This window comes from Heptranchias perlo, chromosome 8 (genome assembly GCF_035084215.1).
Source record: "Heptranchias perlo isolate sHepPer1 chromosome 8, sHepPer1.hap1, whole genome shotgun sequence".
In the NCBI taxonomy this organism is placed as follows: domain Eukaryota; kingdom Metazoa; phylum Chordata; class Chondrichthyes; order Hexanchiformes; family Hexanchidae; genus Heptranchias; species Heptranchias perlo.
Genome location: NC_090332.1, coordinates 24139373 through 24283551, shown reverse-complemented (window position 1 = coordinate 24283551; position 144179 = coordinate 24139373). Strand labels below are relative to the sequence as shown.

At 42.9% G+C, this 144179-nt stretch overlaps 2 long non-coding RNA genes across 4 annotated transcripts; one reads left to right on the top strand and one right to left on the bottom strand.

Moving 5' to 3' along the window:
• Positions 1 to 27115: 27115 nt before the first annotated feature.
• LOC137324163 (uncharacterized) lies at positions 27116 to 57435 on the bottom strand. Of its 2 annotated transcripts, none has more exons than XR_010963521.1 (3): positions 57394 to 57435; positions 28319 to 28461; positions 27116 to 27352 (listed from the first exon to the last, which is right to left on the bottom strand). It is a non-coding gene; the product is annotated as an uncharacterized lncRNA (long non-coding RNA). The 2 variants fall into 2 exon arrangements; XR_010963520.1 differs by lacking the exon at positions 57394 to 57435 and adding an exon at positions 29666 to 29779.
• On the top strand, positions 57394 to 115663 carry LOC137324162 (uncharacterized). Of its 2 annotated transcripts, none has more exons than XR_010963519.1 (3): positions 57394 to 57982; positions 95547 to 95593; positions 114998 to 115663. It is a non-coding gene; the product is annotated as an uncharacterized lncRNA (long non-coding RNA). The 2 variants fall into 2 exon arrangements; XR_010963518.1 differs by lacking the exon at positions 114998 to 115663 and adding an exon at positions 100077 to 100363.
• Positions 115664 to 144179: the final 28516 nt, after the last annotated feature.

The window sequence follows — 144179 nt, the reverse complement described above, 5'->3', positions numbered from 1 at the left end:
AGAGTTTTCCCCCTGATTCCCATTGACTTCAATTTTACTAGGGCTCCTTGGTGCCACACTCGGTCAAATGCTCTCTAACATTTCATACTTTAAATATTAAATATACCCAATCTTTACAAGGGTCACGTATGTCCCTTTGTCAAGCGAGAATTGTGAGCCCTTCCATATATTTTGAATCCTAAAGGTAAAATAATCACCAATCTTAAACATAAGCTTTATTAATTATTTCTCCTCAAATTCTCTCCCATCCTTTCCTGAAGGCAGTGACTCTTGCAGGCCTACAGCTCCATAGACATCATCAGTCATCCTGTATCACACCTAAGGGCCATTCTTCATGAGCACCAGCCCAGACACATTACCTGAGGGGCATTAGAGACTGAGGAATGCACAGGGTGATGTACAGAGCACAAGAGCAGGAAGACCTGATGGAAAATGAATAGGAAATCTACTGACCAGAGGGTCAGGAAAGAAACCTCTCTGCTTTTAAATGACTCTTGCCAAAGTCCATGAATGACATCCTTTGTCGCTCAGACTGTGGTGCATTATCCCTCTTTGTTCTCCTTGACTATCTGCACACTTAACATGGTTGACCACAACATCCAGCTCCAACTCTTCTTCTCTGTCATGCGGCCCCATGGGACTGCCCTAGTATGGTTCCATTCTTACCTCTATCTGAACCCAACCAGTGCATCTCCAGCAATGGCCTCTCTTCCTTCCCCCACACTGCCACCTCCAGAGTAATCCAAGGATATAGACTCAGCTCTCTTCTCTTCTTGATATATAATTTGTCCCTTGGCAATATCATTCTCAGGCATCGAGTAGCACCCCACTCTGTCTCACCACTTCTCTTGACTCACTGACCACACCTGTGTTGTCAGACTGCTTGTCAGATATCAAATCTTGGATGAATATTTCAACTTTCTTCAACTTAACATCCATAAGACCCAAGCCATTGTCTTCAGCCCGGTCACAAACTCTCCTGCCTCACCACTGATTCCATTTCCCACCCTGGCAACTCTCTCAGGCTGAGCCAAATTGTTCACAGCCTTGGCATCTTGTTTGACCCTGAGCTGATCAATTACCAGGACCATTTATTTCTACCTCCACAACATTGCCAGCCCCTGCCTTCTCCCCATTTAGCCCCTCCTCCATTGAAGTCCTTATGCATGCCTTTGTAATTTTCTTACTCAACTACTCCAATGCCCTCCTGGCTGGCCTCATATCCTCCCCCCTCCATAAATTCCACTTTGTCCAAATCTCTGCCACTTGTATCCAGTCCCACAATATTACAGTCCTGATTTTAACTCGGGGCGGGAATCGGGTGTGGGGACCAAAGAAGGAGGTGAGCCCTCCACCCCCCCCGGAACGTGAGGCCCAGGAGATTTTAACTCCCGGGCCTCATTTACGTGCCCTAAGACTGACTTCCACCTGAAACCAGCGGGATGACATCACCACTAGCACATGGGAGTCAAGATTCATGGGTTGGGTGGGGGGGTGGTCAGGCCACCGCCGGGGACCCACAGAAAAATTCTCCGGCAAGGTAAGTAAAGAATTGGAGGAGGGGGGGAGGGGGGGAGAATTGGAAAGTCTGCGATTGCACTCCTGCTTCTCCTAGCCTATGAAGGCCAGGATCTTGGCTGACGTCAGCCTTTGGTAGCGGGTTCAAGACTGCGTGGGCCTTAGCGTGGCCTTCCCATTCCTGAATTCGGGCATTGAAATGGTGGGGGGTGGGAATGCAACGTGAACCCCTCTCTGCCATCTTAAGCACCCACTGGCACCATTCCTGCCGGGCAGGCTGGGTTAAAATTGCTCCTTAAGTCTCACTCACCCATTGTCACAGTCCTCATTGACCTTCACTGGCTCCCCATCTCCCAGTGCATTAAATTTAAAATCCTCACCTATAGTTTCCCCACAGACTGGCTCCACCCTATCTCTGCTCTATTCTTCTGATGCCGGATATCTGTTCATGCCCCCTCCCTTTGCCCCACTATAGGTGGTAGAGCCTTCAATTGCCTTGGTAATATTCCCTGGAACTTCCTCCTTAAACGTCTCCATCCTTCTCTCCATCTTTAAAAAAACTTCTCAAGACCTGTCTTCAAACAAACTTTCACTCAACCCTCCTAATCTCTCTCTTCCTGGTTTGGGGCATCCATTTCCTTACATCGATCTGTGAATCTTGGGAGATTTCATTCTGTTAAAGGCATTATACAAATTCAAGTTGTTGTTGCTATTTTTGATGACATCACGGTTGGAGCCACCAGCCTCATGTGCTATTTAATCTTAACTCCCTACATAATCTTGGGAACATACTCAACCTGGAGCAGAGCCTCCAACCCCATATGCTCTCCGTCACCACCTACTTCCGTCTCCGTAACGTTGCCCTCTCCGCCCCTGCCTCAGCCAATCTGTCATTGAAACCCTCAACCAAGCCTCTGTCGCCTCCAAATTCAACTATTCCAATGCTCTCCTGGTCTCCCAACCTCCACCCTCCGTACATTATAGCTCATCCAAAAATCTGTTGCCCATATCCTATCCCATGCTAAGTCCCACTTACCCATTATCCTGTCCTCCCTGATCAGCATTGGCTCCTGGTCCCCAACGCCTCGAATTTAAAATCCTCATGTTTAACTTTCTCCATGGCGTTGTCGCTCCTTATCCCTGCAACCGTCCCCAGTGTTACATCCCCCTCCCCGAACTTTCCGTTTCTCCAGCCTTTATGCAGCCCCTCTCCCTTTGCCCCACTATTGGCAGTCGTGCCTTCAGCCGCTTAGGCTCCACATTCTGGGATTTCCTCCCTAAACCCCTCTGCGTCTCCACCACCCTCTCCTTCTTAAAACACACCTCTTTTACCAATATCTCCTTCTTTGTCTCAGCCTCCATCTCTTTCCTTACACCTCTGTGAGGAATCTTGGGAGATTTTTCCACACTAAAGGTGCTATATAAATGCAAATTAATGTTGTTATAATGTCATTTGTGAGCGCACATGTGTGCTTATGAGTGTGCATGTGTGTTTGTGAGTGTGCATGTGTGCATGTGAGTATGCATGTGTATTTGTGAGTACACATGTGTGCTTGTGAGTGTGCATGTCTGTTTGTGAGTGCACGTGTGCTTGTGAGTGTGCACGTGTGCTTGTGAGTGTGCATGTGTGCATGTGAGTACGCATGTGTATTTGTGAGTACACATGTGTGCTTGTGAGTGTGCATGTCTGTTTGTGAGTGCAAATGTGTGCTTGTGAGTGTGCAAGTCTGTTTGTGAGTGCATGTGCGTGCTTGTGAGTGTGCATGTATGTTTGTGAGTGTGCATGTATGTTTGTGAGTGCATGTGTGTGCTTGTGAGTGTGCATGCATGTTTGTGAGTGTGCATGTCTGTTTGTGAGTGTGAATGTATGTTTATGAGTGTGCATGTGTGTTTGTGAGTGGTGGGGGGGAAGTCTATAAAGATACCAGAGAGGGAAGGAAAGAAAATCAGAAGTTGAGTCAACTTCTGCCAATCATCTTTCCTGTGACTTAGCCAATGAAAGGTGAGTGATGTCAGCAGACCTGAAAAAGGAAAAAACTGGGGAGGATATTAATATACTATGGATGCCACATTGTAAAAATGCAATAAAAATAAAGCATCCGGTCATGTCAGATTCCGTCTAGAATCCCTAGAATTCCATCAGTTACTATAGTTACAAGCATAGAGAGTGAGCTTTTCTTTGAAGTGGAGATATAGTCACTGATCATGTAAATCATCTATGAAGGTTTACTTTAGTTTGCTGTCATCTGCTAACATCCTCCAAGTCTTTATAGATACACATTGACCTGGATATTAACGGAGACACGGATTTTGAGTCGGGGGAGGGGGGTGGGAATTGCCTGCGCGAAACCCGGACGTAAGTTTAGCGGGTCGGAATGAGCGATTTCAATGCGGCTGCCTAATTATAATTTTACTTCCGGGTTTCCTGTCTCCATGCTGCGACAGTGGGCATGATGCGCACCCCCATCACGCGATCTAAACTCCACGATTTAAAGGGCCAATGCAAAAATGGCATTTGGAAGAGCTGGGAGGATTTGGAAGGATAGGTGAGAGTTATTGAAGATGGATTCAGGATGAGCAAGGGAAGCACCAAGATGTAACGATGCTTCCCTTGAGTTACTGATGGGTGCAGTCCGGAGCAGGAGGGAGGTAATTTACCCCAGCAATGGGAGCAAGAAAACTGTTGCTCTCACCAAGAAGACGTGGTTGGAGGTGACTGAGGAGGTGAGCGGCAGGAGCGTTGTATCCCGTTTTTGGAATCAGTGCAGGAAGCAGTTTAATGACCTAACCAGGTCAGGAAAAGTGAGTACAGTTGCTGACTCACATATATCCTGTGGTGTACAACAAGTCCCCTCTCACTCTGTCTTGCCAAGCCTACTCCATCACATCACTCCTCACACCCACTTAAGTTTCAAGAGCACCCATGGTTCATTTTTTATGCATTTCCTCACCTCCCCATTTATCCATCTACCACTGCCAGACACCCCAATCCTTATGCAATGTGATGCTGTCTCTTGGCCACCCTCACCGATTGCACTGCATCCATCGGGTGATTATGTGACCTACAGTCACTCATAGGTCTGTCTTTTTGCCCCTTTTAGGAGAAGAGAGTGCAAAATGCAAGGGAGAGGGAGAGGACTGGAGGCAGTCCACCACAAATTGTGCAGCTGACAGATGCAGAAGAGGAAGCCATGGAGATAAGTGGGACATCTGCGTCCCTGGTAATCGGAGATGGAGAGACTAGGAACTCTCAGATGCCTGGTGACATAAGTAAAAATATCTCTGACACACATGTTGACTTTATTTCATAAATTACTGAACTATGAGAAGCCTGAGTATTTTGATTGGCAAGATTATTATTTTGCCAGGACTAATTCATATCTGTTTCTTCTGTCTTCCTGGGCCTTCATGCGTAGAGCAACAGTCTATGGACATGCCTGTTGACGATTCCTCAGAGGAGCTCATTCCTTCTGAGGACATATGGCCAAACACTAGGGCAAATACTCACACTTCAGGGGGTCCAGTTAGACAGTTAGTTAGATTTTCACCTGGTAATTCACAAGTAAGCATGAGCATGAGCAGACACTGATGGCAGGGGAGAGTCCATCGGTGGGTGCACTCCTCTCCATGTTCTGCTCAGTTGGACACAGTTGCCGAACTCTGGGAGCCATCGTTGAAAGCAAGAATGATAGGGGGACAGCAGCAAATTTGTGAGGTACTGGCAGACGTGCCACGCACACCCTCCACAATAGCAGAGAGGATGGAGGAGTCCAGCTCCAACAGTTGTGGATTGGTATCGCAGGTAATTGCAAGAATGCCTGCCATGGAGAGAGTGGTCGCCTCTGTGAAGCTCCAAGCACAGCTCTTAAATGAATCCGTGACCATGGCCGTGCAGGAGATGTCTGCCACCTTAAACAGGATGACAGAGACCTTATCTGTGGTCACTGATCTGCATCAGGCTGTTCCCCAACAGAGTGGTAGGAGTGATTATGGCGCTGGCCCAAGAGAGAGATGATAGCGAAAGGGGACATGGAAGTGGGAACTCCACTCAAAGCACTCCCACATCTCACCTGTTGCCCCCTCCCCCCCTCAGCTAGTACCCAAAATGCTGCCTCACCTCCTGATGGTGCAGGTGGAGCAGTCTTTGGCGGAGCCCTCATGAGCTCCAAAACCCAGAGGTCATAGGCCAAAAGCATCTCAGCACCCAGAGCAGGGATCTGAGCAGCCTTCCTCCATCTCTGCTGAAGCCACAAGGGATACACCATGTAGAAGCAGTAGGAAGTGTAAGGGAAAGCAATTCTAATGCACCAAGTATATGCACATGGGTGCTTGACAAAATGTTATGTTGTGAAGTTTACTTTTTTTATAACGGCACATAAAATTTAATGATTTGCACCACTTTGCCGTCTTGCCTATTATTGTGACCCGAATGCCAGCTCGCCCTTTCAGTTGTTTCATGATGAATGTGAATACATGATGGGATCCATTGGGAGATATGCAATGGATGTATGCTTGATTGAAGGACTGCTTTGTGCAAAGGTGTTGGGGGGGAATGGTGGAGGATTTCATTTTTATTGTTTCCAGTCTGACAAACTAACTGAACCTTCGCGCTATGAGGACATCCCTGGCATCCCGAGCAGCAATGTACATGGCAGGTCTGGTGATGGTGCTCCATCTTCATATTGCTCCTCCTCCTCCTCCTCTTCTTCAATGGTCTCATCATCAGAAGTTGATTGATGCGCATTTTAGTCGGCCTCCACCTCTAATCCTCACTGCTATGCAATGTTGTGCAGAACACAGCACACCATTATGATTCTGGAGACCCTCGCTGGCGAGTACTGAAGGGTGTCTCCAGACCTATCTAGGCACCTGAAGTGCATTTTCATGATGCCAATGGCTTGCTCGATGACACATCTGGTCATGTGGCTCTCGTTGTAGCGCTCTTGTGCCTCATTGGTGGGGTCCCTCACAGGTGTCATGAGCCATGTTTGAAGGGGGTATCCCTTGTCTCCAACAAGCCAGCCCTTAAGTCTGTTTCCTGGTATGAAGAGGTCTGGAATGTTGGACTGCCACAGTATAAAAGCATCATGGCAGCTCCCAGGGAATCTGGCACACACCTGCATGAACTTCTTCTTGTGGGGGCACACCAGTTGTGCATTGATGGAGTGAAATCCCTTCTGGTCGATAAATACTCCTGGTTGCTCTGGAGGTCCTCGATTGCCACCAGTGTGCAACCGAAGGCACCCTGTACCAGTGGGAAGCCAGCCAGAGACGCAAATCCGAGCACCTGCTCATTCTGGTTATTGTCGTCGCAGGGGAGGTTGGCATAAGTCGACGCCCTAGAAAACAACACATCCAGCACCAGCCTTATACATTTATGTGCAGCCAACTGGGAAACCCTCGATATGTCTCCAGAGGCAGCCTGGAAGGAATCAAATGCAAAGAAATTGAGGGCAGTGGTGACTTTGACAGTGACTGGTAATGCATGGCCACCAGGTCCAGCAGGGAGCAGCTCGAGGAGGCTGCAGATATCTGCGACCACCTGCCATATCAATCTGAGCCTGCAGAGGCACTGTTCTTCAGATAGGTCAAGGAAGCTGACCCTCTGTCTGTACACCCTGTTACATGGGCAGTACCTCCTGCAAACCCGGCCCCTCTGTTGCTCTGTTCTCTGTTATTCTCCACTCTGTTCTCCTCTCTGTTATTCTCCACTCTGTTCTCCTCTCTGCTGTTCTCCACTCCGTTCTCCTCTCTGCTATTCTCCACTCCATTCTCCTCTCTGCTATTCTCCACTCCATTCTCCTCTCTGTTATTCTCCACTCTGTTCTCCTCTCTGTTATTCTCCACTCTGTTCTCCTCTCTGCTGTTCTCCACTCCGTTCTCCTCTCTGCTATTCTCCACTCCATTCTCCTCTCTGCTATTCTCCACTTTGTTCTCCTCCACTCTGTTGTTCTCCACTCTGTTCTCCATTCTGTTCTCCTCTCTGCTGTTCTCCACTCTATTCTCCTCTCTGTTGTTCTCCACTCTGTTCTCCATTCTGTTCTCCTCTCTGCTGTTCTCCACTCTATTCTCCTCTCTGTTGTTCTCCACTCTGTTCTCCTCTCTGCTGTTCTCCACTCTATTCTCCTCTCTGTTGTTCTCCACTCTGTTCTCCGCTCTGTTCTCCATTCTCTTGTGCACCTGCAGCACCCACCACAGCACAACTTTGCTGCCGCGGATGGTGATTGTCTTCCACGTCTAAATTCCAATTGAAAGCATCCACGATGCCCCCATCCTGATTTTGTCCGTTTGAAACCCTCCAAACTTCTGTAACACATGTCACATCACAAGAACTCTCAGCAAAACGTTTACCAGAGGGAACTGAGAAACCAGCTGGAAACACTGAGCCTTCATTCATTTCGGGGAATGAGAAGTTTAAACATTCACATGAAGTGCAGTTAATTCTCACCTCCGTTTCACTGATGAGTTTCTCGAGCACCGGGAAACCCGTGCTGGAGGCGTTAATTTTAAATCCCTGTTGAAATCTTTTCAAATGAGCCTTATTACCATATGATAATGAGCGACCCGCCTCCGGCGAGCAGGTTACTCGCACACACCCAAACGAACCTTTGTTAAAACCGGAAGTGGGTTGGGGTCGGTTTTGAGAATTTTGAAATTCCCGCCCACCCCCAACCCACCCATCCTTATTTGTTAAAATTCCCCCCATTATCTTGATATGATGTCTTTAGAAAATCAAAGCACTCACATGTGATACCGACCTTGCTGCAAATGTTTTATTATCTATGGGCCAGATACCATCAAATTTCACTGTAAAACAAAAAGTTAAATGTGAAGTGCTTATGTCCGTTTAAATGCAGTGAACCTTAGCCCACTCTGCAACATCTTCTTTGGGAGTCATATTAAAAGTGTGTTATGGTATTAGACACATTCTAGGGAGGATGTTCTGGAGGACAGTTGATGTGTGAGTAGTCTTTCATCCACTGGGCCTGATCTTGATTGTTGGCCGCATCTGGAAACCAGATACTCCATCAGAGGAAGGGAGCAAAAATGAAAGGGTGAGGCACCCTGGGCCTATTCTGTACACTTTCTAGTAGGCAGCTTAATAGAGGCAGCTCATCCATATTACTAGAGAGGGAACAGTAATACGGCCAGGATAGAATGAGGAGACTCCATCTGGCCTCAGCTGTTAGAAGTGAGATTTAGGATCAAAAAGAGGAAGGCAGACCATACACCCACTTAAATATATGGAGTTGTGTTTATTTTTAAGATACATCAAAACAGGCCGTATTTTAAACCAAAAAGGGTGAACCTCTAAATAAGTGAGAATTGATAGGTCTGCCTCTGAGCTTCTGGGTTAAAGAGGGGGAAATCAGTTGGGGTTTCTCACTGAAAAGTCGAGAGTTAAAGCCTTAGAAAATGGTTCTTCCTTTATTTATTTTGCTTGCTAGAGGATGAGAACAAATGCCTTCTGTAGCTCATTGATATATTCCTGCTTACAACCTCTTAACCAATTTTGACATTACCATTCTGACAAAGAAAAATAAAATGTCCTGTCTATCCCCTCCTCTCATGAATCCCCTCCTCTCATGAAGGCACTGGTTCCATTTGGTGGTATCAGCCCTCCGGTGCTTTGCCTAAGTTGCTACTCTACATGTGTGACCCTAGACATTGAATGCCAGTAGGCCATTCAACCATAGATGGTATCACAGATGACTGCAATCCAGTCATCACCATACATCCACACAAGCATAAATCACTGTACAGGAATCAGCACAGGAACCCTGGCTGATTATTTCCACCTCCATAACCCAGAGGCCCATTGTAATGCCCCAAGTGCTACCCTGGCTGAGAACAGCTCACATAGCACAGACCACAGATTGTATCTGGGACCTTTCTTGTCTATATGGCTCAGTTCTACACTGAACTTGTCACTTGATCCACTTGGGGAGCTTTTCTTTTCTATTTAACAATATTAGTTAGAGAACCTTCACCACACGGACTGCAGCGGTTCAAGAAGGCGGCTCACCACCAACTTCTCAAGGGCAATTAGGGATGGGCAATAAATGCTGGCCTTGCCAGCGGCACCCACATCCCATGAACGAATAAAAAAAAAGCAAAGAAAAGAAAAAGTTAAGCTTCTTAGCTGTGAAAGTAACTATTTGATTTTGGAATATATCTAGGCTAGGCCAGAGAAATCAATGAACTCCTGTGATGGTCATTATAGCTGTTACTAAGCCATTCACATTGTCTCTCATATTGTCTCTCGACCCCTCAACTGCCTCTGATTTGTCACGCTGCTTGCCCGACAGCAGAAATTTTCTCCAACTAAATATTGGGAAGACCGAAGCCATTGTCTTTGGTCCCCACCACAAACTCCATTCCCTAACCACTGATTCCATCCCTCTCCCTGGCCACTGTCTGAGGCTGAACCAGACTGTTCGCAACCTTGACATCCTGTTTGACCCTTAGATGAGCCTCTGACCCCACCACCAAGACCGTCTACTTCCACCTCCATAACATTGCCCGTTTCCGCCCTTGCCTCAGCTCATCTGCTGCTGAAACCCTCATCCATGCCTTTGTTACTTCTAGACTTGACTATAACCAATGCGCTCCTGGCCGGCCTCCCATCTTCCACCCTCCTTAAACGTGAGCTCATCCAAAATTCCAATGCCCCGTATCCTAACTCGCACCAAGTCCCGTTCACCCATTACCCCTGTGCTCGCTGACCTAGATTGGCTCCTGGTCCGGCAATGCCTCGACTTTAAAATTCTCATCCTTGTTTTCAAATCCCTTCATGGCCTCACCCCTCCCTATCTCTGTAACCTCCTCCAGTCCTACACCGAGATCTCTGTGCTCCCCCAATTCTGGCCTCTTGCACATCCCAATTTTCATCGTTCCACCAATGGCAGCCGTGCCTTCAGCTGCCTAGGCCCAAAGCTCTGGAATTCCTTCCCTAAACCTCTCCGCCTCTCTACCTCCCTCTCCTCCTTTAAGATGCTCCTTAAAACTTTCCTCCTTGACCACCTGTCCTAATATCTCCTTATGTGGTTCGATGTCAAATTTTATTTAATAACGCTCCTGTGAAGTGCCTGGGGATGTTTTACTACGTTAAAGGCGCAATATAAACGCAAGTTGTTATTGTTGTTTAAAAATAAACAACAAAATAAATAACCAGTGAGCTTTTTTGATTATGAAATCGGGATTTTCTTTTGCCCTGTTTTGTCCTACAAAACAGCCTTGACCGAAGGTGGTGCATTCTTGATTAGCTTCGGACATAGTTAGTCCTGTGTAGTCCTTAGTGACATTACCACATGTTAAAGTTCAAAGGGAAGCATCTTTAACCACAATATTATGCATTTGCGGCAACTTTTAAAACACAGTTGAAATGAAGGTGAAATATCCTGGTCCTATTACAGTTCCCACATCTGTGCACTGCTCAGCTGCCTGTCTCTAGGTTGCTGTGCCATGTTTCCAGACTGCTGTCTCCGATTAATGAAGACAAGAGTTCTCCTCTATTCCACTCCAGATATGGCATTATACCTTTCCACAAACTCCATGTCAGCATACGCTGGAATGCTGCTTGTGGCTCCTGCTACCTTCATGGAATGCCAGGTTGACTAAAAAAGGAAAAGAATAGGGCATTCAGTGCTATGATAATAAAAGGAAAAGAATACCTATTCAATGTTATGATAATAGGAGATGAAATGAAATAACATTAACTTAAAATCACATCATGCTTTAGCATTGTGTCCTTGCAGTCGGTCGAGCGCAGTTGCCAACCCGACTGATTGCAGCAACACAATAGCAGCTTTTATGGCCTTCAGCAACTTATTGCCATGGAATCAGAAACTACTGATACTCCATGTGGAGTTTTTTTCTTAACGATTTCTGCCATTAATCGCAAAGACCGGTGGTGGCTCTAAATACTGTTAAATCCAACCCCAAATTCCTCTTTTAACAGGAGAATGCCTGTTTTCATCCATAATTAATGACTCAGTAACCCATGATCCAAAAATTGCAGGGACAAGTAACTTTGAAACGCAATTTCTGAGAACGAGATTCTGTTAGCGAGTTGTTAATTATGGAGAAAACAGGCATTTTTCATGAATAGAGGAATTTCATCTCTAAATCTTATTCATAATAACCAGCTCAGTTTGGTCTCTTCCATTCCATTCAGTTAAATTATTCCCCTGCTCAACTGGAGCTCTCCCTGTAATTAGTACAGTCTCCAGCACTTTGAGTATACTGAAGGAGCTCACTGTTTCTGGGGTACGGTCCTACAAGTATTTGGCACCCTCCAGTACCTCACTGTGAAGTGCCTCGTCTTCACGTGTGTGCCCAGGCAGTGAGCATCGGCAGGCTATTCAACTTTGGATCACATCACAGCTCAACCTGAGCTTCATCCATAACTCTAGCAGATGTTGCTGTATGGTCATCCAGAGAGGGTACCTATGACTGAATTTCCACCCCCCCACCCCAATCTCTAAACCCAGGTGCACTGAGGCCAATTTTAACATCCAGCACTATCCTGACTGAAATTAATGAACTCAGCAGGGATTGAGCCTGCAAGTTCCTTCTGTCTTTCCTGATCTGTACGGCTCAGATACCACACTGAGCTGTGCACATTTTATATTTGAAGGTACAGCAGCTCAGGTTTTTTCTTGGCCTTTCCTGAGGCTCTGACATTCAAAGAGCCAGTGGTACATTTTCAAAATGCTGCCTATTCGATTTTATGCAGAGCATGTGGTGAATTGTTTTTGGCGCTGTTTCATCTCTAAAATGAGGTGATGTGCATGTCTGGCAGAGGGAGTTTTTAAACCATTTCATCTCACTTTTTAAAAAAATTGTCAATTTATGTACAGCAGTGCTTTAAATCCTTGATGGGCACAGCATCACATGAATCCTGTGCCCAATAGCCTTAGCGGGCAGGCTACCGCTGGACTTGGCAAGGACCATGCCACTGTTTCCATGAGCACGAATGGCACGAGTCTTTTTGGTTTACCACCAGGAGTGACAGGGTTGTTCTTAACTTTGTAGATGTTTTTCAATCACTTGTAACCTCCATTTGTTGAAATTAACTGTTGTCAGAATTAAAAATGAAATTTTTAGCTGCTATTTTCTAAATCTCCAGCACAGATCACAGGACACAGCAACTCTGTATTACAGAGAACGTAGCAAGCTTCTGCTATGGCAGATCCCAAAAGAATTATAAATAGAATTCAGTCAATGTATGGTATAAACAAAATACATTGCAAAATACAGACCTGTGCTTTATGCATAATGTGCCTTTCAATAAACCAGTCAGTACTATCTTCTATCTCTATGTACAGTCTTTTAGAATCAAATAAACTGCATCATAGAGCCCATTGTGCTTATGCTGGTATTAGCTCTTCAACCGGAGCTATCTACTCAAATCCCATATCCCTGCCCTTTCCTGGTATCTTAGAAATGTGGCAGATGTATACTAGACATGAGACTTTTATATATACAAGTAGATATCCTGTTGTGTTAGCCATGGCTTTGTGGTAGCATTCTCGCCTCTGAGTCAGAAGGTTGTGGGTTCAAATGCCCGCTCCATAGACTCAAACATAAAATCTCAGCTAACAGGAGTGCTGAACTGTTGGAGATGCTGTCTCTCACCAAGGCCCTGTCTGCCCTCTTAGGCACTATTTGAAGAAGAGCAGGGAAGTTCTCCCTGGTGTCCTGGCCAATATTTATCCCTCAACCAACAACACTGAAAAAAACAATCATCTCATTGCCGTTTGTGGGACCTTGCTATGTGCAAATTGGCTGCTGTGTTTCCTACATTGCAACAGTGACTACACTTCAAAAGTACTTAATTGGCTATAAAGCACTTTGGGGCATCCTGAGGTTGTGAAAGGCACTACATAAATACAAGTCTTTCTTTATGGTAAGTTGGAGGGCATGGTCTCTCTTACCTATCTCTGTCAAGTTCATGTTTCTGTTTTCTCTGTGTCTCTCCTCTACCAATTCAGTTTATCTCTTGCTTACCTCTGCTTTTTTCTTCTTTCTTGCTTCCCTTTCTATGCTCTTCTGCTTCATTTTCTTTCTACTGTTGGTTTATATGAGAGGTGGTGTGTAACGTTCCAGGCAATGGGCTGCTGAGGCTTGCAGGTCTCATTTTTGTGGTGGCAGATGTGGGCAAATGCAGTTTGTAGGCCTCAGCCTACACGTCCCCTATTGCTTCACCTATCCTGGTTGCTTCTTCTCACCCTCTCATTGCCATTGTGGTGCATACTATTTCCTCTTCCTACTCCCTCCTCCCAGCAATCATTCACTCACATTGCACCTCCGACTATTTTCCCTTCACACCACCCGCACTATATACTCCCAAGCCCTTTGCTGCCATGCCTGCTGCTGTATCTTCCATCATCTGACCCCCACTTCATCCCCATCCCCCTTGCCACCATATGCTGCCATCTCTCCTCCCATCCTCCCATTGAACCCACATATCTCTTATCTCATCCATCCTGTATAGCCTCCCCTCCCATCAGTTCCCCCTCAGCTGCCATTGTGATACCAAGTTGACCCTGAGCACCCTTCCCCAAGCCCTATTCTCCACAGTCCCTTGCCTGTAATCCTTTTCCATGAGCCCGTAGCCCTTCATCCCCCCATTCCCTTAGCCCCATCACATCTCCTATGGTGCCTGATGCCAAAAGCTCAGGTCTCAGGCCCCTTCCCTTCCCATTCCCAGATGAGCTGCTTCTTCTTCATCAGTTTCCCAGCACTGAGAAACTGCCAATTTATTTTCTAAAACTCTTACAGCGCTCTAATTAGAATATAATACTATGTTCTATTTATAGCGCTATAAGAACCTTAAAAAAGAAACTGCCTATTTCCTAATGTTGGGAAATTGGCAAAGAAGGAAGGGATTGGCAGAGAGTGGAGGAGCACCTTGGGGAGGTTAGCAAGGTCTAAATTACCACTGGGGCAGAATTGGGAGTGGGGCGCAGGAGGAGGGAAGAAGAGTCAATGGGGCCTACAGCAGCTTAGAGGTGACAGAGAATGGCAGAAACAGGAGGAGGTCTAATGCAGTGCTGAGGCAGCAAGAAAGAAGTGAGAATGGGGTTTAATGTGGCCTAGAATCTACAGAAATGGGAGGGAGACCTCATACGGTAGACAGGTGGTAGTAGTGGGAGCAAGGTCCAAAGCAGCCCCCTGGGAGACCTACAGTTTGTGTTGGACTGATAAACAGGGCATGGTGGGGGCTGGGGAGCAGAGCACAGTGGGAGTAGTTTTGCTACCACATTGGTATTTCTTGATTGGTAGTTTTTATTCCCTCTTGCTACATGTTGATTAATAATTTCTAGAGATAACTTTGGGAGGCTTCACTGCCTCTTAGAACTTCTCTAGGTGCGAATGCAGGTCAGTGAATAAGGACTATATTGTAATCGCTCTGTCTCCAACCTGCACTAACAGCTATCGAGGCTCTGCGTTGCCAGCAGAGCCTCCCAAAATTATTCCTTCTGTGTCTCTCTCTGACCGTCTCTGTCATTTGTTGGTATATCAGCGGGTTTGACTCCTTTGCAATTTTAGATTTTTCTACATTGATGCACTTTTGCATTTGGCACACTCATACCACCAATTGAGGATGGTGGTATAACAGTAGGCAGTATATAATAAGAGATGACTAGCAATTTAGTATCATTGTGAATCACTGAAGGTGCTTTTATATTATAACAGGAGTACAGGCAGTGGGAGACGCACAACAATCTCTCCATCGCCTGCACTTCATGATATAAATGCCCCTACTCTTGGGGAACTGACACCATCATAGACCTGTGTAAATGTGAGTCTGTGTGCTGTTGGATTAAGGGAGCTGGTTTTAGGAAGGTAAACATAGAGACCTGGGGGGTGATTTTAAACCCCAAGATCGGATGGGTTGGGGGCGGGTGGGAGTTGAAAATAGTTGTTTTTTGGGTCGCGACCGCAACATTTTCGGACTTTGCATTCCCAGTGGGAAGCCTGTACTTTTCCGCGCCGACGATAAACCCGGAAATAAAGCCGGGTTGCGGTCGCGACCCGAAGAAACAACTATTTTCAACTCCCTCCCACTCCCAGCCCACCTGTTCTTGGGCTTTAAAATCACCCCCCTGGTTTCTCCGCACTTGGACAGATCTAGCAGCTTGGAAACTGGCACGCGATTGTAAAAGTAAAAGAGGGACTGCAACACATGGAGGTCGCTGTTCCCCCTCTTCCCAGTCAGGAATAGCAAAAACAGTGTAAAAGTGCCAAAAAAACATGTACAGTAATATATATTAAAGCTCAGGAGAATTAACAAAGACTTCTGCAGTTCAACAGCAGCAACATTCTTTTCAGGGTTGCTTGAAATTTTCCACCATCAACTTTTTTTTTTAAAAGAGCTTAAATCTGTTTTGCTGCCTTCCTCCCACAACCCCCCCTCCCCCACTGGGAAGGGACATTCTGCTGTGTTTTCAACACAACATACAGAGAATTCAGTGAAAGATAGGTCGACCGTGAGCACAAATACTTTCTTTCATGGTCTACCATCTCAAATGAAAGGAACAAATGAAACTTGGTGTTGTCATGGCAGCTGCTTTTATCTGCCTCTCTGATTGGCATGCGTAATAAATACGAATACCGTAAATCTTTCTTCCACTGCAGCTCTTATGTAAGCCTGGACTTGCTCCAGCATCCTCAGCATAGCTTGTTCTATTTAGAGCCAGACTCTTAAAAAAATAAGATGCTAAACTTTCCAAAGGATGATTTCAGATCTGGAAGAAGAAATTCTTCTTAGAAACACTTCCTAAAATATCCAGTGATTATTTTTCCAATCTTCTATCACGATATTTTTCTTTTCTTTTGTCACCAATTTTCTGCCTTCCCCTCATCATCTGAGGGCATTAATCCATTGCTGGAGTAGAGTCTGCAGGCACTTGCTGCCCTCACGTAATTTAACCGAATGACCGTTATCTGAGCGTTGACAAGTGAGTGAACCGCAGCCGAGCTCAATCCGGCCCTCACCTGGCGATCATATATGTATGTGTGTGGCATGGGTCATTGGATAGTGATAAATGGAGCAGACTTGTGGCTGCTTTCCCCATCCCTAACTCAGAGACTTCAAGGTCAACTGTTGTATTCCTATGACCACCCCAACAGAGATCAGCTAATACTGCCAGACCTCACAAGAAAGCATTGGGCCTTCCTTGCCCCAGCCTCCCCCTGATCGTGGCTAGAAAGTCCGCCCAAATCCCCCGATCGCAGCCAGAAAGCCCCCCCCCCTCAACCCCTGATCGCGGCCCGAAAGCTCTCTCAGAGCATAACTGCAGTTTTTATGGGCCGATAATGCAGTCCTGGTGCAAACCACAAGTGAGGAAGAAATGTGCTGGTCTCCGGAAGATTGCCAAGGTAAGTACTGGCCACAGTTTGTTGCATTTTACAATGTTGATTTACAATACATGGGAACAACACTCCATTGTAAGCTTGGCAGAGCATCACATACGGAAGAATGCACCTCATTCTGGTAACTGTTCACACGCTTCTCAAATACATGGGCATGCTGATGTTTTACCTGGGCAATCTGCATTTAAGCCACAACAATGCAATTGACTTTGTGTCCATCAAATGCGGAAAGCAGCAAACGTGAATTACCCTGACAACAGAAGGGCCCAGAAATTCTGTGGGGGTTCTACTGAAGTTATGGAGGGAGAACAAAAGAACTCCCATGGAATTTCAGGGACATGGTGGCTGCAATAAAAACTGAAAATGCCGGAAACACAAAGCAGGCAGTTCAGCATCTGTGACGACAGGTTATGATGTTTAAGGTGTTTACCTTCATCGGAATTGAATTTGTATTTATATAGCACCTTTCACAACCTCAGGATGTCCCAAAGCGTTTAACAACCAATGCAAGGAACGCGGCAGCCAATTTGCACATAACAAGGTCCCACAAACAGCAATGAGATAATGACCATCTGTTTTAATGATGTTGGTGAAGGGATAAATTATGGCCAAAACTCCAGGGAAAACTCCCCTGCTCTTTGAAATAGTGCCATGGGATCGTTCAGATTCACCTGAAAGGGCAGACAGGGCCTCAGATTAATGTTTCGTCTGAAAAACAGCACCTCCAACAGTGCAGCACTCCCTGAGTATTGCACTGCAGTGTCAGCCTAGATTTTGTGCTCAAGTTTTTTGGAGTGGGATTTAGAACCTTCTGACTCAGAGGCAAGTGTGCAACAAACTGAGCCAAGGATTGTGCTGTATGATAAAGAGGCATTTTAGTGAGGCTGGCAAAAAGCAGAGAGGAAAAAGTGGAAGAAGTTGAGTAAAAGTACGGACGTACCAATCACAGAGAGAGGGTTAATGGGTTAATAGGTGAATAAAAGATTCAGTGAGATAATGCAGAGGTATGAAATGGACAAAAGAATATCCAAGTGCCAGCTGAAAAGACATGGGAATGATGTGCACAAACGAAAATATGAGAACATAAGGAAAAATAGAAAAAGAGAGATCCACCGGTCACAAGAGGAGAAAAAAAAAACAGGTCCACGTCATGCGGTCAGACTCCTACCACTGCTGTGCCTTGACAAAAGATCAACACCACAAATGTCAATCTGCCCCAGGGCACTGACAGTCTCTCCCCACATTGCAACACCCTCCATTTTGCATATGCAAATAGGGCACCTACTGCCTGTTTAATGCCCCCTCTGCAAGATTGGTTTGCCAGAAAACCAGACCTACATGAGGCCTTAAAGGGACCGCCTGTTAGGCCACAATCAACAAGGTGAGTTTTAAAAATATACTTACCTGAATTTGGAGCCAGGAGGAGGAGGAGTGCTCTGCCCCACCCCATATTAAAAGAACACAGGCTGCTGTCACCCCCTCACCTCCGATCGCCATCGCTCCTCCCTCCCACTCCAGCCACCAATCTCTCACCCCCCTGGCCACCAATCGCCCCCCCACCCCAGCCACTGATCGTGGTCCCCCCACCCCTCCCCACTTACCTGAGAGCTGCTATGAGGCCAGCAGAAGCCCAATTTTCAATTACGTTTAACCGACAGCTCTGGCGTAGCTCGCTGGCTAAATAGAAATGAGACCCGAGGCCCGATATGGGAGCTGCCTCAGGTTTCACCATTCAGGCACAGGGATAGTACCCTGAGTCCCCAGTGCACCCAGGAATGGGAGCACCCAATTTTCTAGGTCAACGTGTACAACTGTAAATTATACAAGTTCATTTGCATGCGAGTGTATGCATGTGTGTGTTTGCGTGCGTGTGTGTGTATGGGTGCACGTGTGTGTATGGGTGCGTGTGTGTGTGTGTGTGTGCGCGTGTATGGGTGCGTGTGTGTTTAATTACATTCCCCGGTAAAGAAAACAGAGCTAAAGAAATTAGGTTCAGAAGCTTCACAAATGTTTACATTTTACAGGTTCAGAAACAAAGCTTAAAGTCTGGGGTTTGGGGCAGAAGAGAAAACAACTATTTCTAACCAGATACAGGAAAACTCTACTTACTGCCGTTTGATTAAATATTTATTCCCAAAGCCAAGTTCCTAACTGAACGTCAGCTAATCTGCTCACCCCAGATATTTTTAACAAGTGCATTCTTTTCCTCACTTGCCGACCAGTTCCGTGCCTCATTTTCCAAACCTCACGGATTTTGTTGTAAAAAAAACTATTCCTGAAAGTTACCATCTTTTCCTGATGAATCATTTCATAAATACAGAATTGTAGCAGCTGGTGTTGATTTAGGGATTTGCTAAGTGATTTTTCCAAGATGTGATCATTTTTGCAAGGATAAATTGATTTGGAAGTTGGCGAAGAGTGCATTGCGGTGTATTTTTGCCTTACAAATTTTAGCTTCTACCAATTCTTTTTCCAAAAAAAAAGGTTCTTGCAACCCTATGCTTTTAACTTGTTAATAGAATAGGTTACAAAAATGTGAATTTTCCAATCTATTGATGTGAAACACCAGCTGGCTGTATTCAAGTAGCATTCCTTAGTTCTGAGGTATATTTCCTTAACAGCAAATAATTGGACCAATAATTGCTTTAAGGTAAAAGCGTACATTGAAAATACTGGGGAGGATTTTTTTTTAAAGCTGTTTTCGCAAAGGGCAGCAACGTTCTCAGAGAAGTTTTTGAAAAGGGTTTCTCAACGGCCCCGGCTGAAGCTGCCTACGTCTTGGGAGTTCAAGAGGTCACACGTACTTCTTCCTGCACTCAGCTAGTGAAAAGGCATTCAAAGCATTTTAAACACTGTCGTGATATTGAATTAGAGTGAGCCTTAATTCCAGTGCGAAAAGGGCCTGTGGGAAGCTAGTCACTGCACAGGAGGATGATGGGGAGCCTCGATTATTAATCAGTGATGAAAAACAGGCCCTGTTGGTGCAATTTAAAGATAGGCCCGTCTGTTTCATGCCGCTTCAGTTGGCTCAGATAAAAAAAACAGCTCAGTGAATAGTGTTTCTAGCTGTGCTTTTGTGTCGTTATGGTCGTTGCTGGTCACAAAAGGTGTTATGTAACAACCGACTATCGAAAACATTTAGTTAGTAAAAGAAACCAACAGTTTCGCACTGAATGTTTTTTTTTAAGTTATTCAAAAAGTATTTCCAAATTCCGAGTCCGAAGCAGCAAAAAATCTGTCAGATTTCCCTTTCGTTTGTACAAATGCGCAGTGTACTTGTTCTTACAACCATGCTAGCTTTTCATCTACAAGCGAGTTGTTCCTTTTAGCACGTTCATGCAGTTTTTAACAGAAACCGTTCCAACTCATTAAGACACATAATAAAACATTGTTGCATTGACACTAAAACCAACGTTTGCAGAGATACATAGCAAATGGCAACATTATCCCTTTCCCCTCCATAAAAGTGAAATCTACTTTCTTCAAAGTGGTTCTTATATTGGTAAGAATCAGAGGTTTTACAGAAAATAGTCTGTCTATTATTGTCTCTTCGGGTACCAAGTAACAAAGTACCTTTCCTATTCATTTACGCAACGATTCAGACAATGCAAGCTGCCAAAATTGGTGAAAAGTTAGCAGTTTGATTTGTGATCAGCAAGAGAATAGGGAAGAGAGTGCAAACAGCAAGACTATTCTGTTTTGTTCTGCACCCACCCCCCAGTTTTCTCCTCTGGAGTTTGCAGGTTACAATTCCACAGACTTTGGCAGCCCCTTGTGCCTCCCCCAAGTGTGAGTCCAGACAGTGAGTGTCAGTGGGTTGTTTGACCCTGGGAAGACGGAACAGCCAACCTTGATCCCGTTCTCAGCCAACATCTGCACATAGCAAGCAGGCTCACTGGATAACAATCAGAAGGAACCCTGGCAGGCTATAGTGTGCTGAGCTCCGACTGCTACTTTGGCTGAGATCAGTTAACTCAGCAGAGACTCGGAAATCAATCTGAAACAGTCTGTTTGTGATGCCTTGTACTATATCCGGTGGTATTTTTGCCCGCAGTGCAAAACCCATTTAAAATATTTATTTTATTCATGCTTACTTTACAGAGTGACTTTAATAAGTCACAGTTTTGACCAACTAACAAGTAAGTACAAACCCAATGAGTGGTAGTTGTTAAATCCATCACCGTTCACTGGACTGTTAGTAGAGCCTCGATCTTAACCTAACTCGCCCAGCGAGAATGGGACAGGTTTGGGTCGGACGAATGATTTACCGCCCCCACCCGATTTTACACTCCGTTGAAATCGGACGTAGTATAAATCAGCCATCCAACCCAAACCCACCTCATTCCCGCCGGGCAGTTTAGATTAAAATCGGGGCTTAAGTGTTGCCAGCAAATGACAGAACACAGATTCAATTCCCCGACTCCGCTGAGCTCTCGATTGAGTTGTTCTGTGGACAGAAGTCCGGTGCATTGCCACAGAGAAAGCAAAAATCATTGTCATAGTCACCTGGCTGTTGGAATGTATGTAAGTTCTCCGGGCCTGTGCTAGTCACCTCATCACAGGCATATAGAACAGGCATCCCAACAGCCTGCTCACCTCAGAAGAGGTGGAGTCCTTGTAGGTGGTACAGAGCCCAGGAACACAAGAGGAAGAAACATGAGAACAGAATATATAGGATTAACACAATGGCAGAAGCACTCTGCCAATAGCTCAGGGAGGTTAGTCAGTGAGCCATACACACCAGAAAGGTTCCAGGTTTGAGTGAGTTAGCTGAGTGGCAGTAGAGATGCTCCCATTGGCCTCAGTGCACCTGGATCGAGGAAAGGAGAATCAGCCAGAGTTTTTACTCCTGATCACTATCCAGCTACCCCTGCTGGAAGTGTGCATGTGTAGATATCGGGTGAACATAAGAACTTAAGAAATAGGAGCAGGAGTAGGCCATACGACCCCTCAAGACTGCTCCGCCATTCAGTAAGATCATGACTGATCTTCTACCTCAACTCCACTTTCCCGCCTTATCCCCATAGCCCTTGATTCCCTTAGTGTCCAAATTTCCATCAATCTCAGTCTTGAATATGCTCAATGACTGAGCATCCACAGCCCTCTGCGGTAGGGCATTCCAAAGATTCACAACCCTCTGAGTGAAGAAATTCCTCCTTATCTCGGTCCTAAATGGCCGATCCTTTATCTTGAGACTGGGACCTCTAGTTCTAGACTCTCCAGCCAGGGGAAACAGCCTCTCAGCATCTACCCTGTCAAGCCTTCTAAGAATTTTATATGTTTCAATGAGATCACCTCTCATTCTTCCAAACTCCAGAGAGTATAGGCCCATTCTACTCAATCTCTCCTCACAGGACAAACCTCTCAACCCAGGAATCAATCTAGTGAACCTTCATTGCACCCCCTCTGAGGCAAGTATATCCTTCCTTAGGTAAGGAGACCAAAACTGTACACAGTACTCCAGGTGTGGCCTCACCAGAGCCCTATATAGTTGCAGCAAGTCTTTCTTACTCTTATATTCCAACCCCCTTGCAATAAAGGCAAACATATCATTTGCCTTCCTAATTGCTTGCTGTACCTGCATGTTAACTTTCTGTGATTCATGTACAAGGACACCTAAATCCCTCTGAATACCAACATTTCTTAGTCTCTCACCTTTTAAAAAATATTCTGCTTTTTTATTCTTCCTACCAAAGTGGATAATTTCATATTTCCCCACATTATACTCCATCTGCCACCTTCTCGCCCACTCACTTAACCCGTCTATATCCCTTTGCAGCCTCTTTGCGTCCTCCTCACAGCTTACTTTCCTACCTAGCTTTGCATTGTCAGCAAACTTGGATACATTATACTCGATCCCCTCATCTAAGTCATTGATATAAATTGTAAACAGTTGAGGCCCAAGCACTGATCCTTGCGACACCCCACTAATTACAACCTGACAACCCAAAAATGGGTGAGCAGAGGAATGGACTCAGCTGTGCTGTCCTCCAATGGTTGAATAGCCTACCGACACTTACAGCCAGTGGCCATCAAACTGCACCCCAGCAGTGCCTTCCGGAGCAGAGGAAAGAAAAAGCAAAGAACCTGCCGCATCCATTTAGAAAGAATAAGGTAATAAAAGCACTATCTCTGGTTGATTTACACCTGGAAATTCCACGGGAACTCTCCTAATGGCCCATTGTATCTTCAAGGGAAGATCTCCGGAAACCCCCAAAAACAACGTAAACAGCCATCCTGGGATTGCCGCCATTCCTCCGCCGAAGTTACAGTGGGATTTTGGGGAATCCCTGTGGAAATTCTACCCCTTAAAGGCCAACATGTCAGGCTTCCCACTTACACTGGATCTTATGATGACATTACTTTACTGTTGCACTGTCAGAAAGGATTGTGTATCTATTACTCAGTGGTGCAGCCAGTTAAGATTGATACTAGGGCCTGGAGTTTCATCTGCATTGGTGCCAGAGACATGTGTAATCTGGGTGCAAACCAATTACATGGCTTAAAAGATGGCAGAATTTTGGGCGTAAGTGAGTTACGCAGGTAACCCCAATATGCCCAAGTCTCCTCACTCTTTTATGGCTGTCCATCAAAACCTCCACCCAAACGAATCTCCGCCCACAAAACTGGCCACGCCACCGACTCGCAAATGCGAGTATCTTCTAATTGCACTTGTTCGAGGGGGTCTCTCAACATTGAGACCTGTTTTTCAGGCGCAGCAACAATTAGTCATTTTTCTGGTCTTCTAATATCAATTTCTTGTGCGGTTAAAATAATTTTTATCCTCAATGAGACCTGCTCTGCATTTTCTGTTTCTTTGAATGCATTTTTACGGCATGAGTTTAAGTCACATTAAAAATTGAAAAGCTTCCCCGATTTCAAACATTTAATTGTTGTGTTTTATGATAGAATATGACACAATTATGTAATCAATTTAAAAATAAACCTCTGACATATTTTCATTTAAATTCTGATATTTAATTGATCCCTAACCAACACAAAATGAACAAAATTCAATATCACAAGTCTGCTTCTTCAATTTTACTGCAAAAATCATGTTGCTACTCCCTTGTCCTCACCCGCTGCCCACAAATGCTGACTTTTTAGCGTCGGTCACCTCAAGATTAGGATTACTTCCTTCTCTAGGCCAGAGGTACTCAGGTAATTTGAAGAAGAAATCAACTAACTCACACAGAACCAGTTTTGAGCCTGGCACCTTCCTAATCTATATAGCTCAGTACCACATGACACTTTGACCTACCAACTGAGACGTTAAGTGAGCTCATTGCAATTTATTTTCAGTGACATGACTAGTTGATCTTTGGCAGAGTGTAATTAAAATGTGTTCAGGAGTGTTATAACCCAGTGACAGGGGATAGTGGTTTTTCAGCAGAAAACTCTTGTCTTGTCATCCCTGTAAAGCCTCATAATCTTGTAAAAATATTCCTGTTACATAACACAGCTGTAAAGAGAAGGGGGGAGGTAGCACCAATCCTCATGGGGGAAAATGGCCATTTTGGTGGAATATATATGACTTTCATCCACGCTTGTTAACTGTACTACACAAGACGACAGTATAATTGTGCTCTATTCCTTTGTTTACTAAATGGGTCAAATGTCATTTTCTGGCACAATTTTGTTTAGATCTGTTTATGAAAACAGATAATGTCGAAATCTCACGTAACATAAGCAAAAGTCCAATGAGTAATTTGTCAGATTACTCAAAGTAATCCATTTTTAGCAACTGATTAAAAGCATATTTTGTAAAAAGACATAAATGTGACTAATCTGTGGTGTGCAGCTTGTCAAACTTGAATGCATGTGAGATTTAAAAGTTTTGAAACGAAAAGTTGCCATGCTTCATATTTACATTAGTTTATAGATTTATTTGTAAATCTTCTTTGAATTCCTATACATTTTTACATTAAAATTTGCTAAGAAAGGATGAGATATTAGCAAAAATTTGAGTTCAGCAAGCTCCCATAATGGCTCAGCATGTTTATTCAGAGAATAGCTGAACTACATAGAGCAGGGAGGCTGTAGGCTTGATCTCCACTTCATGTACCGTCCGCTGTGGTTCAGTGGTACCACTCTCATTAAGCACAAAATCTAGGCTGACATTTCTGTGTCGTACTGAGGGGGTGCTGCAGTGTCAGAAGTGCTGCCTTTTGGTTAAGACGTTAAACCAAGTCTCAGGTGGGCCTAAAAGATCCCATGGCACGATTTCGAAGAAGAGCAGGGGAGTTCACCCCAGTGTCCTGGCCAATATTTATCCCTCAACCAAAATCATTAAAAGATTATGTGGTCACATTGCTGTTTGTGGGACCTTGCTGTGCACAAATTAGCTGACACGTTTCCTATATTACAACAATGATTACACTTCAAAAGTTCTTCATTGGCAGTCAAGTGCTTAGGGATGTCCTGAAGTTGTGAAAGATGCTATATAAATCTCTGGACTATGGAAAAGGGAAAAAATTAGTTGCTCCCCCTGCTGAAAAAGCATATGTGTGGAGGTCAGTGAGGACAGGATCAGGATCAGGCTTGCTTGTGATGCATATTAAAACTGTCTGGCATGAGGTGAAGTCAGTGGAAATATGAAAACCTATGTTAAACACACCCTTATGAGTTCATTATTCATATACAAGATTAGTGGTATACAAGTCACCAAAGTGAGACATGTCAGTGATGGAGAATAGGAGTCTTTTTCATTTTGGGCACCCAGTACCAGAATTCCCACGTGAAATATAACCTTGAAGAGTAAAGCTCCTTCTATTCTGCCCCCAAGAAAATAACAACTCCAACTATAAAACAGCACCCCTGCTGAATTAGTGTAAATTTCCCATTTCCAATGTGTTATGACTTTGTGTGAGATTGCTTATTTAGTACCAATTTACTTTGAGTTTCAGTCAGGTGGTCCTCTAAGCCCAAACCTATAGCAACCCAAAAGTTGCGAATTCAAATCCCATCATGGCAAGTTGTGAAATTGAATTCACCCGTCGCACCTACCTGGTCTGATCAACATATGATTGGTCCACATTGCCTAGTTGACTCTTAATGTCATCTGAAGCCACTCAGTTGTACAAACAATTGCTGCTCAGAAAGAAGGCCCTCACAGACACTAGAGAAGAGCAATAAATGTGACATTGCCAGCATTGCCCACATTCCAAGTTAACAATAAATTGGATGCAACTGCCCAAATATATTCCATCTGAGGCATTTAAGGACTAATGTTCTGAATGTGCATTCCAGGCATGGGCCTCACCTGCTGGAAGCACATATCAGGAAACTGCGGGCTCATTCGCTACAGTTTTCTGGCCATTAAAAGTTTGCACTGGATTTGAGTCTGGGTCCTAGACAGAAAAAGACAGTGAGCAATTCCATTGCCAGTACATGTGTAGAAGTTTTTAATTTAATGAATGATTTGATAAGTAAAGATGTAGGCCCCGAAATTACTGGGCCTGGAAGGGGGGGGCTCAGGAATTTGGGTGGAATTCAGTTACACTGGGATTCTACCCTGTTTGCACTGGCCCTTTAGATTCCAGTAAAAGACGTCATGAGAGGACCTTCTGCCTCACCCCCCCACCCCCACATCATGGGGGGCTTTCTAGGGGAAGTTGCCAGGCTACCCAGGAAATCAGCTCATTTAAGGCTTCAGTAGGACTCTTGCCAGCTGAGAGCTGACTTGAGTCCAGCTGAGGAACTTGAGAAGCTCCAAACCTTCACTAGTGAAACGTAAATGTAATTGATCTCGGAGGGGATCAATGGCCTTCCCCAAGAGGCCCATTTGGAGCAGAATATGTGAAGAACAAGAGTTTCTTCAGACTCTCGCTGGGCTACCTCTCCACTGCTGTAGCAGTAACATGCTGCTTCAACATTCTGGCCAGCAGTTTGGGGATAACGTCGCTGAAACACACTTGCAGGCATGATGAGCCTACATCGGCCATGCAAATGACCTGGCTCAGCATTGGTGTCTCTGGCATGGGTGGGGGTGGGGGGGACGGCGGGGTGGAGGGAACAGGGGTTCCACTCTGCCACACTTACACCTGCAGAAAGTGGACCTCCATGAATTTCAGATCCATAGTTTTCGCTGCTGACTATGAATCATGCTGATGTTTTGATGTAGAACAAAGAGAAGCTGAACAAACCAATACTGAAACATACATTCATCACTAGTTTTCCATTTATCACTCGTCAGTCAAAACTTTTCGTGAGACACAGATATTTACTTTCTGACAGGAACTTAACTGTTACACTATCTCTCCATGACCAACCATCTCCTTCCTCTACCTTAAAGGAAAACAGGTGTTGTGAATTAAGAGATCCATAACAAGGAAAGGAATTTCTCGAAATAGTCTTCGTGGCATTCCGAGGCAGTTACATTTGTTGTTTTGCTAGTTTTCTATAAGATTGTCCAAGACTTTCCTCATTTTTTTTTGGCGGGGGGGTTTCCCTGATGAAGAAAAGAATTTTTAGTGCTGAGTAATGAAACACTTCCAATTTTGAGCAATCAAACAGGTTAGAATTCCCATCGATGGATGCATCATACGGTTCTTTCTACTCCGCCAATGGATCTGAAGCCCAGCTTTAGCAAAATAACTTTTACTGCACCAGTCATGAGTGTTTTCATTTAGCACATCAGTCACCCTCGTGGCCTCTTAATTGAGATTGCCAATTTATGCTGAACTATATATATAGGTTTGCGCTGTAGATCCATGCTTACTGCTCAAACTCAGTTCACGTAACACTGTTGGAAAGAAAAGTTGCGGTTTTTTTGGTTACAAAGAGGTTCAAAAGGTTTTTGTCAGTAAGATGAGGCTCTGACCCTTGGGTTAAGGGTCACTTGCATTTCCACTTTGCTGTAATCTAAGACCGTTTTCTAAGAAACTGTTTAAATAATATGTTTCATATTAAATTTTGTGTATTATTCTTTTGGAACAACTTACAAACCTGCTGTCAGCCGGTTTTTGCACCAATAAATGAATTCAATGGGAATTGAATTAACGGTAAATTGTGAAACATGTGCTCACAGTGTCCTCGCAGGTTTGGTGATGAATCTATGTAACAATCCGACAATTTGCCAATTTTGTCTCTTGTTTTGTTCTTTCCTGAAGGAGGTGAGTTTTGCTGGACTACAATTCCATGGACATTTATAGCCCTACAGTAATGTGCCAAAGTTGCCATACTTCAGTGAAAAGTGGTAAGCTATTCAACCATAAAGAGCACCATAACTAACTCTGATGCTGTCCTCACTTGACATCATGCACTTTATAGCAAGGGTCACTGGGTAGCAAACAGGGACAGAATCCCTGGATGAATTTTCCCTCCCAAAAGAATATTTGCTGAACTAAGATATGGGCTGTGATTAATTACTATAGTATCATGCAAAACCTGTTCATTGCTACATGCATATACTTACCATTTCCCTTCTAATTTCTCTGCAAATTTCTATTCTTCTGATAGTTTCATTCTTCAGCCTCATGTTTTACTCTGATTTGCTTTGTTGTAGTGTGTAGGTTTACTGCCTGGAGTCATTTCTGCTCATTATCTTTCTCTTTCTCTCTGCAAGCAAAGCAATTCCACCTTAAGATAATGCAAAGCAAGAGGCGGCAGAAACAAATACAAATAGCCGCCTTTGATTAATGTCATGATGGTGATTTGTGTAGCAAATCATTGACAGGATAATCTGTTATGGTCCCCTTACCAGTCCTTTCTTTAAAGACCGAAACTGCAGTTAATAATCATTCAAGAAACTAACCAACACGAACCCAGAACCATTTTAATCTTGTGATTCTAAGGTGCAAATATGGGTTCGATCAGTCAATCATGGGCGAGTGATTTTACTGTATGCTTTGCAACAGAGGGAAATCACTTCTTAAAGAAACAAAGGCAGATTGAATTACTTCAGTTATGAGATTTCCCTCAGGACTTGAAACTTACACCTGAGCTGATAAATATACATGGTATGGGGGAAAATAAATACATTTAATCCATAGAGGGATTAGTTCAAGTAAAGTATGGAGTTCATTCTAACCTGATTCAGATTACTTAGCTAATGTTTCGAATGGGAAGAGCAAATAATCTAGATTTTAGCAAATTATGCAGTTTTTTTTGTGAAGATGATGTCAATTCCTGGTCTATGATTCAGGTGAGAAAGATAATTTACTGAAAACAAAACACAGCAGTCAGTTTTTATTCAAAACACTATGATAGGAAATGCAGGGCATGATTCGATCTCCAGTTTGTAATGAGTGAGCTGATTTTACCTGGCTAGCAGTTGGCTAGGGCGGGGGGGGGGTGGTGGGGAGGAGGCTACAAATTGGCCTCAGTGCCCCTGGAATAGGGAGGGGAAAAAAAGCAGCTTGTGTTCTCATTCCTGATTTCTATCTGACATTCCAGCTCGAAAGTACATATCTGTGGGTGTTGGCTCAGGCATGACTTTGATGCTCTCCAAAGTTAAATATGCATGCCTATGTTCCCTGCCTAGGCTCCCACATAAAGAATGACCACTTGAGCAAAGTACCAAAGCCCTCCTGCACCTGTGACACCATACACCAGAAAAATCAGCACCATCAAGAGGAGGAGGGAAAAAGAGAAGAATTGGGGAAAACATATTACACTAGGCATAAATTATCCTATAATAACATCTGTTGTGTTATGTTATCGATATAGTTAAGTGAATGTGAGAGAATTTGTCCTGGAAATTGGTTCGCAGCTTACTTCAAGTACGAACCAAATGGCAACTGCATGAAATTGGTCCTCTTACGTCATAAGGGCGTGGCCGATGTTCTCGGGACTGAAGTCGTGCCCACAGGAGGGAGTGCGCCAGTCACAAAGAAGACAAAGATCGGCCTGAGGAGACGCTGGCTCTAGGCTTATGGTAAATCTGGTGGTGAGGGAGAGGAAGGAGATCAGATATGAAGCCAGGAGGAACTCTGCCTGGCTCTACAATCAAGTAAGTAAGTAAAATTACTTACCTTATTGGGGCAGCCTTTAGCGGTCCCTTTCAAGACCGCTGGTTTGGCTACTATTTGCCTGAGAAAACTGACCACACAGCGTATGCTGTAGTCAGTACCAAACCAATTTCATGAAGGGACCTGAAATAAGAATTAGACCCCGATTTGCATAGGCAGTGGGTTTAATGCCTGTTTCAGGCAGGCGCCCAGGACAACTACAGGGCACCCTAAATAATATGGCATGCACATGCTGTACACCACGTCAGACCCTTCAGCACCCATTTTACGCCTGAAAAATGTGCGCTGGATAATCCAGCTTCTAGGCCCGGAAGACTGCAGCTGATCCATAAGACAGGTAGTTTACTTACAACAACTTACATTTATAAGCACCTTTTTAAGTAGTAAAAAATCTCAAGGCATTTCATAGGGCAGAAGCTGCACAGTAATGGAAGAATTAGAAGTGACCAAAAGCATGGTCAAAAAGATTGATTTCAATAGCCTCCTCAAAACCTGAGAGAAATAAGATTTAGAAAGGGCGGTCAAGAGAATAGGGCTAAAATGGCTAAAGGCTTTGCCATCAATGTTGTAGTGAAAAGAGAGTGAGGTGCATGAGGCCAGAGTTGGAGGTTATAAGAGTATATATAGGGCTGGAGAATATTGCAGAAGTTGGGAAGGGTGTGGCCATAGAGGAAACAAGGATGAAGGTTATGAATTCAATGTATTAAGGAGCAGGAGCGCAATGGAGATCAGTGATGACAGGAGTCATAGGAACTTGGTGCAGGATGGAATGCAGGCAATAGAGTTTTGGACAAGTTTGAGTTAAATTTAGGGTGGCACTTGAGAGGCCAGTGAGGAGACTTTGAAGAAATAAAATCTGGAAGTAACAAAAAACATGGCTAAGCATTTTCGCAGTGATGGGGATAAGGAAGGGTGGAGGTGGGAATAGGGTGTATTTTTGTACCAATATAAATATACATAGTGGTGCATGTGGAGAAGTAAAGTTCCGCGCTAAGTCACACACCATCTTGACTTTGAGATATATTGCTTTTCCTTCATCATCTCTGGGTTAATATGCTGGAATTCCCTACCAAACACCATCACCACAAGGACTATAGCATTTCAAGACCACCACTACTCTTAGTGCAAGTAAGAATGGCCATTAAATGCAGCCTTGCCAACATCGCCCACATTTTTAAAAATGTCAATTCTAACTCTGAGTTCAAAGGTCCTTAAATTGTGTACTCTCCTGGTCAGTGAAATACAATTATGAACGATTAATAAAAATATAAATATCATATCAAATGATAATAAAGAAAGAGGCACAATGTTCCTTAGAGAATGTAAAGAGAAATATTAAAGCTGTTAAATTGGTGACACTTTGTATCACGTCTGTTTGTAACCCCATTGATTAGAATGTTTAACTATAGCATCTCTTGTGGTATGACACATTATTGCAATGACAAACTGTACAATGGAGTGTTAGGACAGAGACTCCAGCCCCTCGGCTCACAGTAGTGTGCGTCTCCAATTTTAGCAGTTGCTGTCAGCAGAGGTGTTAAATGGAAGAGAAACATTCCCAAAGAGAGTGGGAAAACAGAAAGTGAGTCAGCCCAGAGCACTCACATAAACCTCCTACAGAGCGGCATTGTCAGAGGTTGTTTGCCTGCGATCTCGATTGGCAAACCCTTTCTCCTGAGATATTGTTATAATTAATAATGGCATCGCAGCGTCTGGAGTGGGAGATCTAGGGAGAAAATAGTTGAAATTACCATTAAAAAAACTTTCAGTATTTGTTCTTGACAAGTAAATACTCTGACTATAGTACAGCTCATTTTCAAGGCTGACACTTGCTAAATGTTTAAACTTAACAAAATAAGACACAAGTGACTTATTTGTTCCTTATATTAAATGTGGTGACAAATGTTCTGAAGCACAGTGCATGAGAGCCTGCTTCACATGTGGTTCTAAGTCTATTGTTCTGCACCTTCATTTAATAACTATTCTTTTAAACAGTAATACAAACACATTGGGAAGACTGATTTGGATCTGTAGAATGGCCACATGCAGAGTGCCTATGTGAAAAAAGTTTTTCTCAAATCAGTTTCTAAATGATAATAATCAAGACTACTGACGCGCAACTATTTAAAACTTTTCAATTGGCATTTTTTCGTTCCTACTTTGCTTTCAGGCTTTACCAAGGCTTCTCCTCTGATTTAAATGAGAAGTATTTCAGTTCCAGGGTCTGCTCTTTTCTTTAATCACAAGGAGGGCTCCTAATTCTGGGCTTTAAACTGTGTTCTGCAAAGCATAATGAATCTGCCTTCATATAAGCCCAGACAAAGGCCTCATTCAAGGCTCAAACCCTTCCTCCTGAGATATTGTTATAACTAATAACTCCTGCCAGCTGTGCTGAAGGGAACCTCAGCTCTGTGGGAGAATGAACAAACTGCATCCCTCAGAGGATTTGAAGTAACTCTGAGCCGAAATTGGATTATGAAGGGGAAAAGGTCATTCTACGCTCACAACTTATCAATTTATGTTACACCAAATGAGTGAGCATATTTATCCCATTATCCATGAATTAGCTGGAAGGACATTCATAAAAGATGTTTGTAGAAACAACAAGAAACATCTCAGAGTAAACTATAGAGCAAGGGGAACAATTAGACCTCAGTCACAATACCGAAAACAGGTAATGGCTGCAAGCAATTTAGGGTTGATCAGACATATAATGCATCTTGTAATATTAATTCTCCAAGCTGACGGATTTCTTTTATAGGCTCCAAACAGAGTGTTCTTGCAGGCTTGTGGATATTACACAGTGCAAAAAAAAAACTGGTTGCTTCCTCAATCCAAGTGTTGATTTCGAAAGAAATCTTTCCATGGCAACAGGTCAATGTGTTTGTCTCCTAGCTCTGCGAAATGTGAGAAGATATAAGCCTGACACCATATTTCACTATTTGTGCCATCTTTGTGTTTGCATCTCACTGTAAATTCTAAAGTGGTGGTAACCCTTTGGGACTGATGGGATGTGGAGGGTATGATAAAGAATTAGGATTCAAAAAGTCTCGTTTATCAATAGGACGATTGAACAAGAAAGCAAAGATTAACAGACGAAGTATCCTGCCTCTAAATCACTTTAGCATGTAAATCCCTCCCCTCCCCCCCAACTATGGTTCATGCTGAATTAACCACGGATTTCATTACTTTTAAGTAAAATTTGAAGTTGTTTACTTAAGCTGTACCATCCAATGCATTAAGAATATTAAATTTGATATAATTTGTAAAACAGGAAAAGGAACAAGAGATTTTAAATTTTTTAAAGGAAACATAAATACCTACATAAACTAATTGATCTATTGTATTGTTCATGGATAGTCGAGATTCTGAAGTACAGTGTGATGTTTAGCTGCTAGGATAGAGTTGAATTTAACCTAACTTGCCCCTTTAAGGTCACCAGTGAGATACTCCCTGAGGAGAGGTGGTCTCAATTGGCCAATCCAGGTAATAATGACTGCTTGTGAACTCTTGTGGTCACTTAGTGGTTAATTGTACCCGCTTATAAATTTCTGACACCTGGTCAGAAGAACATAGGAACAGGAGTAGGCCATTCAGTCCCTCAAGCCTGTTCCGCCATTCAATCATGGCTGATCTAATGCTAACTCCATCCACCCAGCATTAAGTAACTGGCTTTCTTCCTCTTTTTAAAATTGTTTTGAGTCTGTAACAAAGTGTAACACTTTGAAGTGCGATGGATAGGTTGTTATGAACTAATATATATATCGAATGTAACCCCCCACCCACCGCACACCCCCTACTTATCGTTAGTCACCCTACTTCCTTTAGCCATTCACAAAACAGCATTTGCAGTGACTGCAAAGAATTTTAAAAGCAAATTTATGCCTTTCTTCCAACATGAAGTTGGGGGGGGTGGGGGGTGCAGTAGGAGGTTACACCATTGAGATGTACACACAGACTACTGCAGGTAGAAATGGAAATGAGTACACACCATAGGGTACATTTTCCAAGGCCCTGCAATGGCTAATGGGGCCTGGTAAAACATTATGTATAAAGCCTCTATTCACCATATCTACTTTACATACAGCAAATGTTTGTTGCTTTTAGATTTGACTATAAACCCCTTGTGTGAATCTAATCCACCTTCTTACAGCTTTATGGGCCTTAAGTGAAATGAGCTGTGACAGTCTCAACCCAGTTTCTACTAGATGCAAATTCACAGCACAAAATTTCTCATAACCCAATACAATCTTACTCAGAGAGGAAGTAAGGGTAGGCAATAGAAATTACACAGTAGTGCAAGTATCGAGTGTGGGTGTAAAATTGGGATTAAGGAACATTTTGGAGGCAAATTGGAAGAACTCTATACTTCTACCAGAAGAACTTGACTGAGCATCTAACTCAAGAAACCTCTGACAAGGAAATGCTTGATGTTGACAGTGGAAACAAGAAGTTTTGCTGCCTTCCTCTCAAAAAGCACAGCATTTGTGCAAAAGAAAAGTTTGAATATGTTTAGTGTTCTATCCTGATTTGTGCATTAAATAAGCAGCATAAAGATTTAAAGATACACATTTAAACATTTTTTCTTCAGGGCTATTGAAATCTGAACTTCATGATATATCTATTACCAAAAGGATATCTTTTGTTTGCAAATGCGAACAGCAGAGAGGACTCCACTAGGCAGATAGATAATTGAGCACATCTATAGTTATCTTTGTCTCTCCTGCACAAACCTAATATACAGCGGGAAGCTGGCAGGAGCGGACAGCAATCCCGTGTGGACGTGGGAGCCCCGGCAGATTTTAAATGCCTGGCCTCAATTGAATCCTGCTGGTCAGCTGCCCCGGCCATTTCCAGTGGAAGGCAGCAGCTGGCCGGTGGGGTTGGGAGCGGTGCGGTGGGAGGTGCAGGGAGAGGAAAACCAGGCGGCCACTTAAAATCACAGATCAGCAGGAACGGAATGGGAAATGGAGCCACGCCATTTTAATTTCACCACTTCTCCTTTCCTGCCGATTGAAGAGAATTTAAATTGTCCCTAGACATAAAATGAATAGGAAGGTAGGAAAAACGAGGAGAGGCAATATAAACTAGAGGGCACAACTCTAAAAGGGGTACAGGAACAGAGAGATATGGGGGTATATGTGCACAAATCGGTGAAGTTGGAAGGGCAGGTTGAGAAAGTGGTTAAAAAAGCATACGGGATCCTGGGCTTTATAAATAGAAGCATAGAGTACAAAAGTATGGAAGTCATAATGAACCTTTATAAAACACTGGTTCAGCCACAACTGGAGTATTGTGTCCAGTTCTGGGCACTGCACTTTAGGAAAGATGAGAAGGCCTTAGAGAGGGTGCAGAAGAGATTTACTAGAATGATTCCAGGGATGAGGGACTTTAATTACATGGATAGACTGGAGAAGCTGGTGTTGTTCTCCTTTGAACAGAGAGGGTTGCGAGGAGATTTGATAGAAGTATTCAAAATCATGAAGAGTCTAGACAGAGTAGATAGAGAGAAACTATTCCCATTGGCAAGAACCAGAGGACATAGATTCAAGGTGATTGGCAAAAGAACCAAAGGTGACATGAGGAAAAACTTTTTTACACAGCTAGTGGTTAGGATCTGGAATGCACTGCCCGAGAGGGCGGTGGAGGCAGATTCAATCATGGCCTTCAAAAGGAACTGGATAAGTACTTGAAAGGAAAAAAATTTGCAGGGCTACATGGATAGGGCGGGGGATTGGGACTAGCTGGATTGATCGCTCTTGCATAGAGCCGGCGTGGACTCGATGGGCTGAATGGCCTCCTTCCGTGCTGTAACCTTTCTATGATTCTATAATTCTATGAATGAGATAGAAACATATTTTTGAATAATAATTTTGAAACATCCAAAGACAGAACATTCTCTTAGTATACTATTAATGAACTGTTCCTTTTTCCAGTTCAAGTACTTGTGAAGTAAAGCTTTCGAGGTGTCACCTGGAAGATCCAGCAGCAGGGCATTGGATTACTTATCCAATTTGCTGAACGAGTTCAAATGCCCGTCTTGACAAGCACACAAACTCAAATCTCCTCATTATGATAGTTTCACGAGCCAGATTGGTGGCTGGTAGTTGTGGGAAGGAAATAAAAACAATTGGCCTTAATCACAGAGGTATCAGTGGCCTGGATTTTCTTGACTAAAGGAGAAAATGTGGTAGCAGGAGATAGTAGTGTGGAACTTAAAAGGGGAAAATATGTTGTGCCTTTGTTTAAGAAGGGCGGCAGGGAAAAGCCTGGGAACTACAGACCAGTGAGCCTGACATCTGTAGTGGGTAAGTTGTTAGAGGGTATTCTGAGGGACAGAATCTACAGGCATTTGGAGAGGCAGGGACTAATTAGGAACAGTCAGCATGGTTTTGTGAGAGGAAAATCATGTCTCACGAATTTGATTGAGTTTTTTGAAGGGGTAACCAAGAAGATAGATGAGGGCTGTGCAGTAGACGTGGTCTACATGGACTTCAGCAAAGCATTTGACAAGGTACCGCATGGTAGGTTGTTACATAAGGTTAAATCTCATGGGATCCAAGGTGAGGTAGCCAATTGGATACAAAATTGGCTTGACGACAGAAGACAGAGGGTGGTTGTCGAGGGTTGTTTTTCAAACTGGATGCCTGTGTCCAGCGGTGTGCCTCAGGGATCGGTGCTGGGTCCGCTGTTATTTGTTATTTATATTAATGATTTGGATGAGAATTTAGGAGGCATGGTTAGTAAGTTTGCAGATGACACCAAGATTGGTGGCATTGTGGACAGTGAAGAAGGTTATCTAGGATTGCAACGGGATCTTGATAAATTGGGCCAGTGGGCCGATGAATGGCAGATGGAGTTTAATTTAGATAAATGTGAGGTGATGCATTTTGGTAGATCGAATCGGGCCAGGACCTACTCCGTTAATGGTAGGGCGTTGGGGAGAGTTATAGAACAAAGAGATCTAGGAGTACAGATTCATAGCTCCTTGAAAGTGGAGTCACAGGTGGATAGGGTGGTGAAGAAGGCATTCAGCATGCTTGGTTTCATTGGTCAGAACATTGAATGCAGGAGTTGGGATGTCTTGTTGAAGTTGTACAGGGCATTGGTGAGGCCACACTTGGAGTACTGTGTACAGTTCTGGTCACCCTATTATAGAAAGGATATTATTAAACTAGAAAGAGTGCAGAAAAGATTTACTAGGATGCTACCGGGACTTGATGGTTTGACTTACAGGGAGAGGTTAGACAGACTGGGACTTTATTCCCTGGAGAGTAGGAGGTTAAGGGGTGATCTTATAGAAGTCTATAAAATAATGAGGGGCATAGATAAGGTCGATAGTCAAAATCTTTTCCCAAAGGTAGGGGAGTCTATAACGAGGGGGCACAGATTTAAGGTGAGAGGGGAGAGATACAAAAGGATCCAGAGGGGCAATTTTTTCACTCAAAGGGTGGTAAGTGTCTGGAACGAGCTGCCAGAGGCAGTAGTAGAGGCGGGTACAATTTTGTCTTTTAAAAAGCATTTGGACAGTTACATGGGGAAGATGGGTATCGAGGGATATGGGCCAAGTGCAGGCAATTGGGACTAGCTTAGTGGTATAAACTGGGCGACATGGACATGTTGGGCCGAAGGGCCTGTTTCCATGTTGTAACTTCTATGATTCTATGATTCTATAATACAAATAAAAGTGAGTGCGAATGTTCAGTTTCCATTTCACACACAGGCAAAACTATTTCCTGCAGTCTCTTTGTCAATTTTGTACCACGATGGGCTAAGACATTTTTACTGTAGAATCTACATTCAAGATTAACCCAGAATTGAATGCTATGGGTAGTCTCCAAGCAGAGGCCATGCATAAGAAAGTTGTTCACAGTTTCAGTCAGTCATCAATGGTTATGAGTCACAGTTAGAGAATTTTATGAAACTCAACAACTTGACCACCAAGCCCCTTAAGAGGAGAAGCTAAAAGCTTTCCAGCAATCTGCAAATCAGTTTCATGTCAGTTTCACAAACCAAAAATCAAGCATCTGAGGGGCATCAAACACTTGAAGTGATTTGAGAGCTGGTTCCTTAGGTAATAGATAACTGCAGTAATAATACAATCTTTTATGTGCTCGTTCCATTTCCATGTCACTTTCTTCAACAGGGTGAACAGAATGGTCTGAGGCCCTTGACACCTTCATAACTACTGTAAATGTTCACCAGTGGTAAGCTCAATTTGAAGCATAGTCTTGGAACTGAAACTCAATTAGGAATTAAATACTTAACTGTTCAACTTTAAATAATGTTTCAAAAAGAGAAATGGCTTGAGCCAAAATGACTACTGCAGTGCAGTGATTTCAGTGTAATATCCTCTGTGGCTGTGACCATCCTTCTCGACCTGTCTGCAGCCTTTGACATGGTCGACCATGCCATCTTCCACCAATGCCTTTCCTCCATTCTCTAGTTGAGTTGAACTGCCCTCACCAGGTTCCACTCTTACTTATCCAATCGTAGCTAGAGAATCTCCTGCAATGACTTCTCTTCCTGCCCTTGCACCATTACCTCTGGAGTCCCCTAAGGATATCCTTGGCCCCCTCCTATTTCTCATCTACATGCTGCCTTTCAGCAACATCATCTGAAGACATGCCGTCAGGCTCCACATGTATGCTGACGACACCTAGCTCTACCTCATCACCACCTCTCTCAATCCATTCACTGCCTCTACATTGTCAGTCTGCTTGCCCGACATCCACTCCTGGATAAGCCACAATTTCCTCCAATTAAACATGAAGAAGACTGAAGTCATTGTCTTTGGCCCCGCTACAAACTCTGTTCTATCACCACTGATTCCATTCCCCTCCCCAGGCCACTGTCTTAGACTGAACCAGACTCTCCGCTACCTTAGCGTCCTATTTGACCCTGAGCCAAGCTTCCATCCCCACATCCTATCCAGTACCATGACCACCTAGTTCTACCTCTGTCACATCACCAGTCCTCTCCCCTACCTCAGCCCATCTGCTGCTAAAACTCTCATTCATGCTTTTGCTCTCCTGACCGGCCTCCCATCTTCCACCCTTCATAAACTTGATCTCAGCCAAATCTCTGCTGCCCATATCCTAACTCACACCAATTCCTGCTTACTCATCACCCCTGTGCTCGCTGACCTACATTGCTTCTAGTCCACCAACGCCTCAAATTTAAGATTCTTATCCTCATGTTCAAATCCCTCCATGATCTCGCCTCTCCCAATCTCTGTAGCCTCCTCCAACCCTACTACCCTCCTCCAACTCGGCATTACTCCAACTCTGCCTCTTACCCATTCTCACTCCCTTCGCCCCATCATTGTCTGCCGTGCCTTCAGCCATCAATGCCGTAAGTTCTGGAATTACCTCTATAAACCTCTCTGCCTTTCCACCTCCATTCAGACCCTCCTTAAAACCTGCCTATTTGACCAAGCTTTAGTTAGGCACCGCTTCTAATATCTCCTTCTTTGATTTGGTGTCAATTTGATTGTCCTCCTGTAAAGTGCCTTGAGGCATTTTCATATGTTAAAAGCTCTACATAAATGCATGTTGCTGTTGTTTATTCTTTGTAAGAGATTCCACAGAAACACTGTGAATTGCTCAGACATAATGCATTTAACAAAATACATAGAATATCATGGAAAACAATATTTTTGAAAGGTAAATCAGCTTCTGTTTAGGCAGGAAAGGGGGCTTCCTCTCAAGGTATTTGCACATCTTCCATTTCCAGCCAGGCCACTCAAAGGATTGAAGAAGTGCCAGGGAGCAAGCAAGTGCTGACAGCCATTGTTGGAAGTGGCTCCAGCTGTTACAGAGACATCACATTATCCTGCATCCGTAGCCTCAGTGCCAGAATTGTCCCAACAGGGCTGCACCACCCAACAGCAACCTGACACCCCAGTTGTTTCTCCCACTCAGGGAGCACTTTGACACTGCCTTAGATTGCAATAGTAGACAAGTACACTTTGCAATGTCAATGGAGGAGTGTGGCATAGAGCTAAGAGCACATTTTCAATGTAATAGCACAATATAAATATTGATCTTTTAATTTATCCTTAGCATATGCAGTGTTTGTTTGATATGGCCTTAAAAAATGTTAGAAGTACTGGGAGGGGGTTTATTGATGGAAGTTAATTTGAACAGGGGGAACAAGTGGCATGTCCTTGGAGGCTACAAGGTGTGGGATTTAATTGGAAAAACAAAGTTGATCAGTGGCAGGTCATGCCCATTACTGGAAATGGTTCTCAATCACACAGTTCCGCACCATCCTCCCTACCTGTACATCTTCTCCCTCCATGTTCCCTCTTCTTCCTCAGCCTCGTCCTGTGGCCTGCAGCCCCATGGGCCTCCTCCTCATTTTATAGCATGCTCACTCCTCTTTGGATGGAAAAATTGCACAACATGCAGCAGATAGTGATGATTTTGTAGACCTTGGCAGCCCACATAACGGAATCATTGCCTCAGCATCTCTATAGTGTGCTCAACAGTAACTTTGGTGATGTCAGGGGCTTAATTGTGTTTGCGTTCCGATGCTGTGTGAGCGGTTCCAATTAGGTTCATCAAGGGGTAGTCTTGGTCCCCAACAACCATTCATTCTCTTGAGACTTTCAAATACTGCAGGCATCTTGCAAAATAAAAGCATTGTGGAAACCACCCGCACGTTAGTGGAGTGGTACCTCTTCCTGTGGTACCCCTTCCAGTCCATGTATGCATTTGGTTGACATAGGGAGCTCAGATGGCCATGAGTTCTGTCTATAATGTCCTGGGAAATCTGCCAGGTAGTAAAAGTTCTGCACCCTCTCTAGTTAGTGCCTTCTTTCCACTGGGAAAGTGATAGCAATATTTACTCTGGGGAACATGTTTCTTACAGGTTACTTGCTTTATTCAGGTACGAACGTCAGACTGGCGAGTCTGGCAGATGTTCACTGTGGTGGCCTGGAATGATTCTGTAACAAGAGAAGCTTAATGTCATTCTGACCTTCACAGTCAAGGATAAAGCCGCATCAGTCCTCAAGGTTGTCGGTAAGTTAGCCTGTAAGAGGTGGCATACCTCTGCGTCTGCACTGGAGCAGAGTTGATGAAGATAGGCCTCTTCTGACACACCCGGGTAGGTGTGGCATGGTCTGTAAAGATGGGTCCTTTGGTATTGATGGGAGTGAACATACCACCTGAGTTGTCGTGAAACCAACATTTTTATATTCAATTTTGAGAAGCCCAGTTGGAACTGTGACTCTGATATAAGGACGCTTACTAGATTTATAGTGCTATTATGTGAATGGTAATATGAAGGCACTGTCCGAAATCTTTTTGAATTCCAAACTCTGCTGTTAATAGCATCAAGGGCAGGCACAGACAAGTGATGACTCAGTACATAAATCACTAGAAGGGCTATGCTTCTGACACTTCTATGTTTGAAAGTCATCATGGTGCCCTTTGAATACCAGCTATCTTCCTCTGACCTTTGCCTCTTTCCATGAATTGGTAACCTCCTCTTCTACTCCCTCTACTCCTTTCCCCACACTTCTGATCATGTTAAAGTCAATATAATGTTGCTTGTAATTACAATGAATTTCAATTTTTAAAAACCTTTTCCAACTCAAGAATTTGTTTGGAAAAATTGGGTTTCGGATTACTGGATGGAAACACTGGCTGAGGAAATCAAGCCAGTCTCTCAGAGAGAGGTCAAAAGTTATGCTTGTGTGGACAATGGAAACATTTTACCATTGTAGTAGAGGGTATTATATTAAGGTAAAGAGTTGAGGTTGAATATAGGAACCTTTACTCCACATTTGGGCTGGGTTACAGATTGGCTAGGAGTGCTTGATGTTGATAATGGACTCAAATAATGGCTAAAGTAAAGATTTCCATGATGACAACCGGAGTTTCACAATGTTATATGCTATGAATGAAAAAGCACTATTCCAATTAGCTTCACAAACACTATCCATTACTATTCTCATTTGTTGTTTGTGGGGCCATGCTGTGCGCAATTTTGTCTGCTGCATTGCCTATATAGCAGTTACTGCACTTCAAAAGTAAATCATTAGTTGTGAAGCACCTTTGCGATGCTCAGAGGACGTAAGAAGGCATTATATAAATGCAAGCTCCTTTCCTCTTTTCTGTTCCTTGCTATTTTTATGCCCCAGCGCTCTTCCTACCTCTTCCCCATTCACATTGGAACGAAGGGAGGTGTTACAATTCATTCTTCTCCAGATACCTTTTCTCATGCCCACCAAAACTCAATGCCTATTGTCAAGCCTGTGCCTCTTATGAACCAAAGCAAGGTCGTGTACACACAGTAATCTAGGAGAGCATGCCCAGAGCAAACAATAGATGCATTTAATGTCTCCAGATGACAATTAATATCAGTCACACCAGATACTTTCATTATATACTAAACCACCAAGAAGATTTATTCACTGATAGAATTATTTACAGAAGTGAGCAGTTGAAGCCAGTTCAAATAATACAGCAGCTTTGAACCAGTTCATGAAAAGGTTAATTAAGCAAGCCAGCTCTTAAAGTTCCAAGGCAATTCACAAGAGGTAAGCAAAAATGACACCAAGTCAAAGAAGGAGCTATAAGGAAGAGTGACCAAAAATTTGGTCGAAAGGGGTTGACTTTAAGGTGGAGAGGCAGAAGGTCTTAAACAAGGAGAGGAAGAGGCAGAAAGATTTAGGGAGAGAATTCCAGAGTGGGACCTACTCAATGGAAGGCACAGCTGCCAATGGTAAGGCAAGCGGAAAGAGAGACACATAGGAGGCTGAAGACAGAGGAACAAAGAGTTTGGGGTGGGGTTACAGGATGACCAGGAGCCAATGTAAGTTAGCAAGAATGGGATTGAAGGAGAAATGGGAGTTGCTACAGGATAGGATACGGGCTGCAGTGTTTTGGATCATCTGAGAGTGGCGAGGTGGAGCTGAGTGCCCTAGGTGCACATGAGGAAGCTGACTCTTTGTCCATGGATGAAGGTGCCAAGGAGCAGCATTCTAGATGAGGAAGAAGAGGGAACCAAGGATGGAGCCTCAGGGACTCGATAAGTTACAATATAGGGGTGGGAAGAAAGGCCATTGATGGAGAAGCTGTGGCAAGGATAGTTCCACGGAACTGAACAAAGAAGGAGAGGCATTGGAAGAGGATTTCAAAAGTTTCAGAAAGCTTGACGAGGAAAAGGAGGGATAATGTAGCATGGTCACAGAGAATGTTGTTTGAACATACTATGTATCCAAAGGTATGCCAATGGCCATCTATGGCATCTGACAAGTACTCACTAGGTTAGAGCCACCCTCCTTTGTTTATGTCGTTGCTTAATAGCCCAATTATACACATTAATTGTCTCTGGCACTTAGATGCAATTGGTGATTATTTTCCCAGATGCATACGCCTATTGGTAATCAATATTATTAGCTTGACAGGCTTCACAACAGCCAAAAAAAAGTCAATTTCCCAGCATGCAGTTGCAGAAGCCATTTTTACATTCTAACTTTTTTAAAAGAATCTGTTTTTAAGCTAAGAAACACAGCAGGGGGGAAACCCATAAGCTACAGTCAAAACGATTCCACTTTTATCAATGCCATGCATTTTGTTGAAGTAAGTCAACTTGAAATTACTCAATTGCTTGTTAGAAGGGAGCATGAACACTGTATTAGGTAAGCATTAAATGACTGGGTGTGTCCTAAATATATGTCTCCAAACTACACTTCTAATTGTGTTACGAACTTCAACAGGTCACAGTTATCGGGAATTGCTGGTACTCCTTTGTAATTTACCTTGTTAGGCAGCAGTGAGAATATGGTCTCGATATTAACCCCCCAAGATGGGCAGGAGAGGGTTGGGGTGGGGGGGTGAGGGGTTAAAAAGTGAAATGTGCGGAACGCAACTCCAACCTGCCACGCATGCGCCCACCGCCAATTTTACGCCGGCGGATATCAGGGCGTCTGAGTGTCCTGCCGTGGAGAGGCGGGATGCTTATTAACATATTTAAATCGGGCAGCTACATTGCAATTCAGAGCCTGATTTGTAGTTAACTGCTGCTGCACGGGTTTCCCACGGGTCGTGAAACTCGGCATCGAAACGGAGGCGGGAGCTGCTGACTCCCCAAAGTGAGTGGCTGTTTCAGCAGTCTTTGTGGGCCAGGAGGAGCAGGAGTGCTCCCCCCATGTCCCTCAAGGAAGCCGTCGGCCTCCCCCAGCCCCGATTGCTTAACTCCTCCCCCTCTCTCGATTGGCGACCTTCTCCCCTCCCTCCCGATTGCCGACCTCCTCCTCCTCCCGATTGCAGGAGACCATCCCCAAGGGTCCGCGGCTGCGGCCTCCTGCCGCTAGTGTTTCGTCCCGCCTGCTGGCCAGGATGTCCAACTGGGCAGCTGCCAGGCAGGAGGCAGAGCTACAAGATGTTAATGAGGTCCTGCTGTTAAGGTCGGCAGGCCTTGCCGGGCTCTACAGCCATTTTCAGCCTCACTCGCACTCTCCCTGTAAATATTGGGGCTGGCGCGTCCACTTGTCTACCATTTCAGCTGAAGAAAGGTGAGCATGTATTGTTGAAGGTGGGGTGAACAAGAACAAAGGGAGGCCAGCAGATGACCAGAACAACATGTCCATCCTAAAATGTTTTTTTGCAATAATTTTTGTACAGAACAAGCATCAATTGTACTGTTGTTTCTTGAGTTCATGGAGTGCAGATTGTAATTTAATATCACTCAATAGAATCATGTTTCAGCTTAAAGCAAAGCATTTCAATTTGTATGTGAGGGTGACACCAGGTACCATTTGACTGTGTCAAGTTGTGGTTTCAGAGTTTTTGCAAAATAGCCCAACTGTCCATTCTGTAGGAATCATGAACTTATTCTGATGAAACAGCAGGTCTTGAGTTGAGTTCCTTTACAACGTTGACCACTGGCAATGACTCAGCAAATCCTGGCTCTGAATTCAGTGGGTTTGGGTTGGTTTTAATTGAAGCAACTTGAACAAGGTCGCATTCACTTACCGCTGTTTTTAAATTCCACATTCATATGGTTTATGACGTGAGAAACAGGAAATCGGTCAATATGTATCTGAATCAATTTTTTCTTTCATGGTATCAGATTTGGTTAGCATTTTATAAACATTTAATGTTTACAAAATAAACAATAGTTTCCTCAATGAAAACGAAAATCTGAGAATGACACTCATGACATAGATCATCAGAATATGCTCTACATTTATCACCTATCCATTCCTGTGGCACTCTATCATCTCCACATTTCATTCTGCTCACTCATATATCCTGCCCTTCAGAGATGACTTCACCTTTAGGCACAGAGAACAATAATCCTATTTACTTCCATGAATGTGTGTACTGTATTTAGTTACATCTTTGGATTTACATCAATCCAAGTTTAAAGCTAGATTGTAACCCTGCTCTCCCCACCCAGAGAGCTTTCTTTCTCTGTCATGATTTATTGCAGCCAGCACAGGAGCTTATATATACAAATTATATTGAATTAAAAAAACTTCTTAAAGGGACACTATCTTCTAATAAAACACCTTTCAAGGCATTTTACTAGTATTGTAAGTCAGAGTATGTGCAATGCCATAGAAGTCTTCGAGACACTAAATGTGTCTAATCCGGTGAATGTTAAGGTTCCCCCAATGGCTCTGCAAGTCCCAGGTTTAATACCAGGCTGTGCTGATTAGCTAGTCCCAGCCAGTGAAGTAATAAGGGTGCTCTCTGTGCCCACGGGATGGACAGGGGAAAATGAATCAGGGTTCCTGCTCCTAGATATTATCCAATGTGTGTAGATGTCAGGTTAGGGCAGGATCTGGCTCAGCTGTAACATCTGCCCTGCGTTGAAAAGCCCTCCAACTTTCAGTGGTGGGGCTCATAATGTGGGTAATGGCCTCTTGGGCATGGTACATAATGGCAACTTGAGAGCTTGTGGAATCATAACCCATCAAGGAGGTAATGCCTGCAGAAGGGAAGGGGTATGGGGAAAAGATTGTGAGTTTTTTTGAAGAAAGACTAATTCAGGAGTAAAATTCCTCTTAATTCCTAAACAGTGCTTTAAATGGAGTTAACATGTTTGGGTGTTTTTTAACCAAACTTGTAGAACACCATAACTTTACTCTCTATGTTTTTTAGAAACTTGGATATACTAGGGTGCACTAAAAATAACGTACAACTGCAGCCAATCCCAAAAATACCTGTAAGAATGCAAAACATTTAGCTAAGCAGTGCCTTAAGTGATATAAATAGCACTCTGTAAGCTAATGCATTCATGGACCGTGCAATTTCTGAGAGAAATGGAGGCCTAGCACAGACTACAGAAAGCATGCTTTACAAACATCTGCAAGTAAATAATAAAAGGGTAGTCAAAGGAAAGGTGCGGCTGATTGGGGACCAAAAAGGAGATCTTCTTGTGGAGGCAGAGGACATGGCTGAGACACCAAATAAGTACTTTGCATCTGTCTTCACTAAAGAAGAGGACACTGCCAATATCACAGTAAAGGAGGAGGTGGAGAAATCGGATAGAATAAAAATAGTTAAAGAGGAGGTACTTAAAAGGTTGGCAGCGCTCAAAATAGGAAAAGTCACCCGGTCTGAATGGGATGCATCCTAGGTTGCTGAGGGAAGTAAGAGTGGAAATTGTGGATGCTCTGGCCACAATTTCCCAATCTTCCTTAGATATGGGGGCAGTGCCAGAGAACTAAAGGATTACAGATGTTACACACCTGTTCAAAAAAGGGGAGAGGGATAAACCTAGCAATTACAGGCCTGTCAGCCTAACGTTGGTGGTGGGGAAACTTTTAGAGACAATAATATGGGACAAAATTAATTGGCACTTGGAAAAATATGGATTAATTTATGCTTGACTAACTTGATTGAGTTCTTTGATGAAGTAAGGGAGAGGGTTGATGAGGGCAGTGCGGTTGATGTTTATATGGACTTTCAAAAGGCATTTGATAAAGTACCATATAATAGACTTGTTAGCAAAATTGAAGCCGATGGGATTAAAGGGGCAGGGGCTGCATGAATATGAAATTGGCTAAGGGACGCAAAGCAGAGAGTAGTGGTGAACTGGAGGGGAGTATACAGTGGTGTTCCCCAGGGGTTGGCGTTGGGACCACTGCCCTTTTTGATATATATTAATGACCTGAACTTGGGTCTGCAGGGCATAATTTTAAAGTTTGCAGATGACACGAAACTAGGAAATGTAGTAAACAGTGAGGCGGATAGTTACTGACTTCAAGAGGACATAGACAGACTGGTGAAATGGGCAGACGCATGGCAGATGAAATTTAATGCAGAGAAGTGTAAAGTGATTCATTTTGGTTGGAAGAATGAGGAGAGGCAATACAAACTAAATGGTACAATTTTAAAGGGGGTGCAGGAACAGAGAGACCGGGGGCGTGCGTACACAAGTCTTTGAAGGTGGCAGGATGAGTTGAGAAGGCTGTTAAAAAGACATACTGGATCCTTGGCTTTATAAATAGAGGCATAGAGTACAAAAGCAAGGAAGTTATGCTAAACCTTTATAAAACACTGGTTAGGCCGCAGCTGGAGTATTGTGGCCAATTCTGGCCATAACACTTTAGGAAGGATGTCAAAGCCTTAGAGAAGGTGCAGAGGAGATTTACTAGAATGGTACCGGGGATGAAAAACTTCAGTTATGTAGAGAGACTAGAGAAACTGGGACTGTTCTCCTTAGAGCATAAATTAAGGGGAGATTTGATAGAGGTGTTCAAAACCATGAAGGGTTTTGGTACAGTAAATAAGGAAAAACTGTTCCCAGTGGTAGAAGGGTCGGTAACCTGAGGACACAGATTTAAGGTATTTGACAAAAGAACCAGAGGCGACATGGAGACATTTTTTTATGCAGCGAGTTGTTATGATCTGAAATGCATTACATGAAAGGGTGGTGGAAGCTGAAGGGAATTGTATAAATACTTGACGGGGAAAAATTGCAGGGCTATGGGGAAAGAGCAGGGAAGTGGGACTAATTGGATAGTTTTTTCAAAGAGCCAGCACAGACACAATGGGCCGAACAGCCTCCTTCTATCCTGCAAGATTCTATGATTCAATGATTTTGTGAAGCCACATGGTATATTGCATGGTATACTAAAGTGAATTTAATAACATCATCTGGGTCTCATGCCTGCCAACACCTTAAACAATGTACATTTTTAGCTTCTCATGGAACAAAATTTCCGTTATCTGCTTAATTACCAGATAAGAACATAAGAAATAGGAGCAGGAGTAGGCCATATGGCCCTCGAGCCATATAGCCTAATCCTGCCATATGGCCCTCGAGCCATATGGCCTACTCCTGCCATTCAATAAGATCATGGCTGATCTTCTACCTCAACTCCACTTTCCTGCCCTATCCCCATATCCCTTGATTTCCATAGTGTCCAAAAATCTATCGATCTCAAACTTGAATATACTCAACGACTGAGCATCCACAGCCCTCTGGGATAGAGAATTCCAAAGGTTCACAACCCTCTGAGTGAAGAAATTTTTCCTCATCTTGGTCCTAAATGTCTGACCTCTTATCTTGAGACTATGACCCCTAGTTCTAGACTCTCCAGCCAGGGGAAACAGCCTCTCAGCATCTACCCTGTCAAACCCTCTAAGAATTTTGTACCTTTCAATGAGATCACCTCTCATTCTTCTAAACTCCAGAGTATATAGGCCCATTTTACTCAATCTCTCCTCATAGGATCAATCAATGTGGCATGTATTCCTGTAGCCAGCCTGACTGCAGTCTCCACTTTGAAGTTTAGTAAGGAAAGGCAACTTCCATTTTAACTCTAGTTATTTCAAAATAGTATAACATAAAATACAGAAATATCCCTTATTTGTTAGAGGATTAAAACTCTGCTTCTGTCGCAGTAATCTCCTGATTTATTGCTCTTCAGTGACCTCCAAGTAGTTCTGTGTTTACTATTGACACATCACCTCAAGTAATAGTGGATTTTGGTGGGTCTTCTCCCAGGGGCTTGTTCTGCAGCTCCAACATAATCAGAATTACTGATGTATTCATGCTGCTGTGTGCACTGAAGCAGTTGAGTTGTTCCTTTCAATGTCTTCTACTCTGCTCTGTGCTGGACCTTTGCCAACCCTCTCCACTATCTTAATGTCACCTGTTATAGTAAGTATCATTAGCGTGATGTAGGCTGGAAGGCAAGCATGAGTAAATCCGACATTTAATTTGTGTTTAACAAGACAAAAAAAACCTTTAATGCTGGGAATGTGTGCCAATGTGTACTAAGCCGGTTTGGTTCAGGGAGGAATTTTAGGAGTGTGGGAAAAATGACCCAAAGCTCCGTTAATGCTAATGAGCAAAATTACAACATATTAATGCTACTTCGTGCGTTAGTTCAAATACACAAAGGGATTTGATCCCATGAGTGTCAGCGTGCCATTTGATCACGTAGGACACTGCAGCTATGCCCAACTGATGCCCTCACCCACTGTCTGCAGATACGCACTTTCTAGCACAGGTCACTCAACAACAACAACAACTTGCATTTATATAGCGCCTTTAACTTAGTGAAACATCCCAAGATGCTTCACAGGAGCGTTATCAAACAAAATTTGACACCAAGCCACATAAGGAGATATTAGGATAGGCAAAAGAGGTAGGTTTTAAGGAGCATCTTAAAGGAGGAGAGGTGGAGAAGCAGAGAGGTTTAGGGAGGGAGTTCCAGAGCTTAAGGCCTAGGCACCTGGAGGCACAGAGCGATGAAAATCAGGGATGCTCAAGATGACAGAATTGGAAAAGCGCAGAGATCTCGGTGGGTTGTAGGGCTGGAGGAGGTTATACGGATAGGGAGGGGTAAGGCCATAGAGGGAATTGAAAAGAAGAATGAGAATTTTAAAATCAAGGTGTTGCTGGACCGGGAGCTAAAACATGCTGGAGTATCAGTGCAATTTTCAGATCGGCAAGTTCCATGTAAAATCCTGCAATACCTGAAAAAAATCCCTTTTTAGAATCACTGCCCTGCAACACTCAGAAAGGGCAAAATTATAAAGTTGCACAATGGTTTGCTTGCATATCATGCAAAGTATCAATGACAGGCCTAATGTTATCTTAGTATTTTGCTAGGAATTACATATAATCTTTGTAATGATTTGATAATTGAACTGCCTGACATTTTTTTTTGGCACTGTCAATCACATCAAAGTAAAACCTACTATAAAATGCTTCCCCATATAAATGAGATGTTCCCATATTTAACGCAATGACACTACATTACTGCAGGAACCCAGTGAGATGACAGTACTGCAGGGTGAACATAAATTGGCAAGTGTTTCAAATACAAACCGTCAAAAGCAAACAGGAAGCTAAAAAAAAAACAAATCGGACTGGTAGGCAGTGACTGCTACCTTTGAAAATCTATAAAATAGTAATACATTTATCATTCCATATTAGTATAAACTCAGTCATGCCTCTTATATTCTGTGTATATCACCATCAGCACTCCTTTGAAAATTCGTAACAAAAAATGATGATGGATTTCAGCATATTTTTTCTATTTATTTATTGATTTAAAAAGAAATAAAAATGTGAGCAGAGAGTGCTGATAACATCATCAGAGGAAATTACTTAAAGGAAAAGGCATGATCATCTAAGCACCTTAGATAATGACAGTATCTCTGACATTAATTCAATGTCCTCACACTGCAGTGGCTCAGTAACATCTCCCAGTGATGTAATTAAAACTTAAGAGCCAATTTTACAAAACTAAGCTGCCCAAAATGATGCACGTGACCACAATTTCCCAAAGTATGCTTCTAGTGAACGACCTTCACCACCAGATGTCTGTGTTCATAAAATCAGCCCTTTCATGTTTATACAAATTGTTCCAGAAAATGAACGGAATTAGAAAAACAAGGATAATAAAATATTTTTGGTGCTTATCAAGATGAGAGATATCAGTGCTGAAGGATACCATTCGGGAATCCGACATCAGCATTAGGCATGCAATAGTTTTGGGCCGATAACATTCCGCTCCAGTAACATTTTGTAACTCCGCGGAGTCTCAGAAGAATACCCCTATCGCTATAGTGTAAATTTTTCAATTTCACATATCAGCTGTCTTTATGATCACTTTGAGTGAAATTGCCGATCTAGTGCCAATTTATACTGTGGACCTGTGCCCACTAAGAATTTCACGTCATATTAGATCCATACAGCTGGGAAAAAGGACACTAACATCCCATTAATCTGAACAGAATTTGAACCAGGTCCAGATGAAAGAACAACGGGTACATTTTCATATTCCTCGCCTGGGCAGTAATCTGGTGACGTGGATTGCCTGCCAGATGTAGAACTCAGCTGATTGTCATTCCATTGAAATAAATGGAAAGAAAGTCAGGTGGTTTCTACAGTGAGCAGACGGTCCACGACCGCAATGCCTTAACCCTCTGCACCAACTGCTCCCTCCCCCATCTCTTTGATTTTTCAAAAGGTGCAATAATGGTGATGCTTCCTCCTTAAGGTCACACACTGATATCTCGAACTACCAATCACACATTCTCCTTCAACTGGGAGGGAGCTTCTGTTGAAGCTGCAGACTTTTCCAGACCTACCACTGGTGATTCGGTGACAGAAAGTACATTTCCAAAGGGTGGTCCTCGTCCTGGACTGTTTATCTCCTGCTCACTCTCTTCGCCTTACTTTAGTCTCTTCAACTGAGTTTTCTTGTGACTATGTGGTTGCAGTTCTGAACCTCATATTATTACAGTCCACATTCATTCAGTTCTGAACAATAATACAATCAGATCCAAACATGCTTAAGTGAAAGATTACCCTGAAGAGGAAAGAGAGAAATGAAACCAGACTAAATAACCAAAACGCTGTAACAAATGTTATTTACCCATGTCTGTGCTCATATATACTTTCTTCAAATGCAAGGTCCAAGATTAATTAAAATTTACATCCTGCAAACCATTAGGATCAATTACTGGCTTCTGATAAAATTATCTCCATGCTGGAAGCTTAAGGTGTGGAGAATTCCCCAAAGTGTGATTGAAGAAAAGTTACACTGAGCTCTGAGCAATTTAAAAACTGCTTCCCTAACCCAAATGCCACAGATGATTGCCTTGAGCAGTAATATTGTATCATGTGTGTTTCTAACTTTAAATTAGCTGGTTTTATCAATAGCCCTATTTACCTAAAAGTGTCATCTCGACAACTAGTTAACAAGCTTAACAACTAATTTTACTGCTTTAACATTTAAATGAAGATATGTTGTGATATGATGATATAGGCAGATATAGATAATAACTTCACTTATATAATGTTAGCCAATACTAGTCATCTAGCAGTAAAGATGAGTGATAGAATTAGATGATAAAAACTGTCTGATTGTGTTTACCTCTTTTGTATGTATTGTAGAAATTCCACAAGCTTCCAATAATGACAGTGTCATATTGGATTGGTTTTCATAGATTTAGTTGCCATAACACTGTGCTTCATGTGTACACTAAATAATAATTTCAAAACTAGGCACTAAACCAGGACTAGTCTTCAAGCATATTATTGACTTAAAATTTATACGTGGGGAATTTCCCTCCACTGATTATGAATGGGGACAGGGACAAATTCCAGCCCTACTCTATAAACTAGTCAATATACGTAAACCGGCTAGACATGTACATATTCCGCTTTTATGAACTAGACAATCTTGGTTAGTTGTCTTAAGCACTTCCGTGTGTAGAGCTCCAATATATTTCAGGCTGCTTCCACAATCTGACTATTTCAGACAATATTATAATATTGGAAATAAATGCAGAAAATGCGAGAAATACACAACAGGTCCAATATCTGCCTCAAAATACAGTTCATGGCGTGGAAAACAGAATAAAGCAGGGCTTTAAAACAAAAAATAAATTGCAATTTTGCTTCATTTTTGTTTTGCTGCCTTCAGGGGATTAAACTTCTGACCAGTTTTAATGTTGACCGCTGCTAAGGAACTGGGTGGTATACCTTGCAGCAGGAGCTGCATTGACACCTGGCCACTTACAACTTACTGCTTCGGGCAAATCAAAACTCCAACAAGCTCACCGTTGTTTAAAGAACAATGAATATATTAGTGAAGCACAAAAGCAAGAACATTAAGCCAACTGGCTTCACCACTTCGAGAAGCAGTCTTAATTTAGCTGCAGCAAATTTAGCTTTGCCATGACTGGAGACTCCTAAAGTAGTTGTTTTGCTGCTTCCTGCACTGACGTGGCCCCTCCATAATGTCCTTAGCAACCAAGCAAAACCAAGAGGTGATGCTAAGAATGTATTAAAATTGTAGGCAAAATTGTAGGCAGGCAAAAAACAGTTTTTTGTAGGACAATAGACAAAGGTACAGAAAATATCCAGTGGGCCCGACTGTGTTTGTCATACAGTGTTTTACAGCATCATAATGTTGCTTATCTATGTATTTATTTACAGACATCGACAACATTCTGCTTTCCTCCAAGGACTAATTATTGATTTGCTGCCATTGTAACATTATATAAAGTATACACCCACGTTAGAAACAAGGGATTATTGGAGGATCACCATTTTTCACCCTGAAATAGTCTAAGTGACATTTAACGATCTCAGGTCATATGGGGGTCACAGGCATCATGCACCCTTTTATTTAATCTTAAAACCATTCAAAGCAAATAAGTACTAGATTGACTACTTAAGATTGGGAATTCAATGAAAAGTTTAAAAAATATAACAAGTTCACAGTTACAGTACAGGAGCCAGCCATGTGGCCTATCTGTGCCAGTGTTAGGGGTGCTACAATGAAATAGCTTTGTTAGGCTGCTAAGCAAACTCTCCTTGAAGGCTACCATGGTAGTACAGTAAAAGAGTTTTTGGAGCAGATATTCTAAGAACTCCCCAGTGAGGTAACCCATTTTTTTAGTATTGCCATGCCCTTTCTCTAAGTTTAGGACTACACTAGACTTCCAAAAGACTGTCTTTCATGGCAGTTATAGTTCAGTATTGCTTCTAGGTATGAGCAGCAACCCCAACTGCCCCATCCTCCTCTCTTGCCGATCTTCTCACCTAGCACACCCACTGGGGGCTAATTCTGCTAACCTGCTTCCTGTCCTGCTCACCCTTCCCACCACTGACCCCATGGACTCTGCCAGCGGATCAACGATCACCATCCCTCTCCACATCTCCCTCCAGAATGTCCATTCACTTGCAAACGAGGCCCTTGCCATCCATGACCTTATTATTGATGATTGTATTGACATCATGGCCCTGATGAACACTTGGCTCATGGGTGACAACACCTTCCCCCTTACTGAAGCTTCCCCGTCTGGCTACACTTTCCACCACCTGTCCCGCTCTAACCACTGCAGTGGCGGTGTGGACCTTATCACCAAATCTCACCTTGGTTTGCCCCCCCCCCCCAATACCTCTGGCACCTCCTCCTTCTTTGAGCACCTCACCTTATTCCATCCCTCCTGCCTTTCCTCGTTCTATAGAATCATACAATCATAGAAAATTTACGGCACAGAAGGAGGCCATTTGGCCCATGGTGTCTGCACCGGCCGAAAATGAGCCACCCAACCTAATCCCACTTTGCAGCACTTGGTCCATAGCCTTGTGGGTCATGGCACTACAGGTGCACATCAGGTACTTTTTAAATGAGTTGAGGGTTTCTGCCTCTATCACCCTTTCAGGCAGTGAGTTCCAGACCCCCACCACCCTCTGGGTGAAAAACAATTTCCACAGCTCCCCTTTAATCCTTCTACCAATCACTTTAAATCTATGCCCCTGGTTATTGACCTCTCTGCGGCCCACCCCAAATTTCTCACCAAGATATCCTCACTCCTTTCCTCCCTCAGCCTCTGCACTGAATGACTTCTCATTATTGGTGATTTCAACCTCCATCTTCACTCACTTTGCCCTCACTCTCCACTGCCCACCTGTCATCTTTTAACCTCTTCCTCCATATAAATTCTCCTACCCATTTCACAGCCAACCCCTCGACCATACCATCTCACGTGGCCTCTCTATTCTCATTGTCTCAATCACAGAAAAGGCCATCTCTGATCACTTCCTTGTATCCCTCGTCACTCACATTCCCCTTCCCCCTTCCAACCCCACTCCCTTCTGCATCCGTCCCTGCGAAAAACTCTCCCCCAAGTCACTTACATTGGCACTTTCAAACTCCCAACTTTCCAGCCTTTAGACCTCCATTCACTATGATACTTCTGCAGCTATTGACCTGCTCAATCGCATTCTCACCTCAACCTTTGATAGTTTTGTCCCCAGCAAAACTATTACTCTCTCCCACCCTGGTGGTTCCATTGGTACAGCCCCCCATCTTTGCTCTACTATATCCAAGGGATGCAGACTTGAATGTATGTGGTGCATAACTGGTCTAGCCATTCATTGCCAGTTCTGGCCGGACCACATCAAGCACTACTGGGTCCTGCTCTCCTCTTCCAAAACTGCTCACTACTAAGGATCATCCTCGAATGCAAAGATAACCCCTGGCTTCTTTTCTCCACTACCAACCGTCTCCTTCAACCCTTCTCCCCTGCCTCTTCCACCCTCACCTCCAACAACACTTGAGACTTCTTTGTCAGTAACATTGAGACCATCCAATCAACTGCCTCTGCTGCATTCCCCCCCGCCCCTTGCCCACAAAGCAAAGCTGCCCCCTGCCCTAGCCCGGAATTCAAATCTTTCTCTGGTTTCACTCCTATCTCCCCACTCCGAGCTCATCTTGTTCATGAGACACACTTCCTGCTATCTTGACCCTATTCCTCCTAAGCTGCTGACCACTTAACGTCCCTTCTATGCTTGTTGATATTGTAAATGGTTCCGTCTCCTCAGGTACTGTCCCTCTCCCTTTCAAATGTGCCACCATCACCCCCATCCTCAAAAAACTTACCCTTGATCCCTCTGCCCTTGCAAACTACCGCCCCATCTCCAACCTCCCTTTCCGCTCCAAAGTCCCTGAACGTGTTGTCTCTTCCCAAATCCGTGCCATCTTTCCCGCAACTGATCCTTGTGTTCAAATCCCACCATGGCCTCGCCCCTCCCTATATCTATAACCTCCTCCACCCTTACAACCCTCCAAAAAAGTTGCTCAAACTCTGGCCTCTTGTGCACCCCGACTCTCTTCACCCCACCATTGGTGGCTGGGCCTTCAGCCGTCGAGACCCTAAGCTCTGGAATTCCCTCCCTAAACCTCTCCGACCTCCTTTAAGAACTCTTTAACATACCTCTTTGATCAAGCTTTTAGTTTTTTTTTTATTCATTCACGGGATGTGGGCATCACTGGCAAGGCCAGCATTTATTGCCCATCCCTAAGAGGGCAATTAAGAATCAACCACATTGCTGTGGGTCTGGAGTCACATATAGGCCAGACCAGGTAAGGACAGCAGGTTTCCTTCCCTAAAGGACATTAGTGAACCAGATGGGTTTTTACGACAATCCGGTAGTTTCATGGCTATTATTACTGATACTAGTATTTTAATTCCAGATTTTTATTTAATTAATTGAATTTAAATTCGCCAGCCGCCGTGGCAGGATTTGAACTCGTGACTCTGGATTTTAGTCCAGGCCTCTGGATTACTAGCCCAGTAACATAACCACTACGCTACCGTACCCAATATGTTAACTGTCCTAATATCTCCTTCTTTGGCTCAGTGTCAATTTTTGTCTTGTTACACTCCTGTGAAGCGCCTTGGGATGTTTTCCTACATTAAAGGCACTATATAAATGCAAGTAGTTGCTATTGTCATTGTTCCAGAAGCATTACTGTAATACAAACAAGTTGGCACAGATATCTCCAGAGCCATGAAGACCTATCTCACAAGGTTTGTTTTCAAGGGCAAGCCTTAGCGGAGGCACCATAAACGTTTTGAACTTAGCAGCACTGGATGCCATTTTTGGCTGAATGAACAACCTGCCCGAACAGGCTTGCAATGCATTTGTTTTTTGACATTGTGCGATCTGTACCGAGTTTCCTCACCATCACAGAATGTCTGCTTCCAGAAAATTAAAGTTGCAAATGTGGATTTTGATCATGTTACAACAAGGGTCGTTATTGTGGTTTGTGCGATAGTGAATAAGCCACAAACAATCCATGTTATATCAGAAACTGTTGTTGCATTAAAAAATGCTGAAGTGAGAAGCAGTTGACACAAATTTAAGCAGAGTAATGATTCAGTTCACGTGATAACTCTCCACAAGGAAAAGAATGAAGAAAATGCCCCAAAAAGCCAGCAATGAGCAATTGAAGAAAGACACTTCGTCTTTCATTTCTTTGCTGTCTCTCAGAGTAGTACATATAAACATCCCTGTGATGTACTGAATAATGGACACCACATCCTGTTTGTCAGCAGACATGCTGAAGATATTTCTTAACAGCGAACATGATCCTGGTGAAATGCGAGCTGTACCCAAGAAGAGAGCATGTCAGGGCTTGGTGGAGCAGTAATGTCTAGAATAGCTCTAATGACTGTTATGCATTCAACCTATCTTACATTACAGAGATAATTACAGCTGAAGGACTTACCCTGGGTCATGCTTTAACCCTTTTGCATTGGGTTGGTTGCCATAAACATTCCATGGAGGTTTAGATGAGATAGAGGTCTCTACTTTTTTGTTTTTGCTTCCAAACAAGCACTGTGTGTTATAGGGTTTGGAGTCCGGGGTGTTAAGATGCCTGACAACATAAATAACTTTAGCTAAAAGCTACTTGCAACACCACGGAACTGGAAAACAGATGCATCTGATCATAGAAGTAAAAATAAATCACAGGCTGTTTCCCAGGGGCTGTTATTTGTTTATTTTTCAAATGACTATCATATTGGAATCCTTTGATAAGACAAGCTGCAACTTACCCCCAAGAAAAATGTAATCTAAAGATTGAAAAGCAAAATAATCTGAGGACTGAGCAAATGGAATTGTAAGAGGTTGTTTCCCGTAATATTCATTCCACCTGCTACTTCAGGAGACTGGAAGAAATCCCCTGCTCTTCTTCGATTAGTGCCATAGGATCTTTTACATCCACCTGAGAGTGCAGATGAAAGACAGCACCGCTGACAGGGCAGCACTCCTTCAGTATGGTATAGGTGTCTATCTGATCGCCAACACCAAATAAGGTACTGATACACATGCTGCATACGTCATTCTGCTTATGATAACCCTCCTCCATTCAATACACTATATTCCTATCTCATTGGCTTCATTGGCTGTAAAGCGCTTAGGGACATCCTGAGGTCATGAAAGGTGCCACGTAAATACAAGTCTTTCCTTTTTTTCTCAAAGCTTAAATCTAATATCCAATATCCCATTTGTAATAAATTCTCTGGCCAGCCTTTATTTTGCATAAGATATAAGGCGTATTTGTGAAAATGGGCGGAGGCACATCAGCATCAGTGGGGCACTGCATATTATTCGTGGCGATCAATGGACATGTTATGTCACAAGTTTGAAATTCCCAGTTACATGAAATTAATAGTCTTCAATTCACAAAAGAAAATCTAATTTACAATTACTATCTGGTTTTAAGAAACATCGGGAAGCATATTATAGTTTAGAAATTTTCTCAAGCTCTTCTATGTTTGTGACTCATGGTGAACCCCACAAAAATGATACAACTGTGATTAACAGCAACAACACGGGATCAAACCTATGTGTAATATTTGTGGTATAAAACCCGCATCTGGTTTTCTTTCTATAACTTTCTTAAAAGAGAATTCTTTCTTGGCTCTACTGAAAGTATATAAGAACAAAATAATGGCCAATTCAATTGGTCCCAGTGAGAACCCTGATTAAAAACTTTAAAATGAAAGAAAAAAGTACTTTAATCCAGGCATAATTTATGAGCCTGTCATTTCCTTCCTGTCCCCAGAATAAATCAATGGCTAAAGCACAATCCTCAGTGACACAATGTATTGTCCATGATAAATTCTTGTAAGCTGTTACTCCACCCTGCTGGAAGCAAAATGGCAGACCTGCTAACTATAAAACAAATCAGAAGCGTAGCAATTTCTGCTTATGCATTGCTACACAAGCAGGGGTTAAAAGCCACTGCAAAATAAGCTTTCACACCGCTGAAATTGTGATTTCAATGTCTGAGAAACCACTTACATCAAAATACATCCTTAAATAACTAGGTGGTCTATATCCTGCCATGACGTGTTAAAGCATTCTGGCACAAAGTCAATGCTATAATTTCCACAGTATTGCATGCTCATTTACCACCAGTGGTAAGTTAAGCTATCCAGTAGTAAAATAATTGAAATAATTTTGATGTAGTGCTCTAATAACAGGAAATGAGCCACTTAACCTTTTCATTTGAGTTTAGCTAATGGTACCTTTAGCAATAAAGGTTAGATGACAGTGACTACAACCAAAGACACAAGAAAACCCAGCGTTGTTTTGGTGAACATGAGCTGCATATATTAATGAAGGAATTGATGAAAAGAAAGAAGGATAAACATATTGTATAATTATAAATTTGCAGGGAAATTACAGAGAGGTGCAAGAACCATTGAGTAGTGATAATGGGGGGCTTCAATTATCCTAATATAGACTGGGATAGTAATAGTGTAAAGGGCAAATAGGAGGAGGAATTTTTGAAGTGTGTTCAGGAGATCTTCCTTGATCAGTACATTTCTGGCCCAACGAGGAAGGAAGCATTGCTGGATCTGGTTCTAGGGAATGAGGTGGATCAAGTGGAGCAAGTGTCAGTGGGGAAACATCTAGGGAACAGCGATCATATATCATAAGGTTTCAATTTGCTATGGAAAAGGACAAGGAGCTCTCTAGGGCAAAAATGCTCCATTGGAGGATAGCCAATTTCAATGGGATGAGAATGGATCTGGCCCGGGTAAATTGGAATCAAAGATTGGCAGGTAAAACTGCAATTGAACAATGGGCAGCCTTTAAAGAGGAGATGGTTCAGGTACAGTCTAGGTACATTCCCACGAGGGGGAAAGGTAGGGCAACCAGAGCCAGAGCTCCCTCGATGACGAAAGAGATAGAGAGTAAGATGAAGCAGAAAAAAGGGGAGTATGACAGATGTCAGGTTGATAACACAAGTGAGAACCAGGCTGAATATAGAAAGTTCAGCTGGGAAGTGAAAAAGGATATAAGAGGGGCAAAGACAGACTATGAGAATAGACTGGCGGCCAACATAAAAGAGAATCCAAAAATCTTCTATAGACATATAAACAGTAAACGGGTGGTAAAAGGATGGGTGGGACCGATTAGTGACCAAAAAGGAGATCTACGCATAGAGGCACAGGGCATGGCTGAGGTACTGAATGAGTACTTTGCATCTGTCTTTACCAAGGAAGAAGATGCTGCCAAAGTCTCAGTAACAGAAGAGGTAGTTGAGACACTGGATGGACTAAAAATTGAAAAAGGGGAGGTACTAGAAAGACTAACTGTACTTAAAGTAGATAAGTCACGCGGTCCAGATGGGATGCATCCTAGGTTGCTGAGGAAAGTAAGGGTGGAAATTACTGGCCATAACCTTCCAATCATCCTTGGATATGGGGGTGGTGCCAGAGGACTGGAGAACTGCAAATGTTACACCATTGTTCAAAAAAGGGTGTAAGGATAAACCCAGCAACTACAGGCCAGTCAGTTTGACCTCGGTGGTGGGGAAACTTTTAGAAACGATAATCCGGACAAAATTAACAGTCACTTGGACAAGTGTGGATTAATTAGGAAATTCAGCACAGATTTGTTAAAGGCAAATCGTGTTTAACTAACTTGATTGAGTTTTTTGATGAGGTAGCAGAGAGGGTCGATAAGGGCAATGCGGTTGATGTGGTGTATGTGGATTTCCAAAAGGCGCTCGATAAAGGGCCACGAAATAGGCTTGTCATCAAAGTTGAAGTCCATGGAATAAAAGGGGCAGTGGCAGCATGGAAACAAAATTGGCTAAATGGCAGGAAACAGAGGGTAGTGGTGAACGGTTGTTTTTCAGACTGGAGGAAGGTGTACAGTGGTGTTCCTCAGGGGTCAGTGCTGGGACCGCTGCTTTTTTTGATATATATTAATGATTTGGACTTAGGTGTTCAGGGCACAATTTCAAAATTTGCAGATGACACAAAACTTGGAAGTGTAGTGAACAGTGAGGAGGATAGTGATAGACTTCAAGAGGACATAGACAGGCTGGTGAAATAGGCGACAAGTGGCAGATGAAATTTAACACAGAGAAATGAGAAGTGATACATTTTGGTAGAAAGAATGAAGAGAGGCAATATAAACTGAAGGGTACAATTCTAAAGGGGGTTCAGGAACAGAGAGATCGGGGGGTATATGTACACAAATCGTTGAAGGTGGCAAGACAGGTTGAGAAAGCAGTTAAAAAGCATACGGGATCCTGGGCTTTATAAATAGAGGCATAGAGTACAAAAGCAAGGAAGTCATAATGAACCTTTATAAAACACTGGTTTGACCACAACTGTAGTGTTGTGTCCAGTTCTGGGCACTGCACTTTAGGAAGGATTTTAAGGCCTTAGAGAGGGTGCAGAAGAGATTTACTAGAATGGTTCCAGGGATGAAGGACTTCAGTTACGTGGATAGACTGGAGAAGCTGGGGTTGTTCTCCTTAGAGCAGAGAAGGTTGAGAGGAGATTTGATAGAGGTATTCAAAATCATGAAGGGTCTAGACAGAGTAGAGAGAAACTGTTCCCATTGGCGGAAGGGTCAAGAACCAGAGGACGTAGATTTAAGGTGATTGGCAAAAGAACCAAAGGCGACATCAGGAAAAACTATTTACACAGCGAGTGGTTAGGATCTGGAATGCACTGCCTGAGTGGGTGGTGGAGGCAGATTCAATCGTGGCTTTCAAAAGGGAATTGAATTTAGTACTTGAAGGGAAAAAATTTGCAGGGCTACGGGGAAAGGGCAGGGGAGTGAGACTAGCTGGATTGCTCTTGCAGAGAGCCGGCACGGACTCAACGGGCGAAATGGCCTCCTTCTGTGCTGTAACCATTCTATGATTCTATGATTCTAAATGTAGACCCAATTACATCATTTTGGATGATCCCAGGAAATCTGGGGTCAACGTTATGGGGGTAGAGACCTTGATACAATGGGTATCTGAGCATTCCATAGGTGCAACGAAGAGGAAAATCTCCTCCATTGTCTTATTCCAAAGTTATGTTTTGTTACAAAACTTTAGGGGTAATTTTCAACTTCGCCATCTGAGTGATAACCTAGTGGAGTGTTTTGCCTGCCTGTTGTAGAACCGTCAAATTGTATCCCATTAAAATCAATGGGATGACCATCAGATGGGTTCGATAATAGATGGGTGATCATTTTGAGGACAGGGGCTCAGAGAGGAGAAAATTGGGGGAAAGAAAATTGAACCACCAGCATCAATCGAACTGAATGTGGGGGGGAAAAATTCACGTCCATGTGTTCAGCTGGACTTAAAAAGGAGCCAAGTCGCTTTTACTGGATTATAGTTCATCTCATGAAAATGGTTTTGTTTTAGTGCAAAGATCTTTTATATTGCACTATTGTTGTACTCAGCTTTTTGTCTCCATTTAATGAAAAATAGCATGCAATGTGATATAGATGTATAGAATAATCCTTACTATATAGTCAGCGGCAGATAAACACTACCTCATCCAAGCACAGAATTCCAATGTGCTCAACCATAACACTCCCATGTTATAGAATTTCTGATCTGAGTACTTTAGAAGTTAAATCACTTTTGTTTAAAACGTAGGTTCCTGCTCACTGTTTTCTGTTGTTTTTGTTGGAATTGAATTTCTGAATGAGCGATTGAAGTGGCTAATTTTACCTCCAGTTTTATTATTTATAAAAATTGCCCACACACCTTCCCCCCACCCCGGCCATGTTCTGCTTTCTTCTCCTCAAGGCATGAACAGGTAGGATTTCATAGGCACCGGAAGCCCTTCTATATGCAAGTGGCAATCCTTCACGTGTGAGTCTAAACAGTGTGTTTTTTCCGGCTATTTAACTTTAGAGGGCATCATAACCAAGACCAGTTCTGTCATCATGCAGAAGTACATTTTCCACTACTTATTAATTTAGCAAAAAAATATAGATGTGAGTACAAATCAGTATTCCTTGCTTTATACTCACATTAACTTTTTTATTAAAAGTAGCTAATGGAGGAAAATGTAACCTGTAATGCCAACATACATACACTTGACAGTGCAGAACACCGCAAAGTACTCAACTGTGTTGATTTCCTCCTACCTCAGGGGCACTGGAGCCAATGTTCCTCTGACTGAGATCAGCAAACTCAGATCCTGAATCATGGCAGATAATGGCATGTATGCTTGTATGTTTAGAAATCCGGGTGTCACTTGCCAATTATGAGTAAGTTGAAAGTATCAATTTATGCTGCAGGCCAAAGCCCACTAGGAACTGGATATGACTCGGCCCAATCTCATTCCATGTGAGCCCTTGCTGCTTGAAGAGCGAGAATGCTATCAATCTTTCAGTCCAGATTAACTTTTGATCCCAGGTCCCCATGCAGAAAGGTCAAGGTTAACCCACGGTACCACCTCGTCCTTACCCTTAATAATTAAAGTTTGAATGCTGGTGCAATCTCAACTTGATTTTTATTTGAATACTGCTTTAAAAGAGTGGACATAGTGCTAGGTATTTGAAGAAGTTTCACCATGCCCTATTTTAACTTCTTTAAAGTAACAGGGCTATTTAATTATTCAACTCAAGTGTGAGTCATACCCAACCTGGGAGGGAATAATTTCACAATCTGCTGGCAATTCTTCCCATTGAGAGAGATGAGCTCTGCCTAGGAGGAAAATGTACAAATGATACATAGTAACAAATTAGTCCATGGGATTTGCCTCTAATTAATCCACTACTTAAGTACAAAGAGTACTTTGAGAGCATACGTTGGTACTAAGCAATTATGGGTTCAGGGAGAAGCATGAGTTTGATCCAAACTCTACTCAGGTCATCATGAGAGCACCATCACTACACGGACTGTAGCAGTTCAAGAAGGCAGCCCACCTCCATCTTCTCAGGATAACTAGGGATGGGCAATAAATGCAGCCTTGGCAGCTTCACCCACATCCCGTGAACAAATAAAACACAAGATCCAAGAGAGGATCAGAGGCTGAAGAATCTCCCTTCAGGGATGGAAAAATTGGAGGGGAGTAATCTCGAGCACCTCCTGATGGCCAGCTAGGGAAGCACTGTCACTTGAGGGAGCAGGCCAAGTTTCTGCACCTCAACAACAGAGGTGGCCAGGCCAAGAGAAACACAACTGAGAAAAAAGAAATATGTTTTCATGCAGTGCTGATCTTGCAACCACAAGGTTGAGGTGAAAAAGCGATACTGATAGAATGAAAGGAAAATTAAGAAGAAAAATGATTATGGAAATGAAAGTTTCAGCGAAGGATTGCTAATAAATCATTTAAGAACATATCTCAAAACCACATCTGGGGCGAACCCGAGCAGGCAACAGAAACAGGCTGAGCTAAAAAAAAAGTACTTTTGTATTCTCAGGAAGAAATTTTTATTTGTAAACAAGGGAAAGATAATTAAAGTGTCAGAAATGAAGGTGCCTACTGGCTTCCTTGCAATACAATGGCCCAGAATTTGCTGTCAAAATAATGGTGAGGCTAATGGCACTCACCGTCATTTATGCGCAAATCGTACAGCAACTTCAGGCAAGGGCAAATGCCCGGTTAAACGCGGAAATCCAAAAGTTGATGTCCAAGATGCGCCCGCTCCACCGTTAGCTTTGCGAAAACGGCATCTCGCCATCTACCTCACCATTCAATTACTGCCCGTCAACCTCTCTGGCACTGAAAATTAACTATTACAAGTGTGGAGTCTCATCTCTTCAGGTTTCAATTGTTGTTGGAGATTTTTTTTTAAAAATGTTAAATTAAATTTTTTTTTACTTTTTCTTTCTGTCTCTTTCTTTATCTCTTAATCTAATCTTTCTTTCCCTCTCATAAGCAAAGAACTGCAGATGCTGGAAATCTGAAATAAAACCAGAAAATGCTGGAAATACTCAGAAAGTCAGGCAGCATCTGTGGAGAAAGAAATGGACTTAACGGGCCAGAAATCGCTCGGCACGACAAGGCAATGGTTACCGCCGCTCCTGCGAATTAAATTAACAAAATTACTTCCTGCGGACTCTGTGGCGTCGAATTAATTGAATTTGAACTTTAAAAAAATTGTGCGCTACCAACTCAGCCTCTGAGCAGCGTGAGTTGCCAGGGCTGGAAAAATCTGTGAGAGGAGAAAACACGCCCACAAAATCTGTCAGGAAGAGAAGTCACACCCACAGGTTCAGCGTTCATTCATTGAAAGTTAGTATTCTGTATGTAATTGTAAATAAAAATTTTAATAAAAAGCCAAAGAAATAATTGAATTAAATAAAAGAGACAGAAGGGAAATGTTAAAAAAAAGTTTTAATTTAAAATAAGGGGTAATATGAGACTCCATGTTTTTAAAAGTTAATTTTTAATTGTTTGGCAGTTATTAAGACTTAAAAGTTAGTTTAGACCTGTATTCTTAAGTGTGCCTGTTTGGTGGCATAATTAGTGACTTTCCAGCTGGGCAGATAAGCAAGTTGGCGCTTTTTCAATGATTTCCCTGATTGCAGCGTGCGATGTCCCTTTAATTCGAAGTTGTCATATCACTGGCAAACCACTAGGAGCAAGTTCCGGATTTCCGCGTTTCACTGCGCATGTGCGAACACCAGAACTTGCTCCTTCAATTCATCACTAATAACGGAAAGCGCTGTTGAGCCCCTCCGTTATTTCAGGAGCGATTTCTGCCCCAAGGTTTCAGGTCAATGACCTTTCATCAGAACTGGCGAAAGGTCATCGACCTGAAACGTTAACTCGGTTTCTTTCTCCACAGATGCTGCCTGTCTTGCTGAGTATTTCCAGCATTTTCTGCTTTCTTTCCCTCTCTATTTCTCTTTCTGTACCTGATTTGACATTGAATTCATTATTCTAACTTACACTTCCTTCTCAGTCCTTGCGCTGGTCATTTAACAATCCTTCAGTCTGATTGGTAAAGGAGATACACAGTCGCTTGCCCTGTTCACTCAGATCCCAGATGCCCTGTAGAGGGCCCTGCGCCATTTCCATCTCCCACTTCCAGCAACTTGTGGCGCAAAATATCATAGAGATTAAATGGGCAAGGACAGGTCCAATGGCGGGCACCATTTGTTGCCTTGCTACAGCAAATTCTAGGCCAATGTTTTTGGAAAATATTAAAAGTACTGGACCTTCAATTCCACGGCCCTTCTGGTGCACTTCACCACGGGCGGCATCCACCAGACCTTTTAAGGGGTGGAACCTCTGCCTGCCCCTTTATAAGGGCACCCGCCTGAGAGGTGGTGGAAGCGGGCACTCCCTTTGCTGGGAGTTCCCGTGTTCTTGGTCTCACAGGAATCTGATATAACTTTGGAGACCAGTACGCTGAGGGTGCAAGTGGGGAACACAGGGGGTTCCAAACCAAGGTGATGGCCTGGATTCCCAAAGATTTTTTCATGGTGCTGTGATGCCTTTTGCGACTGAATTTCAGTAATTCCAGGGAGGCTATGAAAATCTCTCCACCCTGGACCTGGCAGTAAAGAGGGGATTTCGCATCTGCTTGGGGCAAGCGGGCGTCCAAGATGCTGCCACAGTGACGCAGGCACCCACTGGCCCGATGCTAATTAGGTGCACTTTCCCTGACCCTGCATATTCTGGCGGGGTCAGCACTTGTGGGCACGACCCTGGTGTTTGTCACAGGATCATGGCCCATGAAATTTTGGGGCCACTATCCTCACAGCCTGAATACAAATACCGTAGCCTAGAAATTATTTTAGTGATATTAAAAACGAAAGCTTAGCTCATTGATATCGCATTCCCCTGTCAGCTGATTTGGTGGAGGCATTTAATATAAATTGGTTAACATTTGGAGTAAAGTAATGGGCAGAGGAATATTAAGCAGGCAGGTTACACATTAATCCACTGTTATCAGCAACTGTAATTTCTAGGTTGATATTTCGAAGCTCCCCAAGAATATCATCGCTGCAAGAATCAGAATAGACATGGATTTTTACTGCTATCTTTGATTACTCAGAAATTCCCCCAAATCACCTTAAAGTTGTCCAAGAAAAATGTGCTAATTAAAATGGTATACATACATATAGCATCAAAAGTGTTTCAAAGATCTACTTTTAATAATGTTTCATAAATTATAGATTAAGCAGGCAGTTAGCAGGCCCTTTAAATATATTGTGTGACTCAGGCAGGAAATAGGTCCTAAGACAATGCAGATCTGGGAAGCAACAGGATTGAGAGGAAAAGGCTGTACTGATGGAATGAAAGAAAAGTTAGGAAGGAAAATGATGGTGGAAATGAAAGTTTCACCGAAGGGCCTCTAATAAATCATTTAAAAACATATCTCAGAAGGACTTCTGTGTCCATTCTTTAGCAGATGGTGCAGGCAAAGGAAACAGTCAGATTCACAGAAAGGACTAAATAAATAAAAATGGTTGCACCGCATCAAAGTGTTTACATGTACTGCACACATTGCTGTAAATCTTCTACTCCATACCAACTGGCTACAGGAAAATATCAGGAAAGCTTGACGTTGAGTATTTACATGTTTACTTGCGGCATAGATACCTCATTGTGAGAAATAAGTCAGTATATCCTGCAGCTGTAAACACATTAACAGATGGGAGAAAGCTTTGTCTAGTTTCTAACAACATCTATAAAACGGCTAATATATATTACTGTTAGCACCCACCCCATAAAATTGTATAGAGTGGAAAGCAAAGTTATCGTGTGGGGACTTAATGGATTACTATTATCTCTTCTTTATTGTTTTAATGGAGGTGTGACCTGTTGATTTTAAATGAATTAATGTTAAAATAGCAGAAAGAGAAATTTTTGATACAAATGTGTTAAGCATCTGTAGGGTAATATTGCTCACAGTAATTTCTGGACTTATATTCTGTGTTCAGTGATCTTATGTTCTTCCAGGATAACTGAACTATTGGATGAATTCCTACATGGCCATTTAGATAGAAGAAAAAAAGACTGTAGCACTGACATTCAGTGGAGGGGAGAGTCATGTCTGGATGGTCCTTGGCCTTGGTTGCAGAGGGCATTACGAGCAACATGGAAGCTGGCAGTGCATCTGCTGTCTTGGTTGCAGAGGTGGCTTGATTGGCAGATGAAGGAAAGAAAAGGAAAAAATTGCAGAAGTCAGAGGAATTCATGATGAAACTGTATAGCGCTCTGGTCAGACTGCACCTTGTGTACCGTGTCCAGTTCTGCTTGTCGAGAAACAAGGGAGACATTCAAATATTGGAGGGAGTGCAGAGAAGAGTCACTGGATTATTCCTAGGTTCAGCAACTGAATTATGAGGAAAGACTGGGGAGACTTCAGCTTTTCAGCTTAGAAAAGAAGCATCTGGGAAGTGATTTTAAAGAAGTATGTAAGATAGTAAATGGCACGGAAAAAATAATCCAGAATTTTTCTTTTAAATTGAGCTGTGAGAGTAGGACAAAGTTCAAACCAATAAAAGACAATTTTAGGACTGATACCAGGAAGTTATTCTTTTATGCAGAGAGTGATCCACATTTGGAATAAATTTCCAGATAATTTAGTGGAGGTGAAGACTCTGGAATCATATAAGAAAAAATTAGATGTCGCAATGGGGGGACTGTGGGATCCTTCTAGGTAGATGTATTAAGATGGCTGAATGGCCTCATCTGTAAAATTGTGTGATCTTGAATTTACTGCGAGGTCACTAACTTTGGATTGTTAAATTTATCAACTTTTTATTAATTTCAGCATTTATTTTCATATTCCATTGTCATCCTGGTGAAATGGTTCTTAAGTCATTTTACTAGGTTTGTGAAATAAGAAATGAAATGACATTTGCCTAAGAATTGTGCTGGTCCTTATGTGTAGCAGCATTGTAAATGTATTCACAAGGATTTCCTCTATTCGTTATTCCTAGTGAGATTATAAACAAAAAGAACAAATTTCTTCTCCCCCCCCACAACCCGCCCGTCTCCCCCCTCCCCTCCCCTCCCCCCTTCTTAGTTGACATGACTGCAAACCTGTCAGATAGGTTAAACTTGTCCAACTAGCACGATGAGAGATGAGAAATCGAGTTGGTCAAGCAGCTGATTGAGAAAAACAGTGGCTGCCCCTGTTCACATGGTGTCAACAAGACCTGGAAACCAATCTTACCTGCAATAGATGTTTTCTAAGAGGTTTTCTGTCTTTGTGTACACATCAGATGCCAGGATGTTCAAGATTTGTCACTAAACTTGAGATTTGTTGTGAAATTTGTAAACTACAGATATGAACAAAATATAACTGCTTACATACTGGCAAGTTTTATGATTTCAATTTTAACAACAAATAGATTGAAGTTTTGGGCTTTGTGCAAATACCTCCAACCTGTATCCAATGCGCTATAAGGAATAATTTAGACATGTCAGCTGGTTTTAAATTTATTACAAATTTATATTTAACTTTGTCAAACACGAAAAGCAGTTACGTTGGTTTTAAATTTATAAGGTATTTATTTTTAACTGTATGAAATACTGAAAGAGGTTAAACTGTTTAGTGATATCATGAGGAAGCCACTGTGATACCAGTGCAATTACTATTATTTATTATATCCCCAGGAAATGACACTGGGGCAAGTCCCCTGAGCATTGAGCACTGAGCACTGAGCACCTCCACACTGTTTCTGAGATAGTAATCAGACTTTGTGTCAAAGTGACTTCTTCAGGTTTAAAAAACCAAAGCAGTCAGTGATTCTGTCTGTGTAGAGAAGAGCTCCTCTGCATTCTTCTTCAAAAGATGTAGTACAATACTAACAGCATCCATCGTGAGAGCGCCCCTGCTGCATCATTTGTTATATACCGAGTTTGATGCCGAGTTGCAAAGACCAAGAAAGTCATTGTTTGGATCTCTGGTCGATCTCAGCTGGAGTGGCAGTAAGAGCTTAAAACATAACATCATGGCTTCAGCACCCAAAGACTGAAGGGCCTGAATGAAAGTCTACATGCATGAATGGCCTAATCTTTAGAGAACATCCATATTCTAGTCATGTAGGAAAATGAAGAGTGCCATGGCGTGATTGAATCTTTGGGTCTCCATGTTAGCAGCATCATCTCTCTCCATGACACCTAACCCTCCCTCACTTTATGTTCTACTCTCTGTTGCTTTTCAGAACAGTGAATACAACAGACTTCACCATAGCCTCCTCTATCAATGCTATTTGCACATTAGGTAACAGAAAGTGTGCTTTGCAGGGAAGAACAGGGTGCTCTTGCTATTATCTCTCCTCCCGTAGTAGACTATTCCGCTACTGCCAAGAACTAGCCAAACTCACCAATCGATAATTTGATAATTTGCCAAGCCAGGATTGGCAAATACGTGTCTTCAGCATTGGAATCCATTGCTCTACCACAAGAGCTACGTTTATTTTTATTCTTGAGAAACCTAAGTGAAGGGCAAAGGCTCAGAGTGCAGGACATCACCAAGGTTGATAAGAGTAGGAGAGAAGACAAAATAAATGATTTGCTGATGTCAAGTTTGGGTTTTAAAAGCTTGAACATTATACCTGCCAATATACGATCATTCGAAGTGTCTGACATAAGCACGATGTAGGGAGTACGGTACACATAGCAAATAGTTTTGGTTTCTGATTCCACAGGAATGATAGGGATACAGGCTTAGCATCAAGGCAGGAACCTGATCAAAATGTTCCATGCAGGTACCAAATATGGATCTAGACAACAGAACGAGCTGGACAAGCTGAATTATCTTTACTCATTTCTACCTTCTTGTATTTTAATTTATTACTGGAGAAAACATCCAGGATTAGTAAGGTTCAAATCTATACCTTTGTATAATTCTTAAATAAAACGGTAATAACATGTGACTATTGCTTTTTGGATTTAATACTTTAAAAGTAATCCCTTATCGCAGTTAGCATACACAATATTAGCCACGTACACAAGCAATACTTAAAGGGGCAGGATGTGTCACCTACTCGCCATCCCAAATATACATTAGTCTATTGTGTGTCTTTGAATGGAAGAGGGATATATTTTCAATTGGCAATACAGGCTTCATAATAAACAGGCATTTAGTGCATCCACATGAAAGACCGACGACATGTAAATAAATGTAGAACATTGCCTTGATCGAATCACTTCTAAGCACTGAAAATGCCTAATGCTGTAACCTGATAGCGTAATGTTATACAGCTGTGAACATCCCCTTACTGTTGTTTTTCAGAACCAAAATGAACAAGGCAGGCATTCGTTATTCATCTTTAACCCATACCTTGCTGAAAGAACTGGCACTCCAAACAGCTAGTTTTTAGAAAAATAGAAAAAACTTGCAATTATATACCGCCTTAGATGACCTCAGGATGTTCCAAAGCACTTTCCAGCCAATGAAGTACTTTTGAAGTGTAGTCACTGTTGTAATGTTGAGAAACACAGTAGCCAATTTGCGCACAGCTGGATCCCTCAAACAGCAATCAGATAATGGTTATGGGGTAAATATTAGCCAGGACACCAAGGAGAACTCCCCTACTAGCATCATAGAATCATAGAAAATTTACGGCACAGAAGGAGGCCATTCGGTCCATCGTGTCTGCGCCAGCCGAAAATGAGCCACTCAGCCGAATCCCACTTTTTAAAATCTTTTTTTTAAATGTGCCGTGAGATATTTTACATCCACCTGAGACAGTTTAACATCTCCTCCAACAATGCAGCACGCCCTCAGTATTACATTGAAGTGTCCCCCTGGAGTGGGACTTGAACCCACGACCTTCTGACTTAGAGGTGAGAAGTGCTACCACGGAGGCAAGGGCTATTAATGCCCACAGATGTATGCCTACAATTAGATATCCTGGGAAGGTATCATAATTTTTCTCAACCAGTCCTTCAAAGTTTCTGGATTCACTCAAGAGGCAGTTAGACACTGGGGTAATTGTAGGTTTCTATGTAAGGATGAGGTAGGTGAGCCAAGTTACCTCCCTCATCTATATTTATCTTTGTAATCCGTTTGCACGATCTTGCTGTACGTAAAATGGTGGCTGCATCTGCCTACATAGAAAACGATCACTACATTTCAAAGTAATTCATTGCATGTATAGCAGTTTGAGAGAGGGGATAAAATGCTGTTTAAATGTAAAACGTATTCCCCAAGTGCACATGGGAAAGAAACCAGTCCCAAAAGAGTTATACAAATATCTTTCTTTTTTTTCTCTCCATAAAGCCTATCAAGTGGAAAGCAGGCTATTCAACGAAGTACTGGCAGAACTTACGTCAAAATGTGTCAGCAGAACTGGTGCAATCCAGCCACTCTGCAAGTACGTGCAGTTTCTCATACTACAAGTGCTTCAGTGGGAATGTAACAGGAACGCACATGCCCTGGGGTGCAAGAACACAAAAACAAACAGAACTAAAAAATCTAAAAAAGCTGTGTTTCACCTGTACCAAAACTAGCCTTAAACCATTTATTTTCTTGAGAAAAAGAATTCTTGTCCCACCTTTGTTCCTTTGGCAATAGCTCTTTGGACGATAGGCTAGATATGCAACAACAATGAAATCTTCCACCATCTACATAATGAATAATTGATTGGAATCCAGTGCTTTAATTAGCTGGCGTTTGTCCCTAGTTGTCCCATCTTTTGCTTTTGTGTTAGTTTTTACATTTGCAAATGCGACAGTCAGCCAACATCAGGATTTAAATTTGGGTCCCCTGAATTGACCCAGATCAACCCATGTTTTGATTCTTCCCTTTCTTTCTGTCGTGTCTTGCCTCAGTGAGCTGTCTGCCTCTGTCAAAGGTTGAGTTGAGATTGGCAATTCACAATCCTGGGAATTACCGATGGTATGATTGAGGTACTCAGACACGAGGATGTCACTCAGATATGCTTGAGAGTGCTTATGTGATTCAGACTATTTCAGAGTACTTAGATACGACTGAGCATATTGCCTGGGTGTGATCAAGAAATCCTAAACAATTTTACAACACCAAGTTATAGTCCAGCAATTTTATTTTAAATTCACAAACTTTCGGAGGCTTCCTCCTTCCTCAGGTGAACGATGTTGGAAATGAAATCCTCGAAATTCGAGGATTTCATTTCCAACAACGTTCACCTGAGGAAGGAGGAAGCCTCCGAAAGCTTGTGAATTTAAAATAAAATTGCTGGACTATAACTTGGTGTTGTAAAATTGTTTACAATTGTCAACCCCAGTCCATCACCGGCATCTCCACATCAAGAAATCCTAGGCATGGCTGAGTGAACCTTTGTAAATTAAGGGTATTCCAATGGACAGGAGATACTCACATTGCACAGTTTATAGCATGAAGTAAAACCATCTATGTTTTATACATACCACAAAGGGAGTTTGTTTATCAAAGAAGTTTCTTTTTAACATTCTGAAGTGATGGCTATATGGCAACTGACCAGTATGCTATAGTAGAGTACTAAGGTTAGAATAGTCATTTGAAGAGAAGGATTGCAGTTCTCATCCTTCAGTCAACAGGCCTATTTTCAGCTTCATGATGGCATATGTATGTATGTTTCTGCTTTATTATTAGTCAGTAATTTAGACTTTTAATGTCCTGTTATATCCTGCCCCAAACTTCAGTGACTAATCCCTTCTTTTTCCGTAATTGTTATTGTATGTGGTTAAAAGAAGTCAGTCAGGCAGCAGTACTTAAGATTAAATGAAAAATTCAAAACTTTGGTTTCTTCCTTTGTCAGTTTTCCCCCTTCCCTCCTCTTGTGAAGGCATTGACTCCTTGCTGGGGTAGCTGTTCACCCTCCAGTACTTTATTATTCATGTGTGAGTCTTGATAATGGGCATCAGCAACCTATTTGGCACTGAGGGGCATCACAGCTGAATTTGAATCTATCCTCATTCTATTTTCATGTGAGCGCATTTCTAGCAGGAATTACTCAATAATGATCAGGAGCAGAAGCATGTAATCCACTCCCCCTCCCCCTACCCCGCCCACCGCCCCCCCCCACCCACCCGCATCCAGGGCACTAAGATCAATCACAGTGCTACACCTGCCATCTCAGCAAGAGTTCAGCTAACTAAGTACAGAGCAAGAATTCAGCCCGGGATCTTCCTGGTCCTTATGACTAACTTGCTCACAAGAATCATAGAACCATGGAGGTTTGCAGCACAGAAGGAGGCCATTCAGCCCATCGTGTCCATGCCGGCTCTTTGCTAGAACATCCCAAAACTAATCCCACTACCCTGCTCTCTCCCTCTGCATCAAATATTTATCCAATTTTCCTTTGAAAGATGTGGTGGTCTTTGCCTTAACCTTTCTCTGTGATAAAGTTTTCCTTCCTCCAACCACCCTCAATGTAAAGAATTTCCAACCTATCGCCACATTCTCTTAGCGACCATTTTAAGTTTATGATCCCTTGACACTGATGCCCCGACCAGAGGAAAAAAACCCAAAATAATTTTTAAAAGTTCGACTTACATTTCCTCTGAGCCCTTCTCTGCTCCAGTGTATATAGTCTTAGCATTTCAAGTCTCTCCTCATAAATACAGTTTCTTATCCCTGACAACATCCGGGTATATCTACACTGATTGCTCTCTAAGGTTTTAATGTCCTTTCTATAATGGGGCACCCAAAACTCTAACAGTGGCCCAACTAATGGGGTAGATCTTGACTTTGCGCGACAGTGTAAAACAGGTGATAGTGAGTCGGCAGCCCGTTTTACATCTTTCCTGAAATGGGCAGCCGACTCGCTATCTCCCATTTTACACTCTTGCACAAAGTCAAGATCTACCCTAATGTTTTGTACATATACATCATTACTTTTTTACTCTATGCCCCTATTTATAAAATCCAAAATGCTGTTGGCCTTTATTATGACGTTATCTACCTGAACTCTCACTTTCAGTGAATTATGTTTGTGAACACCTATGTCTCTCTGATCATTCACACCCTTCAGTACCTTTCCATTGAATGTCTACTCCCATTCCTTGTTTTTCCTTCCAAAATGTGTAACCTCACACTTATCCACAATGAATTGCATCTGCCGCCTATCGCACAATCCCACCAACCTGTCTATGTTTTCCTGAAGCCTTTTATTGTCCTCCTCACTGTTTGACAAGCCCCCTACTTCTGTGGAATGCAGTGGTGCATATGGATGTTTGGAAGATTGAAAGTTGGTTCATTAGTTGAGTTAGGGTGATGCTCAGATTGGAGATGGATGAGAAGTGGTGTTCTGCAGGGGTCAGTGCTGGGTCTACTATTGTCTGTATATATAGATGATTTGGACTTTGGCATAGGGAGCACAGTCTTGAACTTTGCTGATGACAGAAGTAGGGGGCTTGTCAAACAGTGAAGAGGACAATGAAAGTCTTCAGGGAGATAGGTTGGTACTCCCTTAATATTGCATTCTAGTGTTAACCAGATTTTGTGCTCAAGTTTCCGTAATGGGACTTGAACTCACAACCTTCTGACTCAGAGGCAAGAATGCTACCACTGATCCACAGCTGACACCTACAATTATCTATCCAATTGGTCACTTCTTCAAAAAACTCTTATTAAATTTGTCAAACATGACTTGCCTTTAACAACTCTGTGCTTGTTATCATTAAGTAGCCCACACATTTCTAAATGTTCTAATTTTATCGCAAATTATGGTGAAAACTGAAGCAAGGTACTTATTTAGTATCACTGCCAGTTACTCGCTCTCCACTACAAACTGACATCTTTGATCTCTTAGCAGCCCTACCCTTTCCTCAACTATCCTCTTACTACTAATGTACCTGTAGAATGCCTTTTTATTGCCTTTATGCTTTCTGCTAATTTTCTCTCTTACTCCCTCTTAGCCTTTTTAATCTCCCCTTTTGTAGCATTTCTATATTCTTTATATTTGCTCTGGTTTAGGTTTAAAGTTAAAGTTTAGAATTTAGGGTTAAGGTTGGATTTAGGGTTAGGGTGACTTTATTTGGATCAATATGGAGACACCATACTGAGACATGTTTGTTTGGGGCAGATGTGCTGTAGGGGTGACTATATTATGTGGCATCAACCACTAAGACATGATGTTTCTCTCGAATTTTGGGAGAACCTCCCACAGAAATTCTGCACTAGTTCCTTCATAGCTCAATGGATCCAATCACTGTCCAATGAGCCATACAGACCAGGATGGCACACGTTAAATCTCCAGTCTGTGGTGAGTTAGATGATCGCAATTGTGGAAGGATATAAGAACGTAAGACTGTACATCCCTGGAAAAGATAAGTGTCACCTCATTGTGTCAGCTCACATGTGAAGATTGATTGCTTGAGAAGGGATTCCGGGCGGGGGGGTGGAGACAGTATCTGAGGGATCAGACCCCAGCATGAGTCATCCCTTCAGGAGAGGAAGGATAATGGAAGATACTTGGGGGGGGGGTGCAAAATGACTGTTCTCCTGAATCATTAAATGAGGTAGTGAATACAACCCATAATGTTCTGATGCCAGTCTTTTATCTAAATTGTCTCCTCATGAACCACTAATTACAATGAAAATAAGTAAACATGTTGCAACATTTATTGCACTTAGAATTTCCTAGTAATCAACTGCAGACTCTTAGTCAATAGTCCTCCAGTAAAGACATCATTATCATTAATTCTCCTGTGTGGACATCACTGTACCTCCAGGATGTGAAACAGATTCACAGTTTGTTTATGTGCTGAGAGGCAGAATCCAAAATGAAGGCCACATGTAAAATACAAGCAGTACATGAGGCCCGAGCCAAATTCAGTTGTAGGCCTCATTTAGGTGTCGCTGGCGAACTGCAGGCGCCAAACGGGCACCCCACTGCAGATCACTAGTCGGGCGGTGCAAGAAATTGGCCCGCTGCCACGCTTCTCTGGCCAGCAGGTCAGGTCATGGTGGGGGGGTGGGGTGCTGGTAAGGCGATACTGTGGGGGACTCGAACTCTCCAGTAGTGAGCTGCAGCTTTTTCTGTGGGTCCAGAAGGAGTGCTCCTGCTTCTCCTGGGCCTAAAAGATAACAAATGAAAATTTCCTGGGCCTTTTTTTGAGCGGTCCCTTTAAGGATCACTGGTTAGGCCGCTTAATGCCTGGTACAACTAGGTGGAGCATGCACAGCACAACTCCACCCATTTGTACCTGAATTTAGCATTCAGGGTCCTCCAACCAGGGGAGGACCCCGATTCGCATACTACAGGAGCCTAACGATTCTTTCAGGTGGGCGCCTGGACAATTAAAAGTAGCCCGAGCTAATATGGCGTCCAGCGCACTTCAGGCACAACAGATCATGATGCAAAATTTGGAAGTCTAACGCCAATTTTACACTGGAAAAATAGATGGCCGTTGGTTGAATTTCTCTCCCATCCCATCCGCTTTCCAGCAGGGATCACTGGTTAGTGATCAAGAATAGGAATTCTAGCTGTTTGTTCCAGGCACTGAGGTTAACTGTGGGCCTCTGTTGCAGCCCCAGTTCAACAGAAACAGAAAAACTAGCCTGGGACCTTCTTGATCTGTGTGACTCACTTCTATTCTGGGCTCCCTACAATTTTCTTTCAATCCATCTAACTATTTTTCCATCTAATAAAATGTTTTGTGTCTGCAGTAAACGCCATGTTGGCCATTAACATTGTGTCTATCATGTGGTCTGCCTATCGGTTTTCTCAGACTTCATCAACCCAATGTCATTTATTGACAGGACTATAAATAATGTGGTGCAAGATGGGACAGATGCAGCCACCAGTCTTCTCAGATTTCATTGGTCTGCTTGGAATGGGAAGGGCAGCTACCAAAGAAAAATTTTAGCAGCTATTTTTTCCAGGTGGATGCCCCTGTGCTATATCCAGCCTGTACTCGCACTGAGTAATTCTCCTCGTGTGTCCTAGGGTAGGAGGAAGGGGATTAAGACACTATTCCGGTATTAACCTGATCAGTTCTAATGTATATTTTGTGTTATGTTTCAGCATTTGTTACCTTTCCCCCATTACGGTCTCTCTCTCTCCACTGCAGTTGGGCACAAATGTCAACCGAATGATTAAAAACAACTTTTAGTTGCCTTTGAAGTGATTCAAGTTGATCAGTTTACAAACATCAAACACATAGACTGATCCATCAGGCAATAGGGTGGGTTTTACACTAAAAGCCAATAATGCAAAGTACAAGAAAATATCAAACAGGCAGAACATAAGGACAAAAGAAATAGGAGCAGGAGTAGGCCATTTGGCCCCTCAAGCCTGCTCCACCATTCAATAAGATCATGGCTCATCTTTGGCCTCAACTCCACTTGCCTGCCTGATCCCCATATCCCTTGATTCCCCTTGAGTCCAAAAATCTCTCTATATCAGCCTTGAACATATTCAACGACTTAGCATTCACAGCCCTCTGGAATAAGAAGTCCAAAGATTCACAGCCCTCTGATGAAGAAATTCCTCCTCATCTCAGTCTTAAATGGCTGACCCTTTATCCTGAGACTATGCCCCCTAGTTCTAGACTCGCCAGCCAGGAGAAACAACCTCTCAGTATCTAACCCGTCAAGCCCCCCAGAATCTTACATGTTTCAATGAGATCACCTCTCATTCTTCTAAACTCCAGAGAGTATAGGCCCATTCTACTTAATCTCTCCTCATAGGACAGCCCTCTCATCCCAGGAATCAATCAAGTGAATCTTTGTTGCACCGCCTCTAAGGCAAGTATATACTTCTTATTAGATAAAGAGACTAAAACTGTACACAGTACTCCAGGTGTGGTCTCACCAAAGCCCTGTATAATTGCAGCAAGACTTCCTTACTCTTGTATTCTAATCCACTTGCAATAAAGGCCTTCATGCCATTTGCCTTCCTAATTGCTTGCTGTACCTACATGCTAACTTTCTGTGTTTCTTGTACGAGGACACCCAGACCTCTCTGAACAGCAACATTTAATAGTTTCTCACCATTTAAAATATTACCAAATAAAAATTCCTACCAAAGTGAATAACCTCACATTTCTCCACATTATACTCCATCTGCCATCTTCTTGCCCACCCACTTAATCTGTCTATATCCCTTTGCAGACTCTTTTTGTCCTCCTCACAGCTTACTTTCCCACCTACCTTTGTATCATCAGCAAACATGAATACATTATACTTGGTCCCTTCATCTAAGTCATTAATATAGATTGTAAATAGCTGAGGCCCCAGCACTGATCCTTGTGGCACCCCATTAGTTACAGACTGCCAACCTGAAAATGACCCGTTTATCCCCTGTTTGTTTTCTGTCCTCTAACCAATCCTCTATCCATGCTAATATATTACCCCCAATCCCATGAACCCCTTATCTTGCGTAGCAATCTTTTATACGGCACCTTATCGAATGCCTTTTGAAAATCCAAATATACTACATCCACTGGTTCCCCTTTATCTACCCTGCCAGTTACATCCTCAAAGAGCTCTAATAAATTTGTTAAACAAGATTTCCCTTTCATTAAACCATGTTGACTCTGCCTAATCATATTATGATTTTCTAAGTGCCCTGTTACAACATCCTTAATAATGGATTCCAGCATTTTCCTGATGACTAGCTGGCCTGTAGTTCCATGTTTTCTCTCTTCCTCATTTCTTGAATAGCGATGTTACATTTGCTACTTTCCAATCCGCTGGGACCGTTCTAGAATCTAGGGAATTTTGGAAGATCACAGCCAATGCATCCACTATCTCTGCAGCCACCTCTTTTAGGATGTAGGGTGTAGGCCATCGGGTACAGGGAATTTGTCGACTTTTAATCCCATTAGTTTGTCCAGTACTTTTTCTCTACTGATATTAATTCTTTTAAGTTCCTCACTCTCATTTGCCCCTTGGTTCCCTACTATTTTTGGTATGCTTTTTGTGTCTTCTACTGTGAAGACAGATACAAAATATTTGTTTAATGTCTCTGCCATTTCCTTATTCCCTATTATAATATCTCCTGTCTCAGCCTCTAAGGGATCAACATTTACTTTTGCTACTCTCTTCCTTTTTACGTACTTGGAGAAGCTCTTACAATCTATTTTTATATTTCTTGCTAGTTTACTTTCATATTCTATTTTCTCCCTTTTTATCAATTTTTTGGTCGTCCTTTGCTGTTTTCTGAAACTCTCCCAATCCTCAGGCTTACTATTATTCTTCGCAACATTATAAGCCTCTTCTTTTAATCTAATACTATTCTTAACTTCTTTAGTTAGCCACGGATGGATCGCTTTTCCTGTGGAGTTTTTATTTCTCCATGGAATGTATATTTGTGAGAATTCTGAAATATTTCTTTAAATGTCTGCCAATGCTTACCTGCCGTCATCCCTTTTAATTTAATTTCCCAATCTACCTCAGTTTTCCTTCTTCACCAACATTTCTGCAATAGGACCTTTTGGGACTAAAAAGCTCCTGATATATGCACAATATCTGAATGCAAGTCTTTTTATACAGACCTGTCCCCCCATTACTTAAATTATGGAACAGTCCTTCCAGGGTTTCCTTCCTTTGAATTAATCCTTTCTCTTATTATTATTGTGTTCTCTCCGATATGCATTAATACACATGAATATAAGATATTCAGAAACTGCAAACACTCACAACACGTTATAAGATAAATAAGCAACACAAAAAGTTTGGTCTTGTCACATGTGCCCCACTCCCAAACCTGGTCCTAGGCTACCATTTTTCGTCTGTTTTGCACCATTGCCTGCAGCACTGGGAAAATACATCAAGTCAGCAGTTTGTTCAGCCCAACTTTATTTATTTTCAAACTCAATGCTGGCGAAACAAACAAATAAAATAAGCCTAAACAAATTCCAGGCTTCATTTATTCCAGCAATTCTCCAGCCCAGAAAACATAGAGACAGACAGTGTTGAGGAAGAAGGGAGATAGACGCTCTTGAGGGAGAAGGGACACCCTCTTAAAGGGGGAGAAGGCGGAGTGAATTCAAAATGTTGAGGGCGTGGATGGGAAATACAAACTCTGTTGGAGGAGGAAGACATTGTAACCCTGTTGGTGGTGAGGGGAATAGAGGGTCCCTGTTGAGGAGTGGGATATATATATACCTACATTATATATATATAGAAAGAGAGAGAGAGAGAGACCCTGATGGGAAGATGAAAACGAGGGGGAGCGATGACGTTATAGGGACAGGGTTCAGCTCGGACCGTGAAGGGCTTTTGCTGGCAGAACTTGGCGAGACTATACAGCATATTCTCTGACTAGTAAGAGCAGCACCACAGGACAGCCACTAGAGAGCAGAAACTATTCTCAGCGACGCTATATGAATGCTCAGTGTTCTTGTACCAAATTTGAACACGTTAATACCTCTGTTAAAATAGCAGAGAGAGGAATTTGGTATGAATGTGTTCATGCAATTATATCACCAACAGGAGCTTAGAGTTTTACAATTTTTTTTAAGAACGTGGGTCAGGTGCAACAGCGTACCAGCACTCTCTGCTGTAGATTAATAGGACGCAGGTTCTAACTCATAGGCTGAGAAATTGGTTTGGCGCCGGTTTTCGAAGTGGGTGGCACATTGGAACGCGTGCCCGACACACTCCAAGGCTCGCTCCAAATGTGGCTTCAGGCCTCATCTATATAAAACCGGTGAGCTGAAGATACCAATCGGGCATCTTGATGCTGCTTGCCAGTTGAGGACTTGGAAGATTTGCCCAGTACTGACGCAGAGCCACCCCCAACAGAATCCTGGAGGGGGGTGGGAGGAGAACGGGAGGTGGGGGGCAAGCCCAGGTTAGCAGTGGCCCGCAGTATTGCTGTGGAGTTAGGAGGAGCAGTCCTTCTCATCCTGGCTCCACATTAACCCGAGTTTAAAAAAAAGCCTCAATTTTCTGTTGCCGGCCTCCACAATCCCCTTTAAGGAACATTGCTGTAAATCTGGAAAAACCGAGGGGAACATGCGTGGCACAAGCTTCGCCCAGTTTATGCTGAATTTGGCAGTGGTCTCCTAAAATAGGTGTTAGGCCACTGATTAGCATATTCAAGGGGCCTAACCTTGGCCCAGTAAGACCTATACGGGTTGAAAAAGGGAGAAAAGTAAAGATATTTCGGGCCCTCAAAATAATACTTGAATATAATAAAAGGCAGAAGAGAGATAAAGGGGTAGAAATTGGACCTTGTGGTGCCCGTTTTACAGGCATAAAACGGGCACAACGAGGCCCAATTTTGGAGACCAACATGCTGCACCTCAAGGACATCTGATAAACGTCCGACCTAAAAGCGGGCCCAGACGAATTGTTCTCTCATAATATTCACTCACAGTGGACATTCATGCTCCTCGTGGCCTCACAAAAATCTTAAAAGAAACAAAGACTTATATGTTTCCTGAGTGACTTGCAGTGGTCCCTTTAAGGACCACTGGTTCGGCCATTTAACACCGAATACCAATGGATGAAGCCGGCATGGCGTGCAATCCACTCATTCGTACCTCACAATTGCATCAGGGTATGACAACTGGGGTAGGACCCTGATTTGCATTTTTAAGTAGACTTCCGCCCATTTCATCACACGCCTGTTTTCCGTCTCACTGCATAATCACAGTGGGCTGGACATCGGCAAGAATGGGGCACTGCCATTTTCAGCCCATGGGCACTCCATTCCCGCCGGGTGGAAGCCATGAAAATCGGGGTCTATTATTCCTGAGATTCCATCACCAACAATACCAAGTTATGATGTGGAGATGCCGGTGATGGACTGGGATGGACAAATGTAAGGAGTCTTACAACACCAGATTTGAGTCCAACAGCTTTATTTTACCAAGTTATGGCATCTGACTCCTTTTAGTGATCTTCATTCTCTTCTTTTCAGTGAGAATGATTTCTGTTGCAGGTCAGTTTGTACGCATGGCACTAAAAAAACCCAATTCATCTCCCTGCGTGCCTGGTAACTTTATAGCAGGGCTGTAACAATTCAAGAGGAAGCAGGCCCCGATTATTTATAAACTCTGCATCCTTTCTAAAATCACTGTTCTGTGTGCACTCAAGGCCCAACAACAGGATTCTTCCAAGAAATGTTGGTTCAAAGCTATCAAGCAGCAACAGCAAACCCTTTGATGTAATCCCATGCGCAAATGAACCTTTTGAGTTTAAGCAATTAGTGAGCTGGTAATGCTGAAGGAGCCTTTTAACCCGCAAGTCTGTGTCTATGGCCTGTGGTGTGCAGCTCAAATGCAATTGGTGGGCACAGCTGCGCAGATGTTAAATAATGCTGATTGCTGCTGCAGCAATGAGAGGAAACGTGAGGAGGGCCCAATTGAACTCTCATAATCTCCCTGTCAGCCCTGTTTTTATGGTGGCACAAATACCATCAGCTGCTAACTCGCCTGTGACAGACCCAAACAGGAAATTAGCATCCTGCTGTTGTACAGTCTGAGCTTTGGGGGTTGAGCTGTTGTATGTGTGAGATAAATAGATAGATAGATAGAGAGATAAATAGATAAACCCTAATCATGGTACTTCTGACAAAATACAGGCCATTATTTGTTTCTTTCTCTCGAGTTACTTTTTCATCAGTATATTCTTTATTTAATTTCTTAATCTATTTTGTTTCATTTTCTTGTTTTGTAATTACATTCCCAATATTGTGCCTGAGTTAAGTATGGGCTGCCGAAGCTGAAGTAAATTGCTCAATGTTTTCAGTTAATGGTGTCCTTGGGCTAATGATCATTTACTGTCATTTGTATACATTACAAGCTGCCTGTATATTCTTGCAGTTATGCACAAGAATATCAGATTTCAACTGGCATTTAAACATTCTGCCACAGCTATTAGCAGTGGAACGAAAATGGCAGGAGAACACCACCTTCCTTCTTTAAAGATAGCTGCAATATTTTGAGGCAGAAGCTGTAATTTTCTCTGCTTTCTAATTGCTACTTAGAATTCCCCACTTGAAGATGGGTCATCTAACCTCATCCAAGCACATGGCAATGACTGGAGAACTGCCAAGCTTTATGCTTCTCTTGAAAATAGATTTAATTTTGTTTGTAGTTATTCTGTAATGTTATGTTTCAACAATTCCCATTGATAGGGCAGTTTCGAGAGAATCCTAGAAAGAATAGATTTTATAACTCTGGGATAAATTCCAGCAAAATGTTAACTGGTATTGATAAATGTAACTGGGCTTTTAAAGGGTGGTGGTGTACCAGCTCTACTGGCAAGGGCTCCAATTATTCTTTAAAGTCTTTTGTAAAAACAGAAAATAAATCAGTACACTGAGATCAGCTGATACTATCTCCCGAACCCAGTACACTGAGATCAGCTGATACTCCCTCCCGAAACAATACACAGGGATCAGCTGATACTCTCTCCCTTACCAATACACTGAGATCAGCTGATACTCTCTCCCTAACCAATACACTGAGATCAGCTGATACTCTCTCCCGAACCCAGTACACTGAGATCAGCTGATACTCCCTCCCAAACCAATACAATGAGATCAGCTGATACTCCCTCCCGAAACAATACACAGGGATCAGCTGATACTATCTCCCTTACCAATACACTGAGATCAGCTGATACTCTCTCACTAACCAATACACTGAGATCAGCTGATACTGTCTGCCTAACCAATACACTGAGATCAGCTGATACTCTCTCCTCAACCAATACAATGAGATCAGCTGATACACTCTCCCTAACCCAATACAGTGAGATCAGCTGATCCTCTCTCCCCAACCAATACACAGAGGTCAGCTGATACTCTCTCCCTAACCAATACACTGAGATCAGCTGATACTCTCTCCCTAACCAATACACTGAGATCAGCTGATACTCTCTCCTTAACCGATACAATTAGATCAGCTGATACTCTCTCTCTAACTAATATACTGAGATCAGCTGATACTCTCCCACTAACCCAGTAGACTTAGATCAGCTGATACTCTCACTAACGCAATACACTGAGATCAGCTGATACTCTCTCCCCAACCAATACACTGAGATGAGCTGATATTCTCTCCCTAACCAATGCACTGAGCTCAGCTGATGCTCTCTCCCGAACTAATATGCTGAGCTCAGCTGATGCTCTCTCCCGAACTAATATACTGAGATCAGCTGATACTCTCTCCCCAACCAATACACTGAGATCAGGTGATATTCTCTCCCGAACCAATACACTTAGATTGGCTGATACTCTCTCCCCAACCAATACACTGAGATCAGCTGATACTCTCTCCCTAACTAATATACTGAGACCTGCTGATACTCTCTCCCTAACCCAGTACACTGAGATCAGCTGATACTCTCTCCTCAACCAATACACTGAGATCAGCTGATACTCTCTCCCCAAACAATAAACTGAGGTCAGCTGATACTCTCTCCCCAACCAATACACTGAGATCAGCTGATACTCTCTCCCTAACTAATATACTGAGATCTGATAATACTCTCTCCCTAACCCAGTACACTGAGATCAGCTGATACTCTCTCCTCAACCAATAAACTGAGGTCAGCTGATACTCTCTCCCTAACCCAGTACACTGAGATCAGCTGATACTCTCTCCTCAACCAATACACTGAGATCAGCTGATATTCTCTCCCTAACAAATACACTGAGATCAGCTGATACTCTGTCCCTAATCAATACACTGAGATCAGCTGATACTCTCTCCCTAACCCAGTTCTCTGAGATCAGCTTATATTCTCTCCCTAACCAATACACTGAGATCAACTGATCCTCTCACTCTCACCAATACACTGAAATCAGCTGATACACTCTCCATAACAAATGTACTGAGATCAGCTGATAATCTCTCCCAAACTAAAATACTGAGATCAGCCGATACACTCTCGCTAATCAATACACTGAGATCAGCTGATGTTCTCTCCCTAACTAATACACTGAGATCAGCTGATACTCTCTCCCTAACCAATACACTGAGATCAGCTGATACTCTCTCCTTAACCAATACAATGAGATCAGCTGATACTCTCTCCCGAGCCAATACACTGAGACCTGCTGATGCTCTCTCCCTAACCCAGTACACTGAGATCAGCTGACACTCTCTCCTTAACCGATACACTGAGATCAACTGATCCTCTCACTCTCACCAATACACTGAAATCAGCTGATACACTCTCCATAACAAATGTACTGAGATCAGCTGATAATCTCTCCCAAACTAAAATACTGAGATCAGCCGATACACTCTCGCTAATCAATACACTGAGATCAGCTGATGTTCTCTCCCTAACTAATATACTGAGATCTGCTGATACTCTCTCCTTAACCAATACAATGAGATCAGCTGATACTCTCTCCCGAGCCAATACACTGAGACCTGCTGATACTCTCTCCCTAACCCAGTACAATGAGATCAGCTGACACTCTCTCCTTAACCGATACACTGAGATCAACTGATACTCGCACCCTCACCAATACACTGAGATCAGCTGATACTCTCTCCATAACAAATGCACGGAGATCAGCTGATACTCTCTCCCTAACTAATATACTGAGATCAGCTGATGTTCTCTCCCTTACGAATATACTGAGATCTGCTGATACTCTCTCCTTAACCAATACACTGAGATCAGCTGATACTCTCTCCCTAACCAGTACACTGAGATCAGCTGATACTCTCTCCCTAACCAATACACTGAGATTAGCTGATACTCTCTCCCTAACCAATACACGGAGATCAGCTGATTCTCTCTCCCTAACCAATGCACTGTGATCTGCTGATACACTGTCGCTAACCCAGTACACTGAGATCAGCTGATATTCTCTCCCTAACCAATACAGTGAGATGAACAGATACTCTCTCCCGAACCAATGCACTGAGATCAGCTGATACTCTCTCACTAACTAATACACTGAGATCAGCTGATACTCTCTCCCTAACCAATGCACTGAGATCATCTTATATTCTCTCGCTAATCAGTACACTTAGATCAGCTGATACTCTCTCCCTAACCAATACACTGAGATCAGCTGATACTCTCTCCCCAACCCAGTACACTGAGATCAGCTGATACTCTCTCCCTAACCAATACACTGAGATCAGCTGATACTCTCTCACTAACTAATACACTGAGATCAGCTGATACTCTCTCCCTAACCAATGCACTGAGATCATCTTATATTCTCTCGCTAATCAGTACACTGAGATCAGCTGATACTCTCTCCCTAACCCAGTACACTGAGATCAGCTGATACTCTCCAGAAATAATACACTTAGATCAGCTGATACTCTCTCCCTAAGCAACACACTGAGATCAGCTGATACTTTCTCCTTAACCAATACTCTGAGATCAGCTGATACTCTCTTTTTAACAATACGCTGAGATCAGCTGATACTCTCTCCCTAACCAATATACTGAGATCAGCCGATACTCTCTCCCTAACCAATACACTGAGATCAGCTGATACTCTCTCCTGAACCCAGTACACTGAGATCAGCTGATACTCTCTCCCTTACCCAGTGCACTGAGATCAGCTGATACTCTCTCCAGGCCAATACACTGAGATCAGTTGATACTCTCTCTCTCACCGAATACACTGAGTTCAGCCGATACTGTGGCTGCAGTGTGCACCATCCACAGGATGCACTGCAGCAACTCGCCAAGGCTTCTTCGACAGCACCTCCCAAACCCGCGACCTCTACCACCTAGAAGGACAAGGGCAGCAGGCGCATGGGAACAACACCACCTGCACGTTCCCCTCCAAGTCACACACCATCCCGACTTGGAAATATATCGCCGTTCCTTCATTGTCGCTGGGTCAAAATCCTGGAACTCCCTTCCTAACAGCACTGTGGGAGAACCGTCACCACACGGACTGCAGCGGTTCAAGAATGCGGCTCACCACCACCTTCTCGAGGGCAATTAGGGATGGGCAATAAATGCCAGCCTTGCCAGCGACGCCCACATCCCATGAACGAATAAAAAAAAAACTCTCTCCCTAACCAACACACTGAGATCAGCTGATACTCTCTCCCTAACTAATACACTGAGATCAGCTGATACTCTCTCCCTAACTAATACACTGAGATCAGCTGATACTCTCTCCCTAACCCAATACACTGAGATCAGATGATATTCTCTCCCTATCTAATACACTGAGATCAGCTGATACTCTCTCCCTAACCAATACACAGAGATTCGCTGGCTTGGCATGCATTAAGCCAATTTAGGGTCGAAATTCCAATAATTTGGTAGGGCATAAACCTTGCATCTCTAACTGGATCAAAATTTGAGATTTAATATATGTCGGTTTTAAAACACCTTTAAGTTTCACCCTAAATTCCACTGGAAGCGAAGGAGGGTCTAAGATGTGCCTTTACTAGCCATGGTGCAGCCAAGGTGCAATCATACAAATGATGGCATTAGACAAGGATGACATCATCAGTCCTAAATTCTAACATGAACAACTCTCAAGCAGGGATAACTTGGACCTTAACTGAGAAAGGCTGGTGCTGAGATCTCAAAAATGAATTGTTGTTTTTCATTGTGCTATTGTTACAACTTAACTTTGGATTAGTCTTTTGTTAAGTTTTTGTTTGCTGTTTATTTGGAAGTCTCTTTTGAGATTGCTTCTTTTTTGGGGAATTTCTCTAAAATGAAGGGGAAGGCTGCAAAATGTTTTTCCCCATGGGGATTCCCATCTTTATCATTTATTTGTTGGAGGAGGAAGATGAGGAGGAACAGCAGGCAACTTGGGAAGTCAGACTTGTAAGACAGTACCACAGGAGATCCAGACCCTCCTGCAGATACCCCGCCACTGGGGTATGTGTTTCCAATCATTCCTCAATAGATCCATGGAGTTATGTGTCACAAGGCCCCTGTGTTCTATGGGACATGTACAGAAGTTCCTAGAACTGCCACTCGCTCCAGGATGCTCTGCATTGTAGAGAAACTGTCATTGGTTACAAAACTAGCAGTGTAGGGGTGGGAATGAGGACTCCCAACATAAGGAGTTCCTGCATCTCCTTACCCTCAGAAGGACCCAGCATATATGCCACATAGGATGACTTAGGACTCTGCCGTCATCTTTGCAATCTGTCACACACATCTTCAGAGAATCAGCAATGGCTTCATACGGTTCTGATGCTCTGCATGTGTTTGGCTTTTCATGGCAGGATCCCTGAGATCATTGTCTGGATATTCAACAGCCAAGATGTGATATGTCCTAAGCATCCACTCAAGTGCATCATGCTCCAACGCCAATGGCTCATTCTTTGGCTTCCTTGTGAGTTGTGAATCACCCTATGTCAATTCCTCATCTAGATTATCTGTATCACCCCAAGTTAATCTATCTGAGCTGGTGAGTCCAAGTGCTAAGGGTTCATAATCTTTGCTGGCAGTGCCAGATGTTAGAGGTTCTAGCATTGGTCCTTCTCTCTCTTCACAGCGTCTTTCTTGCTTCCAGCTTCTGTAAAGATCAGAAGAATGAGAAATGTAATGAGTTGCCTGTTGTCCACTTTTTCCCTCCTGTTTGGCTCATGTCAGGATCTCCTCAGAGTATGAGCCTCAAAAAAGAGAAATAATTTCTGATCTTTCACCATTAGCACAAATCAAACCATCTGTGGGTTCAGGCCCTCCCATGATTTCATCCCCTATATCATTAGCTGAGTGAGTTGCCAAGATTTCCCACTTTATCTTCAGAGGTCCAGGCTACAATCCCAGCCTGGACTCGGAGGTGAGGCGCACTTCCACTTTTTGACAGCCTGGCACACTTGGTCTCACCTCGGCCTAACACTGCTGATCATATGCTAGTCCTTCTGAGATGCATGAGCTCCTTATGCTTGGAGTCCTCATTCCCACCACCCCTATACTGCTAGCTTTGTAATGGCAGCAATAGGAAGAGCAGCAGTACAACAACATAAAGTACAACAGCACAACAGTATGAAGCGCAGCAGCATAAAGAGCACAATATGACCATCAATGCAACAATAAATATAAGACAGTCACTAATAAACCCAAGAGGGAATTCAGGAGAAACTTCTTTACCCAGAGAGTGGTAAGAATGTGGAACTTGCTACCACATGGAGTAATTGAGGCGAATAGCATAGCTGCATTTAAGGGGAAACTACATAAGTACTTGAGGGAAAAAGGAATAGAAGGATATGTTGATAGGGTGAGATGAAGAGGGGTGGGAGGAGGCTCGTGTGGAGCATAAACACTGGCATGGACCAGTTGGGCCAGATGGCCTGTTTCAGTGCTGTACATTCTATGTAATTCTATGTAATATTACAAACATTGCAGCAACCTTAGGAACAGCACAACAATTTCAAGAACTATACAGCACAAAAACAATGCAACATGAAAGACAGCATTGAGATATGAAGAAAAGCACAGCAGCATAAAGCAACATAAGAACAAATTGAGAACAGTATAGAAACACGAAGAGCAATGCAGTAATGTGAAGGAAAGGATGGCAACATGAGGGATAGTGCTGATCTTCATAGCCATTTAGGCCAGAATAAGAGCAAAAACAGCATGCAGTGAGAACATTTTTCTCATAATGACTACTGCTACAAGACTCTCATTATACTATCAATTTGTTGAATTTAAGTCAATCTTGCCTGATGGTCATGTTGCATGAAAGTGGGCATCATTGGAAGGACCAAAACTGTTACAAAGAACTTCTCCTCTGTTGTGTTTGTTTGAGAATTTTGGTTACATGATTGAATGAAAAGAAAACAGAATCATATGCGCCCAAATCAGGAGAGAAAAAGAAAGCCGTTTAAAAACTCTTTTACATTTAGCGTGACAACATGTTTGGGCCCTGCTGTGTGCAAGAATTTGCAAATGCAATTTACGTAGTGAAAAACCCACTGCATTAAAGCTGTGAAACCACCAAGAGAATATCAGCTTGCTAGTCTCACATCAGCTATGCTATGGTACTTCCTGTTCAGCGTGAAAGACACCAGTACTTATCACAAGTCGTTAAAGTTCCACGAATGCGTTTCATATATTTATTAAAAAACTATTACAAGTCTTTTTCTAATAAAAACTGGGCAACATTTGGACACAGCTAATAACCACAAGCATGGTCATTTTTCAATGGTATTGATTTTACAGAAAAGAAAGAAAGAACTTGTATTTCTATCGCGCCTTTTACGACGTTAGGACGCCCCAAAGCACTTTACAGCCAATCAAGTACTTTTGAATTGTAGTCACTTTTGCAATGTAGGAAACACAGTAGCCAATTTGTGCACAGCAAGGTCCCATAAACAGCAATGTGACTGTCTTCATGGGATTTAAAGCCAACAGATGAATCTTTTCAAAATATTTGTACCATACCACTGTACAACATTTTCTTTGAGAGATTATTGTGACTGTATTAAATATTCAATAAATAAGAACATCGAAAAAGACAATTAAGCAAAACAGGCCAGTCTCTTTTTCAAAGTACAACTCCACTTACCCATGTTTAACCTTAATTTTTCCCTCTTGCCCCTGGTTGATTTTTTGCAATATTTTTGTTTAAGTAAGTGCGAGGAAGCCGTCTTGATGAAGTTGTTAAATATGATGGTAAGATGAAGATGAATTAGTGTACACACAGCCCAAATACTAAAATTACTGGGAATGTTGTAACTATTTTACCTTCTTACCTTCCCAATGACCAACTACACTGCATTCTGTTTCTTTTTCATTCTCCCCCCACTCCCCAACTTGGCAAATTAATATGTAAATTTCCATGTTGCTGAGCCTGGTAGGTACCGGGGAGAATGACGGATTGGCATAGCAAGCACTTGTGATATTTGCATAATAATGTAATAATCAAATTGGAACAATTCCACAACAACGTAAAAACTACAAAAAAATCCATCGGTGATCTGAAAATAGTAGTGATGTGGACTTCCAAAAGGAATATTCAACATGGGCGCAAAGGTGGGTTGCATTTACCTTGATTATATTTAAAGTCAAGCCATACCTATCTACATCAATTCACCACCTGTTGCATCAATTCGAATAGAACTGCTGATCCACATTGGGCCTGACTAGACTTATCCCAATATTCAGAATATGCTGGAAACATTCAGCAGGTCAGTTGAAGGGCCCACATCTGCAATGTCAACTTGCCTGTTCTCTCCACAGATGCTGATTGTTTCCACCACAGTCACAGAGGATGTCATTGGCTGTGGCAGGGGTGAAAATCTGATTGGAGAGGTTCAAACATGGAGTTGCATGAAATATGGGCACAGCGACAGCAGGAGGAAGGGGGTGACGACAGCAGCTTTGAAAGGGAGGGGGATAGTACCTGAGGAGAAGGAACCATTTACTACGTCAGCTAGCATGGGGACCAGGAAGGGGAGTTGGTTGGTCAGCAGTTTAGTGGGAATAGGTTCGAGAGAGCAGGAAGAGGGTCACATGGAGACGATGAGCTCGGAGAGAGTATGAGAGCAGCTGGGAGAGAAACTAGAGAAAGATGCAAGTTCAGGGCTAAGGCGGGGAGGCTGTCCCTGCCACCACTCCTTGCTCCTGCACACTAATGCTGGGTGCATCACCACATGCCGACCCCTCTAAATTCCTCGCTAACCCAGCTGTGGTGCCAATCTCTGTGCTGGTGCTTGGGAGTAATGGAACGTGAGATGATGCCTCCTCAGAAGGATTCTGCCTCCACTGAGGTGTCTTCTTTGAGGTGCTCTGACTGCTGTGAAGAAACTAGAATAGAGAGAAAAGACATAATAGTTAGGATGATATTGGGAGGCTGCACAGTTGCAGAAGGCATGCATCACAATGTAATTTGATATGGTCAAGCTGGCTGCCTGTTTTTCTAGAGGTTAGTGAAGAGGTACAGGTAATTATCAGAGACCTTGTTCAGTGGTGCGTCCAAGCTCAAAATGGCCGATGCGCACAATTCTATGGCTTGCTGCTCCAGCTCGCTCAGGACCATGAGGTTAGCTGGTCCTCCCCCTGGTCTTCCTCCCCTCACAATTATTGTGCGTCGTTTTGTCCTGAAAAAAGTGAGGGCAAGAGTTAGTGAACGGCTACTGAAAAGGAGAGTGCAGATATGTGAGGCTTGGTGGTGTATATGCTGAGATGGAGAAGAAGTAAGATGTAAGCAGGATGAGGAAGTGTTGAATGGGAAGCAAGTGTGTGAAGTGTGAAGTGACCAAGGAGTCCTGAGAGAAGTTATTGATTCTGAGAAGGCTACCGAGTGAGAGGAGGATGCTGCTAGTGGCTGGCGTGAAGGGAGCAGGGAAGAGGTGAGTGTGTGTTTGGAATGAGAATAAGAGGTGGTTTAGTGCTGCCCTTGTGTTGGGTGTTGAAGGAAATGATAGTGGAAGGGGAATTGTTGAGCGTTCTGGGGGAGGAGAATGAAGAGAGATAACTGAAGAGCAGTACTCACCCTTGCTACTCTAGTGAGGTTATCGAAGCAGGTCCTGCACTATATCCAGGTCCTGGGGCTGACACTCGTGGAGCTGACGACCTCTGCATTCTCTCTCCATGTCTGATGGACACCTTGTTTGGTCGCCCTCCTGGCACTGCTGGGGAGTAGAAGTTCCCTTCTTGTCCTCACCTCTTCCACAAGCACTTCCAGGGAGGCATCTGAGAACTTTGGCACCTGCCTCCTGTTCATTTTTCAGAAGATTCTTCTTCCACCACCTTGCAAACAAAACAAGCCACAAGGGAATGCAACCTTGCATTAAGAGGTGCATGCCCGCTTTAAATTCGTCTCTAGCTGACCTACCAGGAAATAGGCGGGTTTCCCATCAGGTCAGCGAATTCAGTGGGAAATCCGCCAGTCACATTATGATGAGGGCTGGGAGTTAAAATATCCTGGGGCTTATTCTCAGCAGCAGCGGGTAAACGCACCTCGTTACTGACCCACTCAAAACCCGCCCGGATGTTAAAATCAGGATCTTTGTCGCTAAGCTGTATGGGCCAAGGAGGTTCCAGGTTTGATTACTGGTCTGTGCTGAATTAGTTGAGCTCATCCAGGAACCAATAAGTACACTAGAATTGATCTCTGTATGAAAGGTTTCCATTCCTGATTGCCATATAGACACCATCACAGGATGTGCCTATGTGTGCACGCTGAATGAGGACAGTACTGGGCTTAGCTATGATGTCCTCCACACAATTGGATATTCTTCAAGCATTCACTCTCAAGGCTCATACATGAATAATAGCTTTTTGGGTGAAGTAACAGAGAGTTTCTGTTGCCTGTAGAACTGGACCCAATGAGGGATGTCTTCAGGTGAAGAGAGGAGAAGGTGAAGGAAAAAAGATATCTTTATCTCAAAGTAATAGACCAGAAAATCCTCCCTTCTCTTATCATGATGACTCTCATTTGCATGCGAACTTGAATCAGAAGATAATAAAACTTAATGTTATCAACTCCCATTTTTTCACCCTTTAAAGAGTGTCACTATCGGTGCCCCTTAATAAAATGAAAATCGTTAGATGGAATGATCGCTAACTTTTAATATCCTTTTGTTTATTTCCATTTAAGCACTGTATGGTGCTGACATCACTGGGAGAGTTTTCCGTCCCTGTTGGTGTGAAGAATTAACAAATTAATGATTAACCCGGGGTGCCACACTAATTTTGGTATTTGGATTGTGTGTAAATTAATTCATCTTCACCAGCTTCATCAGTTCCCCAAGTCAGTTCCTCAGTACTCACTTATTTAAACAAAAGTATTTTTAAAAATATCAAAAGAGACAGGCGAAAACCAAACATAAATCATTGCAGATGTTTGATCTTTAAAAGCACTGATGACAAAACCACACAGATGAATGCTGACAAACTCCTATCTCGTTTGTCAACATACATTAATTTTACCCCTTCCAATTTTCTCTCCCCACTCCTAAAACTGTTGAGGTATGGCTCCACAGACACTCCCTTTTATGATCCTTGGACAATGAGTGTTTCAGATTGGTTGATCATAAAGAGTTCACTGCTGAGCCCAATCCCATCTTCACCCAACATCCACTCACAGGAACCTCGGCTGATTTTTTTTCTCGGCCTCCATGACCCAGAGATGTTTCAGCTGTTTGCAGTGCCCTTACAACTGACTTGAACTGAGATTATCTAATTCAGCACAGATGGGTCATTGAATTTGGGATCTTTCTGGTCTGTATGGCTCACATACTTACTGAGCCATTTCGGAAGTGAGATAACATACTTGAGTGAAGAGTTCTATAAACTGAAAGTAAACGTAGCCACTTCATAAATCTCTTTTTTAGTCACTCATTCAACAATTCATGGTAAAATACTGAACCAAAACCGACATCTTACATAAAGCGATTAAACTTTTACAATGCGCCGTTATCACCTGGTAGGGGTCAGGCCAGCAAAAACCAAAGGAAGGAGGAAGATTTCTGCCTGTAAAGGATTTTGTGTTTAATGTTATACTTGGATCAGGAAATTTACACAATAGGAGTGAACGGAAAGTGGTTTGGCTCACTGGAATTCCATGCTTGGATCAGAGTTATTCTTGGACCAGGTACGTGTTTATCTGGAGCCAGTGTTTTCTCACTGGAATAAAAATTAGAACACGGTTACAATCATTGGCACAACTAAAGCCTCCAAAAGGGGCTGAACTTTATCACCGTTTCGCTCTTTTTATGCGCATGGGGTGAGGGGTTTGGATGTGGTTCTTGTTCAGTATTTAGTGTTTATAAATTATTTGTGGCCTCTTTCTATTGGAGAACTGATTCTAGTAGAAGTGATTTTGCAACGTGATGAGGTTCTTAATGTTTTGTTTCTTTGCAGGGTGGACATTGGAATACCGACAGCTACAAGAAAGCAGCTGCCCACCCGTACGTATGCACAGTTGTTTAAAAGTGATTGAGACTTTCATTTTCTGTCTGCGGAGCTTTCCCAATGTAAAATCAGCAATGTGGAACTGGTGCCAAACACTTAACTCACCAACCGCTGGAAAAATGATGCCCTGTGGCAGCTTAACCCACCAAAGATGGTCATTTTTTCTTGCGCTGATGGGACAGTGCAGGGATGAACCCCCTGTTGAGATTGTACTGCTGCTGCCAAAGTTAGGACTGCCATTAGCAGCAGCAGCATATGTGCTGACCTAAAACAACAACAACTTGCATTTATTTAGCACTTTTACCGTAGTAAAATGACCCAAGGACTTCCACAGGAGCATCAAACAAGATTTGACATTGAGCCACATAAGGAGATATTAGGACAGGTGACCAAAAGCCTGGTCAAAGAGGTAGGTTTTAAGAAGCGAGTTAAAGGAGGAGAGAGAGGTAAAGAGGCAGAGATGTTTAAGGTGGGAATTCCAGAGCGTAGGGCCGAGGCAGCCGAAGGCACGGGGGCCAATGGTGGAGCGATGAAAATCGGGGATGGGCAAGAGGTCAGAATTGGAAGAATGCAGAGATCTCGGAGGGTTGTAGGGCTGCAAAACCCTAGCAAAAGGTGACCAACAGCTTCATGAAAGCTGACACAGCCCAAAAAAACTGACAGCTTAAGAACAGCCCTGAATGTCCTGCGAGGACCAGGGATTAGATTGAAAATATAACTGGAAATGGGCTTGTCATAACTAAAGCTGCAGATATATCACAACATTCAATCAGTTTCATTGCAGAAGGAACACAAAAGCTCAGCAGTGGTAAATATCTGAAATTACTGAAGGGTGAAAGTATGAGATTTATTTCTTAGTGATGGTCTCCCTACAAAATGTTGATCTTTGACACTTCATTTGGTGCATATTCCGAGCATTTGAGCTGACAGTAATTCTGCCTTTCAAGCTAAAACTAAGTTATCCTGGAAGGGTTACATGGAAGTAAAGATAGTTCCACAGTCTTGAACAGAATAAAAGGTTCAGTTCCTTCTATTAGAAATCTAACCCAGATGCACCATGCTAATTTGTGAACTGAAACTTACTATCCCATTTAAAATAAATCTGAGTCAGAATGTCGTGGGTTCAAGTCCCACTCCAGAGATGAGCATATCATCCAGGCTGACAGTGCTGTACTGAGGGAGAACTGTACTGTCGGAGGTGCCGTATTTTGGATGAAACATTAAACCAAGTCCTCGTCTACACTCTCAGGTGGACGTCAGAGCTGACAAGGCACTCTTCGAAAAAGAGCAGAGGAAATCTCTCCAGTGTCCTGGCCAACATTTATCCCTCAACCAATGTCACTAAAACAAATTATCTGGTCATTCAATATAAAATAAAAACAGAAAATGTTGGAAACACTCAGCAGGTCAGGCAGCAATCTATGGAGAAAGAAACATAGTTAACGTTTCAGGTCAATGACTTTTATAAGAATTAGAAGATGTTTCTGGGACCTTGCTGTGCTTCCCTACATGACAAAAATGATTTCACGTCAGATCTATTTCATTGGCAGCGATGCACTTTGGAATGTGCTGAGGTCCTGAAAGGCACTATATAAATGCAAGTTCTTTCTTTTCCTTGTAATTAACAAAAAAAAAGTAAACTGCTCCAATTTCAATTTCTTACTTTCTTTTTCTGCTCAGTCCATAATGCTGCCTCTGAGTACTAACAGAGTCCTTCATGTTTCAAAGAACGCACCTCTGTTTTTTCATATAACACCTACAAAACCATGCTGCTACAGATTTGTAAAGTGGAATTAAAGAAACATAAAGAATTAATCAGCAGTACAAAGTAAGTACTCGAAATTGTCAGTGAGGAAGGATTTGAAAAATTTAAAATAGGAAGGTTACATGCCTGACTGTCTCTGAAATTGTGGACAGCATTTGACTTCCGTTTGTGATGTAGGCCGTTTCTTAATTATTATTAGAAACTTTAGAAAGCTAATTGGACAGTCAAGGTCCATAGTACAAATTAACAAGGTTGAAAAGATTAGGGAAGGTTATAAGATAAATAAAAAAAATAGTGATTAAGTGATAACAAGCTTGGGTTTTAAAGGCATGAAGCTTATAGGAGGAAGAGAAGAACGAGGATGGTAAGGAATCCTGAGAAGGAGTGAGCTAGAGTAGTAGAATGTGAGTTGAGTCTTAATGTCAACACATGAGGAACCAAGGAGGAGGAAGAGTGCATTGGACAATTGATCTGGCACCTGGGAGGAACACAAGGACTTAGAGGAGCAATTAACATAGTCATATTGTTATATTAGAGAAAGGCAGGAGAGGTTGCAACAGCAAAAAACACTGACGTCTACATTCATTGATTGATTAATGAGCATCATAAAATAAGATGGTTAAGAAAGCAAATGGGATACCTGGCTTTGTAAATAGGGGCATTGAACACAAAACAAGGAAGTCATGCTGAACCTTTACAAATCACTGATTAGGCCTCAGCTGGAGTATTGTGTTCAATTCTGGGCACCACACTTTGGGAAGGAATTCATGGCATTGGAAAGGGTACAAAGGAGGTTTACCAAGATGATACCAGTGATGAGGGACTTCAGTTATATGGAGAGATTGGAGAAGCTGGGATTGTTCTCTTTAGAGCAGAGAAGGTTAGGGGGAGACCTAATAGAGATATTCAAAATAATGAGGGGTTTTGATAGAGCAAATAGGGAGAAACTGTTTTCTCTGGCAAGTGAATCGGTAACCAAAGGTCATAGATTTAAAATAATTGGCAAAGGAACTAGAGTGGAAATGAGAAATTTTTTCACACAATGAGTTGTTAAGATCTGGAACGCACTGCCATTAAAGGGCGTTGGAAGCAGATTCCATTGGAACTTTCAAAAGGCAATTGAACATATACTTGAAGAGGACTAATTTGCAGGATTATAGGGAAAAAGCTGGGGTGTGGGACTAAATTGGACAGCTCTTTCAAAGAGCCAACACAAGCACGACGGGCCAAATGACCTCCTTCTGTGCTGTAAGATTCTATATACTGAGTAATTTTCAGTAAGGCAGAGTTTGGCTTATTGTTTGAAAACTGGGAGGACCTGCTACTTTAAATAAAAAGCAGGTAACACGTCTGACTCCCCCTGAAGTTTTTGTTTGGATTTAACTTCAATATGTGTGATATAGGCCACTGCTTAATTATTATTTTGTTATAGTACTGCTATAATGTCCTCCTTATTTTCCTTTCACGCTGAAGGCACTGTTTATCTGCATAATTGGCAATGTGAGGATAGAAGAATCTGAGATCTTTCAGGAGAAAGGGGCACTGGGAGAATGAGAGAGTGCACATATATAACCCTGTGAGTCACAGCCTACGTTTTGAGTTGAGTATTCATGTTTGGCTGCATTTACAGCTGCCTGCTCCTTTTCACTCACCTCCCCCAGAAACCATAATTATCCTCACATAAGCTTGGATGATAATCGCGATGATCTGAATTTCTCAGCTGAGCATTATTTTTTCTGTCAAGAAAATAAATATAGATATTTTTGCTTACCTTTAAGGCACTGAAAATAGCTCTTGGAGTGTTTAACACCCACAGTTCTGCCTACAGTCATAGGCTGCATAATATTTTCCACGCTGCATTTCTAATGAACTAATAACTGTTATGGAGTATCACAACTTTGATATGAATGAGTCAATTTAACAACAACAAAAACATCTTAAGTTGTGCAGCAATTCTCAAAGCTAGAGGAACTAGTTTATCAATGTTCAGGCAGAAAAGGTCTAACTTTTTTTGTTAAAGCTAAGACTGAAACAGGCTGATATAGAGCCAGTGCAGGCCAAAGCTGATGTCAAGTCATTTGCACGAAGAATCTGAAAGCCAGCATGATGTCAAACTATTTTAAAACATATATTTGTCTCTGAACAGACAGGATTATCTCAAATTATTTACATTTGGCCAAAAAGTGAGGTGACGTATCGTGCTGAATTAATCAGTATCAGTCCTATTTACATGGCATTGCTAAGCTGTCTGATTTCACTGTTTCAGTTATTATAACAGAAAAAAGTAATGTAAGTTTATATTTAAAAAAAATAAGATTTAAAGGGGAACAGACCTCATGATTAGAAATGTTTGCCTTTTCTCATTTATTTATAAATATGATACTTTACATAAATCACTTTGAAATTCATTATCTTGTCACTTGCACATAATATCTTCAAGAGGAAATGACCTCGGGTCCTTTTTGATGCTTCATCTTTCACCTACAATTGTCTCCTCTTTTTATCCTGCTAGGCACTGCCTCTTTCTACCATGGGCATTACCCCCTTCTGGTAACTCACCAATATTCAGGTGTGAGTCTTGGCAGTGCCAGCAGGTTATTCAACATTGGAGGTATCACAGTCGAACCGTCCTATCTTCACTGACATCTGTGCATGCACACTTTCCAACAGGAGTCTCTGAATAGTGACTAGAATCTGATTTCTCCATTCTTTAGCCCAGAGCTGCCGAAATGGTGTACCACTCTGTCTGGAATCAGCAAACTCAGCACAAACCAGGGATTGTACTCGCCAAGGACTTTTTTTAATGAAACGACGAGCCCTTTAAATGGCAGTTGTTCCTGAAATCAGAACTAAGCAGTTGAATTCCCCTCTCTAAAATCGCAGCAATGCCATCTGTAAATCTCAGCTGCTTCTGGGTAAGTATCTGTAGTGATTCTCTGGAAACAAAAATGGCGAAAATAAGAAACAAGAGTTGGACAGAGTTATCTACGGTTGTAGATAATTACAGGTGAGTTATTCAGTGTTTATGTAATCAAGGGATTAAGGTGGAAACCTAACGATCAAAAAGATTCTTTACTCCAGTCCACATTTTTCCATATTTTCAAGAAGGGAAGCCATTTAAAATATAGACAGAGTCTTAAAATACAGCTATATCAGCACTCAGCACTATCAAGTGTATTGTGCAGGGAGATTTTCCAGACTTGTATGACTAGTAATATGTAAACTTTAGCAATCAGAGATTTAAAAAATTGTAGAAGTTTTGTTAATAAACTGAAGCTGATATTAATTATATCAACCCTCGCAGTTTGTTAAGGCTACCTAGGCTGATTTTTTTCCCATTGAGACTGCTAGTAAAATATGTCATCAAAGACTCAACAGTTTTTCTGTAAAGCCACTGCTCCTCTGACCTTTATGTCAACCATTTGATTGCCTGAAGGGAAGGAAGATCCGGGAGGAATACTTTCAGTTTAAATTAGTCCCCCCAACTGTCTCCTGAAAAGATGGATTTATAATGCTTTAGATTACCTTTGTAAGGAATCTTACAACACCAGGTTATAGTCCAACAAATTTATTTTAAAATCACAAGCTTTCGGAGATTATCTCCTTCGTCAGATGAATGAATGAAAAGGTTCTCAAATCGCATATCTTATACTATGTTGGGACAGCATCACACCAATCAAAAGGTGTCGTTGTTATTCAAACAGGCCAGTCACGGAGAACAGCACGTCCCAGTACACTAGATATACATTGTGTCGATTACACAGGCAGGCAGAAAGAAACTCAAAATGGCAGAGAGAGAGAGAGAGAGAGAGAGAATTTTTAAAAACATATAATTTTTTTCCCCCTTTTTGCTGGTGGGGTTACGTGTAGCGTGACATGAACCCAAGATCCCGGTTGAGGCCGTCCTCATGGGTGCGGAACTTGGCTATCAAATTCTGCTCGACGATTTTGCGTTGTCGTGTGTCTCGAAGGCCGCCTTGGAGAACGCTTACCCGAAGATCGGTGGCTGAATGTCCTTGACTGCTAAAGTGTTCCCCGACTGGGAGGGAACCCTCCTGTCTGGCGATTGTTGCGCGGTGTCCGTTCATCCGTTGTTCACCTTCGATAACCAGTTCTTTACCCAAACACACGGAACAGCCATGGGGACCAAATTCGCACCCCAATACGCCAACATTTTCATGCACAAGTTCGAGTACGACTTCTTCACTGCACAGGACCTCCAACCAATGCTATACACCAGATACATCGACGACATTTTCTTCCTATGGACCCACGGCGAAGAATCACTGAAGAGACTACACGATAACATCAACAAGTTCCATCCCACCATCAAACTCACCATGGACTACTCCTCAGAATCGGTTTCTTTCTTGGACACACAAATCTCCATCAAAGACGGGCACCTCAGCACCTCACTCTACCGCAAGCCCACGGACAACCTCACGATGCTCCACTTTTCCAGCTTCCACCCCAACCACGTCAAAGAGGCCATCCCCTATGGACAGGCCCTACGAATACACAGGATCTCCTCAGACGAGGAGGAACGCGATGGACACCTACAGACGCTGAAAGACGCCCTCGTAAGAACGGGATATGACGCTCGATTTGTCGATCGACAGTTCCGACGGGCCACAGCGAAGAATCGCATAGACCTCCTCAGAAGACAAACACGGGACGCAACCAACAGAGTACCCTTCGTCGTCCAGTACTTCCCTGGAGCAGAGAAACTACACCATGTTCTCCGCAGCCTTCAACATGTCATCGATGACGACGAACACCTCGCTAAGGCCAACCCCACGCCTCCACTGCTCGCCTTTAAACAGCCACCCAACCTCAAACAGACCATCGTTCGCAGCAAGTTACCCAGTTTTCAGGAGAACAGCGTCCACGACACCACACAACCCTGCCACGGCAACCTCTGCAAGACATGCCAGATCATCGACACGGATACCACCATCACACGAGAGGACACCACCCACCAGGTACATGGTTCATACTCCTGTGACTCGGCCAACGTTGTTTACCTCATACGTTGCAGGAAAGGATGCCCCGGAGCATGGTACATTGGCGAGACCATGCAGACGCTGTGACAATGGATGAACGGACACCGCGCAACAATCGCCAGACAGGAGGGTTCCCTCCCAGTCGGGGAACACTTTAGCAGTCAAGGACATTCAGCCACCGATCTTCGGGTAAGCGTTCTCCAAGGCGGCCTTCGAGACACACGACAACGCAAAATCGTCGAGCAGAAGTTGATAGCCAAGTTCCGCACCCATGAGGACGGCCTCAACCGGGGTCTTGGGTTCATGTCACGCTACACGTAACCCATACCAGCAAAAAGGGGGAAAAAAATTATATGTTTTTTTAAATTCTCTCTCTCTCTCTGCCATTTTGAGTTTCTTTCTGCCTGCCTGTGTAATCGACACAATGTATATCTAGTGTACTGGGACGTGCTGTTCTCCGTGACTGGCCTGTTTGAATAACAACGACACCTTTTGATTGGTGTGATGCTGTCCCAACATAGTATAAGATATGCGATTTGAGAACCTTTTCATTCATTCATCTGACGAAGGAGATAATCTCCGAAAGCTTGTGATTTTAAAATAAATTTGTTGGACTATAACCTGGTGTTGTAAGATTCCTTACATTTGTCCACCCCAGTCCATCACCGGCATCTCCACATCATTAGATTACCTTGTTTAAATATCTTTGATATTAGTACCCTCAAGGAGGCTGGCATTTTGTACCTCTGCCTCCCTTTACATCGCTCCAATAACACACATTGTGGAGGTGTGTTCAGTGTAACTCCATTCATTTTATTGGGACTGACATTTGCCGGCTGGCCAATTCAGAGTTGCCTTATGCCAAAAATCACCGCTTTGGCTGAGTACCCCGGAGTACCCTGTCGGTACTGATATTCTCCAGTACGCAGTGTCTAACATGCAAATGTGCACATGTACGTAGCATGCATAGAAGCATAAAGAGAGAGGTTAGAAAAGTTTTCATGCAAAGGGTTATGAGAATATGGAATACACAGTGGCTATTGAAGCCACTTCAGTCGCAGCATTTAAGAGGGAATTAGACAAATACGTGAGACGAAAAAAGATGGACGGGTGTGGGGAAAAACAAGGGAAATGGAATTAGAACAGATAGTTCTGATGTGGAACTAGCCCTGGCACAGGCCTGATGAGCTAAATGGCCTCCTTCTCTGTTAAAATGTCTATAATGTATATCGACTGGCAAAAATATGCCTGTGTAGCTACTATACTTAAGAGCTAATAGTGTAAAATGGGCAGCTGTTCTCCAGCCACCTGCATGGATTCACATACCACTTGTACAGATAGTAGTAATGATTTATGGAGTTATGATGTCTGTTATATAGTGGGATAAAATTCAACTACGGCAGGGATGCAAAATGGATGGTAACAAACCGACTGCCGACTATACACCCCACCCTGATCATCCTGTCCATTGACTTCAATTTGAACTTTACCCCCAGTGTGTCTGTATGCACAGATGTACTTATATGCATGCATGTGTATAAGTATATATGTAAGTTTTTGTGTGTGTACATGTAAGCATATATATATATATATAAAATGTGTGTCTATACCAAATGCTGGAATATGGGATTAGAGTAGACAGGGCTGATGGCCGGCGCGGACACGATGGGCCGAAGGGCCTCTATCCGTGCTGTATGACTCTATGGCTCTATCTGTACATGTAAGTTTGCATGGCTTTATACATATGTATATGCACATATGTTTGTAACTTGTTTTGAAGCCATCAGGGAAAAACAGTTCATTAAAAAAGATTTTAAAATTTGAAACAACCTGCTGCTTAATTCTCACCTTTGGCCAATGGGCCAAAAATATGCAACAGCAAGTTGCATTTCTGTGGCATTCCTCATGTGCAGGAAAATGTTGCAAAGTGCTTTCCAATAAGGAGGATAAAACATGAGAGGAAATGTGAAAATGGAGAGGATTGCCATATATACTCATGAACTGCACCAGATTTGTTTATTATGTAATGATAGTATCTACTTATACATTCCCCTGCTTATTACTACACACAAAATATGTCCAGCTGATGATGGAATAGATGGGACTAAATCCTAAACACTTAAAGGTGTTATATAAGTGCATCAGCCTAAATTATATATTCAAGACCTGGGCCTGGATATTTACGGGGAGGCAGGGAGGGAGCGGGGGCACGTGTCTGCGGCTGGGAAGCTCAGAAATGCCAGAAACGCAGAGGTCCTGATGAATTTAACAGCAGGACCTCATTCGCATTTTTTTACTCTGTTTCCCGCCCGGCCAGACCGAGAGGCTGGCTGGCTGCCGGGCGAGAAAGCCAATGGTAGAAGGCCGCAGCCAGGGACCGCTGGGGATGATCCCCAGCAATTAGAGAACATCGGGGCATGGTGGGGGGGGCTGGGGGTGCGACAGTGAGGAGAGAGGGAGGGGGAGATCACGATGGGGGGGGGGGGGAGGGGCGCTGAAGATCACGGGGAGGGAGGCCGATTACCGGGGGGGGGGATCTGAAGATTCCGGGGGGAGTCGACAGATAGCAGCAGACGATTTGCTTGAGGGGCCACGGGGTGGGGAGGGAGCACTCCTGCTCCTCCTGGCCCACGAGCTGTGCTGGTAAAGCACTTAACTGCTGGATCCATCAGCTCCTGTCTCCCTTTTACTGGCGGGTTTGCCGAGCCCTGGCGACAGTAAATTCTACCCTATAGTCCTTTACAACAAAAAAAACTGCTCTTCAGAGGAAAGCAAAAATGGCTTTACAGGAATTTGAGTCCATGTGCTACTGGAGTTAAATTGAGGTCCAGACAAGAACAAGTTTACAGTGAAAGAAAAGTGAAAACTTGATAAGGACAGGATAAAATTGTGGCTGAAAGTAACCTGTGACTTTATCAGCTTTATTACCCTGTTTCACAAGGTGGGTGTGGATAAAATGGGACTTTCACATTTGCAAGATTAACCAATTTGTCTCGGTCACATTTTGCCCATAGTTTCCACTTCCTACAACTGTACTAACAAACAGTGTTATCATCATGCTCTGAGAGAAACTACCCAGTTCTCAATCAGTGGACTGATCATGCTCTATCCCACACAGTAAATGTGGGTTATTTATTCATAGAATGCGAAAGTAGGAGTGCCTCTTTTAATCTCCTCCATTTTCCATTCACATTTTCAAATTGAAAGGCCTCACAAGTTAGATGGAAACAGTGTGAGGAGATGTGTGGAGGCACAGCGTATTGCAGCTTCAACATATAGTGCTGCAGCACAGTCGAACTGTGATCCCTCCATGTGGTGAGTTCCCAATCTTAGCTGTGCTGTCCTGAGCAAGTGCAGAGTGAGGCCCAATTAGGGAAAACAGATCTAAGGTAGCATCACCCATATCAGTTCTCGCACCCCTGCCAGTTGCCAGTTACAGAATAACTTTTAGTGGTGGCCTAGGAGTAGAGGGGAACATTTAAAGATTGAAATGGGGGCCAAAAGATTAAATCATATAGAGATTGTGAATGAAGACAACACGTTTGTGTTGAAAAAAATCAACTAGGAAGAACAAATATCTTTGTGATTGTGATCATTCATTGAATTTTAACTAAAATGGCAGGAAACAAAAGAGAAATCTTGCCTCGAAGGATTCAATTATATAAGCAGCTATAATCCAGTAAGTTATTAATTTTAACTAGGCTTTTGGCAATGGGGTTCCGAGATGGGGAAAATGAACTGAGCCCACCTCACAGGTATTTACTTGAATCACAGGTATCCAATTATTGCCTTGCATAGCATCTGTTCTCTCCAACACAGCAGTAATATAACTTGACAAGTATTGTGTTTATTACTTACCCCCAGGCCTGAATATAATGATTTTATTACACACTATTATTTTTGGAAGTCATCCTCCCTCACCTGTCTGTTACTTTTGTCCTCTTTAAATTCTCCAGCTTTACACACCACTCCCGAACTGAGAGGGCAAGCCAACCGCCTATTCCTAGGCCTCTTTGCCCTGCAGTATTCCCTCTAACCCCCTCCTCCCCATTTACTCTGCTCAGTAGCTGCCTGCAACCTGGAACTTGCTATAGGAGAGTTTCAGATGTGGACATGTCTTACCGCTCCATGGCACAGAGCTGTAGATACCAACTCACGACACCATTAGGTGATGTCCTTTTCAGTTGTAAACAATTTTACAACACCAAGTTACAGTCCAACAATTTTATTTTTAATCCTACAAGCTTTCGGAGGCTTCCCCCTTCCTCAGGTGGTGTGGAAATGATATTTTCGTCCATTTTGAGTCCTTTTCAGTCTCAGTGCCATCTTTGGAACTTTCTTTGATGTTGAAGTGGTCTGCATTGTGAACATATTCTATCATAGCCTTAGTACGATGTAGTTTTAAGTGATTTGTTGAACTGTCTCCATAGCAATTAAACACTTGATGACAGTAGAATGTATATATTGCCTGATTAGGTCTGGTTACATGAATTATCAGCATTTGAACATTCTATCAGCTACAGGACCAAATTGATTGCCATTAATATATCTTAAAGTGCGGAGGAAACGTGTAAGGAGCTACAAAACCGCAGCCCCTCCGGCACACCCTCGCACTCCTGAGCGCAATTTTTGGGCACTTGTAGCTGTTTGTAAATTTCTGACTTGAGATCAGAAGAACTCAGCATAAAACGATTAATGTTCTTTTTCTTTTTTAAAGGTTATTTAGCACCTGCCACAAAATGTGACACGTTCTGAACACAACACTTTCACATAAAGTAGATGACTCAGGTTTCTTTCTCATTTCTTTCTACTTTCGGTACTGTGTAAAAATTTTCACACACATCGAAGACAGCATTATGGTAGAAAGCCTGTCATAGTGTTACAATCGTCAGAGATTCAGAAATCTAATGAACAGAATTTATATATTCTTGAATTTGCTGCTTTATTATAGCGACCTGTCTGAGTGTATGATATTATCCAGTGGTTTGTGGCCATCAAGGACTCAATCAAGAGCTGCTACACATAAATTAAGGCAAAGAATGCACCCAACACTCCCAACTGTTAGATTCACTCAGGAGTGGAATTCATCCCACGTACACTCCTGAGCCAGACCTGATGAATAACAGGAAAATAGAGACAGGATCCAAAGTCAAGTCAGGTTTAATGTACAATATATTAATCAGTATGCCCTTCATAAATCTGCTTTCAGATCACAGTGACGGAAGAATTGTTTTAATTACCAGAGGCAGTAAAATTACAAACATATTCTTTTTGAATGCATTTACAATGTTGGGTATAGTGACAAGAGTAATTCTCCTCCCACTGTTTCTCATAATAATGTAGCTAATAAAGAAAATGCTTAAAATCCACACATACCTGTAATCTATTTTATATTAACATTGCTAAGTGCTTCACAACATTTCATTTCACGTCGCTCCTTCTCCAGCCTTCCTCCAATCACTCAATAAAGACAAGGCTGTCCACCCAGCCACCAGCTCCTGCTCGCTTGATTCCACTGTGGTTGACTCTGTTAGTGGCCCACCAATTGTCCACCACCCGATCACTGCTCCATTGCGTTGCCAGATTGATTGACAATCTGCTCACCCACGTACATACTTGGTCATCCCCTTGCCCGCCCATTCATTCGGCCAAATCCCCCACCCACTAATAAGCAGTACTTAGGCCCCTGTCCCCATTGATCAGTAATTTAGGACTGCCTGCTGTTGAGGACCATTTCAACTCCTGCAAGCCCCCTCTCCACTCTAGACAGCAATTCTGCCCCCACCTCCAATGACCAGCATCTAATGCCCCTTAAAGGAAAATCATTTTAGTCTCTCCCTACCCCCCCCTCCTTTCATTGACCCTGGCCAACATTGCCCTCTACTGAACATTGGTGGTCCACTGTTACCCCCCACAATGGGAAGAGAAGTCAACCTTGCTTTGCTTCATACCTCCACCACCCTCCCCCCCCCCCCACTTCCTGGACCACTGCTCTAGCCCTCCCACATGGAGCATCCAAATAGGCCCTTGAATCCTTCTCCCATCTTGTTTCACCTGCTGCCTGCAGATGCAACTTCCTTCACAGTGTGCCATGAATGAGCCAGCCTCCCATCTCACCATGCCTGTCCTTTCTTGCTTTCTGCACCATTTCTAATCTGATGTACCAAAATGTTCTATCAAAATACTCTGCCCAGCCTTCACTGCAATACTTATGTTTTCATGTCTCTCACAGGAGAGAGTGGCCCATAAGTCTTGGAACCTCCTGCCACGGGTTGTCGTTCTCCCCAACAGTACACCTCTGATCCCTTGTGAGTAGGAAGCCCAGGTGATCCTGGTGCAATTGAACCTGTTGGGGATGACGATGTAGTAGGGCCAGTGGCAGCTGCAGTTTATCTGGACCATCTGCTGTTTGCCTGTATAATGGTTTGGGAATGCAAACAAACTGGCAAGAAACATGAACTGGCACCTTCTGAGTAACTGTTACAGTAGCTATATAACATCTCTTCATTTTCTTTTCCTCCAAATAACCCAAAGCAAGATGCCAATGAGGAGGAGGAAGAAAGAGGTGAACAGCCTCCACCTCTGCTCAACCAACTATATCCTCATCCACACTGTTATTCACCCTTTCTTTCTCAGTCACCAGCCCAGAGAAAGTTATCCCAAGGATGTAAATAGTTTTGATGAGGGTTTGTCATTGGGTGAGACACAAGACACGGGGCCCCAGAGAAGTCAGAGGTGAAAGTGCGACCTGACTGTGGGAAGTCTGCAGATCTCAGTCCCGGCTCCAGTACCTGTGGACTCAGATCTTTGGGGTCCTGCTTTAAAAAGATGGGTTGCTGGATAAGCATCACACTCACATGGAGCCACTGAGGACCATCTCAAAGTTGCTGAGACGGATGGCAGGGGCGCAGCTAAGTCGAAAGCCATCCTCAGTGCTAATACCCGAGGATTCAACGCAAGGCAATATTACGTGGAGTGGGTGACATCACCTGGAACTCCTCCAACCCTCTCCTCTTGACAGAAAGGTCTCCATACCAGGCAGATCATCCGATATGGATGCTTTGACCACTGGCCTTCAGACAATTTGAAGAGAACAATGGCAACCAGCTTCTGAGAAATTCAGGGCAACATCTCAGGATCTGCAGGATCAAACTCATACCATCAGCATTTCCCTGCTTTGATCAATGGGCACTCAGAGCCAGGCCCCAGCACAAGAGGCAAGGCTAGAGCCTGCAGTCATGATGCCAACCTCTCTTCTGATGACAGCTCATGTGACTTTTCCAGCCAGCCAATAGTATTTAATGATAACTTTTAATAGCATCAACTCAAAAAGGATTTAAAAATACTGATCAATTATTTTTGTCTTCCAGTTTTCCCCTCCTCTCCTGATGGCCCTGAGTAACGCAGGGGTATGATTCCATGAACAATGGCCGTCCTTTGATAGCTTGCACACGTGGCCATTCTTCATGTGTCGCCCTAGACAGTGAGTGTTAACAGGCAGCTTGACTGTGAAGGCACAGCCAAGCCTGATGTGGTCCTCACCTGATGTCCAAACACACACTTTCCAATTGGAGTGGCCAAAAGGGGGAGGACTGTCTGATTTGTTCTTCCCCCTACCACCTTAACTTGGAAATACTGAGACCAATTTTAACTCCTCATCACCTCTCCTGAGATCTTTTAACTCAACACAGACTGGGGATTAAACCTGGTACATTCTTGGTCTGTATGGCTTAGTTCCACACCAGGCAGGGCATTTATCAAATGAACTGAAAAGGAGGCTAGCTCATTTATTTTCAGTGTTTATTCTATTAAAAGGTGCCATTTAAACAGTACATCACCTTACTTTTAACTTTGGGCTAACATAGCTTGTGCCTATTTCAAGTGTACGATCTCCGTAAACCAGTGAAATGAAAACAAACGTCAGGGAAAAGCTTTCCAAAACATAGCCTGAATATGTATCGCACTACATGATGTAATTGCAAGCCAACCACAACTAAGAATTAGCAAGATGTGATTTGAGTAATGCCATGTATACCAACTGTTTAGATACTTTTTGACAGATATTTAACAGAGAACCAAAGTACATTGTGACATTATACACCAGCCAATATGTGATGTCATCACTCCAAACATGGAGTCTCGTTCCAGCAGTCTTGTACTCCTAACAGAAGACTCAGCTTAAATTTTTCTCAAGCTAATTAGTTTAAAGCCCTCCTAATTGCTTAGTGAATAAATCCTCTTCATGATGTAATACTTTGCTATAAGACCAGAGGGTCAGTCCCAGATTCAATTCCTGGTCTGTGTTGAGCTAGTTGATCTCAGCCAAGGCAGTAGTACAGTACAGTTAACCTCAGTACTCTGGATTGTGTATGGGAAAACTATCATTCAGGATTTCTGCTGTGGACTACTATATTGGAAAATATATGTGCGAGGACAGATTGAGCTCGCCTCTGATATCCCCCGTGACCGGATAGACTGCTGGTATTCAGAGTCTAGGCTCACACATGAGGACTGGCCACTTGAGTCAGGTACCAGCTGTCAACACCTGTGGAACTTTAACCCAGCAAGAACCAGCTCCTGGAGGAGAGAATTGGAAAAAAATGTAATTAAAAAATAACAAATTTCATAATAAAATCTCAAACACGCAGTATAATAGCAATAAAGCTGAGGAAGCTCATAGCGAATAGGCTCATATACAGTAACAAACTCAGCAAGTCCTAATAAACCAAGGGGCCAATTTCCGTCTTCACCGCATGGGTGGTCATCTAGCAGAGCGTATCGCCCGCCCGCCCGCCCATTACAGAATCCCCCCAATTTTCATTCCACTGAAATCAACAGGATGAAAATCGGGCGGGTTCTACAATGTGGGGGGGGGGGGCGGGGGGGTTGATCCACTCCACCAGATACCACCCATGCAGTGAAGATGAAAATTTACCCTCCAGGAGTCCTAAATTTTATCATTAAATTAGTTACTTAAATAATTGTGATATTTAAATTAATTTAGTAAGAAGTGTTTTCAGTTTTGTAAAATCGACTGCACTCTGTTAGATTGGAATAAAGGGAAACATAATATTGACAGCAAAACATGGTTCATTGTCCTGGCCAATACTTATCCCTTAACTAACATCACTAAAATTGTTTATCTGGTCATTATCACATTGCTGTTTGTGGGACCTTGCTGTGCACAAATTGGCTGCCGCGTTTCCTACATTACAACAGTGACCAAACTTCAAAAGTACTTCATTAGCTGTAAAGCAGTTTGGGACATCCTGAGGTTGTGAACAGCACTATATAAATATAAGTCTTTCTTTTCTTTTTCATTTACTGAACCAGGTTGTGCACTTAAACCGTTTGTAATGACACCTTCAAATGGAATTTCATGGCAATGTTTTCAACTACGTTCTCTGCCCAGGCATTCATAAGAACATAAGAACTAGGAGCAGGAATAGGCCAATCGGCCCCTCGAGCCTGCCCCACCATTCAATAAGATCATGGCTGATCTGATCCTAACCTCAAATCTAAAGAACACAAGAAGTAGGAATAAGACCCGACCACTCAGCCCCTGGGCCCTCTCAGCCACCCACAGGGCCTTGACCGATTCAATAAGTATTTCGCAGTGTCTGTTTTTGCAGAATTATGGGTGCTTTCTTCAATTGAATCGAACTTTCTGAGCTCAGTTTCAGACCAAGAACGGCTGTTTATATCATTCTACTCGTCCTCATCTCTGCAGTCCTAATACAGCATAATTTGATTAGCACCTAGAGTTGCACAATTCAGCTCATTAGGCAACACTTACCACATTATCTCCTAATATCACAGTGTCACTTTGCACTGCATCAGATTTGTGAGATAAATAACATTTCCAGCAGGTGATAAAAAATAAAAAACTTACATATCAACCTTTTCTCATGCAAATCTGAGTAAAATCCAAAATTAAATTTTATTTTGTCGATCAGAGCTGTGATTGTGAAGAAAAGAATGTAAAACAAAATGAGAGAAAACTTACTAGATGCATAAACAGGACTTGAAAAAAATAATTAAATTCAAAGCAGTTGTTCTGCACCCAGCAAGCAAAAGATCAAATGTATTTCGCACAATCAGCTTCATATTTCCTAACTAAATATTAATCTTGGAATCCAAATAATTTCTAAATGTGTCATTGCAGCTCCCCTCTCTCCACAGCATTTGAACCTTGCATAGACTGTTTGCTGTAAAGATCATTAATGTTGCATTGCTTAAGCTTTGTATATGTCAGGATGCACAGAGCAAATAACAACCTGATTAACTATCGACTCAATGGGGATGTGCAATTCAAGAATGTAACAGGTTCTGATGAAAGTTCCCACCCAAAACACTAATCTATCTCTTTCAGATGCAGACTTTTTATATCCAGCATTTAGCCTTTCTTTTTATTTCTAAAATGTCATGAAATGGCTCCCGACTGCATTGTCATGCACCTGCACTAAATGCTTTCTGCTTTGCAAGTTGCTTCAGGTGAGCAGAGAAAAAAATGAAGTAAAGTGGAATATTCTAATCAACCTCACTGATTGCACTGCTCTCAGGTGCGAATGGAACATTTCCTTGCATGGGTTTTTGTCACAGCATCCTCGCAAGAGGTATCTGATGGAACATTGAGCCACAAGTCAACCATGGCGGTACCCACCAGCCCTGCAGCCAATACTTTTAGCACACAACCTGCGTCACCCACCAGCCTCTAGCCTCAGGCTCTAGAAAAAAAAAAGCCTGCCTGCTTTCCCACTGATGCGTTCTGTCAGCTGTTTCTTATCACAGCGAACAAACTTTGTTGTGGGTCGAAGGTGCACAGAGCAAGTGGAAGGCATGCATGATATGATCGAGCAAGAGCTGAAATATGCAAAAATCTTCAAAAACATCTGAAAAGTGCTCATGAGGGGAAAAATGTTCGTAATGGCACACACTCAGATTAACAAATCGAGAACAACTTGAATGATTAGCTAACTGGTTAGGTTTGAGGAGACAAAAATGAACCCTCTTTGTTCTGAATTACTCACCAACATGGCAATATAATCTACTGTAGGCAATAGCCTTGTATTATGAATGTCCTATTAGTGTGAAGGATCCCTGTCATTGCCAGTGTTAGAATGTGCATGACTGTTACCTCACATTAAGTTTACATATAATATAATACTGAAAGTATAGAGCTGGGTAGTTTCCCTTATTTGAAAACAAAGACAAAAGCAGGAGTAGACAATTACATCTCGTTCCAAGACTAAAATGAAACAATGAGCAGAAGCGATAGCTGAATGTTCCTTTTTAAAACTGTTTTTCCCTGCAATTCTACTTTGCCTCTTCTGGAGTGGCTGGTTCCTTTGACACTAGAGGCTCCCTAGTACTTCGCACATGTAGCCGTTCAACATGTGTGAGCCAAGAGTGAGAGTCAGTAGGGTTATTTGATGGTGGTAGGTAGGAAGGTAGGATGGTGGAGCGGGCAGGAAATTGGACATGAATTTAGATTTGAGGTTAGGATCAGATCAGCCATGATCTTATTGAATGGCGGAGCAGGCTCGAGGGGCCGATTGGCCTACTCCTGCTCTTATTTCTTATGTTCTTATGTATCGTAACCAAGCTTAATCCTGTCCACTTTCTGTCAAAGGCCACTGAATAGGGATATGAAGCTAGATTCCTGGCTGATTCTTTCCATCCCTAACCCAGTGAGGTTGAGACCACTTATAACTGCGTACACCCTGACTAAGATCAATACTATTCACTTTAATCCAAGAGAGCACTAGGGACAGATGTTTGCATAAATTTTCACTTGTATGTAAACTATGCTATAATCCTTGATCCATCACCTAGGTTCCCTAAAATATAATGTTCACAAAGTAGGACAAGATGCTGACCCAGAACATTAGGGCAAAAATAACATTTTGTTCCCTATCCCACAAATACACTTAATGCAGTGTGGGGCAAATATTGGCATCATTGAAATATTTTTTCACAGGATTTCACCTTGCCGTAACAATTGTGATATGATAACATCAAGGGCCACATATGACACGCAGTTTTTAACTTGGGCGTAGGATAGTCAAGTGAATTTTTTCTTGAAGATAATTGGAAATTGCCTGAATACCATTTGGACTCCTCGCTCAATTGCGGATAAGGACGGTAAAATTCAGCTTCAGTGGGGGGGTGCAAAACAGGTGGTAATCTTAATTGAATTTCACCAACCCCAGATTTCTGATACAGGCCTCGATATTAATCCCCTCACAATGGGCGGCAGAGGATCGCAGGTGGGTGGGGAGGGTAAAAATTTTAAATCGGAGAGCAGGTCCGCAATCACCGTGTGTGGACTTGCTGCCATTTTTATGGAAGGGGGTCGCGTGGTGTGTGTGTGTCCCAATTTGGAGAGGCGGGACACCTCATTATCACATTTAAATCAGGCACCCACACTGCGGTTGGGAGCCTAATATAAATTTTAACAGCTGCCGGCCGGGTTTCCAAGGACTCGGGAAACCCAGCAGCAAAATGGAGATTCGTGTGTCCAAGAATGAAACCGATTCTGAGGAGTAGTCCATGGTGAGTTTGATGGTGGGATGGAACTTGTTGATGTTATCATGTAGTCTCTTCAGTGATTCTTCGCCATGGGTCCATAGGAAGAAAATGTCATCGATGTATCTGGTGTATAGCGTTGGTTGGAGGTCCTGTGCAGTGAAGAAGTCGTGCTCGAACTTGTGCATGAAAATGTTGGCGTATTGGGGTGCGAACTTGGTCCCCATGGCTGTTCCGTGTGTTTGGGTAAAGAACTGGTTGTCGAAGCGTTCTTCAAGGCGGCCTTCGAGACACACGACAACGCAAAATCGTCGAGCAGAATTGATAGCCAAGTTCCGCACCCATGAGGACGGCCTCAACCGGGATCTTGGGTTCATGTCACGCTACATGTAACCCCACGTAGAGTCATCCAGACTCAAGTCGTAGTTGGCTTGTTCTCCATACACAGATGCGGCCAGACCTGCTGCGATTTCCAGCAAAAAAAAGTTATCTGTTTTTAATACAAACCCCAGCATCTGCTATATTTGACCCCTTGTGACCCCACCTCAGTATTCTTGGATGTAATGTTTCCCTGACTAACCTGTTTGAACACTCCTTTGATTGTTGTGATTATCTGTCTGCCGAGGTGTGATAAAGGGCAGTTAGAAAGATTATCTGTAATCACCAGGCATTGTTCTCTGACAATATATGCTGTGCCTTTATACAACTCCTCCTCACTTCACCTGACGAAGGAGCAAAGCTCCGAAAGCTTGTGATTTCAAATAAAGCTGTTGGACTATAACCTGGTGTTGTGCGACTCCTTACATTTGTCCACCCCAGTCCATCACCGGCATCTCCACATCATGGCTACTTTTCACAAGTAAGTGTTCTTCATTGGTGCTGGAGACACTTTGTCATTCAAAGGATTGCACTAAAAATGTGATCCTTTTTCATCTATTGTCACTTTAAAGCTGTTCCTACAATACCTGTGCCACTGTTCCCACAGACTCTGCTTCATTGAAGTTCCAATACTGGTAAGTCCAAAGCTGGGATCAATCTCATGCAGATTAGTTCATTTGCATTGAAGTTAATTAGTACCAGCCTACTTTTAGTGCAGTTACATTGGCAATTGACTAACAAATAAAGGGACACTTTTCAGACAAATAAAGCTGTAGTATCTGTCAATTAAACCAATGAAGCTTCCCAATGCAGAAAGATGGAGTAAAAGAACAGTAAGAGTGGTGAATAAATAATGGAAGTTGTACTCCAGACCCCAGGAAGTAGAACCATTTGCTTCAAATGGGACAATGTAAACTTTTTAAAAAACATGTGCTTATGTAATCTGGAATCCAGATGGCTCGGAAAAAATTAGTTCCTCGGTGGTGAAGCTCGTGATGTTAGTATTTGTTTTGAGTTTGTGCAGAGCTAGTCACTCTGGGAGGTTTTAGCCTGTGCAATGTGTGATACCAGCCGAAGCCAGGAATGTTTGGTCCAAATACATTATATATACAATTATATCCACTGTGGAAGCCTGAATGAGCTTAGATTGTCTTGGGAAACGTAAGTGGGTAAGATGTATGAGGAAACACTTGATCATACATGAAACGTGCCATTTTCTTTCCCAATAAGTCCAGCAGAATTATATTGCACTGTTCACTAATCTTTCTCCATTTAGGTGACGGGAAATCTGCCAAGAAATTACTTAGAATGTTATGTTTTGCTTCAGGCCTCTTCTCTCATTCTCTTCTGACTATGAACCCACTGATCCCTGTCATGAAATGTGGGTCATCTCCCTCTTCTGCTCTCTCAATGTCTAAGTTTTCACTTTGCTAATTGGAAGAGATTGATCTCCCGTAGCCTGACTTCATAGTTCACTGATTAGGAGCCTGTGCTGTCCTCGTTGCTCTTTGCTGGACCTCCAAGTCTTTTTGGATGTACAGTAATCAAAATTAAACAAATACCCCAAGTGTGATTTTACATCAAGCATTTCTAATCTATAAAGATTTGAGACTCTAATGCCTTTCTGGTGCCTTACTGCAGATACTTGTAGGTTATGAGGTCTAAGTAAGATTCTGAGGCCTACATTAAATTGGAGGTATTCGATAACTTTGTTGGACAACTGTTTCCAATTCCTGATTCTACAATTTATGAGTTTTCTGGGATGTGATTTCAACTTTCTAGTCTAAGGTTTTTTTCTATTGCACTTCTACCTTTCATTTAATAGGGTAAACTATTCAGTGACCCAGCATGTCCTGTTAAGGGTCAAATTCTCCAAGCACTAGAACCACAGTCCTGTTACCCCCATAGCCTACTGGATAAAAGGTACTGTTGTAGTATTATGCCATACAGACCCATAAGTATCAGGTTCAGTCCCAAGTCTGTGCTGAATGACCTGATATTTTTTATTGTTAGGAGGTGGTGGTGAGCCTTTTCCTTAAACAACTACAGTCTTCTGTTCTGTAGCGCAGCGATTGTTTTACAACTGAGTGGTTTTCTAGTGTACTTCATCGGTCATTAAGAGTCAACTATATATTGTGGCACTGGAGTCACATGAAGGCCAGACTGGGCATGAGTGACAGATACCCTTTCCTGAGGAACATAAGTGAACCAGTTGGGTTTATTTTTCCTGGCGCTAGCCCATAAATTTCTATAAATTTCCATAAATTGCTATAGTGAGATTTGAGCTCAGGATCTGTGGGTTGGCCAGTCCGGTACTGTAACCCCTAGGCTACCATAGCCCAGGGGAAGCAGTAGGAACACTTTAACACTACAATTGGCCTCAACAATGCTTGGATCAGAAAAAGATCAGCCATCATTCTCACTCCTGATTGCTATCCAATGACCCTTGCTAGAAAGTGCAATGGGTTGGATGTTAAGTGAGAATAGGATGGTGCTTGTGTGTGATACCTTCCACAGTCAGATAGCCTGGTGATACAGATTTGTCAGGCTCGCACATGAAGAATGGCCACTCATGCCACAGTGTTAGCAGTGGCTCAGTGGGTAGCACTCTTACCTCTAAGTCAGAAACTTGTGCACTCCAGAGACTTGAGCACATAAACTACGCTGACAATTCACTGTAGTATTGAGGGAGTTCTGCACTGTCGGAGATGCCGTCTTTCAGATAAGACATTAAAACTAAGGCCCTGTCTGCCCTCTCCAGTGGATGTAAAAGATCCCATGGCACATTTTGAAGAGCAGTGGAGTTCTCCTAGTATCCTGTCCAACATTTATCCCTCAACCAACATCACTAAAACAGATTAGCTGGACAGTTGTCTCATTGCTGTTTACGGAACCTTGCTGTGCGCAAATTGGCTGTTTTCCTACATTACAATAGTGACTACACTTCAAAAAGTACTTCATTGGTGATAAAGCACTTTGGTCCTGAGGTTATGAAAGGCATTTTATAAATGCACGTTCTTTCATGTGAAGTACTGAAGGGCTGCCAGCACTCATGCAATCATACCTCAGCATAAATTAGCATCTTTAGGAGAGAAGGGAAGGAAACTGGAGCGAAAAAAGTGCAGGAACGACAGAAAAGTCCACTGTTCCAATCCTGCCAGTGGGAATGAATGGGGTAAGTGGCACTCTCAAGAAAGAGTTATGAATAGTAAAAAGAAAATATCTGGAATGTTAAATTAAAGAGTACAGTGCATATTCCTAGTAGATAAATGGACAGTGTTGATACAGTCCTGCTGTGTGCTGTGTCATTGTGAGCATGTGAGGGAATCTCAAGATTACACTCTCCAAATTGGGAACTCACTTAAACCAAAATCACCAGGTTGTAGGCTGTGTTGGAAAATAGTGACCTAATTGGCACCAATTCTTAGTAGCATTTCATATTTTATGAATGTGCCAGTTACTACTATTGAAGGATATTTTGGAACCTGTTTCAAATTCCAAGACAGATTATGTATTTGAATAAATCTATGTGCTAATCAGTGTAGGTTCTGCTCTGCTGTAGGACATCTCAAGCTTTTTTGCCTCATAATTTCATGAACTCTTGTCTCTGATGACAATAACATTCCAACAGGGTATGGATTAATTCTGCAGGAGTAGTTCATTAGGAGTTGATCCTATTTTCACCTAATACCACAGATGTGCACTTTGAGGAGGGGTTGCCGGAGAGCAATCAGAAGCCAGAACAACAATATCTTGCATTTATGTAGCACCTTTAACATAGGAAAGTCAAGACTTGGGCCTAGACATTAGTCTGGGTCTGATTTCGGGCCTAACCTTGGGGCTGCGCAATTAGCCTGCGGCCTGAACCGAGAGGCCCCCTGGACCGATGGAAATTAGTCCTCGGGACTCATCAACATATTCAGCGTGAGCCGCCAGTACTGGTCGTGCCTCCACAGGCAGTTTGCCCAAGCAACAACATCAATATCGGGCCACCTGATTCGCCAGCAGCGGTTTTCCTGGCAGGGGCGGGGGTGGGGGGATTGGAGTGGGTTTCGGGAGGGGCAATTGTAACACCTGTGAAGTCATGGGAGCACGTCTGTTTCTTCTGACTCCACACCATGGGATTTTTAAACAATTTTGTCTTAACTCACTTGGAGCTGGTTGCCGTGAGGGCTGCTGAAGAATCCTTAGCGGGACAGGCCCAACACCTGCCCTATTCATCACCAATTAATTTTTCAATGGGGTCCCTTACCAGGTGTTAGGCCCCAAACTTACATATTTACCACCACTGCGATGGTTTGGGCAGGGCAGGTAGTGGAAAGTATGGCCAGGCGAGGAGGCTTCAGCAAGGGGGTGAGATGTTGTCACCCGTAAGCCAATTTTCTGTTAAAGCCAGAATGTCAATGTAATGGTTTACAATAAGGTCATGGACCTTGCTCACGAGTGAATGGACAAGGTCAATTTTAACCGCCTTACTACTAAAATCAACTAAATCAGCACACATTAGGCATCAAACCTGGGATTTTCTGTTCTGTTTGGCTTAGCTATTCCTGAACCAGGTGAATTATTGGGTACCCTTTTATACTGGAGAAATTCAAAATCTTGTCCTGCTCAGTCCCAGCCGACTGGCACACAAGTTTCTCATTCAAACGTATCAGTAATCAAAATCCATATAGAGTGGAGTTTACAGTAGAATCAGAATCATGGAATGTTACAGCATTCAGCCCATCAAGACTTTGCTGGTATATTTCTCCATACCAGCCATCAAGTCTAATTGCATTCCTCTGCTCTTCCTCATTCCCATTAATACTTCTCTTTTTCAAGCAACTATCTAATTCCTTCTTAAAAGAATTTATGGACTCTACATCAAAAACGGTTTCCGGCAGAGAATTGCACATTATAATCAACCGCAGAGTAAATAATTTTTTTTGAACATTTCCTTTAATTCAGTTTCATATTTCAAGCCAGATTGTGTATTTGAATAAATTCCAAGATTATTATTGTAGGTGTCTGTGGGTTATATAATAGCAGCAGACAACTTTCCCCCCTAAATTTCTCCCATTCTCTTCAGAAGATCATGACTCTAGCTGGGACATAGTTCCATGGACACTGACAGCCTCAAGACATCGTTCAAGTGCCGATTCTTCCTGTATGAGTCTGGAACGTGAAGATCACCTCTTGGCTGAGCCTAATTCCATCCTCCCGAATGTCTATTCAGGTACACTTACCAGCAAGAACACTGGATACTAAACCAGAGTGGGAACCTTGGCTGATTTCCCCCCTCCCTTCATCCAGGACACTAAGGTCAATTATAGCAGCACTGCTGCCCCTATGCAACCTCTATGTGCAACATTGCACTCATATATATCAATCCTTCAAGTATGAGGAGGAAGGGCAGAATAACATATTCCATGAAATGTAATTATAAAGCACACCAGCATGTAAATTACTGTGATATTTTGACAATGTCTCATGCTTGTAGAGACAGGAGTCCAGAAAAGAGCTGCCACTACAAGTCCCAGCAGATGATTTACAAAATGACAACATTTATTTGGCCTGTAATACAAACATGCATAGGTGAGTGAGTCTTTAGTTTACCCTATTCATGTAATGTAAATAAACTCTCTAACCAGGTATCTTCTCTTCTCTCACAAAGATGGTGCAAAATAGTCAGTAAAATCATTGATTCTTTGAATCGAATTGACCACCTAGCCTCCCATTTTCCTCTCTCTGGCCAACTGCTTGTTGTGTCAATGCATATTTATGTATGTACATCTATGCATTAAAAAATTTGCATAGGGCACACAATTACTGTGCACGAACTTTACTTCCTGTTGCTATGATTTTTGTCACACTTCTCTATTATCTCATCTCTCTAACCCCACTTCACCTGAAAACTACACTTAGCATTTACACCATGCGTGACGTCACTGGAGATTGAAAATATTGTCTGAGGCACAGAATTCCCATCACAAATTTTACTTTCTGTTGGCGTTATAGCTCAACATTTCCCACTGTTAATTGCTACCTCAACGTTTCCCATTCAATTTTGCCATGTCAACCGTCATGATGTAGTTGTAGGGTCTGGCCACTGAGTGGCTCTGTAGAGCAACTTTCCGAAAACTCTCTCCCCATTCCTTTGCCGTCTTGTATATAAAAGAAGAAATTTATAATTGCAAACCAGACACACTGAACCGCCAATGACTATCAGAAAGTAGGGCTGGTCAGAGTGCACGTCTGTAAAGGAACCCACCTGATTTTCCTTCCGTTAATTTAAGTGGCGGAAAATTGGTTGGGTTCCTTTCCAGACGTGCACTCTGACCCAAGTGACTTTCTGATATTCGCTGCACCCAGGCGTCTAATGTGTCTGGTCGCAGACCCAGGAAAATCTCCTCTATTGTTTTAAAAAATGTGATGAAAACATTTGCTACATTAAATAACAGATTACCAGCGGTGGTAAAGGCTGTTCCCCAACTCCCAGAGTTCAGCTAGCATTTATAGAGCTCATAGTTTTTGCTATAATCAAAACACCTTCATTGGCTTTCACAGTCATGTGTCTCTTACATTAATTTAAAGCCTTTTCCAAAGAAGTAGTCGCTTTTAGTCACACATATTGTGTGAACATGTACAGTTTCTCTATCCTGTGTGAAATAGGTCGCTGTGGTCAAATTCGGGAAATGAGTCCAGATAAGAAATATGACAGACCCAGCTGGTTCCCTGAGCTGAATCAAGGTTCAGCATGAAAGTAAAATGTTCTTTACAGCTGAACTTTCAATATGACAGTTGCAGTCATGACCAACCCAGAACATAGTTTCTAGTAATATGGAACACAAATGAATAGGTGAATTTTAAATTGAATCAGACTGTTCTCTATGTTCAACAGTGGTCCATTTGGTAAAATAAAGAAAGAATAAACCAAGTTGAGATAAATTACACATGCACTCTTTCTAGCAACGGTCACTAGATAGGGATCAGGAGCAGGAAGCCTGGTTGATTTTTCACTCGTCTGAACTGTATGGCTCAGTGCCATACTGGAAGATGTATCTAGGCACTGTGCCATTGAAGGAACTGCTCCCACCATTGTTACTTAGTGCTTGTGCATCAGTTATTTGTTTTCCCTTTCTTTTTCTTTTTCTGCCCACATAGTGATCACTGCACTACAAATTAATTCATGGTATGCGAAATGTTTAGGGATGTTTCTGTGGGAAGTGATACGGTGCTATGTAAATACAAGTCTTTCTTTCTGTGGTCTCCCTAAGCCACATGCTATCCCCAACCACAAAGATAGACAAGCAACTTATTGCCAAGTCATCGAATCATACAGCAGAGAAAGAGGCCATTCGGCCCATCATGCCTGTGCCAGCTCTTTGAAAGAGCTATCCAATTAGTCCAACTCCCTTGCTCGTTCCCCATAGCCCTGCAAATTTTAACCTTTTCAAGTATATATCCAATTCCATTTTGAAAGTTACCATTGAATCTGCTTCCACCATCCTTTCAGGCAGTGCATTCCAGATCATAACAACTCGCTGCGTAAAAAGAATCTCCCCTCTGGTTCTTTTGCCAATTATCTTAAATTGGCATTGCTGATGCATCTCTATAAGTGGCTCCTGAAAGGTGAATAACTGCAGGCAGGTGATTTTCCCTCTGGATTTCCATGTGAGAAAGCAATAACGTTCACTTGGCAGCTTTTGCAAGTGCACTACCATTTACATAGAATGCGCCCGCTGGTATGCGAGTGAGTGTATGGAAAGAACATGCAAATGAGGGAAATGCCTCCTCCAGCTTATTCAGTTGTACTTGCGTCATTTAACTGTAGAGTGTAAGGGATGCCTGTTGGGCCCAGGCACCCAGCGTTCAAAGGTTCGCGAAAGGGGAAGCCCAAAAACCTTCCCCACTACAGGGCCCATGCAATCACTCTCAGAGCATTGCACAGGCTGCAGGAACAAGAAACAACATTTATTTTAAAAATTTTGTCCTTTTACCCTGCTGGTGCCCCTACACTGCCTCCAATGCCCAACTCAGAAACATCCCATTCCCATTTCGACAAGACACCCAGCAGAGGCCCACTTCCTGTATTTAAATGACCCCAAGGCTGGATGTTCAGCAGCGCCAGTGATAAACTTCCAGAGCAGGCAGAAGTCCCACCCTGCCATAAATGCACCCCAATCAAAGAGGGCCGGCAAGTCTAGACCATGGAAATCCAGAGGGAAAATCACCTTCCTGCAGTTATTCACCTTTCAGGAGCCACTTATAGAGATGCATCAGCAATGCCAATTTAAGATAATTGGCAAAAGAACCAGAGGGGAGATTCTTTTTACGCAGCGAGTTGTTATGATCTGGAATGCACTGCCTGAAAGGATGGTGGAAGCAGATTCAATGGTAACTTTCAAAATGGAATTGGATATATACTTGAAAAGGTTAAAATTTGCAGGCTATGGGGAACGAGCAAGGGAGTTGGACTAATTGGATAGCTCTTTCAAAGAGCTGGCATAGGCATGATGGGCCGAATGGCCTCTTTCTCTGCTGTATGATTCGATGACTTGGCAATAGGTTGCTTGTCTATCTTTGTGGTCGGGGATAGCATATGGCTTAGGGAGACCACAGAAAGAAAGACTTGTATTTCCATAGCACCTGAATTTTCAGCAAATTCTGCTTTCATTTCAGATTTCCAGCATTTTATTTCCCTGATTCTACTAGAATCATAGAATCATTGAAGGAAGCCATTTGGCCCATTGTGTCCGCGCCAGCCAAAAATGAGCCACCCGGCCTAATCCCACTTTCCAGCACTTGGTCCGTAAATTTACTTTATTCTGCTACATCAATATAAAGTCACTATAATACATATTAAATAATACATTAAAATGTTAATGGAGATTCACAAAGTTAGGAGCAGATCTAGACTGTAGAGCTTAAACAAAAAAAAAAGATTGATTTGGTTGAATAACTACCAGTAAAACTCCACAGTGATCTCAGTCGTTCTCTGCTACTCCGCACGCACCCTTGCTTGAATACACTAAGCTTTATATATTCTGAGCCAGGGATTTTCTGGCATATGTTCACATGTACAAACACGTGACCTTAACACAAATAATTATACTCAGGGTGCTTTTGTAAACAACATCATTGTGTACCTGAAATATCAGAACCTGGACTGCAGTTAATTGGAATTCTTTCCAACTCAAGTAAATAAGAAACCAAGCTTTTTTTCTCTTCACCCTTGCAGTAAACTACTGCAATATTTCATCATTGTAATATACTCCATCAAAATCGAATATATTCTTTTTCGGTAAGCTTTTCGTTTTAGTCACGCAAAGCACAACACGTCAAGAATCATTACTCAAGTACAACTCAAAGGGTGCATTTCTATGGTGGACCACTGTAACTTTGGCGGGAAATCCGTGGAAACCTTGGGAAAATGGTGTTAGTCACACTTGCACTGTTTTTCCAGGGTTTTCGCGGTTCTTCACGGAATTTACGGTGAACGATCAGGAAAACCGCCACGGAAATTCAATCAACAACAACAGCAACAACTAGCACCTTTAATGTAGCAAAACATCCCAAGGCGCTTCACAGGAGTATCATCAGACAAAAATTCGACCACATAAAGAGATATTAAGACAGGTGAACAAAAGCTTGGTCAAAGAGGTAGGTTTTAAGGAGCATCTTAAAGGAGGAGAGGTAGAGATGTGAAGAGGTTTAGGAAGGAATTCCAGAACTTAGAGCCTAGGCAGCTGAAAACATGGCTGCCAACGGTGGGACGATGGAAATCGGGGATGCGCAAGAGGCCAGAATTGGAGGAGTGCAGAGATCTCGGAGAGTTGTAGGGCTCTCTCGGCATTTCTCTCATGTGATCCAGATAAATCAGGATCAGTTGCAAAGTTAATTGCATCGTGTACCACATCAACAGCAACAACAACTTGCATTTCTATAGCACCTTCAATGTAGAAAAACATCCCAAAGTGCTTCACAGAAGTGGAACCAAAATGGATGTTGAGCCAAAGAAGGAGACATTAGGAGAGTGACCAAAAGCTTGGTCAAAGACATGGGAGGTTAAATTGGATAACCCCCGAAACTGGGCGCGGGGGTCACGGTGCGCGATTAACTTGTGCCCGTTCGTCGAGATGCAGGCAGCATGAGAGACTCGTAATGCCTGATAGTCTGCATGATTGCTGCGTGCAGCCAGCACTATCTGCGCTGTTGAGTGGCTGAACGCACCAGTAGGAGGCCCGATATGGGAGGCGGCCAGCACTACTTAAAGGCAGCCTGCACCTCTTAAAGGGGAGGTGCACTGTCAACTCAATTGGTGGTGGAAGAAAATACAATTGTACCAGCAGCCAGAAGCAATAATCCAGCAACTAAACTGCAACACCTGCATGATCCCTTTAAATAGCGCTGGTGGGGTGTTCTCCAGGCCGTCTACCACCTGTTCAGCTGTGTATGGTTAAGACAGTGCGTTGACTGGAGAGTTGAGTTCCAAAATCGCATCTGTCCCTTTAAATCAGTGTTGCACACTGATCCACCGCATATTCTCCCTACTTTACTTGGTGCCGGCGTTCGTTATCTGCACGTGCGCAAACGTCTTTGCTAAGATGACGTCTGATGCACATCACGCTAGAAGTATGCGCACATATTCCGGAACCATTTTGGGTCCTTAGGGGGTTTATAGCACTCGAGGAGATTACAGAAATGGAGAGCGGTGAGGGATTCAAACACAAGGAGGAGAATTTTAAATTATGGTGTCTGGAACCTGGAATCAATGTAGGTCAGGTGTAGTGTAGTCTATCACTCCACATAATGTGGGTGAGAGTGATAGCATACGGGCAGGTAAGTAAGAGCGGAATCAAACAAGTCTCGTCTCATGGAGGTGGACAATGGAGGAGGAGGATGTATCAACCATATGGAACACTTCAGAGAAATCAAGGAGGATAAGGAGGGACAATGCAACATGGTCACAGTCGCAGAGGATGTAATTTGTGACATTGTTTAGGGCCGCTTCGGTGCTGCGGTGGGGTGGAGGGATTCAAACAGGAAGTTACAGGAAAGGTGGGCATGGATTTGGAAGGAGACAACACATTCAAGAACCTTGGCAAGGAAAGGGAAATTGGAGATGGAACATTAGTTAGCAAGAACAGAGGGGTTGAGGTTAGGTTTTTAAGGAGGGAGGTGATGACAGTGGTTTTGACATGTGGGATGGGGCAGGGAGCAGTGCCCAATGAGACGGAGCCTTTTATAATATCAGCTAAAATCGGGACCAAGGAGGGAACTTGGGTATTCAGGAGTTTAGTAGGAATGAAGTTGAAAGAGCAGGAGATGAGTTTCATGGATGAGATGAGCTTGGAGAAAGCATGGGAAGAGATGAGAAAATTTTTTTAGAGTTAGATTGTGAATGGGAAGAAAGAAAATAGAAAGAGTTGGGGTATGGATGGGGCTTCTCTGTTTGTCCAAGTTCACATATTCATAAGAACATACGAAATTGAAGCAGGAGTAGGCCATATGGCCCCATGAGCCTGCTCCAGCATTCAATAAGATCATGGCTGATCTTCGACCTCAACTCCACTTTCCCGCCCGAGCCCCATATCCCTTGATTTCCCTAGAGTCCAAAAATCTATCTCAGCCTTGAACATATTCAATGACTCAGTATCCACAGCCCTCTGGGGTAAAGAATTCCAAAGACTCACAACCCTCTGAATGATTCATCCCAGTGAATCCCTTCCCTACAGGATTTGCAGAGGTATTTTTTCCTCTTTATTTTACTTTTAATTGTTAATCCATTTAGGATCACATTTGTTTATTCTGAGTTTGCTGATTCTAAGTATGTATTCAGCCTGCATGCTCAGCATTATTCCTTTAAAGGTATTTCACTTGTCCTCTACTGAAGTGTTATTAAACATCCTTCTCTATTACATTTGCTTTAGCTCTTCTCTCACTTCTTTGAATTTAGCCCTTTTAAAGTTACATACCTGGCTCTTGGTTTGTAATGCCAGATTATGTTAAACTTGATCATTCTGTGATCCCTCCTGATGACCCTGTATATCATCAGGCTCATTGGCAAATGGCAGGTCAAGATGAGAATTGCTTCTAATTGATTCCTTGATGCATTGAATCGTGAAGCAGTCATGCATTAAATTTATCAATTCTGACTTTAAAATCATTTGGATTTTCCCAGTTAAGATTTGGTTGATGGAAGTCTCCCACTAAAATAACTTTCCTGTTCTCACAAACCAATTTTACCTCTTCATCAAGCAACTGCCCTCTTTCTTGTGCTGCCCTAGTTGTCTGTAACATATCCCTTAGTGTTAACTTGGATTTTTTTTTCCATTACAGATGTCCAACCAGAGTAGTTCATTTTGTAGCTGTTCCCTCCCACAGGACCAACTTCATTTGCCCCCCTGACATGTCGGGCTACACCACCTCCTTTTTCTGTTCACTTTCTCTTTTCTGAATACTCTGTGCCTCTATTAGCTATATTCAGTTCCATCCTCTGGCATTTAGCCTCGTTTCTGATATTCCCACCATATTGTGGTTCCCTACTGCCACAACAGCCTTCAGTTCTGGCACCTTTCTTCTTCCCCCATCACACAACCAAACAAAAATAAAAGCTTCCAAAAACTACCAAGGGAGCCAAATTGAAAAACACTGCATTGATTCCTTTTAGACTGAGCTACGTAGCTGTACACAGCTGTGTGAGCAACTCAGTAGTTACTGTTAGTATAGTTTCACCATTATTCAATTGCATTGCATCAATAATGCTTACAAGTGCAATTCATCCAATGGTTTTGCAGATAAAAATTAGCTGCCCAGTATGATATGAGCCATAGGGAACAAGAAGATTCCAGGTTTACCCTCTGTTCTGAGCTGAGTTAACTGATCTTAACAGGTGCAGGAATAGCAACTACAATTGGCCTTGGCTCCCAGGGCTAGGAAGAGGAAAGAGTGGCCAGGGCTCCTGGTCCTGTTCACTATCCAATGAGTCCTGATGGAAAGTGCACATGTGTGGATGTGAAGTGAGGACAGGTTTGGGCTCGGCTCTCATGCCCTACACAGTTGAATAGTCTGTTCACGCTCACTGTCTAGGCTCACACCTGTAGAAGGGCCACTTAGGTGAGGTACCAGAGGATGCCACACACCTGTAATACTGTGACCATGCAAGAGTCAGAACCTTCAGCTGAGTAGCAGAGAAAGTTGGAGGGTCAAAAATATTTACAAGCGAGTCAAATGACTGTGATAATTATCTATTCAGCAGTAGAGCAGACAGAGTGATTCAGAGTACTTGTTTAAGGCTAAGTCCCAAATACATAAATGCAGTACACCAGAAAATCTGGGAGTAAATCCAGTACAATTCTTCTAAAGAGCTTAGCGCTAACACATCTTTCAAGTAGAAATCTCCCCTGGCCATGTACAAGCAATAAGGAAGCATACAATGCTTTCTTCTTTAACGGTGCAATATATATCCATATATATATATGTACAATACATTCTCTGCAAATTTCCTCTCCATGCTCCCACCCCAAACCTTAGTGAATTCTCCACGACCTTTCCCATTGTTTATCCTCCGCAGGGTTGCACTCCCTGCAGCAAACCCATGGTTACCCACAACACCGAGACAAACTTTACCAGGTATCCATGGATACGGTTTAACCCCTCTGAGGCATTGACTGAAACAAGCTGGGATTAATGCAGCTTTTCTGCGCTTTGATTGCACTCAGTGCTTGTCGGCTAATCTCTGCAGGAATGGCAATTTCCTCTCTCTTTAATTTGGCATCATTGTGTGCTTCACACATTTGATGATGACAGCCATTTTCCACTGTGTCCCTGTGGTTTCAGCAATTAACAGTTCCCTGCGTATCAAACTGGACAATAAACTATAATGTCGTTACCACTGAGGTTGGATTTCGGCCACCACTTCCTTTCCAAGTACGAGCTGTGGTGTGAATTCTGATGAAGCAGTATTTTCCTTGGTGGCCATATTGGAAATTCCGAAGCAGGGATTGAAGTTAGGAATTACAGACAAGTACAAGCCCCTAAACAGTACAGCTGTACAATTTGTCACCAAATTTGTCCCAGTTTCTTGTTCTGCCAATTTTTGGGAGTGCAAACATTCGAAGAAATATTTAAACAAATTCCCATGTCAAAATAAATGTATTGGAGCTGTTGAGGGCTAAATTGGGCTGTGGAGCACCCGTTTTCTAGGTGCTACGCGGACAACTAAGCCCCGAAAATGGCATCCGGGCGCTTCTGGTGTGACGTGCAGGACGCAGTTGTGCACGCGCACTTAACGATCGCCAGCAGTATGTAGAGTAGGGAGATTACGACGTTAATCAGTGTGCAATGCTGATTTAAAGGGATCGTTGCTATTTTGGAACTCCACGCTCTAGCCAACGCACGGTCTTAACCTCGCACAGCTGAACAGATCTTAAACGGCATGGAGGACCCCCACCCAGCGCTATTTAAAGGGATCATGCAGGAGTTATTGGTTAGTTGCTGGATTATTTGTTCTGGCTGCTGATGCATTTGTACCTGTTTTTGGAGGTTTCCTAAACTTGAATAAAGTTGCAATACCCGACAGGGAATGGGCTGGCTAGCTGACAGGCAACAGAAAGGGCACTGGCAGAGTGGCAGGGGTGGGACAGGAATGCTGACATCCTGAGAGATGACAGCAGGTTCGTGTTCCACGGAGCCACTGCCACTTGCTGTAAATGTGCCACCTTCTCCTGCAAGAAAGCGGGAAGTGTGTCAGTGAGTGTCCTGTAAGATGTTTGGGTGATGTGGCTGTCATGGATGAATAGCTGCCAGTGTGTGTGACCTGTGAGCTGTGGGTGTGCGACTTGCAACAGCGGTAATGTGTGAGGGTGAGATGAAGCATCTGATTGGAAAAGGTGCGTGTTGATTGAAAGAGTTTGTTGGTAGGTGGGTGATGGGGTGTGTAGTGCGTGGACCAGTGATGAGGCTAGTGGTGCAGTTGGTAGGAGATGCCACTTGACAGTTCACCTCACTTACCTTGACCACTTATGTCAAATCATTGGACTTCTTCCTGCACTGCATCCATGTTCGTGGTGCTATGCTCCCGGCATTGACCTCGTCCGCTACTGCCACCCACTGCCTTGTGAGCATATGTCTTGAGGGCCTCTTGCCCCCCTGCGGATATAGGATGCCCCTCCTTCTGTCCACCTCTTGCACCAAGACCTCTAGTGCATCAGAGAACCTTGGTGCACGCACTCTCGCAGGCCTGGTACAAACAGATTGGTGGGGTCTGGCATGCAGATTGGAGGAAGTGGGATGTAGTTGTGAGCAACCTTTATCCAATGCTTTAAAATGCAACAACAGTTTTTAAACATTTGGACAAGACCTCAATCTGTGTTTTACATGTGCAATTTCTGATTTCCATTCAGACTCCGCTGAGCCCCTTATCTAAAATTTTGAAAATATAAGAGTCCCGCAAACTCTGAGCTGCCAAGTTGTTGCTCATTAAAAATTCCAGAGTTCCCATCATCACCATGCTTCACTATATCGCAGCACAGATTCACTCAACAATTGACTTCCACCATTTCCTGCAGCCACAGTGCACCTCCCCTTTAAGAGCTGCAGGCTGCCTTTAAGTCATGCCAGCCGCTCCCGATATCGGGGCCCCCGCTGATGCGTGCAGTCACTCAACAGTGCAAGTAGCACTGGCTGCACACAGCAATCACCAGGCAGCACGAATGTCACATGCTGCCTGCACCACAACGACCAGGCACGGGTTAATTGCGCATCGCGATCCCAGCGCCCGTTTTCGGGGGTGATCCAATATAACCCCTGTTAAGTCCGGTGGAGAGCAGAGATTGAAGAAGTAATAAACTGGAGGGGAAATAGCTGTGGTTCATACATCTAAGTAAATTTTGTAGATTGTAAACAATTTTACAACACCAAGTTATAGTCCAGCAATTTTATTTTAAATTCACAAGCTTTCGGAGGCTTCCCCCTTCGTCAGGTGAACGAAGGAGGAAGCCTCCGAAAGCTTGTGAATTTAAAATAAAATTGCTGCACTATAACTTGGTGTTGTAAAATTGTTTACAATTGTCAACCCCAGTCCATCACCGGCATCTCCACATCATAACATTTTGTAGATGAGGGATTGTGGAGGAACATCAATTGATCCTGCAGTTTGTATACTTGCGACGTGTGGTACAATATTTTCCAACAGGCCAGTAGATTAAAATAATGGTCAATCTACTTAAATTTATTTGACAAACATCTGTGCATGTCATGCAGAAAGATATGGAATCAACTTGCTATATTTCAGACTTTTTCCATAGAAAAGGAGTCACAGAATTGTTTTTAACTGGAACCTTTCTATAGAAGCATAAGGAGAAAAGAGGAGGCTATTACTGGTACAATACATTTTCCAAACCATAAGTAAAGCCAATCACCCAACATGAGCAACAGCTTCACAAATATGTTACAATCAGTCAGGTCCACAAGTTGTTTAAATATTGCATCAATTCTTTTCTATTTTAAGAAAAGAATGAAAAGAAGCACATTTGATGACACTAGCAATGGTGTAGTAGCCTGGTTACACAAATGGTAATTGATTTTATGGTTTTAAAAAAAGGCTTACACGTTTGTTTAAGTGTTTGCGAAAGTGAAGAAATTATGTATCTAACTATTGTTGCCGCATTTCATCCCTGAATGAATTAGGATTTGTATGCTGTGATTTGGTTGTCATGTTGTCAATTGTGTGTGACCCTTGGGCTGCCAGGATATTGGGCATACTGTGATGGAAAATGGGCCCAACGCCTGGGCTGGATTTGAAATACTCCTGTGGTTGTGGTGTTGGCAGTCGGTGGTGATTTCAAGAATATGAATTGTATGAATTACTTGTTGAACCATGGAAATACTTTTGAAGTAGGTTAATCAGAAAGGAACATCAATTTTTCTCGGGTAAAAAATAAAGTTTTAACATTAAGTAGCATTGGGGATTATGGAAAGTGGATTGTGAATTAATCATTTTTATTTGTGCTCAATGTTTTCAGAGTTTTCTTTAATGTTTCCACATATTTGACTTTAGTTCAGCATTTAGTATTGATGGAGTTGTAGCTTTTTTTTAAATTTTGCATTTTATTTTCTGGCTTTTTTAATCTTACAAAACTTGTAACTGATGACCAGCAGCAGTATAAAACTTTGGTCACACAATTCCCCCTTCATACAGTTTAAAAGTAATGCCTTCAAAAAGTGACATCGCACTAATTGTAACAGACTTGCCGCTAAATCGGGCCGGGTAGCGCCCATTGTTTCAGCGCTACACAGCATCTCTGACATCCAAGATGGCGTCTTGGATGCACACACACATTTTCAGTGTGACGTGCGCCGGACGCCATAGGAGTTTGCGCAGGCGCAAATAACAAGCGCTGGAATCATGTAAAGAAGGGAGAAAATGGCTTCAATCAGTGTGCAACGCTGATTTAAAGTGATAGATACCATTTTGGGACTTAACGCTCGACTCAACGCACAGTCTTAACCACGACCATCTGAACGTGTCTTAGAGTGCCTGGAAGAACCCCCACCAATGCCATTAAAGGGACCATGCAGGATTTACAGGTTAGTGGCTGGATTACTGCTTCTGGCAGCCAAGACATTTGTAACTGTTTTTGGAGGTCTCCTAGACTTGAATACCAGGACACGTGGACATAGCCTAAAATTTAGAGCCAGGACGTGCAGGAGTGAAGTTAGGAAATGCTTCTACACACAAAGGGTGGGAGACGTTTGGAACGCTCTGCTGCAGACGGCAGTTGATGCTAGCTCAATTGTGAATGTTAAATCTGAGATTGATAGATTTCTGTGAACCAAGGGTATTAAGAGGTATGGGGCTAAGGGGGGTATATAGAGTTAGGTCACAGGTCCACCATGATCTCAGTGAATGGCAGAACAGGCTCAAGGGACTAAATGCCACTGCACTTGCTGCCTCCTGATACGTGCCACCTTCTCCTGCAAGAAAGCGGGACATGTATCTGGGTGATGTGCCTGTCATGGTTGAATAGCTGCCAGTGTGTGTGGCCTGTGAGTTGTGGGTGGGCAGCTTGAAACAGTGGTAATATGTATGGGTGAGAGGAAGCATCTGGTTGGAAGAGTTGAGTACCAATGGAAAGAGTTTGTTGGTATGTGGGTGATGCGGGGTGTAGTGCGTGGTGCAGTTGGTAGGAGACGCCACTTGACAGTTGACCTCACTCACCTTGACCGCTCATGTCAACGCATTGAAATTCTTCCTGCACTGCATCCATGTTCATGATGCTGTGGGCCTGGCATTGACTTCGTTCCCTGCTGCCTCCCACTGCCTTTTGGATATATGTCTGGAGGGCCTGTTGCCCCACCCCCAACCCCCACAGATATAGGATGCCCTTCCTTCTGTCCATCTCTTGCACCAAGGTCTCTAGTGCATCAGCAGAGAACCTTGGTTGACACATGCTCATAGGCCTGGTACCAACTCAGATCGGCAGATTGGTGAGGTCTGGCATGCAGTTTGGAGGATGTGGGATTTAGTATTGCGCAACCTTTATTCAACGTTTTAACATAACTCATCAGTGTGTAAACATAGGGATGTGACCTGCATCTGTGTTTTACGTGTGCAATGTCTGATCTCCATTCAGACTCGGTGCAGACAATAAGCTGTTATTTTCAGCAAACAACAGGTACCAGCTACCTTTAAGAGATTTCTAAGAAACATCCTCCCTTTAAGTGATTGGGCTTTCTCTGCTGGTGGAAAGTGTGAATTGCATTGATTCCACATGCAAGGCCCGGAATGGAACGCTGATTGCAGATTAGTACTCAGGCCGGCTGAAACTCGCATCCTGCCTGCGTAGGGGTCATTGGGCACGGGGTGATAGCGCATCAGGCTACCCGCGCCCAAAAACGGCCCTAATCCAATTTTATTTTTCCCCCCACTGTTCCTGTGGTCACATCATTTTATAACATGAAATAAAACAGACACAGTGGATAGACAGGCTTCTTATGTAGGCTTCCATTCATGATTATCTGTACACTTCTCCATCTTATGCATTTCTGGATGCCTTGCTTCAGTGTTAGCCAAACTACCCAGTTCCTTGTCGAACCTTTTGCACCCTGGGCTGCTCTCATTGATGTTTCCCAGATATAGTGCTTTTCAGACAAATTTTCACGAGACATTTTCCATCATATCTCACAATACATCCTTGTAATGATCGCAATCTCCAGTGTCACCTACACATTATAGTGATGGCCTCTTCCATCAATATTTCAGATGTTAATCGGCCAATTGTTGGTACCTAGGATCTTTCAATATATTTTGCACCCAAATATTGAAATAATCATATACACATAACTAGCAAATACCAGGAAACACAGACAGTGAGAAATTGCCTATCCTGTACTCTGCCATCACTTCACTCCCAGCCATTGACGCCAATCTAGCATGCATTCGCTTCAGGACAGATGGCAAATTATACAATCTCCACCACCTGCAGTCCACAACTAAGACCTCTGAAGAACTTGGACGGGAGTTCTTGTTTGTTGGTGACTGTGCCCTTGTTGCCCACACAGGAGAGGACCTCTGAGTCATCATAGATCATTTCTCAGATGCTTGTAATAAATTTGGCCTCACTATCAGTCTGAAGAAGACAAAAGTGATATACCAGCCTGCCCCTGGAAAACCTTATGTGCCACCCAATATTACCAGCGAAGGGCACAGGCTGTCTGCAGTAGATAGGAAGCACTATGTCATGTGACATGCTCCCAGATGATGAGGTGAACCACATGATTGTTTAAAACCAGTGGTGCTTTTGGAAGGCTCTGTGTGAAGTTATGGGATAAAAGTGGCATTAAACTGGCAACAAAACTTAAGGTCTACAAGGCAATAGTTTATAACATCCTTACTGGATGTGAGCGATAGCTGGAGCTCTTACAGTCGCCACATCAGAAAACTCAATCACTTCCAACTAGGTTGCCTCAGAAAGATCATGAAAATTCGATAGTGTTACAAGATTCTGGACACTCAGGTCCTCAGAAGAGCAAATATGCCAAGCATAGAAGCAATGGTAGTAAAAGCGCAACCAAGGCGGGTTGGCCACTTAATCCGAATGCCTGATACTAAACTACCCAAGAAGCTATTCTATGGTGAGCTTAAGCTTGGTTAATGCTCTTGTGGTGGTCACTTCAAAAGACAGAAGGATTGCCGAAAGACCAATGTAAAAAAATGTGGCATCTCAACTGACACATGGGAGCACAAGGCTTGTGACAGGAAAAAGTGGGAAAAAATTATTCACGATGGCATGACAAAACTTGAAAAAAGTCATGTCCAGCTAGTCGAAGAAAAGGGACCCAAAGAAAATCAAGGAAAGATCAGCCCTCAGGTTAATCTGACATCCGATACCTTGTGTGTGGGAAAACATTCCTTGCACAAAGCGGACCGTACAATCATATGAGAAGCCACAACCTGTAGTAAATTCGAGGTGAACCATAGGCTGTCATCATCAACAACGATGGACAAACCATCATCAGCAAACACTGGACAAATCAAAACTGAGATGCCATTTCCAAAAATGCCATACATGGAAGGTTGTAACGGGAAAACTGGCCTTCTGCCTTGTTTGGGGGAGGGAGGTGGGGGAAGAGTACCTTTTATTTGAAAGAGGCATGACAGTTGTCCAATTTTTGTTCCAACTGAGGCTGTGTCACATTCAGTTCTACAGCCTGTTGAACTGGTAGCCCATTATATGCTTTGCTTCTGGCTGTTTTATTGTACATATGCTGTATTACATCCTCGGTAATAATTCATTTTAGGAATTAATTGCAAATAACTCAATATGATTACGTCAAGATACAAATCAAAGAATGTTACAATGTATGAAGAACCATGTCAAGAGAAGATGATCAATACTTGGCTTGTAAATTCTAGATTTAAGAGCAAAATTGTAGTTATGCGAGCCCTGTAGTGTAACAGCTGCAGAGGTTATGGCCTAAAAATCGGTGCTGGTTCTATTCAGGGGTTAACTGTAAGTTATTCAAAGTTTCTAGGAGAACTTATGCTTGTTTGTTAACCCCAATATCGCTGGTTTCATCGTGTGCTACAACAACGGGCTGACCAATGGAGTGGCAGAAGTAATAACAAGACTGAGGAACTATTAGATACATTCAGGAGGGCATTTAAACTGGGCGTTTGTGCAGGGAAAAGCAGGGCCTGGGTGTTTACTCAGTGACATTGCTGTAAAATACAGACATCCAGGGTTCGCAAGAGTTATAAAGAACAAATACTGGAAACCTGATTCAAGAAGTAAGAAACAGGAGGGCAGGTTTGCTGGGAACTGACGAGCACCCACCCTAGGAACATTTAGTGCAGCAGGCTTGGAACACATAGGGGGTGATTTTAAACCCCAAGAATGGGTGGGTTGGGGGTGGCTGGGAGTTGAAAATAGTTTTTTTTTGGGTCGCAACCACAAAATTTTCGGACTTTGCATTCCCAGTGGGAAGCCTGTACTTTTCCGCGCTGACGTTAAACCCAGAAATAAAGCCGGGTTGCGGTCGCGACCCAAAAAGCAACTATTCTCAACTCCCACCCGCCCCCAGCCCACCAGTTCTTGGGGTTTAAAATCACCCCTATAGAGTGAACACAGTCTGCAGAACAAAGTGGGTCTAGACAGAGATGAGGAAACAGATGGCTGACCTCAAGAAAGCAGCTAAGGTAAATCTCAAGTACAGTTTGGAATGCTGAACACCTGCCCCAAGTCAGCACAAAACAAAGTATAAATCATTTTGTGCCGAATCATCATAACCATTAATAAAAGTTTATCTTGTGCAGTACAGCCAGAAAGAAACAGCAACTGTGTAAATCAAACTGTGGACACCCAAAAATCTTAAATCTCACACATGAAATTCCTGTCAACCAACCTAGCTGTATATTCATTAGTTCATGTAGACAAGATGACCCAGAGAATGGACAGCTGTGTATCACTGTCTGCGCTACCTAAACTAGCAACTTCTCAACATGACTGACCTGCATGGAGGATAAGGTGGCACATAATAGAGGGGAGCAAACGAGATCTGAAGGAGGTCCCAGGCTCTTAACTCTATTTGAAGAGACCACCTTGGACATCACTGGGCAGGAGCATTGAGAGAATATAGGACAGTGAAGCTAAATGCCTTCCCGAAGCTCAAGGCTCATGTTATCATGTTGATAACCAGGCATTTTCTCAACTTCAATAACATCAAACACAGTATATATCGCAGTGCAATAACTACATGAAGATGTTTCTTTGAGGCAGCATTTTGACACTGTGTCCCTCTCCTGGTTTTGTTGGCCTGGAACAACAGACTGATGCACAGCTAGGGTCCATAAATAAACCTGGACCTCACAGCATCCTGCATCATTCTCATCACATTTGCCCAACACCAGCACACGTGCGCATAGCCTGCGAGGTGAAGATAATTAGTTGAAGAGGCAGTGCCGAGTGACTTACAGATTTTCTTTGATTGTGCAGAACACGGTAACAGCACAGAAAAAGATGGGCATCAATGGTAGTTGAGGAAGTGCAGAGGACAGTATTACTAAAGAGTTTTGGCCACTTTATTTTGTATATTTTGAACAGGGGAGTTCCTTAAAGGGCCAGCTCAGGCACTCAGTTAAATGTATCTTGAATGAATGTCTGGTACACCAGTCTCCCTGGCTGTACTGGTATTTCAAAAGTTACACCCTCATGGTCACTGCCTCCGGAACTGGGATTGTTTCTGGATTGACCTCCTCCTCCACAGTGAGGCCTCTTTGTACAGCAAAGTCATGGAGCATGAAACAGAAAGTGATGATCCTGGAGATCTTGTGTGGGCTGTACTGTAATGTGCCCCCAATGTGTCCAGGCACATGAGGCGATCCCAAATGTACACTCAATAATCATGCTGGTGGCTGTATGGGCTTCACTATTGCTTTTCAGCTTCTGAGTGTGGCTGCACAAGTGTGTCATTAGACAAGAATGAAGAAGATATCTTTGGTCTCTTAGGACCCACGCTTCAAGTTTTTCTTCGCCTTTAACAAAGCCTCACACAGATAATTGGCATGAAGCAAAAGCCTTGGGAAAACATCCTGGAAGCAGGCATTGAATTGTATGATAGGGTGCTGGCCTAACTCACCAACTGTACATTGATTGAGTAGAGCCCCTTCTGTTCACGTAGGCCATTGCATTATAGTAAGGGGGCCAAATGATCACACGGGGGGAATTTTAACTTTCCTGGCTGGTTGGGAATGGAGTGGGCAAGCAGTTGAAATGGAGCTGCTCCATTTCCCGCTCTATTTCCATCAATCTCCAATTTTAATGCCATTGGTTTTGGCGGCAGATGAGGAGCCTGCTGCACCCAGGCGGGGGCCTCATGCTTAAATGCTAATCGGGGTTCTATCATGTCATATGACTCCGACGACATTTTAACCGGGGTCAGAGCAGGGAAGCCACTGCGGCTTTCCTGCCAGGCTGAAGCGGGTGGGAAGGATGAAGAGGCCCTCCAGGTAGGTGAGAAATTTTCCTTATGGAGCAAGGAGGAGCGGGAATGCCACTTAACTGAAAGATAGCAGGCGATGCTTGTCCATCCAATCTTTGCCTGCTGCCAGCTGCTCTTGCTCTCTCTTCCCACTTGTTCCAGGCGGGAAGTGAATCGGTGGCATATAAATGAGGCTTGGGAGTTAAAATACCATGGGCCTGAAATCTACCTGTTCCTAGAGCCAAAGTACAACCTGTAGCAACAGGAGACCTGAAAATAAAGAAGTACAGTGAGAAAATATCTTCCAACAATAGTCATTTACAAATTTTTAAAATAACGTAGTTTTGCTATTACAATTTTTTTATCAGCCTCTGGTTTTTGCACTTTTAATCAGAAGAAGGTGATATCACCAGGTTTCAATCACTAGGTTATTACAGCTTGGCGCTCTTCCTCCTTTATCAGTGAGATTGCAAGATTTGATCTGATTGACGTCACAGTGGTAGATAGTATAAACCAAAGTGAGCCTGTGGTTATTGGTGCCTGTATATAGTACTTTCTGTCCCAGCAAGGACAGAGGAAGCCTTCCTGCTCTGTCTGCCATGTCTCATTCTGCTGCCACTAAACGCATGTCAGATTCTTGCACAGCAGTTGCTGTCTATAGTTGATTGAAGCCAGATTATGGTGTGACCAAGATCGTCTTGTATTATTTGACTTAGGACTGGATGCTCCACATGGTACTGCAAGTCAGTACTGTTTAGCACTAGAGATCTGAGTTCATATCTAGTTCAAGAGTAAAGGATAGAAACTATTGGTCACTTTACAATTAACAGTAAGTAATGATACAGGGACTGGGACCAAAGCATAGAACTGTCACTTTTCAACTTGAGATAAAAGAATATTTGGTAGCACCAAAATTAACAATCCACCAAAGATATTTTTTGGGTAACCTTTAAAAATTCAATGCATAGTAATTTTATTTTAGGATCAATTATGCTGTAAAATAAATGATGAAAATACAGTTCTGATGGAACATCAATAATATGTTTAACAGCATTTGGTTCCATGTGAGTGATAAGATCTGTAGTGTATCAGGTAAGAAGGTCTGAAGGAGTATCCTTCCTGTCTGCTTGAAGTTCTGCATTGCATGAGTCATAGAGTTCCTTTGGCATTTTGTATCTTGTAGAAGGATGTAAGGCCTGATTAACTGCCATTTTACATTATCCAACCATCAGTTGGAAACTTTATACAGCCATTCCATGCAGCTTGCAATTCACTTTCACTGGAAGGTGGTCTTTCTCACCATAAAGTTTCACCCTTCTTTGCTGCATTAGTACCTCCAATGCCTTGTCTTTAAAAGGGTCAAATCTCCCCATATTTTCCTCAGCTCCATTGCAGCTTCTACTAAAATATCTTCTCTAATTGCAGAAAGAGCTGTTGCCTTGGCAAAAGTCAGGCAGCTAATCAGGCCCTTTTAAAGATAAGGCATTGGAGGTACTAATGCAGCAAAGAAGGGTGAAACTTTATGGTGAGAAAGACCACCTTCCAGTGAAAGTGAATTGCAAGCTGCATGGAATGGCTGTATAAAGTTTCCAACTGGTGGTTGGATAATGTAAAATGGCAGTTAATCTACAATAGAAGTAAATCTACAGCATGCTGTTCCTGGGGACACTGTGTATAAAGAAAGAAAGAACTTGCATTTATATAGCGCCTTTCACGACCTCAGGACGTCCCAGTAGTCTTTCATTGGTTGACAATATTTATGCAGAACCTGGATCCAGAAATGAATGGAAGCAGTGAGTGCTTGCCACATCAATCTTCCTTGCTGCAAGTCTGCTTCTTCCATTTTCTCCTCATTGTCCTCCTCCTCTGGTACTGCTGCACCGGGCCCTCCTCTTCATTCTGCTGCATCATGAATTCTCTTTGACTCACAAAGTGATGCAACATGCATCAGCCATTGGTTATTTTGGACACCTTAGATGGGCTATAGAGAAATCGGACTGGTCCAAATAGTAGAACCTTTGCTCTTAGCATGGCTCATGGTATTTATATATTGCTGCTATTCAGGGATTCTCGGTGAGGTCATCAACCAAGGCTGCAGAAGATAGGCCTGGTCTCCCAGCAACCCAATCTATGTGAACTTTGAAATAATGTAAGCACCATGCACTTTCACATAATAAAGGCATCATGGCTGCTTCCTGGGTAATGGACAATGATTTATATTATGTTTCTATGTTCAGACATCACCAGAATATAAACAAGTTGGAAGTCTCTCTGTTTAAGTGGGCAATAGGATTGACATGGAGCTCTGTTGCCCACATGGGTGCCATCTACTTTGTTCTGAACTTTTGGGAATCATGCCATCCAGTGAAAGTTTTTTTACCCTATCCAGCTTTGTGCCTCAATTGCAAAGATAAATGATGACTGTGGTTCCCCCATTTAAACGTAGCATCTGTCACATACATTTATGGGCTACATACTGACTGATTTGGTAGGTCTTCCTGTAGTGGTTTGGAAGGATCCCGTAGCGTGAAAGCTCAATGCTGTGGTAACCTTTGCAGCTTTAGGAAGTACATCCCTGTTCAAGACGTTATCTGCAGGTCAGCTTGGAGCAGATAGCAGCGCTCAGTGGCAGTCTCTCTTGTGATGCACAGACAACAAAAACAGGTCTCCTCTGACAACCCAGGTAGGAGTGTCTCTGTAAATGTGGATCCTGGTGTAGTGACAGGTGCAAACGTAACACCCCAAGGGTCATTACATCTGAATTTGCCATCCTCATCTAAATCATGGAGCACAGTAGGAACACCCAAAGGTCATAGATTTTAACTTTTGGGCGACTGACCAGCGGAACGCTCTGACTGGGAGCAAAGAGGCCGTGACCATTTCGACACCTGGACCTCATTTAAATAGAATTGGCAAGCTGCCCATCCCAAACAGGTGTCGCGATGAAGCTTGTCAGGTTCAGACCAGTGCAATGTGGGCAAAGTGGCTCGGTTGTAAACCTATATATGTCCGAAATCCCAGCTCACTCAAAGAAGTCTTGCAACTTCAGGCTTATACATATTATAATATACAATACGTTACATATGACTATGTATTATATGCAGCATACAGTGGACCGAGTAATGTGATCCCACTTGTGAGCGTCCATGCCCTCCTGAGCTGGCCTTGCACAATAATGCAAGGTCATTTCATATAACTAATTTTGTGACACTTAGCACATGTTGGGAGTTCCACAGGTGGTGGGGGCTGGAGGGTTGCTGGCTACATTTGAAGTGTTGCCAATTTTTTAAAATTTTAAAGAAGAGGGGCACAAAAGCTCCCTTTGAAGAATTGGCCATTCGAGGGAGAACTGAAGGGCAGCCCCTATTTCAAGGAAAGAGCCAGTCAGACGTAAAGATTAGTATTTTTAAAGTGGGTGACCCCTGAAACCTCTGCCACTGTGCATGGACGGTCAGCATCTAGAGCACTGCTTAGGCACCCCAGCAGATTTATGGGGACGCCTCTTAATTTACACGAAATGTCGACCTCGATGAGCCTTGCACACAATTGATTCACAGACGCCAAACACGCTAGGTGTTTCAAGCCTCCATTTCCCAGCACTTATCGCATTGGGCACTAAGTGGGGGTGAATCTGGTTAATGCCAGTAGTACAAAATGAATTAATAGCGAATCGGTAGCCCGTTTTACACTGTGTCAAGGGAAAAGAAAATTGGGCGTGGGGTAAAACGAGCTGCCAGAAAATTGAGCGTGGGGTAAAACGAGCTGCCAGAAAATTGGGCATGGGATAAAATGAGCTGCCAGAAAATTGGGCGTGGGGTAAAATGAGCTGCCAGAAAATTGGGCATGGGTAAAACAAGCTGCCAATTCACTTTCAGCCGGTTTTTCTCTACTCGCATTTTCACTTCCAGTAGGCCTTAGGCTTCTGAGTCTAAAAATAAAGAGCTCCCATTCTGAAAGGGTATTATCAGCTCCCATACATAATATACAACACCATGACTCTCCCCAAATCTCGCCATAACTTCAGAAATAAGAAGAGCCCCCGGAATTTCCAGGGCTACATATTTTGAAATGCTATACACTATGAATGCTATACACTATATAGTATACATTACAATATGGGGCTGATAGCCTGAGGCCCACAATGCACATGAAGCATTGAATGCACCCCAATGCACTTCTCCAGTGGTGGGAGAAGGACCAAACAAGGAGGCACCAAGCAAGTGGCTATTGGTGCCAAGCACCCGGGCAGCGGAGGACCAAATGGCAGGAGTGCCCGATTTTAAAAGAAAGTCTTATAGTGGCATTATATCAGCAGGCAGCAAGCACAAAGGGGCTGGAAGCCAGCACACAAATCTGCTCTCGGTTCATTAGGCCCTGAGTTCTGTTTAAGGCTGCTGCCCAATAATGTGGCTGGAGTGACACAGAGCAGTGCTGCAGCCACACAGTGCTTATTTGGAATGGAGCTTGGCGCTGCCAAGCACGCCATGAGAATCATCCATGGTGAAAGCAAATTTTCCAAATGGGCTTACCCCACTAGGTCCAGAGAGGTCAGACCTTTTGTGTGAAGGTGCAACTCTTTGGCCCCTTTAAATTCTAATATACAATAAATTCTACATCTCAATATGCTGTGCAGTGTTTTTGTATTATTGCTATTTATTCTAATATATGTCATACAGCGCACATTACAATGATATATTACACTATATTATGCAATATATATTATGATATATTGTAAATGTCATTATATTCGTTGTTGCTAACGTAAGTTTTAGATAATGCCTCCTTCTTTAGATGACAACGGTTTCCTTCTTGAATCTGTAATGGCCGTTACACCTCATCCAGGAAACTGCGGTTAAAAAAGGCTGAAACGTTTTATTTTTGACAAATCATACGAGTAGGAAACCAAAATAGATCTATAACTCTGCCACAAGTCCATGGAATATCAGTGTTTGGCCTGCAAACTTAGGATTGTGAAACATATGGAAGGCAGGCCTGTATAGTTAAGAAACCGTTATTAACTGCAGACGCTTTTGAGGTTAGACTTGTGGGCATGCTGACATGCAAGTATGTCTAACAGTCCCTTAAGTCATCTTGTGCACAAACAAAAGATTCTTATGATTATAACAAAGTACAGAAAAGAGAATGTTCCATTTCTCCATTGTCAAATTCTACCCTTCGTTGTTAGTCAAAAGACAAGAAAGAAATGGAACTGTTCTAAGGCGTGTACCTTAGCATGTCAATGCTGTGCAATGGAATATTGTTTCATAAAATGACAGTTTCTGTTGTCATATTTTTTAGTTGCAGAATGCAAAGTGCTGCTGTTTGTATTTTAACACTCAAGACTGTGAACATATAGCACATTGTAGACTCAACTATTTAATGTTCTCCTGACCAGCCTTCCATCCTCCACCCTCCGTAACATCCAAAACTCTGCTATCCGTA